Source organism: Vidua macroura, chromosome 21 (genome assembly GCF_024509145.1).
Source record: "Vidua macroura isolate BioBank_ID:100142 chromosome 21, ASM2450914v1, whole genome shotgun sequence".
NCBI classification, from domain to species: domain Eukaryota; kingdom Metazoa; phylum Chordata; class Aves; order Passeriformes; family Viduidae; genus Vidua; species Vidua macroura.
In genome coordinates, this window is record NC_071591.1 from 6,991,624 (window position 1) to 7,135,802 (window position 144,179).

The 144,179-nt window shown below is 46.1% G+C and overlaps 1 protein-coding gene across 1 annotated transcript; it reads left to right on the forward strand.

Annotated features, from left to right (window-relative positions):
- Positions 1-17,133: 17,133 nt before the first annotated feature.
- BRINP1 (BMP/retinoic acid inducible neural specific 1) lies at positions 17,134-106,227 on the forward strand. Its single transcript, XM_053996709.1, has 8 exons — positions 17,134-17,505; positions 45,952-46,219; positions 79,497-79,687; positions 84,998-85,167; positions 86,424-86,529; positions 93,169-93,405; positions 98,919-99,141; positions 104,482-106,227. The coding sequence occupies exons 2-8, from the start codon at positions 46,002-46,004 to the stop codon at positions 105,620-105,622; spliced, it is 2,286 nt and encodes a 761-aa protein (XP_053852684.1). The 5' UTR covers positions 17,134-17,505; positions 45,952-46,001; the 3' UTR covers positions 105,623-106,227.
- The last annotated feature ends 37,952 nt before the right edge of the window (positions 106,228-144,179 follow it).

Here is a 144,179-nt window from a genome sequence, read left to right on the forward strand (position 1 = left end):
AATTCCAGCAGTTTACAACTCCCAGGGAGAGAATGTGCTGTGCTAATCTCCCCCAGTTTCTCGCTGTTAAAATAAATTCTTCCCATGTTAGTAAGACTCCCCCGAGGCCTCAGCAGAACAGGTGCTCACTTGACCCAAGTGTCACCTGCACCTCATATATCACATCAGCCCCAGGGGGGGAAAATGCAGCCAAGGCTCGCTCCCCACAGCCGCCCAGGGGAGGTCTGGCTCAGCACAACCACAGATGGAGCCCTGGGTGTGTGCTGGGAGCTGCAGGGAACGTTCCTCTCCCAAGAGATGGGATTTGCTCATTGTGCCACTTGGCCAGCCTGTGTGCTGCCTGCCTCCAGTGATGGATGGCTCCTGGGGACACTCCAAGGGATTGCACAGGGCTCCTGGTTGTCCAGTGTGATGTTTGAGGTGAGGCATCCATGCCAAATGTGGCTGTGCACTGATTTTTGGAGAGGACCTCTGGATTCTTATGGCATTAGGCTGCATAAGTACTGCTGCTGGTCTTGGCCATGGAGATGAGCGGCTTCCTCTGGCTTTGGTGAATCAGTGTGTTCTTGTGCAGCTCTCTCAGAAGTGGAAGGAAGTCAAGAACGCTTCTATCCCTAGAAATGTCCAAGGCCAGGTTGGATGGGGCTTGGTGTCACCTGGGATAGTGGAAGGTGTTCGTGCCCATGGCAGGGGTGGAATGAGATGAGCTTTCAGGTCCCTTCCAACCCAAACCATTCTGTGATTTTAGGTTTGAAAAATTTTCTCCAGGGAGTGCGTTCCTTCCTGCAAAAACTCCCTCTGTCTTGTCCCACAGGAGCCACAAGGTGTAAAAGTAGTCTGAACGATGGTGCATCTGGGGAAAAACAACTCAGTGGGGGAAAGCCAGGCCCGAGATGTGATTCTGGAGGTGTGAGGGGGAATACTACGATGAAAACTATGGGGAACATCCTCTGTCCATGTGGCCCTGGCTGCCCACTGGTTACTGGAGCTGGGTTTAAAGAAAAGTAAATCCTTCCACAGAAGTTCTTGGGGACAGAGATGCCATAAAAAGAAACTAGGGGAGGTTGCCTCAGTATTAATCTACAGGGGAGGGTAGAAGTGAGAGATGTAATTTCACAGAATAATGAGGTTGGAAGAGACCTCTAAGATCACCAAGTCCAACCCATGCCCCAACACCTCAACTAGACTGTAGTACCAAGTGCCATGTCCAGTCTTTTTTTAAACACACCCAGAGATGGTGATTCCACCACCTCCGTGGGAAGACAATTCCAGTACTTTATTATTCTTCTGGTGAAAATTTTTTTCCTAATATCCGACCTGTACCTTCCCTGACGTAGCTTGAGGCTGTGTCCTGTTGTTCTGTCAGTGCTGCCCGGTGGAAGAGACCGACCCCACCTGTCTGCACCTCCCTTCAGGGAGCTGTGGAGAGTAATGGGGTCACCCCTGAGCCTCCCCTTCTCCAGGCTGAACAACCCCAGCTCTTTCAAGTGTTCCTCACGGGGCTTGTGTTCCCAGCCCCTCACCAGCCCTGTAGCCTCCTCTGGATGTGCTCAAGCATCTGAACATCCTTTATCTGAAGAGACCCACACTGCATCATCGCTACAGTTTTCCCAAAGTCGCCCAGCCAGGTTATGCAATGATGACTGAAAACTTCGTTGACATTCCAAGCTTGCTCACTACGACCCAAACTCCAGGAGCACATGTACTTAGGCTCTCATTTTTGTCAATACCTAATTATGTGTGCTAATTATTTGGCAGGTTATTAATTATTTTGCTAATTATTTAGACTCTGCATGCGACTGGTCACTCCAAATGATGTACAACATGGGTTGATTTCACACTTCATGCCGTGTTTATCCCAAAGTCAAAAAGGTTTTTATTTTTATTCGTGATCAGAGACACAATTCTGGAACACTTGTTCAACACAAGGATCCTGGGAACTTCAGCTGGAATTTCTAAGGAGCCAGCTCTCATTGTGTTCCTTTCCAGGCTGTGTAAGGCTGAATGGTCCTGTTTTGCTGAATGTAATGTTGCATGAAAACTTGCTTTTACTTTTTATGAGCCCCTAATTGCAAGTGTTTGTGAGCCATCCTCTAACATGGAAACAGGTTCTACAGGACCTTATGGTCTAAGTGACCAATTCTGCCTGGTATTGATCAGCTTGTGAGCATTCCTGAGCATCTGTTAGGATGGGAGTCTGGATTGCCATACTGATGGATTTGCACTGCAAAGATGCTTCAGAAAATTAAAATCTATTCATGGAATACTCTGGCAGCAGCAAAAAGAGTTTATATATGGCTTATAAATTCTTCACCAAGCTCTGAGAATAACTGAGTGCTTGCAGGAAAAAGGATTGGGGATGCTCACATAGGAGCATGAGTGAAGAGGAATCGCTGCATTTATTTGGGATGAAATGGTGAACATAAGAAGCAGATAAGAAATACACAGGTGCTTTCAAAAGGCTTCAGGATGGTTTTTCTGAGTGGCTGTTGGCAATTTACTTCTCTACCTCACACCCCGTGTCTTGGCTGATGTGGATACTCAATTCAAGGATGGATGTCCAGTGGGATAGGTGGGGAAAAGAGAAGAACAGAAAAGGGAAGTAGCTTTGTATCTACACCATATGATAGTGCACACTGAGGCACTGGAGAAGGGAGGACAGCCAGCTCCAGAGCATGGGTTGAAAAGTTATGGAAAAGTGATTTTTCATGATTCGTATTTCACTCCCATTACTAAGGCACAGGAAAAACATCCTCCTCTGTTGCAGAGCTAAAAATCTGTGTGTGTGTTTTGTTTTTTTCCTTGGAGCAGCCTTGCAAAGTTTTCCTGAGGGCCACCTGTCAGGCAAAGCCTCCTCTCTGCAGCCACTGGAGGCAGGCTCAGTATTGATGCTATTTATTTCTCCCATTGCCGTAACCAATTAAACAAAAGCTTACTGAGTCCATAAAGAGCAACAGCCTGGGGAGAACAGGAGGGAGAGGCATTCCAAACAGGCATTTTATCTCTGACACACACTCCTGGGCAAGGGATTGAAGGTCAGTGCATACACATCATCCTGGGCTGATTGTGGTGCTGACAGCCACTCACTTGGTTTTATGAAATTATCAATTGATCTGTGATTGCAGAATCTAATCAAGGCTTGGAAAATATGGGCGGGTGGAGGAGCCAGTTGGGCTGGATTGTTCTCCTGCCTCTGCTTCTGTGGGAGGGGCTCTCCAGGAACCCTGGGACAGGGGTTATTGCACAGCCTTTGCTATCAGCTGCCTTGTTTGCAGGTCACCCTTGTGGTGGTTTCTGTTTGCCCACTCGCTACTGAAATTACATGAAGTTGTGACCATATTCATGTGATGAAGACACTCACTGGGGTTTGGCTCTGGCTGAAAGGGTTGCACACCACAAAAGAAGTGTCTGGCAACATTTTGAAGTAATTAAAGATCACTGGATATTGGTAATTCCTATACCCAAGAAAACAGAGTTTGCTGGAGCCTGACAGAGGAGTCAGAGAGGAGGATGGAATGTCAGCAATGGAAAGTCTAAGAATTTGTTTTACTTGAAAAAGGATGAAAAGTGCAAGGTTTATCACAAGTCATCCTTACAAAATATGGAAAGAAGGATTTCATCAGTGATGTGCACTGATAAAATTTTAAGTGAGTTATTATAAATCTGATAATATCAATTGCTTTCAGAAAAAGACCCATATCCAGGTGCCATATTATAATTTGGATCGTTCATCTTCCAGCTACCTACTTTAGAAATCAAGTTTTCATGGCAGAAGAAAAAATAGAAAATGTCTTTTGTGACCATTCCAAAGGATCAGAAAACAGAAGTCAAAATATCCTTTTCTAAGTTAATTTTGTATTTTACACAAAATACCTTGCACAGAATCTAGAGAGAAAAAGCTGCAATTTTTTTAGTGCTTTAACTTAGCAGAACTGAGCAACATGTGTGATATAAATTAATGGATTTTTTTTCCTGGAGCTTTCCCTTCTCAAGGCTGGACAGACCTGCTCTATCACCATCCTCCTTTTAGCAGGATATAGTATTTTCTAGTTATCCATACTATTTTCTAATCTAAATGCACAGAATTTTCCTTTTGCCTCCTTTTCTCTACCACTGAAAGTGCAGCAGTCAGAAGTTGGGATCAGCATTGACCAACTATTAATTAAAAGAATAATGGCAAAGATGTTATTTCTACACATTCCTGCATGCCTCAGCCCTCCAAACCTGAGGAGCTTGACAGGACCCAGTACTCCAGGTGGGGAGATATTGATATTTTTTCCTGCTCTGAATAACCTTCAGAAGGCAGAAAGAATATCTATTAAAGCCTTAGGAGCACTCTCCATGTTTATGTAGCAACCAGAGGAATTACTCCAGTGAAACATCAGGAAAAAAACTTACCATTAACTGCAATAGAAGGGAAATTCAGAATTCTTGCAAAGCTCAGGGCTCTGTTGTACCAGGAGATGTTCAGACACAAAAGTTAAGTCATATTTGGTTTGAAGAACTTCATGTCTGAAAGGCAAGAAGAGCTTTTGAAATCTAGAATGTCCTAAAATGAAGAGTCTGTTCTTACAAGTAACAAAGTAATAATAATGACTGAAGAGTACAGTCAATAACAAAGGAATTTGGAGCAGTGGAGTGTGCGGTGCTCTCTCTTTGCTAAATAAGACATAGATTTTTTTTTTCTGCTGGTGTAAGGAGCTATGAACGGACTATTTCTTTCTCTCTCTCTTTTTTCTTTTCCCCTCCAAATGAAGGAAGCAAGGAAACAGCTATATTGTTTAAATCCCACCTCTTCATTTCCAGGAGCATGGATCTAGCCGGAAGGCAGCAGAGAGATGGGAGAGGTTATCCCTGATCGAGTTGAGGTGGCTCCAGCAAGCACATGTATTTCCTTTCCATGCACCTTTTAAAATGCTTTACTGTTTAATAAAACAAAGTCAAACTGCAAGGGAACAAAATGATTTTCATAAACATTGCTGTGGGCACAGGGGCCCTTTGGATAATAGAACTTTTATCTCTGTTTTTGAATCTTCAGGCTGCCCTAAATGCACACAATAACAGTAAGTCATTCCCAACATGCACATTCTCCCACAATTACTGTATTAAACAACTGTGTTAAACAGGTGGGGAGGGAAGGTATATCTCCTTTTATTATCCCTGCACAGAGAAGCTGCCTGGGAGGAGCTGGCCTTGCTGTCAGGGATGGAGAAGGTCTGAGCCTGTGGAGGTCAGCTCGGACACTCATCATTTACACTTGAAGGCACTGTGCTGTGCTCACATAAAACTGCAGGTGCAGGGATGGGAATAAATGGGGATTTTTGGGAAGCTATGGTGGGGGGAAAGGGCTTTTTATTTTAAGGGTAGAGAATTATACTGGCTGGAAGAAAAACTGGGGAGTCCTGGGGATGAGGTTTCACTCTCACTTAGAAAGGCTAAAAGAAATCCTCCATCAGCAGTCTCTGCACAACCTGTACTGCTTATAACTAAGGTCAGGCTTTGGCTAAAGCTGAAATGGCTTTTTATCATCCCAGCTGAGTCACAGAACTGGAGAGCACTGTGTGAGCTGGTGAGGATAGGGTGGGACAATTGTCCTCAGAGCCTCTCCTTGTCCTGGCTCAAGTTCCTTCTCTAAGAGGTCGTGCGCAGGGAAGGGGCTGTGGCTGTAGAGATGGATGTGCTCCAGGGGTAAAACATGGACATTCCTTGATGCCAGCCCCTGCTGGGGGTGTGTGGAGAGGGCTGGGACAGAATCACACTGCAGTGCCACTCCCTGCAGCAAAGAGCCCACAGGGACCCAAACTGGAGTCCCAGCCTCTGATCTCCTGCATATCTCAAGGGGCCAGACTGAAAGTTTCTTTGTCTTTGTTTTCAGTGTAAGTAGAATCCTGTGATTGAGAAGTGCTATGGAAACAAAAGCCTTTTCCATGTAAAGTTTGGGGTCAAAATATTGATTTTTAAAAAATAAAATTCCATTTTACATCCATGGAGTATACATCCATCTCTGTCCTGTAGAGATGAGCCTCTGGGTTTAGAAATCCTGGTGAGAAGGAACATCACATGCTGGAAATATTTCCTGCCACATTGAGAGCTCTTTAGTAAAACATTGGTAGAAAATAATTTTTAATTCTTCCTTTTCCCTTACAATGTAAAACTTTTGCTAGCACACCCTCAAAAAAAAAAAAAAAACAAAAAAAACAAAACAAAACAAAACAAAAAAAACCAAACAAAAAAACCCCAACAACAACAAAACAAAAAACGACTGGCAGAGCTGAGGTGAAGCAAATTGAACAAGCAGTTATCTCCAGGGCCTCTTCCAGACTCCCTTTATACAGAAAGCCATGATCGTTAATTCTTCACTTATTTCTGGTGATATGAAGTCAGGGTACTAAGGACTGAAAGCTTCCATTAGAAGAAGGTTGATCCAAGGGTTAGGAAACAGGGGTGATATTTTGAAAGCAACAGTTAAATTTGCTGTATGGACACATCTTTTCTATGTTACTTTACAGATAAGTGCCCTCAGTCTGTCAGGTTCTCATCTATAAAAATGATAAGAATATTTCCACCTTATCCTAAATGTGTTAGGAAGTAAATCTAGAAGATTGAGGCTTTCTGTCTGTGTGAGCACATATATCTACCTGCAGTTCCTCCTCCCTTTCCACAGAGACATGACTTCATTCTTGCAGCAGATTCCCTGATTGCAAGAGACAAAAGTGTTGGCTTTTCCCCGAGCCTCCTTTTTAATTTGCTGTGCAAAATAACGTTCTAAAGATGACACAAAATTCTGCCACCAGACATCAAGTTCATGGTGCTCTCTCTGGCTGAGGCACTGCCTGGGTGAATCTGACTGTGAATAAGATAAAAAGAGGAGTTTGTCTGTCCACGTGGTCTGGATTGAGTGGTGCACAGTGTAACAATGTGGGTCGCACATCCTTTGACTGTATTTATTAATTGTGGTTATATATAACAGTATAGTATAATATAATAATATATATATAGTATTATATATATATATATTCATATATTAGTATATTATAGTATAATATAGTAGTATAATATAATAATATATAGTATATATAATAATATATATATTACATAATTTGCATAAATTTTAGCATTATCTGTGTACTATTAACTATCAGTTATGATTATTATTTGAATCTGAAGAACAATAATATATTTTGGCCTAAACAAAGGTGCTTTCTTCTTTTATTCTAGAGCAAGCTGGTATTTATTTCTGCGTGGAGAACACAAAGCCTGAGATTGCAGTACTGGGCAGGGAAAGCTAAACTCTATTCCAGTGATCTGTGGGGCAACTCTGATTAATGCTCTGACAGGTTTTGCTTGAGTTTCCCTACCTGCTGAAGTAATTCAGATACAATGTCTCATAAGAGTGCACCTGAATTTATGTTTAATTGCCTCCAGAACAGAGGTGTTTGGAGGTGCACAAAGAAAACTGTGCACCTCTGCACATTCTGAGAGCCTGGAAGAAGCTGTAATAGGATACTTTGCCCAGTCAGAGGATTTGAAACCATCTCACCTTCAGCATCAGGGTCAGAACAACCCCATGTCCTACATGGTGCCCTTGGGAACACCTCACCCTGTCACCCAAGGGACCCTCAGGGTGCTGTGGAGATATCAGCAGGCTCGGACCATGCTTGGAGTTATCTTTTGCACAATTTACCCCTTATCATTTTGGTGGTGAATGCACCAATCAGGAGTTCTGTCTGTGATTAAAAACCCCACTTGAAATCAATGGGAGTCTTCCTGTGAGCAGAATTTGAGTGCAGGAGTTTGTGAGATGGCTTGGGCCTCTCCGGATGAAAGGCACAGCTCTGCAGTGCAATTCAAAAAAAGTTCATTCTTCCACACATTCCTATTTACAGGAATATACGTGCCTCCACCTACTTCAGCACATTGAAAGGAATCTGCTGCAAGAATAAAGCTTATCAAAGCCTAAGCACATCACAATCAGCCTTCTGTGTAGATGCAAAACCTTACTGAGCAGCAGCAACACGAATTAAACCCAACAGAGGAAGACAGAGACTCATTAAAAGGACTTATAACAAATCAGTTATCAGACATTTAAACTTGTTAGAATAAACCTGTTAAAGAAATCCTCAGCAAAGCTAATTAGGTCGGTGTTGCAGTGGCACAATGGCTCCCTTCTTCCACAGAAGACTTAATGGCAGCATAAGCCTGTTAAAGGCATACACTAAATATACAATAAGCCAGCTATTTATAGGATACCTCAGTCAGTTCATCCTCTAAACCTGACCTACCTACAAATTGCCCCTGGTGAGAGAGCTCTCCTGGGCTCCAAATGCCTATTGAAAACCCAGGACCATGTGCCTTGTTGTTTGTGAAAGAGACATCCATGGATGCGCCCCTTTTCCCAAAAAAAAGGGGACTGGTGATGGCTGTGGAAGAGTGACATGATTGAGGGGCTTTTGTTTTCCTTTCTGTCTCTGTTGTACTCAAGGCACAGATTAACCAACAGAACCTATTCTCAGAGCTTTAATGACAATATTGATCGAGTATTGGTGAAGCAGTAAGGAAAGAAAGAGAATAAAAATAATTACTTTGCCCCTATAGAGTGTTTTTTGTCAACATGTGTAGAGATGGATGATTTGGAGATTAAAGACATTTAACCTAGGTCTGGAAGTGGGTTTTTTTCCAAGTTCTGCCTCTGGTTTTGTGTAAAACAGGTTCTTTCTACATCCTTCTCATGAGCAACAGGGTCAGTGCTGCTTCCTTTTGACATCACCTGCTGCCATACTGAGGTTTGTGAGGCAAACCTTAGAACTTCCCTCAGGATGACCTGCAGAGCCCAAAGAGGCTTTGGTAGAGGGCATTAGAATTCCCATGGTGGTTTAGTCCTGCTGGTGTGGATGACTGCAAACCATGGTGCTCTCAGTTGTAACATTGCCCAGAAATACCTCAATATATGGCTGCATTCATACCTTTATGTTGTGTAGGCAAAAAAAAAAAAAAAAAAGGGTGGGCAACTGCAGTTAGCTCAGCCTGGCTTCCAGGTGGAAGTTACACAAACACAAATAATCCTGACAAGAGTATTAGATCTGTAATTTATCTCTTGTATTACACAGATGCAAGGAGAAGTGAGGAGGAGTAACGTGATTCCCTTGAGAATATGTGTCTATCAGCAGCAGCAGCGCTAAAAATAGATCCCAGGTGTCCGAGTTGGTCCTGAACATCTTATACAATAGATCACTCCCTCCGGAGGTGAGCTGGGTGATTTTCCTCAGGAAATGTTGGAAGAGTTAAATGCTGGCTGGGAGGGAGGGAATTGGTCTACAACAAACAGGGAAAGAAATGTTTATTCCTGGAGAAGGTGTCACAAGCATAAGAAGAGCTTGAAAACAAGAATTGAGTATGACAAAAAGAAACACTTGACAGCCACAGCCCTTTCAGCTGCCTGGAGTGTCTGTGTGCAGAATTCATTGCTGGCAGAGACTGAGCTCAGGGTATGAATCTACTGGGACACTGGGGATGACAATGCTCTTGAGGGGACATCTGGGCTGGTTCAGAGCTGCCACTGGCAAATGGATACCCAGAGGGGAAAACAGAGGGAATAGGAACTTCTAGGATTCCCCAGACTTGAATTTCTGCCTAATGTTTAACCCACAGAGAATGAAGTGATTGGTATGGAAATCTGAAACCTGCTGGTACCAGGGCATGCCTGGGCAGCGGGAAGTGAAGAAGGATTGAGGCAAAGTCCCTTGTTAGGAATATCCCCATTTCCATGGAAAGGCAGCAGCTGAGTTCAGGACTGCTCAGGGAGAGGTGAGCACACACAGAGTATGTAGCAGTCTTTGCTTTGGGAAGCATCCAAATAAAATAAACAAACTGGAGTTTTTATACTTGCTCTTTAACACGCTGCTTGGGAAACAGTGCCATAAAAGCTGCATCTAAACAGCTGTGTTTCACACAAAGATCGTGGTCCTAGACACCTGGATAGGGTACACACACCACGGCTCCTTCTTGGTTTACCTGACCATGTTTCTGTAAATAGATTCCTGAATATTTTGATTTGTCCTTTCCTGCTCTGGCCACTAACCAGAATAGCCCGAGGGGCTGCATTTATGCAGAGTTTTTTGTGAAGCACTTTCAACATAGTTCCTGAAAATCGATGGCATCACTTTGTCTTAACCAGATAAAAAGTCCCTGTTGTAGGTGAGAAATAATATTGCTCAAGGCATGTGGTTACTGTGAGGTAACAACAGCTCCACTTCTCAGGGTGCTGGAATGCACCAGCCATCAACCTGGTGACTCACTGCACACCTGAGGCAAAATGCACTTATCTCAGAGTAGCAGCATGCTCTAAGACATGGCATTCCTCACTGATTCAGATTTTCTCCTAAATAAATAACAAATAATACCCAGTGGTGGGAAAAAAAAAAAAAAAACTTTTTATTCCACCCTCTATGTTCAATACTTGCCAGGTATATTGGTCCAAAGATAATGGTGATGGTCCATTCTGACCTGGACTTGTGTTGTTGAAAAAAGTGCATTTAGGTTGCATGAATCTGTTGGAACATGCTCGACTCCCTGTCCTGGAGGTTTGGACCTTAGGCTCCAGAAAACAGAATTTCCCTGCTGTGTTGTGTGGCAGAGAGCCAGGTGACTTGGCTGTTATTCATAATCCAGGGAGAAAAAGACAAAGCCACCCTTTCCAGAGGCTGAAAACGGCCCAGAGAGTTACAATGGATCAGATCAATTGAACAGTCACGCAGTGGGATGTGTGTTTGTGGCAAGACTTGGATTTCTGCTGGGGTGGTACCATTATTCCGTGCTCACATCTAGTGTAGGGCCTCCCCTGCTGGATGGGGAAATCAAGAACAGAAGCACTGAGCCTCTCACTCTCATCAGAATTAGCTCGGACTCTGGATGACAGTGGCTCTTCTGCACCTCTTTTAATTAAGCCAAACCCTCTTTTTCTCACGCCTGCTTCATAATAACCATGTCTCTTGCTTTGCCATCTCCTTAGCAGTGAATTTTATGGGGGCTCTGTGAGACATGAAACAGTTACAAGAACACAGATATGTTGGAGTGAGGAATAGAAAAAAAATCCATTGAAGATTCTAGTCCCTGCATTTGACTGCACATGGGTTTCATCTGCCAACTTGTTTTATTTTTTTTTTTTTTTTTTTTTTTTTTGAGTGGTCTGAAGTGCTGAGTGATTGCAGATAGAGGCAGAGTGAGGCTTGAAGCCTTCCTGCAGCTCATGATGGGCTGGGAGTTACAAGTAGTTCCCTTTTGAAAGTCCTAGTCCAAGTTCAGAAGGAAACTAAACTGCAGGTGATGAATACTGATGACTTGTGCTTGGTCCCACACAATAGCAACAATAGTGAATATGAAAGACTGCTAATAAAGAATATGGATTTGTGCCTAAATGGGAAAATCAGCAGATATAAGCTCTAAAGGAAAGTATTCAAATCCTCTGGCTTCATCCTTCTAAAATTTAGGAATTCATCTAAGCACTGATTTGGTTCCCTTTAGAGTCAACACAGAGAGACAATTTCAGAAGGAAATCCAAGCCATGTCAAAGACACTGTCAAAGATAACAGGAAGATTACACCTGTAGAGTTAAAAATATCACTTTCTGTTAACTGCAGAGAATGTTTAGATGAATACCTGAGACCAAATGTCTGGCCTGTTATAATTCCCCACGAATCCAATAGATCAAATCATTAATTTGTATCATCTAGTCTTGACCAGGGACTGTCATATCAATGACAGTAGAGAAACAGTCTTTGGAGCTGGGAAACAACCAATTCCCACTGCTCCTTCTGCCCACTATATTTTCCTAGATTTGACTTCAGAGTGGTCACTGCTTTATTTTAAACTTCAATGGAAGACAAATCACTATTACTTCTTTCTCACAAGATGTCTGCTAAGGAGCAGAGAAGCAGGAAAAAAAAAAAAAAGCCAATTAGAAAGTTGGATCTCAGGAAATTGAAAATCCAATTCTGCAACCCCAGAAGGTCATGGTGCTCAGAACAAGTGTCTTGAAAGGTGGGTGCCCAGGACAGCTGGAGTTCAATTCTGAAGTTATGGCATTTCTGCCTTCATTAGTTTGAACTTGGAAAGGGATTTATCTAAATGGATACATTTGGGACATATTAATTTAGGAACAATGCAAAGATGGGGAAGCACCTATTTGGAAAGATGAGTGAGTTCAGAATTTTTAAGGTATCTAAGAATTGCACTGAGAATGATTATTCAGTTTAATGCAGGGGAACTAGAAACTCCTATTAGAAAAACAAACAAACAAACAAAACAAAAACAAAAACAAAAACAAAAAAAAAAAACCAAAAAACCCCAACCCAAACATTTCCCAACTGCTTCTTCCCACTCTGTTGAGACCTGCCTGCATTTTGTCTTGGCCAGGGATTTCAGCATTTCCCCAGCCACTGCAGAAGATTCAACTTAAACCTTTAAATCTGCATTTGGGGGTGATGGAAACAGGCTCTGCATGCTCCTTGCCTCCTGGCCTGACCCTTGAGCCCATTCACAGCCTTCTTGCTGCCATCCATTAGAGCAGCCTGGCAGAGCCCTTTGTGTCACCCACCCTGTTTGGGGAACACTGGGACACTCCTCCAGGTGCTCAGGGGTACCAGCAGCAGATGGATCTGGTTGGGGAACAGGATATCTCTGCAGCCAGCACAAAGAACAGTCTGAGTAAGATCACTGCTTGCTGTGATATTGTTTGCAGAGGAAAAAGAGGAAATATATTTCACAAGAGACTGGGAGAGCACCAGAATATCAATACAATGCTCACAAAGCAAGTTTAATCCATTTTTAGCCTGTAATAAACAATGAAGTCTGCGAAACCTTGACAAGAATACATTGTGCATCCTCAAGGAGGACAACACAACAGGATATGTGGGAAAGAAAAGTTTGCCTGTAGCATGAGAAGAACACAGAGTGGAGTCTGAATATCTTCACCAGCTCATGGGACTCTGGAGTGAGCTTTGCTGTAGAATCACAAACAGAGATGAAGAATTCACTGTGTGCAGCTGGCACATACAGCTCCTTTTGCAAGAGATAATAATGGCACTTTGTGCTGGCCTGTTTGGGGTAGAGTGAAATTCCCCTATAGCAGCTCATAGGATCGTGTTGTAGGTCTGTGACCAAAACATTTGTTGTTAACACGCTTGTGATTTCGATAATGAACATCTTGTTCAGCAACAAAAAGGGGGAAAAGAGGATTTTAGTTAGATTAGTCATCTTTTGTTTGAGATCCAGCTGGGTTATTGGTCTACCTGTGGGACATGGTGAGTGGTTGTCTTTGTCTCAATTTTTTTGTTTTCTTTTAGTAATCTTCTACTGCTTCAATTTTGAATTTTTTTTCTCTTGATCACCAAGTTTTCTTGCTTTTATTTGCCCTTTCCTCTTCCCCCAGGCCCCTGGAATATGGGCTGGAGGGCAGTGAGGGGATGACTGTGCTGTGTTGCTGTGTTGAGCTGAACACTGGGGTTAACCCACACCCACAGCACACCTAGAACACACTGAGGAAACCTCTTTGTCCATCACTGTGGCAGCTGTTAAGTGATCAGCATGGACATTTCTCTGCTTTCTAGGTCTTTCAGTTCCGTGTGATTTCTTCCTAAACTTCTAATAAAGAGTCTGAATTACTGTTTCCCCATCCTCATCACTACCACAATTTTTTGCTTGCCCATTGCATGCAAATTGGAGACTCTCTCTTTTCACCCTATGTGTTGTGAATTTCTGTTCTTCTTCTGATAGACTGGTTTCTATTTTCATCGTGGGAACAATCTTATAGCTTGAAGAACTCCAAACATTGCTTTTAAGATACCTGTGGAAAGAAGGGTGAAAAAAAGTGAGGATTGGATGTGCTAAAATTGTTAAAAGCTCCAAAAAAAGAGAAAAAAAAAAATCCTTACTGGAAGAAGAAATAGAAATCCTTGTTCAATGGAGCTTTGCTGATTTGGGGTGAAGATCGAGGCTTTGTTCATTGTAGGGAGAAGGTGAGTTGAAATACTCAAGACTAAAAAGAAGAGACCACTGAAAAGAGAAAGCTACTGAAGTGAAATAATTTTGTTTTTAAAAATGGCATCCAGAAACCTTATCTTTGACACATAAGAACAGACACATAGCCAAATATGCTGTAACCTGCTTAGGTTTCCAAAGCAGCAAATTAAACCAGTGGACTATGCAGTGAGTGTCCATTCAGATGAGCAAAGCTCATTGAACACAACAATACTGTAAGAGAACATGTTGAATACTCAATGCACCAAATAATCCGCTTTCGATACAGAGACAGTCAGCTTTGGAAACGAGGCAGCAGAGGTGTATGTGCTACTGGAGGGGGGAGACAGGGAAAACACTCTGGACAGGAAAAGCATCAGCAAAACTACTCTTTTTACATTGTTTTATCTTTTCCTCTACTTATATGTTTATTATATTGATGGAAAATCTTATTTCCAGGCAGGACATCTGCCCCAGGAGCTGGTTGACTTGGACTTTCTGGATGGAAGTGTTACTTCTTAGAGAGCTTTTATCACAGAATTACAGAATCATGGAGTACCCTGAGTTGGAAGGGACCCACCAGGATCATCCAGTGCAGCTCCTGGCCCTGCACAGACACCCCAACAATCCCACCCTGTCGTTCTGAGCGTTGTCCAAGCTGTCCTTCAGCTCTGGCAGCCTTGGGGCTGTGCCCATTCCCTGGGGAGCCTGGGCAGTGCCAGCACCCTCTGGGACAAGAACCTTTCCCTGATCTCCAGCCTGACCTGCCCTGACACAGCTGCAGCCCTTGGGTGATGAAATGTTCCCTAGGTCCGTGAGACCTTTGGGTGCCTGAGGAGTATCATCTCACTTGTTTTCTTTCTCTGCCTCTTCACAGGAATATGAAATACCATTCTGGGTGGGGCCAAATCCTGCTAGACCAAACCACAGAAGCGTTCTCAGGCGTAGTGAGGAAAGACACCCAGAACTGTTGCATTGGTTGAGTTGGCAAATCCCACTGCAGGTTCATGGAGCCTTTGCTTTAATTTCAAACAGCCTCATGTATGACACAAGGGCTCCCCTTCTACTTCTGGTAAATGCCAAGAACATCAATGAAAAGCACACTGATGATAACCCCAAGTGCCATTTATTTGTTTAAACAATGGCTTTGACCTTGTTTATATGTTCTGTGTAAGACCCAGTTCCTGAATTTTCCCTGCTGTGGAGTTTCCTCTGTGGCCTTGCATCTGTGAGAATCATTTCAGTCTTTTATTTGAGCCAGTGTGACAGAATCCAAGGCGGCTCACTAGGAAGTGTGCTTTGTGGCTGAACAGTTCCTTGGAAAAAGGCACAACTCGGGAGATTTGGGTACCCTGTCATTGACATAAGCTGAGCTTCAGCCCTGTCAGAGCAGCTTGGGGTTTAACGAAGCAGCTTCTAATTCTGCTTAGGAAAGATTTGCTGAAGATTTAGCTTAAGACAATGTTCTGTAGCCACAGGGGATGGGTGAGAGAAGGACAGAGTGTCCTTGCAGGCCAGAGAAGGGCTTGTCCTTGCAGGAAGGAGGGCATCTCCCATTGCCCTCCTTGCCCCACACACCCTGCAAGAGGTGGGTGTTTTTTTCCCTCTGTCAGCATTGCCCAGCCCAGCCCAGCCCTGCCACTGCCCAGGAGTAGCGTCTGGAAACCCAGGGGTCCCTGTCTGGGAGCCTCACATCACAGCGTTGTTCAGCTCTGCCCCTACACTGGGCTGCCTTTGCTGCTCTGCTGAGGTTTATCTGGCTGGGTCATGCCCTTGAATCAGCCCCATCTCCATTCCTCATCCCAAGCCTTCCCCCAGCCCAGTGCTGGGACTTTCACCTGGGGGGCACCGCCGGGCCGGGAGCGCAGCCGGCTGCCTGCAGAGTTAGTTCGGCTCAGTTCTGCTCACCTCAGCTCAGCCTGGTTCAGCTCAGCTCATCCCGGTTCAGCTCGGCCCGGCCCAGCTCGGCCCGGCTCAGCTCATGCCGGTTCAGCTGGGCCCGGTTCAGCTCGGCCCGGCTCAGCTCACCCCAGCTCGGCCCGGCTCAGCTCATCCCGGCTCAGCTCACCCCAGCTCAGCTCGGCCCGGCTCAGCTCGGCCCGGCTCAGCTCATCCCGGCTCAGCTCGGCCCGGCTCAGCTCATCCCGGCTCAGCTCGGCCCGGCTCAGCTCGGCCCGGCTCAGCTCACCCCAGCTCAGCTCACCCCAGCTCAGCTCATCCCGGCTCAGCTCGGCCCGGCCCAGCTCGGCCCGGCTCAGCTCATGCCGGTTCAGCTGGGCCCGGTTCAGCTCGGCCCGGCTCAGCTCATCCCGGCTCAGCTCACCCCAGCTCAGCTCGGCCCGGCTCAGCTCGGCCCGGCTCAGCTCACCCCAGCTCGGCCCGGCTCAGCTCGGCCCGGCTCAGCTCACCCCAGCTCGGCCCGGCTCAGCTCGGCCCGGCTCAGCTCACCCCAGCTCGGCCCGGCTCAGCTCGGCCCGGCTCAGCTCACCCCAGCTCGGCCCGGCTCAGCTCGGCCCGGCCCGGCTCCGCTCTCCCGGCGCGGCCGGCGCTGTCCGCGGTGCTGAACCGCGCCCGCCCGGCGGGGACGGGAGCGGCTCGGCCCCGGCCCGGCTCCCCAAGGAGAGCTGGGATCAGGCCGGGAGCATCCTGCTCTCCCATCAGATCCCGGCTCGGCCGAGCCAGCCGGGCGCTGTCCGCGTCCAGAAGGAGAAAATTGAAGGCGTGGGGGTAGGAAAAAAAAAAAAAAAAAAAAAATTAAATAGATGGGGTCTTCCTGGAATGGCAACCGGCCCCGCTGCAGCCTCCTCCGCAGAACACCCCGGATCCCCTCCTCGGCAGACAAGTTTCGACCCCTCCCGCAGCCCCATCCCGCGGCCCTTCCCGGTCTCACCCTCCCTTCTCACGGCCCAGGCTCCGTCTGCCCGGAGCTTAAGTCCCTCCTTTTTGCCCCCGGCCCCTCCCCTTCTCTAATTATGTACAAAACACTTAGAATAAAATGGCCAAGCTGGGGCTCCGCCTTGCTTTCCTCTTCCCCATTCATCCTCTCTAGCCCGCTCCAAGCCCCTCCCCCGGTGGCAAGCCCAGCCTCTCGCTTCCCTCCTGGAGCTCTTTTCATTTTTATTTCTAACCCCCTCTCCATTCTCCCTGCTGCCTCTGCTCTTTCCCCCGATGGCTACGAACTGAGCAGCAGAAGAGAGGGGGGGCACAGGAAGGGGGAAAAAAAAAAGCAAGAAAAAGGAAAAGGAAGAAGGGGAGAAGCGGAATTTTTTTTTTCCTTGCCTCTGCCCTTAATGCCCGCGATCTGGATCAAGGAAGGGGATTTTCTGTCTGAGCATGAAAAGGACTGCTAGAGCCCCAGGATTTTCACGCCTGCAGTATCAGCCCCGCACCCAGTATGCGAGCTGGACAGAGAAGCTCTCCCACAAGTTCCTACCGAGCCGAATAAAACCCACGGGCGAGCCGATCTCCGCCACAGCGGCACATTAGCATCAGGTAAGGCGAGCGCTGCGCTGCGGCTGCGGCGCTGCCCCTGCCCGGGGCCGGCTCCCCCGTCCTGCCGCGCGTTGTGTAACGCGCCCGCGGCCCCTCCGCCCCCCCTGCCCGCACCCCCGCCCTGGGCAGCGCCGCCTGACGAGGGGGGATGGATGGCCAAGTCCCGCAGCTCCCTTAGCCGTTCTGCGTGCGTGGTGCTGAGCGAGGGGCCGAGATTCGCGCACTGGGAAGGCTGGGAGCGCTGCTTTTTACTGGGGCAGCCCCCCCGGAGGATGCTCGGCAATCGGGGCTCAGCCCCGGCTCGGCTGGGCTGGCGGCCAGGCGGGGTGGCGCTGGGGGTGGGAGGCAGCCAGGATCCATCTGTATTCCGGAGTATCGATACATCCCGGAGCAGGGGGGGACCGTCCCCAAGGAGATGGTGTCATCTCCACTTAATCCGCTGCTCCGCTTTCGCGAGTGACAAGCAAATCGCGGAGGAAAAGGAAAGTCTGTCGCTTCGAATCCCACATTGGGCTGATTGCCTCTACTTCCAGCGGGGATGGGAGACAGCGGCAGAGCCGGGGGAGGGTAGGGATGGCGGGGAGCTGCACCCCACGGTGCTGGAGATGGGTTTTCCCCACGTTCATTTCCCCGTTCAGTGCTGCTTGCGAGGCTGGTGTGGAGCATAACTTTGCCTTTTTGCAGTCCTTGTGGAATGGCGGGACGGAGGGCATCTCCACGCCATTGCATCATCCCCGGGGTCCAGCACAGGCTGGGTCTAAAGCCCCAGAGACCACCGGGAGAAGGAGGGGGGTTATAGGTGTGTGTGTTTTGGCTTTGGAGAGTTCCCCCGTGCTGGTACCTGAGAGTGGGGAAGGGGAGGAGGTGTCACTTCTCGGATGCAGTCTCCTCTTCATGGAGGGAACCCAGCAGCAGATGAAATACTGGCAGAATTGGTGTTTGAATTTAGCCCTGTGATTGACATCTGCACTAGGCAGGACGGAAGGGTCCTTCATGCTTTACTCTGGCTGCTCATCTGGCTGCATAATAATAATGTGTTCATGGCAGTAAATCTGCTTTCCCAGGAGTTGTAGAGAAGTATTTGGGAGACAGTGAGAGGAGGAGGGAGCGAGTAAAGAGGAAATGTAGCTTTGGTGTAAGGAACATGAAAGGCTTTTGAAAAAAAATTCCTTATAAAGGAAAAATATCGATCTGCTCTGCTTGTGAGTAGCAGACAGACAGTCCTGGACTCTCTCCCTCCCACACACCCCAGACAAGCCACCGCGGTCTCCCTGGAGCATGTACACGCCAAGCACACCCAGCACATGCTGTGGAGCTCACAGCCCACCCCAGGCTCAGACACAGCACCCCGGGCTCGCTCTGCCGTGGGGGCAAACCCCTCTCCAAGCTCTGCGGCCCCGCAGCTCCCGCACGCTCAGCCACACAGGTGGGATCCACACACACTGAACGGGCAGAAATAGCTGCATTGATATTCTTATTATGTAAATCAAACCTTCAGAAGTTCACATGAGCACACACATGCTGTCTTCTTTGCAGGGCTCGCAGTAGGTGGTTTGTTCCTCCAGTGTAGCTTTCTCTCTTGTAGTTGGCTCCAAGCATTGATTTGGGGTTTGTCTGACTCCAAAGCCCTTTGCAACTCAGCAGAAAACCCTCTACATTTGGTGTGTCTACACTTGTTTTATGGCTCTTTGCAGATTCCCAGGACTCGGGAATGATTTCACTCCTGGAAAGGCAGATGAGCAGCAGACAGGGAAGCAGGGAAATGGCTGGGGGAGCGGTGGCATTTCCATACTCATCATGCCTTCTCTGATCAAGAGCTGGAGTCTGGGAGTATGGGAAGAGCTCTGCTGGAGTTACATCACTTTTAAATGTGTGTGAGTGTGTGTGAGCAGAACCACACACACATCTATGGCTAAAACACACAATGCAAGGCTGCACTTCAGTCTTACCCCGGTTCAGAGAAAAACCCTCCCATCCTCAGGGGGCAGATACTCCCTTTGCAAGCCCCTTTGATCAGAAATGACAGAGTGGGCACAGGGGAGATGATGTCACTGGTGTTAGAGGCGCTTAACATCCCCCTCTGACCTTCCTCCTCTTCCCCTCTTTCCATAGGGCCTAGCGAGGAGACAGGCCTCCAAGAGCAGGAATACAATAAGGCTGAACTAAAGTCTCTGTTAAAACTTTGGAGAGGAGGAACATATGGTGGATTGGCTTGTTTTAGGTAAAATGTGTCCCAAAAGAAATGGCACGGGATTTGTCTCTGTTCCCTCCTAACCACCACTGTTTACTACACTGGAAGTATGTGTAAGGCGGATGCTAAACACTACGTGGGAATGGGTCTGCCAGCAGACAATAGTCATTGTTGTCTGTGTGACAGAAATAGTTCAAAGCCAAATCCTCCCGTCTTTGTGCAGGCAGGAGCCCCAACACCTTCTCCAGGTGCATTGCTCAGGAGAGCATGGCAGGAGCTGACTCCAGAGCCAGGGATCCTCACCCAGCTCCCAGGAATGGATGTGGATTTCTAGACTTTACCCAGGACTTGGTATTTACAGCTGATGCAGAGATGTTGAGAAAGCAGGAAAAAATTGATCGGGGGCAGGGAGAGGGGGTGGAAAAAAATCACTGAAGAACATAAATGAGGGTGAAGAACCCCCGAGCACTGTGAGACACGGTGTTCAGAGGCGGAAAATCAGGGAGGGACCCCCCAAAAAAGGGAACACACCCTGCTCAGCCCCGCTTAGCCCCGCACAGCCCAGCTCAGCCCCACACAGCCCCGCTAGCCTGGCTTAACACCGTTCAGCCCCGCTAGCCCCGCTAGCCCAGCTCAGCCCAGCTCAGCCCCATTCAGCCTAGATCAGCCCCGTTCAGCCCGGCTTAGCCAAGCTCAGCCCGGCTCAGCCAAACTCAGCCCCGTTCAGCCCCACGCAGCCCAGCTCAGCCCCGTCCAGCCCAGCTCATCCCCGCTCAGCCCAGCTCAGCCCTGCGCAGCCCTGCGCAGCCCAGCTCAGCCCCGTCCAGCCCAGCTCAGCCCCGTCCAGCCCAGCTCAGCCCCGTTCAGCCCTGCTCAGCCCAGCTCAGCCCAGCTCAGTCCCGTTCAGCCCCGCTCAGCCCTGCTCAGCCCCGCTCAGCCCAGCTCAGTCCTGTTTAACGCCGTTCAGCCCAACTCAGCCCAGCTCAGCCCCGCTCATCCCCGCTCAGCGCAGCTTATCCCCGCTCAGCCCAGCTCAGCCCCGTTCAGTCCGGCTCAGCCCCGTTCAGCCCGGCTGAGCCCGGCTGCGCCAGAGCGGCGGGCGGTGTCGCCGGGCCCCAGGAGGGGGCGCTGTGGCTCCACGCAGCGCCGGGCGCGGAGCCGCGCGGAGCGGAGTGGGGCTCGCCCGCACCCCTGCCCGCATCACAGCCCTGCCCGCATCACAGCCCTGCCCGCATCACAGCCCTGCCCGCACCCCTGCCCGCATCACAGCCCTGCCCGCATCACAGCCCTGCCCGCATCACAGCCCTGCCCGCACCCCTGCCCGCATCACAGCCCTGCCCGCATCACAGCCCTGCCCGCACCCCTGCCCGCATCACAGCCCTGCCCGCATCACAGCCCTGCCCGCACCCCTGCCCGCATCACAGCCCTGCCCGCATCACAGCCCTGCCCGCACCCCTGCCCGCACCCCTGCCCGCATCACACCCCTGCCCGCATCACAGCCCTGCCCGCATCACAGCCCTGCCCGCATCACAGCCCTGCCCGCACCCCTGCCCGCATCACAGCCCTGCCCGCATCATAGCCCTGCCTGCACCCCTGCCCGCATCATCAGCCCTGCCCGCATTCCCCGGCAGCCTCCCCTGCCTGCACCATCAGCCCTCAACCCTGCCCGCACCCCTGCCTCCATTCCCCGGTAGTATCCCCTGCGCGCACCCCTGTCCGAATCCCTGTCCACACCCCTGCCCGCATTCCCCGGCATACAGTCATCCTCGTCCGCATCTCTGCCCGCATCCCTGCCCGCATCCCTGCCCGCATCCCTGCCCGCATCCCTTCCCGCATCCCTGCCCTCATCCCTGCCCGCATCCCTGCCCGCTTCCCCCGCCCCTCTCCCCAGCCACGGATAAGGCGGAGGGGCCGGGGGTGGGCGCTCGGTGCCGGCGGAGCTCTGCTCCTGGAGCCCCGGTGCGGCCGGACGGGTGCGGGCCGCGTCCTTCTGCTACGGAGCCGCGGGGCGAGCAGAGCCTGCGGGGAGCCGGCCCGGTGCGAGCAGGGATCGTTCACCCGGTGATGAAATGCAGCTACTTCTGGGACAGAGCCCAGCAGCTTTTCCGTGCCAGCAAATACTACAGGGGAAGTGAAAAATCACTTCATGCATTGGAAGTGCAGAGATGAACTTAGTGAGGCAGAATATAAATTACCCAGAGCGAGGAAGCTTGTGCCCAGTTGTTTGATTTACACCATCCTGCTTGCAAAAGTATCATGAGATTTTTAACAACTGTAAGGACCTTGGCCCATTTCCTTCTAGGCCACACAGAGCAGCTTTTCAGAAAGGGAGAATACACACACACACACACAAACACACACACACGCAAACACACACACACACACAGATCTGGCCTCTAAACAGATCCATGGACGGGGGACTGGTCCTGCTGTTCTCCCTCTCCCCTGGAAGATGGCTGCCAGAGCAGGATGCTGAGTTAGGGAATGGTGCTGAGCTGAATCAGGGCAAAATATCTTCTCCTGGCAATGTGTGTACTCCAGAGTGCTCTTGGATGCCAGGGAAGGTTTTCCCCTGCTTGCTGTGCCTCTGCATGGCCACATCCAGCTGATGTGCTGGGCCTGGAGCACGTCTGGCCAGGGCTGCAGTGGGCTTCTGGCTGCAGATGGTGTGGAAAAGGGAAATGCTATCAAGGAGAGAGACCTGGGGAAGCAAACTGGATATATCTAGCAGGTACTTTTGTCTGGAGAGAGGATGGGCAGAGATGGACCAGACAAATGAGGTGACATTCCCAGGGTTTGGAGTAGGCACAGGACAGCTGTTGCTGGCTTGATGAGCTAAGCTATGCTGTACCAGGGAAGGAAAAGTCCTGACTAGTGGGAGGGAGAAATGGGAGAAAGAGCAGAAATTGGAGGAGCAGCTGATTTATGGTGAGCCGAAGGCTATTGAAGGACTTAAGTTTATTTCAGGAATGCTGGATCACATCCCAAGTGGAGGTGGCATAAACTGGGTATATGAACATGTCATTCTGGAAAGAAAACAAGAGTCAGGCCCAGGATTCCCCTGAGCCTGGGCTGGGGAATTTAACACAACATTTACAGCCCCCTGCTTGGGGAGTTGTTTTCCTGCAGCCTTGAGGCAGGACCTGCAAGCAGCTTCACAGGAGAAAGATGCTTATTTGTTTTTGCTATTTGTTCTTCTGAAGTCATGTGTTCTACATCCATTTTATTGTTACCTGCACGGTGCAGCTGGCAGAGCTCAGCTCTGCACAGAGCTGCTGCTGTGTCCGCTGCAGGGCTGGCTGAGTGGGACCCACGGTGGCACCCGTGGTGGTGGCATGTTTCTGGGTGTTGACATAGCATTCCCCACTGCTTGAACTCTCACGCATGTGATTCCTGGCTCCTGTTCCAGAAAAACAACCAGCTGCACTGCTGATGGATCACCTCTTGCAGTGGCAATAGGAATAACAGTAAGTCATAGAGGAGTGAATAATCTAGAGAGGGTCACCTGCAGAGGAGGATGGAGTGAATTGCCTTTGCCAGGCACATGCTGTTGTTCACTGATGGAAGTGCTGGGCAGAGGTAGAAACTGACGTGCCAGAAGCACCAACAGAGCTCTGCAGCCCTAGAACAATTCTCTGTGTGTGTGTTAGCAGTGGGCACTATTTGGTGGAGTATTTCCATCACAGAGACATCCTCCCTCCCAGAGAGTCATGAATTACAGCAAAGTCGGCTCACAGCTGACACACCAAGCTTGCAAACCAAGCTATGAGAGATTCTCACACATAAGAGAAGCTCCAGAAAACCAACAAAACCCCAACAATTTGCTCCAGGACTTTTGGTTGGATATCAAAAGAGAATGTAGGAGTAGAGGGAGCTCTCACTCCCCTCTGTTCTCCTTACTCCCAATTTCCAGTAGAGTAGCTCTGGATCCTGTAGTCTTCTCATGCCTTGGACCTGTCTCATTGCTATCCTGATAGGAAGTATGTCCTTTACCCTGGTATTTAGAGAAGATACATCCTGAAGCCTTACAACAGGTCTTCTTACAGCCTGGACTTTAATATCTTTGCATACTACAGCTGGAATATGTTGTACAGCAAGTTCCTGTGAAAAGCTCGCAGCCTCTTGCTGTAAATCACTGCAGCCTGTCGAAGCCAGGGCCGTTAACTGGCTCTGTGGTGAGTGAGGATCTCTTTCTTAGGCTTTGATTTAGGGTGTGATTTAGAACCTGTCCTGTGCTCTGGACTCCACTGTGTCCATCATGGTTTTGGATGCACTTTTGGCCAGAAGTCCTGAGTCGGCACAACCGATCCCATTTAGCCATTTCTTTACCCTGCCCTAGCTGTGTGTGTGGCTGCCAGATACATTGCTAACACTGGAGACCTCTGTGGTAATTTATCTTGCAGCTGTAGATACTGACTTGCTAAGCAGGGTGGAAGACAGGGAGGGTGAGCTTTGAAACCATCACCTCATGCAGGCAGCACATTCCAGGTGAGGCTGCGGGACCAGAAAAATAAATAAAAGGAATTTGTGGAAAATTACAAAGCAGCTCAAACTAACCAGGGAAGAATGAAGAGAAATGAGCTGTGACCCCAGGGAGGTGGCTGGAGATTCAGAGCAGGCAGGAGGACCAGGATGAGCAGGTGTGAATCCTTAGCTGGACTTCTGGGATCAGTGGAACGGACACCAGCAAGGCAGGACGCGGGTGCTGCAGCAGCCGGGCTGCTCTTGGCGCGTGGCTGCTCTTCAGGCAGGTACAGATGGTGAGCGGGTAAGCAGAGCCCTCAGACATATGCTGGGGTACATATGTGGCTCTGGGTCCCTCCTGGCTCAGACCACCTTCCTGCCTGGAACAGGAATGTTATTCCAGCCATTTCCCACACTGCTCTGTGCTGAGCGAGGTTTGCAGTCAAAATCAAAGGCGTGTTTTGAGGGAGCAGCGAGAGCTCAGGAGGTACAAGCTGAGATTGAAGAATGCCTAAGAAATACTGAGAAAGTCAAAGGGAAGAACTAACAAAGCGCAGTGTTTGTGCTAAAATTGTGAACAGAGAGAAGAAAGCAGCAACAAGGATCCCTATAACATAGCCTTAAGACGAGCAGCTATTTCTAGAATTGCTTATTGTCGTGTTGTCCAAATTTGGAGTTGCTTCTGCAAAACTACTCCAGGCTTTGCTGTTTTATGCTGGAGAATGCTGATAATGTGTTTATCTGCCATTTCCAGTCTCCTAAAAGAGAATTGTAAAGTATTTGAAAATGATGGACCATGTTTTAGGCCAGTGAATAGATAAATCTGGTCAACCAGGGAAAAGAGACCAATTAGGATTTTTCCTCAGTATTTACCTAAAGTAATCAAAGAGCAGAAATTTGAGTTTATAAATATTTAGATAAAACTCTTTTTGTGCATTTAGAGATACATGTGCATCAATCCTTTTATTTGCTTCTTGTGGGGAAGAGCTAAGGTGAAAAGACTGATTGGAGCTGGAAGTGTTGCTCAGGGAATTTGTTGGAGGATGAGAGATGAAGGAGGGATCTGTTTTGCTGATGAAGCTGGATTGGGCCTTGTTAAGACTGGAAAAAACTGAGAAGTGCTCTAAGCACAACAGTAGGACACTAAAGGGATCAGAAAGACATGGATGAGTGCTGTCACTCCTGGGATAACCTTTCACCTGTGTGAGGATGTGCAAAGTCAGTGGTTGTCTGAGGACTCTCATCTGCAGTGCCAGACAGAATATCCTGTGTGTGACTATTTCTTTATTGATTCCTTTCATGCTTTGTGTTTTCATAACATTCTGCAGTAATGGAGCAAGTCACGAGTCATCTATGGAAGTATTTTTTGGGGGGATGGTTTAGATCTAGTACCACATAATTTCCTTGGGTGTCACCCAGCTTTCTATGGGAAAGAGAAGGGGTGAATAACCATATCTCAATTTTCCCCCCTCTTTGTGACTGGATAGATGTCAAAATCACTCCTCTTGTCTCAAAGGCCCTGCTGCTGCAGATGTGTCACTGAGTGCTCAGATATTGCTCAAAGTTTATCAAACACAGACTTTTTTTCACACCTGGGCTCAATTGTCACTGAACGAGAGGAATCAGAACCACAAAGAGCCCGATCCTGCAAAGGAATCACACAGACAATTTTTTAATTACAGCCCCATGGACATAATGAAACTGATTTCCGAGACCAAAGCCTAAGCAACAGCAAATCCATACACATGCCAAGTGCAGAGTGAATCATGTTTATGGTTCATCAGTGTGCAGCTTCTTTGTTCCAAAATGCTGGTCAGGAAGGCAGAAGAAATATTCCCTGGGATATTATAAAGACTAACATATCATCAGAGGGAGAATCAATGGAGATTGATGGCAAATTAGATGGACACTTGAGACATTAAAAGGAAGGATGGAAAATAGAAGTGATATTATAATTGAACCATATTAATACATTTTAAATTGCTTTACAAATATTAACAAGTTAAATAAGGGAAGCCTGGAAATTATAGTTCATCTAGTCTGGGAAAGCTGGGAGTGAGGAGGGACATTCGGGTTCCAGTACAAAGGTATATGAAGGTTAAAATGAAAAGCGATCAGAAGTATTTTAACACTTTGATGACAGAAGAACAAGGGGATACATCAAAATTAAAGGGCACAACTTTTAAAGCAAATTAAAAGGAAATAGTCCTTTCTTCAGTGTATAGTGAAGGCACACAATTCCCTGCTGCAGGATGTCGCTGAGATGAAAGTCCGGATGGATTTGAAGGCTACATAACTTTGTAGCAATTAATAGCATTTGCAGCCCTGCAATCTGGGACAATGGTAATCAGGTCTCAGGCTTCAAAGGAAAGGATGACCATCTTCTGGGGTCAGGAAGGACATTTTCTCTCTGCATAAAAAGAGCATAATATGGTTGGCCAGGTAATGTGACTGCCTATGGTCGATCCCGCTGGAAGCTAAGTCAGCAAGAGATTAGCAAATTGCTTCTGTGGGTGCTGGATTAAGGTATTATAAAAAGGTTTTCATCAATGCCAGACAGAATATCAATCCAGCAATCTCTTCTTCTGTGTCAACTCCCACAAAAGTAATTTCAGTGATTAGAATAGATATTGAAGTGGGACATGAAACGGGTGGTTACAGGCAGCAGCAGTGACCCTGAGCTGCACAGCTCAGTTTCCTCTATCAGGATGGCACAAAGCTGGGATGAGCCTGGAGTCTCCCAGCACCAGGTTCTGTAGGGATACAAGGTCCCTGTGCCCAACAGCCTGCTGCCTGGACAGAGGAGGAGGAAAAGAAACAGGGAATGCTGTCACCTCTGCTCAGTACCCGAGGAAATGCAGCACAAGGCTTGGAGAACAATTCAAATCCTGTCAGTAGAAGCATTTCAGTTTGCAATTTTGCTTTGACAGATTTTGAAAGTAGTTGGTGACAAAAGGTAGGAGAACATTATAGAAAACAGGACCTTAACTACTGCCATGGGATATGGGGAACACTTGGAAAATCAGCCTCCAAGGTGTTTGTAAGATGTCACCTTAAAAAATCTGCCCAAGCTGATGCAGGGAGGCTGTGACAGAGAATTGGGTGCATGAAATCCTGAGACTTAACCAAAGCAGCTTGGTAGGAGTGACAGGGTGGACAGAGATCAGCTATGGAGCCATGTCCCCTCCCCATATTTTCCCCACAGTCCCATCCTCCTGAGGGTCCCAGGGTGACTCCCCCTGTCTGCCTTGTGTTGGGCAAAGTCCTGCCCAGTCATCAGCGTGCTGCTGGGAGGGAGGAGGAATGTGCCTGTCTCCATACCTTTCCTCTCCTGTCAGCCATTCTGTTCCTGTTGCTGAAGACAGAGGTTGGGTGAAGAGAAACAAGGCTGTTGAGCACAGACAGGGAAGTTCAGCTTCAGCAGGTGACACTTGCTGAGGGCCGCTTCTGCACTGGCCATGAGCATCTCTGTTCACCCAGAGATGCTCTGCCATGGTCAGGTAATAAAGCAGTGCTCCCTTCATCTGTGAGGAAAACACATCAATAGATGGGATAAAGTTCTGACAGGTGTGTGACTGGGAGGAGGGAGCGGGGAGCTGGCTGCTGGGAACACAGAGTTCGCTGGTGGGGCAGGTGTGAATGCTCAGACAAATTGCCACATCGGGAGGAACGATTCCTTTGTTTCTTGGATGGTAAAAAAGAGAGAGAGATGTGAGTGGCAGGTGCAAATCTGCTGGTGAGGTGTTGTGGAGGTGTGATGATTACTGTGCTCATGGCCTGGGCTGGGAGGGAATGGATGAGGGAGGTTTTGTTCCACAAAATTCACCAGAAAGATGCATGCAAAAAAAAAAAAAAAAAGTTATAAGGTAGGACTGCAATTTACCTGCATTATTGGAAGATTGATTTCTGATGAAACGAGCAGAGAAAGGAGGGGAATAAAATTTTATGGATAGCAAGAATAGGGATCAGAGGTCTAAAATGGCAGCTGTTAGTACTCTTGAGGGATTGGTTCAAATGAGACTGCAGAAACCAGTGCAAGCTTCTGATTCCCACCCATCTGCATTTAGGAAAGAGAGGGAGACCAGCAGGCTGCCCTCAGTGCAATTCTGCTGGATTTCCCCAGAGAATCAGAATTGTCCCTGCATTTCAAGTACCTGAAAGCCTTAAAACACTGACAAGGCTGAAAGGTGAGGCGAGGGTCAAAAGCGAGAACGGCTGGCAGGAATAAGTAGATTGCAGTCTGGGCTGGATAATTCAGGGATCTGTAATAAAAGTGCCCAGTGACAGATAGTGAATAAAAGACTACAGGTATATTATGGTTTACGGAGCACAGGACAGATGTGTCTCTAAGGAGGATGAGATAAGGAGAGGAAGGCAGCAGGGGCTGCTTTGGGATGTAGCAGCACAGTGTGAATAAAGCAGCGCTGTAGCGAGGTAGTTCAATCATGGTGCTGTCACTGACATGTTATATATGACCTTGGGCAGGTCACTTAGGCCGGGAGCTTTGCAGAAGAGCTTTTTAAATGCATGTGCTTCCATGCACAGGAGCTGACTCCCTTCAGGGCTGCAGCTCTGAGCCTCCAGCTCGTACAGCGGATGGGAACTACCCAGGGAACTTGGATCCAAGTTTGGCATGAGGGAAAATCCAGACTTTTTAAAGAATTCAGTAACCTCTGTCCTCAGGAAATATAATCCCCCAAAGACTGGTAGTCAGCTATGCTGACTCTTTACATTTCCAGTGCTGGGCAAAAGCAGTGCTTGTTTGCCTCTCTCTCCCCTTCACTCCAGTAAAATGGCTGCTTCTTCAGAAATCTGGCCTGAATTAATCTCTCTCCTCATTGCCTGAGATCACTGGCAGAGCTGGCTTTTTACTGGAATAGATAAGAGAAGAACATGCTAACTGTATCTGTTTGCCTCCCTTGCACACAGAAATGAGTATTTTACATGCACAAACCATAAAATGAAGTTTGCAATTTCACACACACAGACACAGAGATGTGTGCATTGTGCTTTAAGAATGCTGAATCAAGGCTGCTCTTTCATATTAATCTTTTTACGAACTTCAGCATTTGCAGTAAATAGCAATTAATGATAAAGCTGCCTGCATTAAATAGAAGAGCAAAAGAGGCTGCTAAGTCCTTCCTACCAGTGGATCCTCCTGCAGGGCTTCTCATTACTTTGTTAAGTTTGAAGACAGAAATTTTGTCCGTGGCTGCACTTTTTTTTTCTCACTGCTGCTCCTCTGAGGCAGCTCTTCTGTAAAGCCTTGACACCAGTGAAGTGCAGTCCCCAAACCCTCGTGTGTCACATCACAGGGACACGCCTTTGGTGCTGGGGCACGACCCTCCCTCGGGTGCTGTGGCAGTGGTGGATGGAAGGGCTGGGGACAAACACACTCTGCTGCCTTTGCACAGCGTTGCTCTGGTCTCCAAACCTCCATCAGTAATGTTGGGACTTGGGAAAATGAAATAAACACTCTGGATTTTATTTTTAGGTGTAAGTTTAAAATAACAGGCACTCGAAGGGATATGAGGACTGATTCCCAGCTCAATAATGCAGAATTTTGTGTTCAGACACTCAGGATGCATTTCCATGCCCCACGTGCAGAGTGTTCAAGCATGCAGCATGTGCTGGGACAGTGCTGCAAGGCCGTGGAAGATGAAAATAAACCACTGGAGGATTTGTGCTTGCTCATATTGCCCAAAACTGATGTTAATAAATCAAAATATACCCAGAACTGGGTTACTTCTGAGGGAAGCTTGTTTCCTTCTCCTGGAGAAACTCCAAATACAGGGAGCTGAGATCTTTGGCAATGTGGAAACATCCTGAGATATTTAGATGCTCAGTTCCTACACACATAGCTAATTTTCTATAATCCTCTGCATGCAGGGAGCAGAGCAGGTGCTGCTTCCCTAAATACCTCCAGGGCCAAGACTGCTGTGAGCAGGGTCCTGTGCTGGAGAAACCAGGCACAGAAATGGGTGCAGACACTGCGTGAGGAGCAGGATCCCTGGAACAGGCTGTGCCCATCCTGCGTGCCTGTGCCTCATTCCGAGTGTTCTTCAGGGGTTTGAGTCAGGGATGGCTGATGGAGGGAGCTCTGCTGGTTTGGGTTTTTTTGTTTTTTTTTTTTTTTTTTTTGGCTTAATGTCACAGGCACTTGGACATCACATGTTCCAGTTTTCTGTAGGGACTTTGTGCCTCTTTGGTTCTGTGGTGAGTAAAAAAAAAAAAAAAAAGAAAGCCAGGAGAAGTGAAAAGAAAGAATTCAGATAAATAGAGGGTGAAAAGGGATGGTGTCACTTTCTTAAAATAAACCAGCAGCATATGGCAATTTCTAATGGAAAAAGTAAATTCACTCTCAGATTATTTCCTGGGAACTTTTCACTCATTTTTGATACAGGGCTTTGCTCATCTATTTTGCTGTAAATCTAATTATTTCATTTTAAGTTCTCTGTTGAATGCAGGTTTAGACTAGAAGACAGCAAAGATCTGAAAGTCGTCAGCTTAAGGAACTCAGAGAAACTCAGCCTTGCTGAGATCCCTCATGTTGTTATGAAGATCTGACAGTTATTGGAATTCCTAGTAGGAATAGGTGAATAATGATTTCTCTCTCTTTTTTTTTTTTTTCATCAGTTTAGTTCTGGAAGAAAAAATGAAGGGAAAAAAATTACTTTTAGGTATTTAAATATAATTAGAGTGGCAGGGGAAGAATGAAAAGGTTTTATATTTGAGACTAAAAGGAAAAGAGAGTAGAAAATAATTTCAAAACTTGAATTTTGTATAAATTAATAACTTTTTTTTTTTTTTTTTTTTTCATAACTGTATTCTTTCACTTTTGGTCGGTTTTGGTTTTTAAACATTTCCTTCTAGATCCACTTTATAGACACCTCATCATGAAGCATTTACATTAAGAAATAATGCAGTCATGTACTTTGATTATTTTAATTTTTTCCCATCCCACTTTTTGACAGTAACTATCTAATGAATTCAATCTGAATTAATAAACATTGGCAGACAATCCCCAAGCACTTTTCTGAGCCTAATTTTAGGATGTGTTAAAAACAATGTCTCGCATCCTTTGGTGCCTATGATTGCAGTTTCCTTTTTGCTGCACACAGTTAAAGACAATTCCTACCTCAAATAACAGATACTCAAAGGGTCCAGAGTGATGGGAGATAAAAGGAGAAAATAAAAAGATCTGTCTGAAATCAAAGTAAATCAGGAGCAGAGCCATATAGAGAAGAGTGTGGTCTTGACTTCATTCCCTGCTTTCTCACCAGCCTGGGGATTAATTATAAATCTCTTTCTCACCCATTAGATTTGCCTCATACTCCTTCTACTCCTGCACTTTCTCATTCACACCTTCAAGTCTTTGCTACTCTTCCTTTAATCCAACTTTCCTGACTCTCCAATTTTTGCACGCTTTCCTCTTTTCTCCTCTGCTCCTCCTGGAGAAGATTGCTAACGAAGTGGCAAGTGTTAATAACATGTCTTGGCTGTGCCTGCTGTGATGGAGAAAGGAGGAGCAAGGTGGGTGAAGGAAAGCTGCAAAGAAGGAGGAACAGGATGATCTGAACAGATTTCAGACCCTGGACAAAGGTGCAGGAAGGCAGATGAAGCCCCTGCATGCTCAGAAACCTCATTGCAATGGGGACAGAGCCTGAACTGAATGTCTCAGGAGGAGAACATCAACCTATCTGCAAGGTGGGACTTGTCTCCTCAGGGATACAGGGGCCAAAGCAAAGATTCCAGGACTGGGAGATGTGTAAGGGGAACCAGCAGACCCCTGCCCTGTGCTGTGACAGGAGCTCAGACCAGGGCATCCTGCACTTGATTTGTGTGGCTGGGTCTGGGCACAGGGACGTGGGGCACCGGAGGAACATCAGCTGTGGATGTGCACATCCAGTGAGACAGGGGTGATGGTGCTGCCTGTGCTGGCAGGGGTCCCACAGCCATCTGCTCTGGGCCACAGAGCCCCACGTGAGCCCGGGGTGTCACCACACCCCTGCCAGCTTCCTGCAGGATCCCCTGTTTGTCACTGCAGCCTCTGCTGCGTGGTCCCTGGGAACATCTGGGCAGAGCCTGTGGCTTTAGGGGACTGAAGTGTTTAAGGGGGAGAGCCCCTGTTTTGGGCTGGCAGCTGCAGCTCCCTCAGGAGCACAGGCTAAGCCCACAACAGCTGGTGGGGACAAACTGTGCTGCTCCTATGGGAACAAAGATGCTGTCTAGTCTGCAGAAGGAGGGACAAAACAAAGGTGTAAATTAGAGGGAAGCTTCCTTGAGCTGCTCTGGTCTGAGAATATTATACCAGGAATAAAATGTCCAAGAATAGCTGTCTGTCATTGTAAACAGTCACATAAGCCATGATAGATAACTTCAGGCTATGTCTTCATGAGCACAGCAGACTCTAAATACTTTTCTTTCTTTGGAAACTCCTTCCCAACACCTTTGATTTCACAGGGATAAGCCAGCTGTATTCCTATTCTGCATTTAATTTAACACTCATACAAAAATATGTATCTAGCCAGCTATTTATTATCTAATTTGATGTCTGCAGTTGAGGAAAGACTATTTATCCTTTCCCACAGCAGTGTCTCTTTCTCTGGCAACTCTGACTAGCTGCTAGGTGCCCTGGGGAATGTCAAGGCAGAATTAATTAATCATGACCAGCCATGGAGGTGTTTTTCAGATTTGGATTTGGCCAGCTGATTGCACAGGATCTTTCTGGGAGTCAGGCTGTTGAAGACACAAATGTGACACTTGCTCTGGATTGCTTTCAAAGTCACTTTGGGAAGCTGCAGAGGCGTGCAGGATTCATCCAGGGTGAGGAGTTCTAGCAGGAGGATGTGTGCAGGCTGGTGGAGGGGACTACTCACTCCTTTTGGCAGGACACCATGCCGAGGAAACTTTAAAGTACCACTCAGCATGTTCTGTCCTTCCCCCAGCCCACAAAGGTGTGAATCTCTCAGAATTCCCGTGGAAGCCTTGTAGGCATTCATTCTGAATGTCTCCCTTGGAGCAGCAGGAGCTGTGATGGCACCTGGCACTTGCCAAACTGGAAGTCACCCCTCGGCCTGCCCACGAGTGATGGCAACGCCGGCCAACTGCACAGGCTGAGCTGAAACTGCAGTGTTTGTTTTACAAATAGCTCTCAATTCTTCCAGACCTTCTTGCCTCCCTTTGTAGAGCCTGGTTGAGCATGTGCTGTTCTTCCTGGTCAGTGATCTCCTCCTGGCACTGAGGAAAGGTCAAGTGTCCGTGCCAATTCTTTTGGCTCTGTCAGCAGCCCTCAGACCCTCTGGCGATGAAGGGCTCTCTGTGATTTGCAGTGTCTGGCACGGATGGGCGTTATCTCCCTGCAGGAGCATTCCTCCTTTCCAAAGACACTCCACAGTGTAACTTGGAGTAATGAAGCATTTCCCTCAAGGACTCTTCCAGGGGGTAACTCCATGCTCAGTTGTACTGTTGCTGTCAGAGGGATGGGGCTCCAATGCTACAGATGTGCTGGTGACAAGGGGTAAAGTCAACTTTCAAGAAAATTATCCACAGTTTTCAAAATTGATCATCCTCAAACCTCCTTTCCTGCCTTTGACTTGTTCCATTGTTGCCTAACACAGAGACAAATTGTGGCACTTTGCTCCTTCCCCACCCCAGAGATGAGGCCACAAACACAGAAACGTCGGCTGGGATGGGATGGAGCCATTTGTGGGGCGGGGAGGTGGAAACATCGGCTTTTAATGGAAGTCTCAGACTCCAGCAGTGCTCACTATTAGCCAAGAGCTGTAATCCATAGTGACAGGCCAGCTGGAGCACAAGGACTCTTCCAGGCAGATCTGCATTTAGAGGTGCACTCCTGGCAGCTGTGTGGAGGAATTCAGATTTCCAGGCATGTCCTGCTCAGAGGAAAAGCAGACAGAAAAGCCCCTCTTCCACTATAAGTAAATCTCCAAAAGTTGGGGATGCCGCTTTTTATTCCCACTGCACAAACACAGCTCTCCCAGGGAGAGGTGGTGAGGACTGATCCCTCTCTCCCAGGGTGCTGAGCCTTCCTTCAGAAGGAGCAGCCCCTAGAGTGTATTTATCCCTGCTGAAAGGGAGGAGAGGGAAGGAGAAAGGTCATGCATGGCCATGTTCTGCTCTCTCTCCATCCCCATCCCACACAGGAGTTTATTTAATAGAAAAGTATTTTAAGACAAAGTTATTTACTAACACTATATCCTATAAAATAAACAAATTAAATTCCAATTCATTTCCCTATTGAAAATTGTGGTGACAAGCAAATCCATTAATAAGCTATCATTGTTTATCTTTAACTCCCTAAAGTCTCTCAGGCCAATTCTGGGAAAACTTATCTGGTGTTCTCACTCTCTGACCAGGCTGTCACATCCACATGTGACAAACATTTTTTGAGTGATTATTTCTCTGTTGAGTTATCTTTTAACCCTTTTGGATGAAGTGCACCCAGAAGGTGGGGTCCTGCCTTTCTCCACGTTCAAAATGGGCTCTGTGTCCTCCTCTGTCTCTTACCCAGCCTGTGGCTGCTCAGGGGACCTTGGGGACAATTTCCTCCCTGCAATGAGGAATGGATGGAGTTGCCTTGTTGCAGGCTCAGCTCCTCGCCCTCCCTTTTGCCTCTTGCTTTGTCCTTCTTTTCAACCCACTTTTCCCACCGCCTGCACAGACGCAGCGGCAGAAATTCACAGACAGTGATTCCCCTCTGTGACGTGCAGGGGAGCAGAAATGTGGTTTCAAACAAGCAAAAAAAAAAAAAAAAATCAGGTAGGCTTCCAAGAAGGAGGTGGAATACATCTTTTAAAAGTGTGTAAGTGGTTTGGAAGACAGAGGTCCCAGGAGGTCAATGGCATTCAGACTTTTAAATCCCTGATGCTCATGAAAACATTGCATACAAATTCCACTCTGGGAAAATCTGCATTTTCTTCTTCTTCTTCTTTTTTTTTTTTTTCTTTCCTTTAACAAGTAGAGGAATTGGTTTTCTGGTGTGCAGAAGGGAGAGGAGCTGTACTTTGCTGTCATTGAGCTGACAGAGCTGCTTGGAAAATGGACAATTTCCTTGGGAAATTCTTGCCTTTTGATATGTGGTGTTTTTTATAAACTTCAGTGTGAAGGAGAACCATGATCCCACAAGGCTCTTATGACCTAAAAATTTAAAAGCAATAATAATTTGAGATCATTGATATCTTCTGTTCCTTAGTGCTGAAGCACTAAGATGCTGTGGGAAATATTTAGCATTGTGTGATAACACATAAAATAAACAGCTTTATGCAATGTATAATACATTCTAAACATATATCAATACAATACACAATAGGCAAAAATGTCAAAACAAATTAATTGAAACAACACAAAAATAATGTGTTTATTTCCTCAGAATTAAACATTTCAATATGACTGAAATGAAGAGAGAAAGTCAAACTGATTTGTTTTGACACTTTAAACATGAAAAAAGTTTGTCAAAATTGACGTTCCCATGCAACGTTTCGATTCTGAGGGAACCGCGTTTTCCTGCGAAAAACTGTTCTGTCAAAATTTTTTGACCAGCTCTACTTACAGTCTATCTAAACAGACAAGCATCATAGCCAAGACTCTCAAACGCTCCAGGTGGTCAGGAGATGGATTAAGCACAGAGCAGAACAGTCTCAGGGAAGGAAATAAATAAAGCTCACAGCTCGTGGTGGGCTCGAATGTGGCTAACGAAGGGCTGCAATGCTTGAGATGCTCAGACCTGAATGGTGTTGAACTTTAATCCCAGAAAGCACTGAATTCCTCCAGTTTTTAATTTTTTTAGCATATCTCCGTTCCTGAACTGGTGCACTGATGGGAGAGGGTGTTTGTGATGCCAGTGCAGATCCTCAAGATCCTCTGAGATTTTCTAGTTCTTGGCTTTGGTTGGAGTCAGGCTGGTACCAGCCTTCTGTGCTTGACAGATTAATACTGGTAAGGATGAGATGGCTTTATTTTCCACACATCCTTCTGTCCCAGTGGAAATCCCAGGCTTAGGGCTTGGGGACTAGGTGGAAATGCAGTGCTGCAGGTAGATTGGCTCTGGGATTCAGGGCTGCTGAGAACAGCTTTGGGTAGGAGTTCTCCCACCTTCATGATACACAGATTTTAAATCTTCTCATTATATAAATGCAGTTCCAGGTTAATGTGAGTTTCTAATTTAATACGCTGTTCCAAATTAAGAGTTAATATGGTATTTGATTATCTTTTTGCAATGAGATCCAACCCAAGGCTCATTGACTTCAATAGACTTTGCAGGAGGACCTGCAATGGCAGAGCCTGAGCTCCAGATTTCTGACTTCTGCTGCAGAAGCTGCCCATGAAATGCTGTTATTTGGGGGAAATACTCGTTCTAGCTCACATTTCTAGCCTGAATTGAAGTGCAGTGCATCTAACTTCTCTATGGGGTGGCTGGGCTGCAGAAGGGGCTGACCCTGGGTGTTTCCAGCCTCAGAGCAGTGCCCTGCATACCTAGACCAGTGATTTGTGTCACTCACCTCTAAGTCATCCCACAGGGAGCTGCAGGGATATGGAGCCCACATCAGGGACCAGCTGTGCTCACCCTGGCCCTACCTGCAGCTCTGTTCCCCCACAGAAGCCTGAGCCATGCCATCCTTGGGAGGTCTCACCCTGCTTCCAGAGTGCCCTGGCAGGGGTCTGAGACAGTGGCAGGAACCAGGGGGACTAAATGCACAGAAAGTTTTATGGCCACTGCAAATTCCTCATCCACTCAGTGGGATAAGGAAGGTGGAGCTCCCCAAGGCTGGAATTTGCAAGCGACAGCTCAGAGTCCCTTTTCTCTCCCCTCTTCAGCTGCCCCTGCTCCTCTTGGCTCCATCCAGCTGAGTGGTGGCGAAATGTGGTGCCCAGAGGAAGCTCCAGTGGTGCCTTTCATCCTGGCAGGCAGGCTGGCATTATCCAAGCAGCAGGAGAAGGAATGGCCTGTGGATTTTAACCCCTTCTGCTCCTCCACTCTTAGAACACAATAACCCAGCCAAAGGCTAAGCTCCTTTTAGAGAGACAAGACAAAGGGGAAGATAAACCATTTGCAAGGATTAGGTAACCTCAGCTTCTTTTGCTGAAAGAAGCAGTGGTAGTTTGCATTTCCCAAGCCCTGTGGAGCGGGATCACTCCATGTGGAGCTTAGGTGACAAAGTCTCTTCCCAGGAATGAACTTTGGGGCAGAAATATTGCACAGACTGTCAGGTGTGGGATATGAGTTGACTTTCTTGGCTTGAATGTTACATTATCGCTCTCCAGAGGAGTTTTGGCATCACTTTTTTTTTCCTTCAGCCTCTCAGCTTACAGGTCCCAGTTGTTGCAATGGAATATGTTAGAAAGGCAAGACTGGCACCAGGATGGAGCAGTTGTGAAAGCAAAAACCAGAATTTCTGGACTCTGGCACAGGTTTCATTAAACTGAGCATTCAGATTACTCTTTCCTGAATTTCCCGTAAAAGATTGAAGGGAATAGTATGATTTTTATGATTTTTATACACTTTATTGTGTCTGGTCTGCAGGTGTTTCTTTTTACAAATTGCAAGAAAAGTATTAAATGAATTTGGATATTTCCTCTTGTGCATAAATTACAAAATCTATTTCAGCTCAGTCAAAACACACAGCTTAAGAAAACACTTGATTTTGATTTTGAATGTATGTTATTCAACATGTAATGAAAAACAAAACACAATCTTGAACCGATCCCTTCCAAACGGAACACTCAACACATTCTGTTCCAAAGAAAAGCTGACTTTACCAAAACGACTTTTTTTTCCCCCTTAAATCAACAAATTTCTACGAAGTGTTTTGCCTCGGATGAATTGGCATTTTCCTGACATGAAATGAGCAATCCAAAATAATTCTAAGCAGCTCTGTGGCAAGTCCCAGCTAATTCTGGAACAGTAGCATGAAGGTGCGTGGGAAGGGTACTGCAAGGAGACCTAGCACTGAGCTGAGACGGAAGAGATTTGGGTTGAATTCCTGAAGCAGTTATAAAATGATCTGGGACAAGCCATTAATCTACCCTGTGTCTCAATTCCCATCCTGCTGAATGGAAAAAAAGCAGCATCTCCCCATCTCCTAAAGTTACTGCAAGGATAAAAATCTATTAACACTTGTAAGATTACTGGACTTTGAGATGAGGTGTATAAATACTGAGCAAGACAGAAGATAGAGCTGCATTTTTGTGTAACTTGGAAAAAAATTATGGGGAAGTGGACTAACTAGGACAATACTTTAATGATAGTAGGAATAATTTCAAGTTCAGGGCAGTGCTTAATAGAAATCACTGCTCAACACCCGCCATATTTTTTTTTTTTTTAATAAGCAGCTCAGAAAAGTGCAATTTATCATTATTATTATTACCATCTATATTCATTCTATCTCTGCCACTTCACAAATGAGAGGAGTTCCTCACAAACATCTCCAAAAGCGAGCTCATTATCCAGTCTCCCTATTTTTAACTCTCATTTGTGACAATAGCTATCAAACTCTTGCCAACAGTTGGGCTGCTGGTGTGCTGACACCGCTGCTCCGCAGCCCGCTGAGCGGGATTAGCTCACTGTTCCCTTGCGTTCCCCCATCTGGCCCCGGCCATCTGCTGTCCTTGCTCTCCTAAATAGATTCTGAGCTTTTTGGGGCATGGACCGCCTTGCTGGTTGCTGTTTGTGCAGCACCCACTGTTCCAGTCTTGCATTCAGCAGGATTGGCTTCAGAGTCTCAGAATTGTGGAATGTCTTGAGTGGGAAGGGACTCCCAAAGACCAAAGTCCAGCCCTTGCCCAGAGCCCCCAACAACCCCACCCTGGGCATCCCTGGCAGCGCTGGCCAAACGCTCCTGGAGCTCTGGCAGCCTCGGGGCCGTGCCCATTCCCTGGGGAGCCTGGGCAGTGCCAGCACCCTCTGGGGGAAGCACCTTTCCTGCTCTCCAGCCTGACCTGCCCTGGCCAACTCCAGCCATTCCCTCCAATCCCTTGACTGGTCACAGAGAGAAGAGATCCGTGCCTCCCCTTCCACCCCCCCTTGTGAGGAACCTGAATGCCACAACTTCTCCTGAGTCCCCTCTTCTCCAGTCTGGAGAAACCTCAGCAGCTCCTCCTATGGCTTCTCCTCTAGACCCTTCACCATCTTCAAAACTCCGTGACACTTCACCACAAACCTGTCCCATGTACGCGTGCGCACGGGCAGAAATTCATTTTAATTATTTTCCCAACCTATGGAGCACTGTGAGAAGGATCTCCTTTCCACACAGAGCCCTGACCCAAGTGCCTGTGGAGCCTGGAATTCAGAGCAGTGACTTTGGCACCTTGGCCAGTAGATTTATGATCAGGACTTTTGGGGTTTGACTCCCTCTGTCCAGCACCACCTGATTTTGTGACTTGGTGGAGTCACCTACTACTCTTGCTTGGTTTGAAGCCGCCTCTTATCCTCCTCAGCATCACACCAGGAATTTATAATTAGCTGAAGTGTGGGACAAACAACCTGAGAGCAGGTACAGAGCTGTTACCATTACAATTCTTGCCTCCTTACAGGCAGGGAGAAATTGGAGTTTTTGCACAAAAACTGCTCCCTTTAGGCTGCTGGTTGGATTGCATTAATAAAAGGGGGTTTGTGGGATGGTTTTGGTTTGTGGAATATTCTGAGTAGTTGTAAGCAAAGTTTTGATAAACTGTAAAGAAGAAAAAAAATCTTTTCTCCTACTAGTCGTTTCGGGTCAAAAGTGATATTTTTATCACTCTTCCATCTTTAGGGGGTGGAAAGACAAATCAAAAGGAGAAAAAGCTCCAGTAGTTTCAAACAGAGACTTGGAAACCCCTTGGAGCTCTCACAACCCAAACATTGACATCTCCCAATCATTATTTTTTTCAGCATGAGCAATTTGGCAAAAGTGAAGTGAATTTGTGGACTCTGTTGATATTTTTGGATAGGTATTTCTCATCCTCTCTCCTTGCCTTTCCTCACCCAAAATATTTCAGCTGATGAATATCCCACAGGTCTAACCACTCATGCATATTTAAAACTGGAGTGGTTAAAGAATAATGCAAATTTAGACAGTGATCAGAGCAGAATTACTGAGATTTGGGGATGGATTAGCCAATCACTCCCTGAAACAGTGAAATCCCACTTCCCTAAAAAACCAGGTTTACAACCATTTGGGATTTTATGGTGTTGTATGCCACAGTTACCCAGAGAGTCAGAGCCACTGCTGAGTTGCAGCTCCAGCCCTGACTCAGTCAGATATCAGTGTCTGCAGTCTAAGCTATAAAGACATCTAGGTCAGAAGTGCCCAAATTCTGTTTTCCCAGAGCTCAGGTTTATCCACAGCAGTTCATATGACTTAAACCCTGACAGATTGGCTTCCCTTTCCATCTACATTGCCTGAATTCCTCTGGCCCTGACAGAGGAAAGGTGTCCCCAGCTTGCTTGGGTTGCTGGGCAGGGTTTCCAAAGGACAAGCAAGGCTGCTCCTGGCTGTTGTCTTTCCAATATTTTCATGGGCCATCTCTCAGTTAGGGGCAGGACAGAAATGTTACTGCTCCACAAGTTAAATCCTAAAGGTGTGGGGCAGCAATTAGCTGTCCAGGAATCTGAGTGCACAAACTCAAAGCAGGCACAGCTGAATAAAAGGTAGAGTAGCAGCACATCCTGTACTTAAAATTAAGGGTACACTTAATCTGTTCTCTGAAATGAGGTCAGACATTTGTCACTTTCCAGGGTTGAGCTCTAAACTAACATAAGCTGTTTCATCTCTCCCCTGACACTTCAGTCTCTTACTAATTTATCAGCATCCTAAAGCCATGTGTGAAGTTGCTGAAGAGCAGAACTGTTTCAGATACAAATAGCAATTGTTAGCCTCTTCCCTCTGGTAAATGGCAGCAGGCAGAAACCTCTCTCAACCTGCCAAGAACCAAATGTGGGACACATGGAAGAATTATTGGTGCATGAAGCTTAAAGAGATAGGGGACTTATTCCTGTACTGCAAATAATGTGTTCAGTAGTTTCTCTTTCCTGAGTCTGCATTTCTGATGGAAATAGTTCACAACAACGAGCATGGGAAAACAGAAGGGATGTGTGTGAGATCAGTTTGGATCTAATAGAAGAGATAAATGAAAGGTACAGGGGTTAGGGGAAAGGTAGAAAATCCCAGGAGGCAGAGGAGTGTTCACAGCAAGCGCTGGAGAGTCAGAGCACCTGCATCCTGTCTGCCTGTTTATAGCAGGGATCTGGGGCTGCACAGCCTCCCTTGGATGAAACAGACCTTGCAGTATAATTTTGTGCAAAATCTATCACTCTGAGCTCTCCCACTGTATAAAAATTACCTTTTAAGTGGCTAAGTAGACATCCAGCTCTATTCTTTTCTTCTTATTTCAAGAAACAATGGGAGTAACAGCACTTGCCTGCCTTACTAGAGTGCTGAGAGCTTTAATTAATGTCTCTAATTCAATTTGAACTCCTTGGATAAAAGGCACTGCCTTGTGACAGCGAAGGTATTGCTGAAAATAGAATATAATTAACACATAGATATCAATCACAAAGAAATTAAGTGTACATTCAAATACAACTTGCACTTTACAGAAAATACTTGCCTATTTTTCCTCCAAGAATCCTGAAGACTCATAAGATAAGGAACATTTAATGTTCCAGGCTGAATTGGTATTAGAAAAAGGGCATCTTAAGCCATCTAACAAACTCCAAGGGGCTTTAAGAGGGATCTCCATGTGCACTGGGGGATGTGCTTCCATGCTGGATGGTGCTGGAAAATGACTGTACCATGACTCAGAGTCAGCAACATCCAACATTTTCTTCTCCCACTGCTTGTTTGCTGTGAACTGGAGCCATGTCCTGGCTCACCCACGGATCATGTTTATTAACAGGTGTGATGATTGTGTGATCGTGTTTGTTGACATGAGCCAGAAGGACCCAGCTCACCCACTGCTCTGCTGTGCTTCTCTGCCTTGTGGAAATGGGCTTTGGAGCTGGGTTTTGTTAACTGCAAAGCTGCCTGGAATGGTTGTCATTCCCAGCGGGACAGAAGCACCTTGGGAGCCACATGGGCAGCAGGTTTGAGTTTCAGGAGGTGCTACAGCCCAATTCTGGCCTCTCCAACAAATTCATGGTCTAAATGGTCACACAAATCCCATTGTGACTCCATGCTGATAATTGGAAAGTGAGGCCAAGATCCCACATGTAAGGGCACTGCCCAAGGTCATAGGGGGAGTTTTGGGGCAGAGTTGAGCAAAACACTGGATTCTTGGATCAAAACCCAGTGTCTGGCTCCCCCAAGCCTACACTTTAGTCCACAGATTGCTTCTGTACCAGATTTAGCTGTTAGCTAGCCTTGGCTCTCCCACCCAAGGGCTCTAGACTTGGAGGCATCCCCTTCCCTGCCTCTTCCCTGGTTCCTTTTACCAAATCCACAGGACATATTTCACATCAGTGGAGCCCCATAAAGATACCTGAAAAATTAATTTCTGATTCAAGCTTGTTAGGAGGTAGATTGAATGCACCTCATAATGTTGTCTTAGACACAAGATAGTCCCACTTTAGCAGGCTTTATAGCTTCCATGGGGACCAGCCCTGTGGAGTGGATTAATCTTTAATGTGAAACAACATCTCTACAGCAGCTACAGGGGGGAAAAAGATACTACTAAAAAATTAAAGTTGATGGTGTGATAGTAGTCTGGACCCAGTTGTGCTCCACCATCCTCCATTGCCTGGGGCACCATTCCCTGCTCTCAGAACTGATCCAGGCAGCTTCCAGGCTGGAGATGTGATCATTTCTTCAGTGGTCCTGAGGCATCTTCTACCCATATCTTACCTCCTGGATAAGAACATCACAGCCCCAATCATCCTGACTCCAACTGTGCCCCAAAGGAGAGGAAGGGAGGATGAAGAGCTGTGTGTGGGGAATTAGGGACTATCTCCTCTCTTTCACAAGCTGATGTTTCCCCAGTGTATGATATTCACATGTAGGAAGGACACACTGGGATTTCTCTGAGGCCCATTTTGTTTGGCTCTTCTCATGTTTCAGTTATCACTTGCACTGTGCTGGAAACTGGAGGGGGGCTGTCCCCCACTTGGGTACACAAGAGCTCCCTTCCTCTCTCTGCAATAGAAATCCAATAGACAGTGAAATATTTAAGGGAAAACTGATCCAGGCTGGCAGATGAGGGGAATAGCTATGGGTGAGTTTAATGAACAGACAGCCAAGGAAGCTGGGACAACATGTACAGAGCAGCTGATTGTTGTCTGCACACCCAGCTCATGGCAAATACGCTGAGTTTGCAGCTGATGGGACCAGAGCAACCAGGCAGTGAAGGAGCCTGGGTGGAGAAGCAGTAGAAATGCACTTCTGAACTGGAATTTGGAGGTGCTGAGGGTGGGATGTAGCTGGGAGCATTCCCCAGAAATCACCTTGGGCTCATGAGTGAGTGGAAGCTGGGATGTTCTGTGGCCCACTTGGAATGTGTTCTGTTGTCCTCTGTGTGGGGCTAGAAACTCCCAAATTCTACTTTACCTTACAAAACTGTTTTGTAAGGTAAAGTAGAACCATTCTGTGTGTGATGTGAGGGACTAAGCACTGAGAACTGCCCTGTTTAGGGGTGAAATAAGAGTCAGTGGTGAAGGCTGATGTTAAAAACATGCCTCCAGAGAAGGAACAACCTTCTCAGTCGAGAGCTGCAGGTGCCACCGGATTTAATAACAGTAATATTCCATCTGCAATTAGAAAGAAGTTTATATGGGACCAACAGAAAAATCAAATATTGGCTGACTTTTCCATACTTGATTTTTTTTTCCCCCATTTCTTCCTGTAATGCAACAGCTGAGTGTCATCTTTATGACTTACTCAGCTCGGGTCTGTGGAGTGCTGCTGAGCTTTCTGCAGCTCCTCGAGCACATGCTGTGCCCACGTGTAGGCTCCCACTCTCTGGCACACACAGAGGGCTCCTGAGCTGCCCAGCACATCCAGGGCTCCAACTCACCTGCACAGCAGCTCACACACTCATTGCCATGGGATGCAGCTCTGCCATGCTCCAGGGAAAGCTCCTGGAGCAGAGGGATGGCCATGCTGACCACCAACACCTCTGCTCTGTGCTCTGCTGCTCACACCAGCCCAGGCTCACACACAGTGCTGTGAGTGCAGGCACCTCTAGCACACCTCTCCTGCACTCTTAGCAAAATCTGTTCTTTCTGGGAGTTACAAACTTTTAGAGTGCTTGTAGAGGACTCAGGATCAAAACCAGAAAGTTTTCTGGAGATGTACAAAGAAGCCTGACATGAAATCTCACTGTGGCAAAGCCCTGAGTTGCCTCATTTCTCCTGCTTTAAAAAGTATCTGCAGTCTCTGTGCCCTGTGTTTTGCAGAAACAGGTGGGTATCACCTGTCCTGAGCACAGCTTGTGCTCCCAGAGTCAGGGAGCAGCCTCAAGATCCCTGCCAGCCCACAGTGTTGGCACACCCTCCACAAAACCCAGAAGGCAGGAGCCAGTTGTGAGCATGGAGATGACTTTTTCCAAGCAGCTCCCAGGGACGAGGAGCACGACCCAACAGGCTGAGCTGCTGCAGCAGCCACGTTGTGCTGTGGAAGCAGGAGGGGACCATCCTGGGTGCGGGGTGACAGCTAAGCAGGCTCCTCACCTGTCACCTGGGGCACGGTGCCAGCAGTGCCACGGTGCCAGCAGTGCCACGGTGCCAGCAGCCTGGCTGGGAGGCGGATGAGCTAAGGGCTGAGACGCTGGGAATGGGAGTCAGGAGAGCAGGGCTCTCTTCCAGCTGTACCCATGGCTTGCTGTGTAACCTTTGGCAGGGCACCTTACCCCCTGATTGCCTTCCCACTCATCATATGTCTTGTCACATGCCTGGGAGAGGAGCTGCCTTGGCACAGGGCTGTCCCCAGCCTTGCTTTGCTGCTCTCCCACCATGGCAGGGAGTGTGCCCTGCTGCAGGTGCTGGGATGGATCTCCCTGGCTGAATGTGCATGTTCAGCCTGTCACCCTGCAGAGCCTTGACCTTGGGAAGAGCCTCGAGGTCCCTCCATAACTGAGAGAGCAACAGACCCCATCCCCTGCCCCACACAGACCTCCCCAGCACCCCAGCAGGAAAGCAGGGTGAGGACATTTTTATCTGTCAGAGTTTGGCAGGATTTCATAGTTGTGTGTGTGTGTGTGTGTGTGTGTGTGTGTGTCTGCGTGTCCGTGTGTGCTCGTCGCCAAACCTGGGTAATTATTTTGTTTTATTTCTTTTTTTGGCAGCACTTGAAAGTAAGAGCTGGGTCTTTATAGATTGCTCAGGTTGCACAGAGTATGGATTACAGATCATCAGAGAGACATGAAAGCAGAAGACACGTTTCTCTGGCACAGCATTAAAGGGACAATAAAGGGGTAATTGTAGCCTAGGGTGCAGCCACCTCCTGTGCCTGGCCTTCACTCGCCTTTGCAGCACTGTGGAGAACTTCACGAGGGAAATGATGGACAAGCTGGGGTGAGGATGTCTCAGGTCAGGACCTGGTTATTTCAAAGGTGGTATATGCTCAGGAGGTTAAAGGCACCACTTAAATACATGAATAAAACACTGCCAAATACTCTAAGGTGTAACACAGGCAAACTGAAGTCTTTTAAAGCTTGCTTTTCCACATCTGTTTTAATCCTGAGAGAAGGTTGTCAAAGGATCAGAGCATTTTTAATCTCTCTCTTTCTCTCCCTCCTCCCTCTCCTCCCCTCCATTTCTCTTTCTCTCTTTCCTTCCTCCTATCCCCTCTCTCTTCCAACAGGACTCCACAGAATGGAGCAAGAATGAGAGGAAAAAGGCAGACAGAAAAGCATGAACTGGAGGCTTGTTGAGTTCCTCTACCTCCTGTTTATATGGGACCATATACTCATACAGCCCTCCCACCAGGACCCAGCTGCTACCAACCAACATGTCTCCAAGGAGTTTGATTGGCTTATTTCAGACAGGGGGCCTTTCCACCACTCACGGAGCTACTTATCCTTTGTGGAAAGACATCGTCAAGGATTTACAACCAGATATAAAATATACAGGTATGTCGGCTTCCTGCGGCTGGGATGAGTGTTTGGGTGCTGGGAGCTCTGCCAGCTCCCCTGGGCTGCAGCCTGGGAGTCAATGGAGATGCACCACTGTCCCTGTTCCACCTGGGAATGCTGCTTTGGTTCCCCCTGGCCCCCAGCTGGCAATGCAAATTGCTTCAAAGGCCGGGTGGAGTGCTCTGATAGTGAGATGAAGGCACTGCAGTGTTGTGGCAATGTGCACAGCACAGAGTGAGATGAAAAGGAGCTGAGGGGGTGGGTGTTCTTCATTCGTGGTGACAGACAGTTCACAGGCAGGTTCCCAAGCAGCTTTTTCAAATCAATGGAGCTCTGGACAGCCCAAGCCTCTGTACCAAACTCGTACATGTGAACTGCCAGTAGCTGCAGGTTCACATAAAGATGTCACCACACACGTCAGTGTGACAGTTCTCACACTGCTGTGTAGGAGCCTTGGCTGTGTGCTGCCTACCACAGATCTTTGAGGATTTATCTCCATGTATAAGTTGGACTTGGCCCAAGAACTGTGATCTTGATTTTAAAAACTGCAGAGAGTTAAAAAAACCTACAGAGGATAGGCAGAATTTGGATTTTATTTTGCCTTCTAGGTTTTTAAGCCTTAGCTGTTGCTTGTCTCAAACTCTTCTTGCCAGCTGTGCTATCTAGAACCACACTTCTTCCTCCTCATTTTAATCTGAAAAGCTGGGGTGCTCACATGAACATCCTATTGAAGCAGCAAGCACTTTGGAGTGAAGGGGAATAAGCCAGCAAGTGTCAGGAGATTTGTGCTGAAGCCCAAAGAGACTGAAAAACTCTCCCAGCCACGTGTGCATTTACATAATTATATGGTCCTGTTGTGCTTCAGAAAGACACTTGCAAACACAGCCATGCAAAGTGGTGGGCAGGGAAGTGCTGGTGAGCAGCCCGTGGCACTGTGCACATGGAGCCATGGCCATGGGGGAGCAGGGAATCACAGGGAATCACCTGTGTGCAGGGAGTGTTGTCCCATGGGCACGGAGCCAGAGCCAGAGTAACAGAGATGTGTGAGGCATCAGCTCTGTGTGGGGAAGAAAAATTATTTGTTCTTGTCCTGTGGCCTGCAGAGAGTGCAGAACCTCCTCTCCTTGCAGCAGCAAGGGCAGGTTAAAAATATTGTCCTGGCTTGTCCTCTTCAAAATACCTCAGGGGGAAGACAGCCCCAAAACCTGAAAGCTGTGCTGCCTTGCCTGGTGAGGTCTCAGTGTCTGTGCACAGAGCAGCAGAGAAAGTGCCTTTTCCCAAAAGCCTTTTTCCCTGGCTGTGCTCTGCCCTGCTCCCCTCCTGCCCTGCCTGCCACCACACACAGTGACCCAGCCTGCAGATCCCTGCCCTGCTCCTCGCCTCTGGCACTGGCTCTGCCCTTTGCTAAAGAGCTGTGCAGCCTGGGATGCCACCACGGAGTCTGCAGGGCTGGGGGCAGAGAGCCACACGATGGATGTGTTCAGACATAGCTACGAACTGTCACTGTGGGTCAGGCCACAGATCCATCAAGCCTGGGATCCTGTCTCTAAGCATCACAGAGAAATGGGTCTGGAAGGACGTTGAGAGGTCATTTAATCCATGCCTTTTCCCCAAGGCAGACTCAGACATACCTGTGTCACATCTGACAGAGGTTTGTGGGGAACCTGGAAGGTCTCCCGTGATGGAGGATTCACACCCTGAGCAGGCAGCCTGTGCCATGCCTGTGCCTCCTCCACTTTTATAAAGGAGCCAAAATCTTGTTTGCATGTGAAGCCTGTGATTTTTTGTTTTATCTGTCAGGGGGTAAGGAACAAATTCCCTTCTGGTTTGTAGGAAACTAATACGAATTTGAAGTCTTACCTCAGTTCAGGATGAACTTTATGTATGGGAAGTGGAAAGGGATCTGTGTTCTCTGTTTCTGCTGAGTGTTGTTAAACCATTTATGGAAGACACGTGGAGCAGGTGGAGAACACAGCACCCTCCTCCCAGCATGGGAGAAAACAGGCATCAGCATTCTGTGTGCATGGGAGGTGTCTGAGAGGGGTCTTGCAGATAATGACCATGCTGGAGAAGTCACCATTCCCATAAGAAACTGGAAATAAGACAAAATCCAGTGGAAGTAGTTAGGGAGAGAGTTTAGAGAGGACTGCAAGAGTACCCAGGGCATCTCATGGCCAAGCACCATGCATTGAGCTGAAGGAGGGAGCTGAGTGCTTGGGGAATGCCACTCGTGTGTGTGGTGCTTGGAGCTGCTGGGAGCTGAGCACTTTGCAAATACAAGTCTGGGACAGACCTGCTCCCACCGTGGTCAGCTGAGGGAGAGGGGAAAGCCTCACGTGCTCCAGCAGAGCAGATGGAATGTGCTTCAGCAGAGCAGGTGGGAGTCTGGCTGGATGCTGGAGGGCTGTTTGTTTTTAATATCTGGCCCTGTTGGCAGAACTGGTCACTTAAAAACTGAGCCCATGCATTTTTAAAGGGATATCAGACTCGGTCTGGCTATGGAGAATTAGTGGAGCCACAGCCAATTCTCACAGTTAAGAGCTAGACTGTGCACACACTCTCCCAGAACATTCTGTTTTACTGAAACCCACAGGGGTAAAATCTCATTTTGTGGGCTCCTTAAATTGACTCCGAGAATCTCTAAAGCTGTTGGGATTTTGTCAACTCTTTAATTCCAGCATAGAAGCCTCTTTCCTACCAAAAGATGTCTCTCAATTGCTCTTTGCACTAGACTAGCCCAAGGGAGGCACATATCCTGCATTAAGGATATCAATCCTTTCCTTAGAAAAGCAGCTGATATGGAGCATGGGAATTTTCTGTGCAATCTTCTCCTTCAATGCCCCTTTCCTCCCATACTTTTTTAGGTTGGCTGGTTTTTAGTTTGTTGCTCTGTCAGGCAGTTCCTTGGGGCACTTGTGATTTTGCTGAGTGAGGTTTGACCCCTGCTCTTCTCCCAAGGCTGATGGCAGCAGATCTCAAACCAACCATAGTGACCAAGGGTTTGGAGGGGATGTGAAATCAGTCCAGAGGACTTCACCCACCCCTAATTGAAACACTGTTGGCTGTTTAGTGCTGATTTCCCTGGTGTCCTGCAGTGTGGGAACATACACACATCACATTAGGGCCGTGTCATTTACACTGGAAAACCACTAAGGCAAAGCCACTGGTGGTGCTAAGGGCAGCATAAGGCAAAATGCAGAGTTTTCTCCTTTTTGCAGGTGATGCTAAAAAGGAAGGAACATAAAATCACAGAGGAGTCTTCCTTCTACCACTACTGAAGTCCAGAGCTTGTCAGCAGCAAGCCCAGAGCCTGTTGCAGTGAGCAGGGCTATTTTATATTCTGCATAAGCAGAATTGCTGTAGAACCTCAGAGCTGATGATATCTTTCATAGGAAGCCTGGATCCAGGTCTAGCACCCTGGCATGGACAGACAGTTCACTGTTACAACCCCCAAAGTCTTGTTACCTCCTTCCATGCATTTCATTTCAGTGGATTTTAGGTCTCTTTCTTGTAAAACCTGGACCACTGATTTTCCTGGCACCCTCAGTCAAGGCTTACACCTTGCATGTGGCATTAGGAGGACGGCAAGCAAAGGGGGAGATGTTTTATATTAAATCATGAACAGTAGGAGTGGATACAATTGCATTAGGGAAGCACATTAGTCAGCATTGATTCATACTAATAAGGGTGGTTTAGGGGGGCCTCTGGCAGGAAAATGCTGCTTTGATCATTATCTGTGCACACTGGTGCTAATGCAGAGAGGATGGCAGATGCTGAGAGTGGTTTGTGGGATGTCTGAATATTCATTATCACCGTCCTTGTTGATATTCCTAGTCATGAGAGCCTGGGGTACGAGGTACTGCAGGAAGGCTGGAGAACAGATGAAGCTCAGCTTGGCTTTGGGACTGGGGTCCTGCTCAGACCAGAAAACATCCCTGTTACCACTGAACAGTTAACAGCTTCAGCCCACTGCTTTGAAGTATGTTGTCATGTTGTCCTTTTTTTTTTTTTTCCCTTCTCTCAGAAATTATTTAGCTATAAGGCAAAGCAAAAAGTGGGCTGAGCACTGGAATACTCCATGCAAATTGCCAGGCAGAGGCATTGACAGGAATTTCCCTGATGATGCTGCTCAGTTGAAGCAAGTTCAACTAAAAAACAAAAAAACAAAACAAAAACAAAAACAAAAAAAACCCCAAAACAAAACAACAACAAAAAAAACCCCAACAACAAAAACCCCCAACAAAATAAAAACCCAAACAACAACAACAACAACAATCTTTCCTTAAAAGAAAAATAAAAGGCTTTGTTGTTCAGTGTCAGAGGTGGGAGGCAAAGAGGGACAAGGTGAGATGGGCTCATCCAGCTGTGCAGAGGCTGCCACTGCCAGTTCTATGGAAAACAGGGACAGGACACAGAGCCTTGGGAAGAGGAGCCCACAGGTAGAGTGGCAGAGGGGTGACACAGGCAGGACCTGGATTTTTGCCCCAGGCTCGTGGTGTGGCTGTGGGTGAGCTCATTCCTGCGTGCCCTGATTCCCTCCCCACCCCCTGAGAGAGTGAGATGAGGAGATGACAGCACTTGCCTGCTCTGCATTGCTGGGCAGACTTAATTAAAAGCTGCAAGATGTTTGGACATAAGGGACAGCAGCAATATAAAATGGATGATCACACGGGGCTGCAAGTGGAATGTGCATGTGCAAGAAGAAATGCGTATTTTCCATGCGTGGGAGTTTAATTCCATTTTCTGAAGTGACAGTGGGGACGGGGAAGTCTGGCTCTCTGTGTAAGAGAGCAGGGAAACCCTGGGGTATAAAAAGGAGATCTGTTCACCTTGTAACTTCTCCTGCAGTGGGACCAGTTAGAGGCTGCCTAATTTCATGAAACCTGCAAATAGAGAATCCTTCTGAGACCTCTGTCAGGTCTGCTTAAAATACACCAGCAGCTTCAAAACTTAGTGGGGGAGGTGACACCAAAGCAGCTGCTCCTGCCCATCCCTCCCTCTGTAGAGTGACAGGACAGAGCCAATTGCTCACATACACTTGGTACAGCAAGTTCCCAGATAGTTAAAAAGGAAAAGGAGCTTCTGAGACAAGAAAGGTTGGGAGTAACTGGCTGCACAAGCTGGACAGAAATTGGTTGGGGTGCTGCCTGGGGAAAAAAGCTGATTTTTTTTTTTCTCCCAAAATGTTGTTTCCTCAGGAGAACAGTGCAGATCTAGGGCAGGTCAGTGGAGAGGTGAGAGGTGTCTCCGTCCTTGGTGGTTTTCAAGGCTTGGCTGGACAAAGCCTCAGCTGATGTGTTCAAGAGCTGGTCCTGCTTCAAGTGGGAGGCTGGATTAGGGACCCCTATGGTCCCATCTAACCAACATTTGTGTTATTTCCCTCTTTCTCCAATTCAGAGTGGACACTAAACTGTGTGCTCATAAAGGGATTTGCACTGGTGAATGCATTCAGCCACACTAGAAATTTTTATTTAGTCCTAGAAAACCCACAAATCTGAGCAGCTACGTGCTCCCTGAATGTGTCACTCCCTTGGTGAAGAGGAAGAGAAGGATCCTGGAGCCAGCATCTTTGCTGTGTACATAGCACGGGCTACAACAGACTTAGAAATGCATATGCTGTTCTGCTGCTTGAATTTTCCCTTAGAGGAAAAAAAAAAAAAAAGGAAGGAGGAAAAAAGATTGGTCTCACAAAACTGTCTCACAAAACTTTCAAAGTTTTATGGCGCCACAAATTAAAAACAATGAGCCAGATTCTCTGTGACATAAATACGTGAAACTGTTGACTTCAAGGTAAATTCACCAATTTATTGGCTGGAGAATGTGTTCCAGCACACCCAGCACTGCCCAGTGCACGCACAGCCCCAGGGTTTGTATGACTGCCTGCCCTGGCTGGGAGGACAAGGAGCTTTTATAATTTCTGAGCAAAAGCAAAATGTGGCTTTTACACCAGGCACTGGGCTTGGCCAAGCTGGTCAGTGATTGTGAGGGTCTTATGGCTGGTTTTGTATCAGAATCACAGATCACAGAATTGTTTAGTCTTCCAAGATCAAGTCCCAGCTGTGCCTGAAGCCCACCTTGTCCCCAGCCCAGAGCACTGGGCACCTCCAGGGATGGGCACTCCAAACCTCCCTGGGCAGCCCCTGCCAATGCCTGACCACCCTTTCCATTAAAAAATTCTTCCTGATGTCCTGCCTTGGCACAGCTTGGGGTAATTTCTCTTGTCACTTGTTACTTGTCACTTGTCACTCCTGTCAGGAAGTTGTAGAGAGCAAAGAAGGTCCCCAGGCTAAAGTTGACTCCAACCTACAGAAGTTTGGCCTTTCTTAACTGGAACTTCCAGGCAGATTTCATGCAAAATTGTGATTTCCAGAGCTGAGGAACTCACCTGGCAGAAAAACAGTCTGACAGATGATAAAGAAAAGAAAAAAAGTAAATTTTTAACTAGATGACTTTCTGGTCTCATTCATTCTGTGGCCAGGGGACAGCAAAGGGACAGGATTGTGCAGATGGAGGCAGGAGGGTGACAAAGGGGGACAGGTGAGGCTGCTCTTTCCAGCAGCAATGTGCATTAAAGTTCTTTTAAAGTGGTTGTGAAGTTGTTTTGGTTGTGCTAAGTTCTGGCACAGAAAAAATCTTTTAGAGCTGCTTCCATCATCTTTTCTGGCCGCTCTTCTCTCCATTCCTCATTGGCTGTTTTTGCTGTCTCTTTATTGCATTGAATTTAATCTACTGGTCACTAGAGCAGTACAAAGAATTGATTTTGTGGTTCACTGGTTGTACAGAACAAAAATAATATTAAAAATGGGTTGATATGAAATGGATGTTTGTTCAACTTTTCAGTAAAATGAAAAAAATCGAAACATTTCATTTCAGGCTCAGTGAAAATTTTAAGTCTTGCCCTTTATTTTCACTTTATTAATCCAGTGATTTTTTTTTCCCCGCAATTTTTAAGGCACTAAAGTTCATCTCAAGACATGAAGTCAAGTAGTGCCACTTCAAAAATGTCAGAAGAGGAACATTTTGATTTTGAGTGTATTGTGTTTAGCTGTTTGTTCTTCAGTTTGAATTTCCAAGGAGTTTTTATAACCTTGAGTTAGGGAAAGACTGAAAAAAAAAAATAAAGACTGACTGTCGTGTTCACTCTGTGACTTTGAAATCTTGAAATTCCCTAGGGTCCAGCTTTGATTTTCCCTGGGTTCAGCATCTTAGGATAAAGAAAAAAAAACAATAATAATTTCCCCAGGATGGCTGGGCAAAGGAGTGAGAGCCAGGATGAGCAGCAGGAATGCAGCTGTGCCTGGGAAGGCTCGTGGTGCTTCCCAAACCCAGGCTGGGTGCAGGGACCCGGGTGCTGTGACAGTGACAAACTGCACGGCACAGCTGCGCTCACAGATCCTCTCTCACACACCCTGGCAGGTTTTCAGTCCTGTTCCACTTGACTGGATGTCTGAAGCATCCAAGAAAGCACTGTGAACGTTCTTCTCAAACAGCATTAAGGTGATGCTTAGCTCAGGTATGAATTGATGGGCACTGTTAGGCCTTTTAATCTTTGCTTAGGGTTTTTTAGTTGTGCTGAAGTTCTGCTGACAAGGTTTTCTTATTAGGGTTTTATGCTATGTGTTTAAAGGGGACATCAAATTTTTTGTTTTCCAGTCACAGGCAAGGCTTTTTTAGGAGAGACAGCACGGCAATTGAAGGACAGAGGGAGCTGAGATGAAAGGAGGTTCTTTTCTCCGTGTGGGATGAGCAACGGAAATCCATACAGGCAAAAATACAGAATCTCCCTAGTTTATACAATGCCTGTAAACGAGTGATGTACATTGGTTTGTAATCAGTACATGCCGTGTAAATAAATGTGTGCAAACCAAAACCTGAAATCCATTTCCACAGTGCATGTAAACAGTGAAGCCTCCTAGTGTTGTCTTCGATGTAAACGCTCATCTAAAAATGACATTACTACACGTTTATGCAACTTTACGAAAGCCACAATTTAAATTCCTGTCTCAGCAGCTCTAAAAGCAGTTGGCAAACAGGAACCATTCAGTGATGGGCATGAACCAGACAATTCCATCACGCAGCATCTCCTTCAGCCCCAGCCTTCATTCTTCATGCAGTGCAGGGACTGCTGTTGTTACATCCCCTGCATAATGCAGCTCCCTGCACATGTGCAGCTTTCCACGGATTTGCATGAGCAGAATAAAGGCAGGAGCAGGGGCTGGCAGGGAATGGCTGGGGCTGAGCTGTGCAGGGCTGTGTCCTGGGGTGTCTGAGCAGGCACAGAGCTTGGCCCTGGTCAGGCTGGAGGAGCAGCTGCTCTGGCTGCCTTTGGATTCGGATGGCGACGGCTTGGGAACATCCCTGGCAGCTGCAAGGCTTGACAGAAGGACATATCTCTCCTTCTCTTTGATATTGTTGAGAACAGAGGGTAAGAGGAAGGAGAGGTGGCACCAGCCTTTGATATGCCAGGAGCTGCTGAAATGTGGGAGCAGGAAATCTGTCCAGGCTCGGGAAGGGCAGCCCTGCATCGAAGGCGGCAGCGCACGCCCGGCCACAGGGACGGCGTGGAGGCAGAGCAGTTGATAAGTTCACATTCTGAGGAGGCTCCTGTGGTTAGGACACGCCAGTTCCTCTGGAGAAAAGCACTCCTGTGAACTGTGTGCCTGGAAAGGCAGATCAGTGCCTGCCTGCCCTGCCTGCTGATCCAGGGAAGCTCTTAGCTGGGCTGGCCGAGTGCTAGCACAGATCTCCAGAGTTGCAGCTTCCAGCAGGAAAATTCCCAGTCTCCATCCATAACAAAATATTTTGATCCTCCTCCCAGTGAATCCCAGAAGCAGCACAGAAATATTTTATTCACTGAACCTTTCCAAAGAAATCTGCATCCTGCTGGGCTTGGACAAGGATGTCCACAGCCTGTCCCATCGGAGACCTCCTGCAGGGTGGGGGGGTGTTCCCCTCCGCATGTCAAGTGGAGGCTGTGCCCAGCAGGGCTGCTCCCAGCATGCTGTGACAGCAATGACTCTGCACATTCATCTCAGATTCCTCCAGAGCAGCAGACTATGGTCCAGTGGCTTGGGAACATATTTTAAAAGCTAACAAGGCAAAGAGAAGCCTTCCTTTCACTCTCGTTCTTAAGAAAAATATTTTTAGCTGTTTTTTAAAATTATTTTTAATAATCTTATTAATTCTGTTTTCAAACCAGGCAGATGCTTATTTCAGCAGAGAAGCTGTTACATTAAAATAAAAAAGTCATCCTGTTAGATAGAATAATTTTGTTCAGGCACAAGTAGCATTGGTAGAAGATATTATAGGGTTTTTTCTTTTTTATTTCTGGATCCCTCCAATGTTTCCCTTGGGTTACAGAAAGGATATTTTTTTTCCCCTTTCTTTTTTGCTGATTGCTACCCACCAGGCTCTGTAAATGGAACAAGAAGTGTCCACCAGGACAGCTGCAGCCATCCAGGCAACTTTTCTGGGCTAAGCTGCTAAAAGCAGGTACAGAACCCAAGGACACAAAGAAAGCCTGGAATCAGCTTTGCCTGCAGCAGGGTTTGGGTCAGCCCTTTGTGGCAGGATCTGCTCTGCAGGCAGTGTGATATCAAATATTCCTGTGCAGAGCCAGCACTTCCTTTGTGCCGCTGCCCACGTGTGCCCGGGAAGGAGCTGACACAGCACCCAGGTGTCCTGGCACAGCCCAGCTTCCCTCAGGAGAGCTCTGGGCAGGTGAGACCTGCTCTGCTCCAAGGCACGGGGCTGATGGAGGCAGCATTTGGCTGCCAGGAGTGTGCACCAGGGCTCTGTTAGCTGGTGGCCAAGCCTGGGAGCTCTTGTGACCAAACCCCTCTCACACCTGCAGCTCTTCACCCTTCCAGCACTGGCATGGTGACCACAAAGTCCTTACAGGAAGCTGCTGTGAGGTTTCCTTCACTGTGGAATTATTTTCTTCCTGGTCAAATTCATCCCATCAAGTGAAAACCATGGAGAGAGGGAGGAGAGGAGATGAGTAGGGATTGTGTTTACATCCACCCAGCTCTCTGGGATGATGCACTGCAGTGCAGGCTGTTGGCGGCCGCTGCCTCCCCCTCCTCCTCCTCCTCCTCCTCCTTCTTCTCTCTCCCTGCCAGACTTCTCGCAGCTGCCTGGCTCTGGAACCACTATTCCAAGAAGACAGAGATGCTCCCCATCCCCACGCTCTGTGGCATGGGAAAGCCTCTGACCTGCTCCAGCACCTGCCTGAGAGGGAGCCTTGAGGTCTGGCAGTGGCAGCTGCCAGCAGGGCCAGGCTGGGGCTTCCAGAGGGGTGGGATCCTCTAAAGGATCTGTGATGCTTCTAAATCAAAGTCCTGCTGACAACACAGAGCACTAAATGCCTGCCTGGGGATCTGCTCCTACAGTCATGTGACGACATCAGAATTTAAGCTTTAATTAAGAAATGAGTGCAGGCAGGGAGGGAAGAGTCTCTAGTCCTTATGGCTACAAAAGAAAGCTTGGAAACATGACCTGAGTGCAACCAACATCTGCTTTAATGTGCAGATGGCTCCCAGCAGAGGGGTGAGCAGCCGGGAGAGGAAGCCATTCCATCAAACCCTCAATCAGGTCAAGCCAGCTTGTGCTTCTGCTTGCAATGAAAGAGCTTTTTTTGGAGAGAGAGTCCAGAAAAACTGTGCTGCAACAGAATTAAATAGAACTGTGGAAGGCTAGAGAGGCTTGGGTTGGAAGGGACCTTAAAGATCATCTAGTCCAGACACGCTGACATGGGCAGGAATGCCAACCATGAGATCAAGTTGCTCAGGCTGTCCTGCAGCTTTTCTGGGCCAGGTTTCACAGGAAAAATGTCTGGTGGTGTGAGAGCTGCCTAACTGAACCTGCCAATGGTGCACAGCACTTTTTAGGCAGCAGCATGGAAATTCTCTGCTCTGGGATTGGGGCAGGAGGTGTTTTGCCTCCTGGAGTTCCTTAGCCCAGACTGAAGGGACACCTTTAATGCCCCTTGTATCCACACCTGCTGGCCCCAACCCCCATGGTGTGCTTTCTCCTGCCATCAAGTTTCAGCAAGGGTAGGGAACAACCAGGAATTCTAGAGGCCAGTTAAGGAAAAGCCTCTGGATACTCTCCATCTCCCAGGGATACACAAGGCTTGTTGAAGGAGAACCCCATTTGATGGCTGTGCTCTCTCCAGGGTCAGGAGACTCCAAAATGCTGATATTGCAACAGGCTCTCATTCCCCTGAGTGAGTGTCATGGAAAAGCCCCTGGAAGAGTTCCCCTGTTGCTTACAGCTGCGACCAGTTCTGGACTCTGACTCAGTGAAGCGTCCTGACATTGGAGCTTGTCATTCCTGCAATAAAAGTGTCTCTTGGCAAGCTGCAAACACAGGTTTCATGGGCTGGTAGTGACTGGCAGCTCTGCTGCAGCGTGGGCTGGGTTTGAGTGCTGATTTGAGATCTGAACATCACAGAGCACTCGGGGCATTCAGGTTGGATGAGGATGCACTGACCAGTGAGGGACACTTCCACCCCACGGCAGCCTGCAGGTGGGAGAAGCTGTGTTCTCTCAGGAAGGCAAAGGTGTTTTATTGCTTGTGCATCCCTGTAAAATTGTTTTCATTTTCCGTGCATCCCTGAAAGGTGTTTTCATTGTCCATGCACCCCTGAAAGGTGTTTTCCTAGCCCATGCACCCCCAACTCACTTTGCTTTCCCTCCCCTTTCTCTCATACTGGTTATTTCCTTTCCAGCAAAGGCAAACATGCCCAACGAGTATTCAGCATTAGGAATGTCAGTGTTACCTTCCAGCTCTTGAGTAAAAACCCCAGAAAGAACATTACTTTTAACTTCCCTCAAATGTGTGGGGCTGTCCCTGGGGAGTGCAGGTGCACAGCCAGGGTTAGGCTAATCAGAGAGCTTGGTACACAGGGAAAAGCGTGTGTTGCATGGTTAGGAGCAAGCGGGAAATACAGGAATAAGACAAGGAGTTTTTTAGCTTCATCTGTGATTAAACCAAAATGAATAGTCCCACACTCCTTGTTCTCCTTGTTTTCCTTCCCCTGTGTTCCTCCCCTTCTCCCCCATTCATGTGCAGACTGTGAAAGGTTCAGATTCCCCCCTCCCACCCATAAAAGACTCCTCTCTGTTCCCTGGGAGTATTTGATATTTGGAGTCTGTGCTGTACTGTTCAGCAGTGAGTGTTGCCAAGTCACATGATGAACTGTATCTCAAGACTATTTAATGTCTCTTCAAAGCCCACACTTTCAGAGTCCTGTGATTATGTAAATGTCTCAACTCAATTTTTAAAGTAAGTTTACGGCCCTCATAATTGCAGAGGAAAACTTGATAATACGACTCCTACATACTCAGAAAGCAGAAGGCAAAAAAAAAAAAAAAAAAAAAAAAGAAAAAACCCCTGAAGTTTATCAGATTTTAAAAGTCTCATGAATTTTAAAACCAATCTCTTAATTCTTTTTTTGAGCTTGACTCATGATTTTCAAACTGTCACCAGTGTGGCTGTAGGGATTGTAAGGCTGGTTTGTTATCTTATTAGGTAACTTACATAAAATATCCGAGCCCATGGAGACTCAGAGATGGAGTATTGCATTTCAGTGCTCATCTGGAGACAACGGTGTCTTTTCTCCTGTGGAGTTGCTGAGGATCTCCTCTTAATCCATGTCTCCAGTCGCTACTGCAGCATAAATATTTCCCCAAATTATATTAATGTTAATCATATGAATGAGAATAGCCATAATATTGATCTTCATAATACTTAGGTTATTAAATTTGAGTTTGAAGGTAGTTTTGTGGTGCAATTCATAATAGCAAATCTCCTCAGCATGCATAAGCAGGGAGAGCAGGCCACAGAGCAATAGCACTGCAAACCCAGAGAGAAATATATTCCAGAATCTTCCATCCTACCACAGCATTGCACAGGGAACAGGAACTTGTGGCTAAGTTAGCAATGCCACAGCTGAAGTTCTGCTAATTGTTTGATGACCTCAGATAAACCAAATTGAACTGAAAGGAGGAAAAAACCTTTGAATGTTGAAAGGAATTGTGCCATTATTTCTATGGGTGTATGCACCACTCATGGGCTCTTTATTCATCACAGAATCACTGAATGCTTTGGGTTGGAAGAGATCTTAAAAAAAAAACCAATTCCAACCCCTGCCATGGGCAGGGACACCTTCCACCAGACCAGGCTGCTCCAGGCTCTCATCCAGCCTGGCCTTGGGCATTTCCAGGCGTGTGGCACCCACAGCCATACTCCTGGAATGTTTGCAGACACAGGAGCAGGGGTGGGTGCTGGTGTGATGAGATGAAGAGGGATCTCCACTGTTACTTGCCTTCCCCACACAGGTTTACTCAGGCTGTGTCATTGTGTTTAGGAGCCACACACACGGAAGGGTGGGGAGGTGACAGAGCCAGCAGGACACTCAGAAATGACTCTGTGCCCACAGAACCACTGATGCTCGAGGTGCACGCAGCTGTTGAGGTGTCTGCAGCATCTTGCACAGCCTACAGAGGATTAAATGAAATCTGAGAATGCTTCCCTGTGAAATGACTCCGTAATAAGGGACAGAAATTACCAGCTCTTGCAGCACGTAAAAAAAGAGGAGCCAAGAGTGTGCAAGAGGCTGAATGCTACTATATAATAAGCTTACAGGATAATTGCCAACTGTACTTGGACTTAATTTTCTCCTGCAGAAGAGTCATAAAAATAAGTTTATTGTTTTCACTCCAGGGAACTGAGATATTTGGATCAGGTCTTTAAAAAGACAGTTTTTATCTCCCTCTTGAACGTATCAGTTCTGTTGGTGACCATCTCCTGCACAATTGTGAGTTAGCATCCAAAGGAAAAGATTTTCTATGCACAGTGGCAGTCTGTGAGCTGGCACAGAAGTATTTCAGCTCCCTGTCAAGGTCTCACAAGTGTTTGTAACACTGAAGTAGGATTTTCACTCATACTGGTAGGGATTGTGCACTGAAAGAGGAGCAGAACTGATGAAATTCTACGAGGGTAGAGGGAAACAAATAACAGAATGGAAAAGTCTTTGTATTTTAGGTGCAATAACATTGTCTCGATGAGGTGGAAAAACATTTTCTCCACAGTAAGGTTTTGTCAAGATGCTTTATTTTGTTAGCAGTAGAGTGTTTCAGGCTGATGAATTGGGTTCAACATATTTTTGATATCCTAGCCTCTCTGGTCACCAGCGACTATGGTGAGAACAAGAGATCTAAGGAACGAGCTATTTTGACAAAATTTTGTCTAGTGAAAACATTACAAGCTGTTCCAGATTCTTCCAGCATGGAACAAAGCCAGATTCTGCAGGCCTGAAAGCAGCTACCGAAAGGAATCCTCTCCTGGGCAGCTCCAGCCACAGCTGAAGCTGGAGCTCTCCCAAACGTGAGCGATTTAAGCTTTGTCTGGAGACACAGAACTGCAGCCCTTACCAATTACAGATGAGTTATCCTCAGGTGCCACGGGGAGAGTGCACAGGGACTGAGGAGTAAAGGATTAGCCAGCGCACACAGAAATATTGAGCAACTCACTACTACCTCCTATTGTGCTCGTGCCAGTGGAAATCCTTCTCAGAACGGCATATTTTATTCAATTTTTAAGAGCTCTCAATTTTTCATTTAGGAAGGGAAGCTGGAGCAGCCTCTGATCCGTAATCAATCAGCCCACCCTCACAGGAAAGCTCCGAGGAAGAGCTCTTGCTCTTTGGTCCTTTATCTTCTCTGAGAACTCACAGAAATTGTTATTTCTGAATGGGATTGAGAGTGAGGGAGAGGGAAAAGCACAGCCAGGGCAATGCTCAACTAAATCTCACAGACCTCCGTCCTGCAGTAAATATCCTGTAGTAACTAACCCTAGGGACAATATAAGGACAATATCCCAAACAACATTTCTCCATTTCAGATATGCTTGGCCCAGACTTAAAAAAGGTATTTAAGCACATTGTGTGGGTAAATAACTGCCTAAGTACCAAATTCTTGTAGATTTTAGGGGGCATTAGAAAATCAGGAATTTTTAAACAGGATCTGCTGCAATCTGAAATGAGGCCATCCATAACATAAGCCATGAATTTATTCTCCCTGGTAATAAATCACTAGAAATACACAGTGATAAAAGGAGGAATAACAGACATGGCTCATCCAGGGATCTCAAAGCTCTTTGCAGCCATTAGAGTTTTTTAGGATAGTGGAGGAAAAGGCTGGGCTTTGTTTGTTTGTTTGGAATGAATAAATTAATCATTAGTAAAATATTATGCAGTTCATCAGATATATTATTCACTAGCTATTTGTCAAAATAACAGCTCAGTCATATATCATCAGAACGAAACATTTTTAATGTGTGTATATATAGTCCTGAGATGATTTATTCAGGCTTTTGGTGTTTTAGTTATTGACCAGTTAAAGCTCCATTCCCTTGGGAGGCAGAGATGTGGGAAGTTGGGAGCTCTTGGTGACCTTGGACCATCTCTTTTTGCTGTGGTTTTGTTCAGGACCTGAAAAAAAAGCAGAATGTTGCAGCATCTGGGTTTCCCTTTGGCACTGCCTCAATAGATCAGCCTTAATTCTGATTATCTCTAGCCAATGCTAGTCTACCTCAGGTTGGAAAATCCACCCACTTAATTCAAAATCAAACTGTAATCTGACTTCTCTGCATTCTTGCAGGACCAGTGTCTGACCCCAACACCAAGGTCCTCATCCCTTCTGAGTTATGTCAACTGTTTAGTGTCTCCCCACCTCACAGCTGCTGCACAAGAGGGTTTAGGGCTCCCAGCTCACTGCTCCATGTGATAAATCACACAATTTCAGAAATACTGGGGGAGAACAGAGCAGTCTTTTACCAGGTCCCTCCCAGCTCCCTCTCCTGTGCCAGCGAGCTGGACTCCTTCCAGAAGTGCCTCAGCAGAGTGAAGCTGCGTGACTGACACTCCCCAACTCCCCTTGTCATTCGTGACCGGCATCCCAGAAGGTTGCAGCTCCTTCCAGGCCTTTATTGGAGTCAAACATTGCAGCCTCTCCCCTGGGTTTTATTAGGGAAGCTGGTGCCAAATCACCCAGCTCCCTCCTACTCGATAAAAAATGTTTATAACCCAGTAAATTCTAACATATCAGCAGCTTGTTATGGAGGGAAAAGGTCACTGGGAGAGAAAGGGGAAAAAAAAAGTTACCCTTCCATTGGAAATGCTGGTTGGGTACAGACGAAGGAGTCAGCGCCAGGAAAATATCTTTTGATATGATAAAGTCTCATAATAGAAAATGTTGCTGCAATACAGGCCTCATTTCTACAGATAAATATTTAATATAGATCACTAAAGATTAATCGAGTACAGAAAAGTGTCTCTCCTATGGTTGGTGTAAAGAAAACATCTTCTCGTTAATTTATTATGGAGCCTGAAATGAGAAAAATCCTATGGAGAGAAATGCAGGGTACGGTTTCCATAGAGAAGCAGAGCACCACACCAGAATTTATTTAGTGTGTGGGAAGAAGACTTCCCAGAGCCAGCTGCAGCGTGGCGTTCGCGTGATAAAAGATCCCAGTGTAGGAAGAAGCCTCGCAGAGACACTCGTCGTGTCTTGCTGCCCTGAACCCTGCACATCCCAGGGGTTCCTGAGACCTGAGGAGCTGTGGGCATTCAGAGCCTGCACGAAGACTGTGCCATGGCAGGTGTAACATCCCAGCTGCTCGCTCAGCAAAGGGCATTCAGTCCCTTTGGAGTGAGGGGTGCCCCCAGCTCACCCTGGAGGCTCCTTGCTTCAGCCAGGATTCCTCACAGCCACGTCCCTCGATGGCTCCAAGGCACTGTGGCATTTCACAGTGCTGGGCAGTAAGGAATTCAGGTGCTGCTGATGATTCCCATCTCCCACAATGCTGGGACGTGTTCAGTCTCTGTGATGGGTAAAGGACAGGATCCCTCTGCTTTCTTCCACCGTCCACAGAAACCATCATCCCAACCATTTTGCAGCATTAAAAAGGACAGAGACAGAGAATAAATCATAAATAGCAGCAGATACAGTATGAGGGGGAAAAAAAGAGGCAAGGGAGGAGAGATAAAAGATCCAATTTCAGCTGAGACTGAAATGGAACAAAGAGTCAATGAGATAGAGAGATACACGAGGGCTGTTCCAGATGGCCAATTCCACTGATGTGGAGCCCCTGGCACCACCAGCATCTTGTGATGAGCTTAGGGGGTACCTCTTGTTTTTAGCTGAAGTGGGCAGGAAAATCCAGCAGACCTGTCTGTGCTCAGGAAAGAGAGGAGCTCCCTCCTGAAATGTGTATTCTAGAGAGCAGAAACTGCTCTGGAGAGAAGGAGGCTGGAACATTTTTCCACTTTGAAGCCAATTGCACCATGTGTAGTTGTTTTTCCAGAGGTAAAACTTTCTTTTTCTCCTTGATCTTTCTCTGTGGGCACCTCCCCTGTTTAGGGAATGTTTTTGCCAAGCAGTTGGCAAAATGTGAGTCTGCATGTTCAGCTCTCCCCAGGAGACAGGCCAAGGGGAGGAAGGTTGAATGCCACCAGTCAGGCCCTCTGTGCACGGCTGGGAGGTGAGCAGGGGATGGAGCTGGGAGGAACATGGCAAAACCATGGCTAGAAGGGATGGTTACCTCCATTTCTGTGCCATATGCAGCTCCAAGGGTGTCTTCTGGCTGAACTTGCAGGACACCATGAAATCCTAAACCTCGGGGACACTGGGGATGCTCTCATTGCACTTTGCATGTCTCAAGTCTTGACTGCTCCCAGAACCCAAGGAACAACCAAAATCCTAAATAATAATTTTTTTCTGGTTCTATCACAGGCTGTTGGACTCTATACAGGTGCAAATGAACAGCAGCTCTAACCTGGGACTATCTAGAAGAAAGACCAACAGATTTTTAATAGCAGTGGGGACTGTTGCAGTCATTTAAAATGAAACTATTCTGTGTTTAGAACATTTATTTGTGGCATATGGCATGGATCTGGCCAGGAGAATTGCAACAGCTAATTATTAACAATTATCCCACCCATCCCACCCCCAGGATAACCCAAGGCTGACCAAGGGGCTCTTGTTTTGTCCCCTGCAAGCACCACGCCTGCACTGCAGCTCAGTCCCTGTCACCTTGGTCTCTGACTCTGCCTGTCATGCTCAGCACTCCCGCCGCAGTGAGCCACAGATATAATCTATGGAACACAAATATGATTTTATAATAAGTTTTCTATGCAGCCAGGATAAAATGCCAAACAGAATCTGAAAACAATCAGTCAGTGAGACTCGGCCCGGTGATGAGTGCGCCGCTGGGCACGGTCCAGTGCCCAGGAAGATTGAGGCTTTAAATACAGGCACCACCCGCCCTTCCAGAGACAGGGATAAGTGGGGCAAGGAGGTGGGAATGCCCAGAGTGTCTCCTGTTGGGGAGAAGTGAAACCAGGAACAGCGTCAGAGCTGCACTAAGACACTTTGGTGTCTCCCTGTACATGGAGATGGGATTGGGCAGCAGCTGGGCTGTGGCAGTGGCAGTGGAAGGAGCAGGGACAGGCAGGGCTGGTGCAGGGACAGATCTTGGTGAGATAAACGTGCACTTGTTGTGGAGGCCTCTGGGTGCTGCTCTTGCACAGAGCCGGATAATTCATTCTTCCCACAGTTTTAGGAGCCTCCCTGCCCTCCATTAGGTTTCCAGGTTGGGAGAAGTTTTATCAGGTTCTATGTCCTGCCAAAGAATATGGTACGTAGGACCCTATGTCTGTCCTGCTCTTCACACTGCAGGAGCTGGGGGACAGAAAAATGGAAAGGAAGGAAGGTTGGGAGTTATGAGGAGGGAAAGAACTCCACCAAAAAGCAGGAGAAAGGAGAAAGCTGGACACCTCAGTGTGGAGAGAAGTGCTGAAATGCATCCCACTGGCTGGAGCATCACTCAGCTACTCTGGGGATTTATCCTAGTCCAGGGAGGGCAGAGCTGCATGCCAAGGATAATGACCTAGCCCAGGGCAAGGAAGCATCCGTTCTCCTGTCCCCCTTCCTCCTAGCACTTGCTCAGGCACTGGGGATTGTGAGGTTTCCAGTCAGTAGGAGAAAAGATCAGGACCCGCTCTCTACCAGGCTGCAAAGATATTGCTTTTTATTTTCTGTTCCTCTGGTATTTGTAAGAGTTGCAGGATTCACATTTGCTTTTTTTCCTGTCTTCTTTAAGCACTCCACGCTTGAGTCATATAATTGTATAACTCACAACTTCCATTTAAAAAATAAGAATAGGCTGTCTTTTAGGATTGCAGAGGAAAGCCAGAAAATACAAGTCTTTAAATCTCAAAACACAGAAGGCAAATAAAAAGCATTGCAGATATTGTTGTTTTGCTCAGTAGATAAATATATACATATGCATGTGCTTCTAAATTCTGGGGTTCAGTTCATTTTTTGGGAGCAGAGGCTCAGATGTGCAATAGCACATAATCCCTAACTCAAGTGTGTGTGTACCTTGAATTAGAATAGGAACTGATAATTTAACTTTACCCAATCCTCCCCTCCTGAAATAGCCATGAGGGGAGGTTTTTCATGGAATGCCACAATGGTTTGGGTTGGAAGAGGCCTTAAAGGTCACCCAGTTCCAATCCTCTGCCACAGGCAGGGACACCTTGGGATCACTCCTCAGCTTTTCTAGAGCATCTGATGCCCTCAGACTGAATTTTCATCCTCAGAAGGATCCTGTATTTTAACTCCACACAAACTACAAAGTCTGCCATGAGAGAGGGCAGCACAGGAGAGAGAGGAAGAGTTCCCACCCAGACTCAGAAAAAGATTCCCACACCACTGCGTGGGAGATGACAAGTGCCAGGGGTGTGCATCTGATCCCTCTCACTTTTGGACAGGTCCAACACCCTCCCTGTGGAATGACTCCAGCTCACTCCACTGCTTGCACATGGGTTTTGTGTGGGATTTGGGAATCTGTGCAGTGGGGATTTTTAGTAGGCGTGTTTCTGACAGGACGTGAGGAAACGGCCTCAAGTTGCACGCGGGGATGTTTTAGGTATTAGGAACTGTGGAACAGCAGGCATTGGAGGGGCTGCTCAGGGAAGTGGTGGAGTTACTGTCCCTGGGAGTGTTCAAGAACTGTGTGGATTTGGCACTTAAGGACATGGTTAATGGTGAATGTGGTACCACCACACTGCTGGTCGATTGTTGGACTGGATGGTCTTGGAGATCTTCACCAAATTTAATGATTTAGTGGTTCTGGCCCTGTTTCTGTTCTCTGTGGCTGGTGTGGGGTTGTGTTTGCACATCATCAGCACCCTGAGTAAGGTGAGGAGGCAGAGATGAACTGAGTCCTGGGCAGGTAAACAAGGGCAGCAACTTCAGCCATGACCCCACCATCTACTTTAGCCCTGCCTGAAACACTTTTTAGCCCTGGTGAAACACAGCCCTGTCTCTACATCTGTGGATTTTCTTCTTGGTTGTGCTATATTCTGGATCTCTTCCTTGGAAAAGTTGTTCATCTTCTGCTGCTTTAGCTTCTCCATCTACAGTGACACATTTGTTTAAAGGTGCTTTGAGATCCACATATCAAAGTCACAAATAACAGCTAAAGAAAACATGACTCATGATGGGGAAATTGCCAAGCATGTGCCTGAATAACCAAGTGCCTCAGTGCTTCACAAACAGATCCCAGGAAACAAAAGCATTTGCATTCACAAGTCCCTGTTCACTAGCTAGGACAGGACAAAAATAAAGCTTTTTCTTTATGAAGTGTTGCATAAAAAGCATGGTTATCTTTTCATTGCAGGCCACTTTGCAGCATGTAAAGAGATTGCCTTTCTTCATGAGTTTGTGAATTTTTAGTTTATTGCAGTCTTTTTATTTCCTCCATCAAAACATGCCTGAGTTTGAAATGGCATGACTAGGAATGAAAATTAAATACATCAAAACTGATTTTTGTAGAAATGAGATTTTGGAGCAACCAGGGAATATTCAAGGCTTTCTCACAGCTTGTGTTCAGTTTTTTTGCTAAAGAGGGATGTAGTCTGAGGAAATGGGTCACCTTTTTCCTAGAGAAAATTTCTTCAGTTTTACTGTAATTCTGAAATGTCATAGGCTTTTGGGGACTTTTTTTTTTCTTTTTTAATCTTGAGCAAAGCACAAATGTCTCTCATTATGTATGACTTGAATTTTGCTGCAGCTATACTCTGCAGCCTAATTTTTTTAGCCCTTAACCTCTTATCTTATGCTATTTGCTAGTAATTTCAGACCCAGTCACCATCTGAATCCTACACTGAGAGGGGACATCCTCTGCACACAGCCACTGTGGATATTCCTGCTTGAATATTGAAAAGCAGCCCTTGGCCAGTGGCCTGAGTGGAACAGCACAGCTTGGAAACCAAAGGGATGTGGAAGCCCAGCTCTGAGGGTGAAGGCACAGAACTGAGTGTCCTGAGGGACCATGAGGAGGAACCACTGTTTTCTCCTAAACCAACTCAGAGGAAATAATGTCCCAACACTATGGAAACTGAGTCACAAGGATCAAAGCGGGAGGGAAGTGTGGCTTTGTTTTACTATTTTAACACAGTTTTTGTTCACTTGCTCTCTCCTGTCACACTACAACACAAAATAACTCACACACAGATGCTAGATGTAAAAGAGGGAGGAAAATAACTAAAAGAGAGAACTTTATTTTCTGACTCTACAATATATAGCAACCTAAAAGTGACAATGGATTGGAGGGTGAAATTGCCACCTCTCCAACCACACTGGTCAAACCAACAGTCCATCAATTCTCTTTACTTACAAAGAAGAATGTAAAACAATCATTATTTATGTGAACATTGTGAGAAAATTCAGTGGAAATATGTAAACATCAGAAGGCACAGAAAACTTTTAAAAGAACTTTAAAACTCTCAAAAGAACAGGGCGACACTCTCCTACCACTGCCATGTACTCCTAGAAGCTTCCTGCAATGGCTGAGATGATGGAGGATATGAGGAAATGAGGAAATGAGGAAATGAGGAAATGAGGATATGAGGATATGAGGGTATGAGGATATGAGGGTATGGGATAATCCCATCCCCTGTGCCATTCTGAGCCTGGTAGCTGTCTCTTGGATCTGGGTGTGCCTTTGTGAGCAGGCAGTGCTTAGTCTGCCTGTCCTGTTGTACCCCTGCAAGTTGTCTTCCCTGCAGATGCTCTTTGTGCAGCCTGGAGCACACCCTTATGTCGCTCTGATTTTTTAAGATTTTCTAAAACCTTCTGAGTTTACATTCTTGTAGCAAACTTTCTTGCACACTTTCTGTAAATAACTTATTGTTTTTACATTCCTTGATAGAGGCAGAGAAATTTGATGGACTAGTAGTTTGTCCAGTGTCATTGGAGAGGTGGCACTTTCACCCTCCAATCCACTGTCATCTTTGGAAAACTATAAATGCTAGAGTCAGAAAAATAAACTTACCTTTTTACCTTAACAATAGCAGCAGCTCGCGTCGTGCTTTCTCATGTCCTATAGTGACACCCTTAAACCTGAAGGATGGCAGGGCAGGGTCTGGACCCTGCTCACTGCACTTTATCTGGACAAAACCTGCCTCAGCTGCCCTGCAGTGAAGGATCCCTGGTGGGAGCAGGTGACTTTAGGCATCCCAGCCACCCACAGCTCCTGCCTGGAGTGCTCAGTGGTGTCTCCATCAGCTGAGGATGACTCAGGGCCCAGGGGTGGGCGACAGGAGACACTTCCCCATCACTGCCTGCTCTGCCCACAAGCCTGGCAGCTGTGCCCAGGTGGCTCTGCCAGGAGTGCCTGGAGGGCTCAGCTGGGTAGAGGAGGCGGGAGCAGCTTTGTATTTAAACATCATCTTCTGTTCTTTTTTTCTCCTCTCTTAAATTAGTGAATTTGAACCTTTGCCAAGTGAGCAGAACAACTGACCGGAGGAGGGGTGATAGCTCCATTTTCTAACAACAGCTCGAGTTTTGAAACATAGTTGCATGCTGTGCTGGAGAAAATTTGGTGCTTTTTCTTGAGAAAAAGGGCAATGAAAGCTGAATTTCTGCTATTACTTTCCCAGTATTGACAAACGCTGTGCTTAAGCTGCCGGCGGTGCAGCAGCCAGGTACCCTTACCTGTAACCTGAGGAATTGAGGTTCAAGGTGACATTTCTCAGTTTTTTCATCTGAACAAACTGTGAATTGTGATAAGTACAGAGCAAAGTTTGAGGCTGTGGTGTCACAGGCTGAGGTTATCAGCTTGCTACAGCTAAAATTAGGAAAAAAGCCTGTGGTCCACACACACACACCTCTATCTTCAGGAAATGAATCAAGTGCAATTTAATGAAATGATTTGTTCCAAACTGTGTTCTTGTTACAGCCTTTGATTGGTGCTGTTGTGCTCCTTGTAACACTGGCAGGCTCTGAGTCCACAAGGTGAATTTTGGGGCAGGGTAGGCACCGCTTGCTGACAGGGTCCATGGGGCCACAGGGGCTCACCAGGACTTAACATGTGCCAGTCGCCCCTGAGTGATTTGTTATCTGCTCTATAAATTAAACTCTCCCTGCCTGTCTTCCATTGCAAACTTGGTTACAAAAGATTTAAATATTTGCATTCACCACTTAACCACAAGAGGAGGGATTTCATCAAAGGTGTAATCCTCTAATCTACTAGAGTCCCAATAAACACATCAATGTGAAAAGGTCTAGTTTGTCAGGTGTTTTTTTGTGGATTTATTGTTTGTTTTGGGGATTTGGTTTTTTTTTTTTTTGTTGGGTTATTTTTGTGTGTTGTGTTAGTTTTGTTTGGATTTTTCTTTGTTTTGTTGGCGTTATTCATAGTTATTTCTTGTTTCCCCCTCTTGCCCCCCAAACCAATTGCTACAGCACAAGACTGCACGGTTTGGGGCACTTTTTTCTGTCTATGCCACATGTTCCTATACAGCCTTATTTGTCTCAGCATCCTGTGTCTTGGCTTCCCTTCCAGCCTGTTGTTGGCTGATCTCTGCCCTCATCCCCCTGGATCAGGATTGTGTGCAAAGGAGTGTTCAAGAAGGGAATTAAAAGAAGTGTGGAGAAGAGAACCTACAATCATGCCAGCTATCTCACCTTTCCTCAATAATACCTCAAATTCCTTAAATTACTCAGATGTTTGCTTCAAATTGCTGTTCTTTGAAACCTTGTTCTTGACAGCTCCTTGACATTCCAGGATCAGCTTGATTGTGAATTCTGGGTCAAACTTCTAGAGACAGAAATCCAGGAGATCCTGCTATGAAAAATAATATTTGTGTCATTGTATTGGTAACCAGAGAACTCAAAATGCCTGATTCACAGATGAGTTTCTCTAGGCTATGTCAGGTATTGTAGTGGGAGAACCATTCCTGCTGCCTGTCCTGTGATTTTTATCCTAATCCAGGTGAAGGACTGGGTGTCTCTGTGCTGTCCATCCCAGTGCTTGGAGCACAACACCCTGCAGCTTGTTGGAACAGCTTCCCCAGCAGCTTAATAGACCATGTCTGGTCTGGGCGAGCTTTCAGGGAGCAAACAGCTCCGGAGCAGAATGTTTGCTATTATTAATAGCGTTTGTTAAGCTGCAGTGGCGCGAACAACGCTGGGAGCTCTTGGAGAGATGTCACTCCTGCTTCCAACAGCTCCCATCAACCTCATGGAAATTGCAGTGGCTCAGAAGTGCTGTCAGCTCAGCGTGGAACAGCTGAGATGGTGTCAGCACTCATGGGAACCCTCACCAGCACGTCTGCAGGGTGGCCAAGGCTGATGGAGGCTGGCGTTGGGAAGGGTGTCTGCAGTGCTCGAGGTGTGGGGTTTTTGCAAGGAAATCTGCACAAATAACCTTAACAGGGAGAGCTGGGGGAATGAATATCCATGAGGTGTTTGCACTGGAACTGGTGGGTGAGATGGAAGGGCATTGCAGCAGCTGGTCTGGTGGGATTTGGGAACAGATCCACTATTGCTGGCTGGGGGACTGTGTACAAATCCTGGGAAGGGACTGAAGGGACTGCTGAGGAACGCGTCTCCAGCTGTTCATTTTCCAGCATCACTCTCTTTACATGGCTGTGACAATGGGCAGATGCCAGCAGCTCACATCCCAGGCAGCAGACAAAGAACTCAATGTTACAACTCACTTTAAAAGCTTTTTGCCCATTCACACAAAGCAAAAGCATACTGACAGTAGTTCTGTCCAACCACTATAAGCACACGTTCCTTTGGTTAAAACAATGCTCGCTTATTTCCAATACAATACCTGCTTGGGAGCCTTAAAACACAATGCACTCCATTATTAAGCTTAGAACTTCCTAATATCTCACTAGATACACTTTTCTGTAGCCACAGGCAGCTGTGTTGAAGAAGTTCAGAAGTTACTGTGTGTTATTGAGGATGCAGAAATCCATGACCTGGAGATGATCCCAAGATGCTGAAAGGGCAGAAACCTACTCTGCCATGTTTTCTTGTGTTTGGATTTGAAGTCAGGGTTAAGAATTACAGCCACATCCTGGTCATGATCACATTTAATAATAAATAAATTTAATAATGAACAAATTTAATGACCTATCTTTTAACTTGTTCTTACCTATGCTGAATCACTCTGCTTTGAGTCTCTAATAATTAATTTATTTCAGTTTTTTTTTTTAACAAATCGATCTTTTGGGCACCCAACAATTCCATGTTGCTTCCTAAAAGACCCAAATGCAGTCGTATCTTAAGAGCAAGCACAATATTTGGAATCATGTTTGTCTGGCTGGATTTTAATTCAGTGCTGGCACAACCTGTTTACCAAGGGGCTTTCAAGGTCACATGAAATTCCTCTAACTTTGAAGTAATTTTATTTCATTTTGATTCTTGCAACTGCCATGTTCTTCTGGACCTCTTTTTTACCTCCCACACCCCCTCTCTCCAAAAAAACCCTCAGAGATTGAAAGCTCCATAACAATTTAATATCTTTAAGAAAATGATTAGAGAGATGAAAACAAAACTCTGGAGCAGGCTGAACTGCTTGCCCAAAAAAGGGGGAGTGTTTGAGGTTTCAGACCCCTCAGCCAACACCAAGGACCTGACCAAGGGGAAAAGCAACAGGAGGTTCTTCCTTTGTCCTTTGGAGCCAGGTGGAGGAGGAAGTAGTCCCACAGCATTGCTTAATTTCTGCCATAGGACTGTGCTGAATGATTCAAACTCTGATTGTCCTCCCCTTGCTTCAGTCCTACCCAGGTAAATGCCCTTATAGCCATAAAGCTGCTGCAGACAGCACAGCATTTATCAATAGATCAATAGTCAATTTATTTATCTCATTCACCTGCCAGCTGTCATAAGTGAGCCTGTCTACTTGCCTGGTTGTTATGCAAAATGCTGTTAGACTTTCAACTTAAGTGATTTCTTTTTCATACTTCTCTGGAATTAAATTTTTAGAGTTTTTTGTTGTTGCTTTTTTTTTTTTTTTTCCCTCTCTTTCATGGCAGAGTTTCAGCCTCTGTCTAATTTGGAACTAGTTTAAATCTACAGACTGGAGGTTTTTTAAATAGATTAGGGGGGATGAGTGCCAAACCCTCACAGGAAACTAATTCTTGCAGGTCCTTTGAAAAGCTCAGCTTTGAAGAGTGACTTCTTCATGCTGGCCTAGATAGGGAAGAGGCCAAGCTGCAGAGGAAAGTGCTAAAGAAATATTGCACTGCTCAGCCTGGGGCTGTCTGGCATTTTGAGGGCACAGGCTAGAAATGAAATATCACTGACCCCACCATAGTCACGGATACCCCGCACAGGCTCGTATAAAGCCTGATCTGGCAGAACAAGATAAGCATTACAGTGCTGTTGTCATGCTCAGCCCTGTCCCTTGGCATTGTTTGCAGGATCCAGGGCTCACAGGAACCTGGAAGAGCCATCATCCTGAGGACTGCAGATAATCAGGACTCTGTGCAGCCAGTGGCTGGGACAATGGGGCTGGAAAAAGGAAAGGCAAAGCAAAACAAACCCCCCAAACCAACAGCTCTGTTGTAGGAGTATCTGGAAGGGTTCTGGAAGATTTAGGGCTAACACAGAACATGTTTCTTACCCAGACAAGGCTTAAAATCTGTCTGGTTTGGTTCACACTCATTCTGACAGCTATTAATATTTGTCTGCAGCACACACAGACACGTCCAAAAATATCTCTCTTAACGATGGTGAAGTGCTTGAAGGAAAACAGGGGCAGAGACACCAAAGTCCCAGGGAACATCTCTCTGACATCAGGGAGTCCTGATGACATCACAGTCAAATATGTGGGCAATATGCCGAGGAGAGGGCATGAAATATTGCTTGTGTCCTGCTGCTACTGAAGAGCATGCTGCCTTCAGGAAGGCCCATCACCTTTGGGAGCAGCTGGTGACTTTCAAGATAAATTTTATTTAAAAAGTAAAGAGCCATGGAGCAGAAAAGAGCCGGTGCCTTGTCCTTGCCCAGTTCCCAGGGAGGGGTGGGGCTGCTCCTGTTTGAGTGTGCACTTGCTGGGATGCTCTGAAGGATGTACATCCAGCCAGGAGGGGCTGGCCTGTTCTGCTTAGTCTTTGTTCACTGCCTTCCTCCTCTGCTATTTTTTTTTTCCCTTTTTAAAACTGTGTCTGTCCTGATCATTATTTAATGCATTTAATTTCTTTTCTTGTTTCAAGCACCAGCCCCCAAGGTCTGTGCTGAACTTGTTTCCTCACTTATATGCTTTGGTTGCCTTGGCCATGTGGAGATGGGGAATTTAATTTGCTCTGATGGTCCCCCTCCCTCAGACTTCCCTTCCTGGGTAGAGATGCTCCCGCCCTTGGATCCTGCTGTCCTTTCTGATGGTGCAGACTGGGGTCTGCATGATGTAACTACTCCAGCCTCTTCACTTTTCCTCCCTCTTCTGTAGTTTTCCCCCTGTTTTTCTGTTTCCCTAGAGGGTCATAGTGCTAATGAGCACTGAGACATTCCTAGTGGCTCCTCCTGGCCCTGACACGCTGGCCTTGATGGAAGCTCATTAATGCAGGCTTGAAGGGGCAGTATTTTCTCATCCTCAGCCGTATTCAAATAAAGTGTGTCCCCTTGCTGTTACAGGGAGGAAAGCCCTCAATCTCTGCATGTGCCTCCCTGAGGCAGTACTTCACCCCTCATCCCCCTTCGCTCTCACCTCCCTTCCCCCTGCAGCACCTCCTACTCCTTTCAGCCCTTAAAGAAGCTCCTCTGTATTTTCTCTAGAGGGCAGCTGCCCTGTGCTGGCCTGGAAGGTATTTCCTGGCACAAACTGGGGCTCTCAGCCCTGTTGAGACAGAGCCCCAACAAGTGCCTCTCCCCACTACTCAGACTTTGGGTCAGAGTTTCTCCTTATCCCATCCCTGCCTCAGGGATACCGACCCTTCCTCCTCCTTGCTAACAGGTTTCTCCTCTTTCCAAAGCCATTCAAAGCTCCTCTGCTGGCAGAAGTTCAGGTCCTTGCTTGGGACTTCCCCTGAGGGTCAGAAGACTCTGTACCAATCCCAACTGTGCCAATCCTAGCTGTATCACCCCTGGTACAGCTAGGATTGTCCCCTAATCCTGGACAAGTCTTTGCAACTTCTTCACCTGGAAAACAAGCGATGCACAGGGCAATATTTCTCTTTTTAAAATGCCTCAGTAGCTGTAGAGGCCTCAGCTCTGTGTCCCAGGTGGTGGCACAAAGAGGTAAAGAGTGAAAGGCAGCCCAGGATGGTTTTGTGAGGAAAGGTTCCAGTACCCTTTGCACCCATTATCCACGAATCCAAGGCCTTGGTAAATCCTCCCAAGATTCACAGGTGGAAGGATTCAGTGGTGACAAACAGACAAGAGTATCGTTTACCTAACCCAGCACTCTGAATTCATTTTGGCTGATTTTCTGCTTCTGCAGAAAATGCAATTAAATCTAGTGTTGAAAGCTAATAGAAAACCTGTTCTTGGAGGTGTTTCTTCAGAGACTTCAGGAGTTGCAGGCTGGAACTTTCCCTAAGGCCAGATCTATGCTGTTCTCTGCAAATACAATTTTTTTTTTATGACCTCAATAATTCTAAATTATTTCAGTAGCCATATCTATTAATGTTAAGTCTATTTTCCAAAACTGAACCATAATCTTGGCCTCAGGTGCATCTTGCAGCAGAGGGTTCTGTAGGTTGCATGGAAGACTTCTGAAATTAAGGTTTGCTTTCCATGTAAAATATTAGAATTCAGAGAGCCACGTTTAAAATGCATTTTTTGAACATTAAAAAGGAAGCTTAACAAAGCCATATCATTTGCTTGACTATTGAGGTTGGAGCAGATGACCCCACTGGTGTTCCCTTCCTTTGATTCCAATCCCAATGAATCAACAGCACACAAAGAAATAAAACAGCCAAATGCTATGTAAAACCTATAAAAAAGCTTGGAAAATGTCACTAAGTAAATTCAAATAATGCATAACTTAGAGGGAATTGCAACTGGTTCATGGATATTCTATGAGCAGAAGATAAACATCTAAGTTAGTTGCATAAATTATTCATCATAACATATTTGCTCAGCTTTTCTTGTCAGCTGGGAAAGCCACACATCCAAGCATAGGGAGAGAAGAGCAGAACTGGGCTTTCACCTCCTGATGCACCCTGGGAGCAGGAATCCCTGGGGAGGGATGGCATCGATAACAGCTGGGTGGAAAAGTCTCCTTTGCTGTCGTGCTTTAGAGGTGGATTCTGCTCAGGGCTCATCTACTGCATGAATGGGGACTGGGATTGTCCCTTGGCAGCAGGAAAGGCTGAAGATATGACAGTGATTTCATTTAAACTCCTGCTTTTGCCTCCTGCCAGTGGTGTCAAAGGGTGATGTTGGACCTGATGTGGAAAATGAACCCGCTTTCTCTTTGGACACATTGTTTATCAAAATGTCATTCTCCTTCCCTGCCTTCTCCTGCCTTCACTGCCCATCGATTCCCAGTTTGCCCTGCCCATCTCCCCACCCTGAATGGAGACACTCCCAGGCTCTGGGTGCTGATACATCCTGGAATCCTGGAGTGCTTTGAGTCAGAAGAGACCTTAAAGCTCATCTTGTCCCACCCCCTGCCATGGCAGGGACACCTTCCACTGTCCCAGGCTGCTCCCAGCCCTGTCCAGCCTGGCCTCGGGCACTTCCAGGGATCCAGGGGCAGCCACGGCTTCCCTGAAGGAGAATGGGGATCAATACCTGACCAGCTACACATAAATTACCTATTGCAAAGCAGCAAAACCAAACCCTCTGTACTTTATTGGGAACATGAAACATTCCCTCAGCCCTTTCACAAAACATGCTGGCTCGGGAGTGCTCGGGTCCCTCCTGACTTTATGGATACTGCAGGGAGCAGGAATCTGAATGTGTGCTTGAGTTTTACAGGAAGAAATAATCCTCTCTTTGGAGAGGAAGCACAGATGGCATTCTTCCTATGCTTGCTAGTTATGATCTTTCTGATGGAACATGGGTGTGTCTATTTATTATAGAACCTTGCCTGTCTTTGAGCATCCAGCTCTGCCTCTTCCCATGCAGGACAACTGCTGAAGGGGCCATTCCTCCTCAAAGGGGATTCCCTTGTGGAGCAAGGTCTGGGATTGAAACTCCAGTCTGGGATGATTAGAGAAACCTCTCTGTAGTGTCAGACAGAAACTATTTCTCTTTAGTTTTAAAGTTTTGTCTATCATTAAAATCAACTTTTACACAATTCTGGGACAGCAGAGAACATCCTCTGCTCCATAAAGGGAATACACTGGTGATGTATTTGTTATCTGCAGACAACTAGGGAGCAAATGATCTGTTTCAATCACTCCTGGTGTTAAGAACCCATTGTATTAGGGGAGGGTTTTGCCTTTTGACTGAGGTTTTTCTAGGAAGGATGGATGTTTCTTCAGATTGCAAGGTTTGACACTAATGACTCTTGTAATGTAGTAGGAGGTGTGTTTTGTTTTGGCATTTTCACTTGGCTTGTGAAAGCAAGGAACTACAGAGGGGGCATTAGCTCAGGTGTAAGGAAATATTTTGAAGTAAATAGCTGGCACTTTGCTATTTTGATGAATGTAACTGCTGTCAGGCAGTGTGGAGTGTTGTGAAGGGGCACAATCAAAATAAATACCTGCATAGTTACATTAAGTCAAATATCCTAACACACACAGAGTGGACTGAGTATAGAATCAACCTGGGCAGAAAAAATCTGTTTTGTGATCCTGGCTTTGCAACGGAGTCTCCTGAATCTGCCTGTGTGTCAGGGTCTCTGCCAGCCAGGTGGAATTGTTGTGCTGGGAGGACACTCCCTGATGGGAAGTGCTGCCTCAGGGCCAGGGGTTGTCATTCCTGGTTTGGACTGGGTGTTATGGATTATTCACACCAGCCACAGTGACAGATTTGACCCCAGGATGCTGCTGGGAATGCCAAGTGTGCCTGAAGGTTTCCAGTTAGTCTTTGCTGGGTTACAGTGTGAGCTGGGTGCCTGCAGAGAGGACCCCTGTCCCAGTTCATGCCTCAAATCCAACCCCAATCCTCAAATCCAACCCCAAATCCTTAATTCTGATCAGCGGTCCCTAAACTTCTTATTTTTTATACTGGGGCTGGCCTTCTTCTGAAGTTACTTCATTCTCTTGGAAGAGTCTCCTTGGTCCTTATCTTCATTCCGCTTGTTTCTGCTGAATTCAGCTTGTTCCTTGCTAGCAGCACTAATTCTCTCAAAGAATTTTACTCTTGGTCAGCTCTTGCACGTGAGGGCTTCCTCTGCTCTAGCTGCTACTGCTGGGCCACACTAATGCTAAACAAGATTATTCCCAGAGAACACTGTTATTAAATTTCTTCTATAACACTGGGATAAAGTTAATTTTTTTTCCATAGAAGCTGGTGTGGGGCTGTGTTTTGGATTTTGCTGGAAACAGTGCTGATGGCACAGGTGTGCTGCTGAGCAGAGTTTGCACAGGTCAGGGCTCTTCTGTCTCACCCCGACCCACCAGTGCTGAGGTTGGGATGCACAAGGAGCTGTGGGGAGACAAAGCCTGGACAGCTGAGCCCAACTGACCCCAGGGATATCCCACACCACGGGACATCATGCTCAGCTTGTAGGGCTGAGGAAGGAGGGGGAAAGGGGGATGTGCAGTGTGAGGAAGTCTGTCTTCCCCAGTCACTCTGATGGAGCCCTGGAGATGGCTGAACTCCACACTGTGATGGGAAGTGGGGAATTAACTCCTTGTTTTATCTGCTAAACTGTTTATCTCACCTCATGAGTTCTCTCACTTCCACCCTGCTGACTCTCCTCCTCTCTAGGAGGAGTGAGTGGCTGTGTGGGGCTGAGCTGCCAGCTGGGATTAAACCACAGCACCTATAATCTAAATAAAAATTTTGTCTTAAACCCAAGTTACAGGAATAGGTGGATGAAAAGTGACAGAGAAGCCTGTGAGCTGATGGTTTGGGAGATAACTTAAGATAGAGCAGGTGCATTGTAGGAGAATGGGTATAAATAACATCCTCTCCTTTAAGGAAGGCTTTGCTCAATATTTTTTGAAAGACAATAATAGGTTTCTCATTTTTCAGGTGCTCAGCTGGTGATGGTTCAGAGGCCTGATTTTTAGATTGCAGGTGTGCAAGCTTTTCTCTAGGCATTTCCCTCTGTGTCATTTCAAAATGGATACCTGCAAAAAAGAACTGCTTTTGCAAACATTATTTTTTCCCAGTTGCTCTCAGTTTAAAAGCATGGATTTGAGAATCATTTTGGATTTTTTTTTTCTAAAACATGAACAAAACCTCCAGTTTCATCCTGGACTCTGCTTATACCTGAATCCATCCTTTTACATGGTTTATCTCAAAAATTGTTTTCCAAAATGCTGTCTTGCCATACTCATGCTGCTGAAAGATGAAGATGTTTGGAGAAAATGTATTTTCTTCAGCTTTGCTTTGCAAAAGTGTGCTAGGAAGGCTTGTGGGCATGAGAGATATAGCAATGATCAGTTTGGGTTAGATGTGTGGTCTAGACCATTTCCTGACAGAGACCAGAATTTGCTGCTTTATGGAGAAATGAAAGACCCCAAAGTGTGGGAGGGTGAAAGGACCAGCCTGCTTTTGTTTTAGGGAAGTCCAACTCTCTGACAGACACCTCTGATGACTCCAAGGGCACCTCCTCACCAGCCTGACCCTTGTAGTGTATGGTTATTGTGCAGTAATGCCTCGCTTTTCCTCTTCTCCTCCCCTTCCCCTCTGTCCAGCCTTGTGGCCTCATGTGTGTATCCACGTGGGGGTGTCCAACAGGATTGACCCCTTCTCCATCCTCCTTTCCTACCCCTGGTGACTCTCCCTGCCCTTCCAGACTGGGAGCCTCACCCCTGTTGTGTTCCTGTGTTGTGGCACAGGGAGTTTGCCCGTTGGAAGGTGAGGAACACAGCCATCGAGAGGAGGGACCTGCTCCACAACCCACTGCCCCTGATGCCTGAGTTCCAGAGGAGCATCCGCCTGCTGGGCAGGAGACCCACCACGCAGCAGTTCATTGACACCATCATCAAAAAGTACGGCACCCACCTCCTCATCTCTGCCACCCTGGGAGGTAGGTGGCACCTGGGCTGGTGCAGGGCAGGGGGGCTCTGGGGGGTGGTGAAGGCGCTGGGCAGTGCTGGAAATGTGTCCAGTTTGGCATGGAGCTCCTGGAGAGAGCCCAGCAGGGGCTGTGGCAGTCATGAGGGGAGCAGGGATCTGTCGTGAGGGAAAGATGAGCAAGCTGGGGCTGTTCAGTCTCCAGAAGAGATGACTGAGAGGAGATCTCATTAATGAGTATAATTATCTAAAGGGGGCATGGATCAGTCTCGTCTTGGTGGTGCCAGCCACAAGGACAAGAGGAACAGGCAGCAACTGATACCCTGGAAGTTCCAGCTGAACGTGAGGAAGAATTTCTTGGGAGCATTGGAACAGATTGCCCAGAGAGGGTGTGGAGTCTCCCTCACAGATGTTCCAGAACCAGCTGGATGCAGTCCTGTGCCATGTGCTCTGGGATGACCCCGCAGAGCAGGGAGGCTGCACCAAATACCCCTCTGTGGTCCTTTCCAGTCACCCTGTGACTCTGAAAGCAGTGGGGGCACAGGCCAGGCTGCAGCTCCCCCTCCCAAAGCCCATCTGTGTCCCCAAAGAGCCTTTGCAAATGAATTCAGAGTGTGAGGTGGGAGTTGTGCCCCTGTGCTGCTCTGACCACCGTGTGTGTCAGGAGAAACACGTCCCTCAGCTGGGGGACTGTCCTGCCAGCCCTGCACCACTGCCCTCAGCTTCACAACAGAACGTGTTCATCCCTCTTTTTCACAGGATGAAAACAAATGCAGGGGGAAAAACATCCTTTCTTGCTGGAACTGGAGGAATTTTAAAGAGCTCCAGGAAAAGGGAGTTCAAGGAGTTGGGCAGGGAGCGTGAACAGAGGGGAAGAGATGGCCAGAAGGCTGAATGCATTAACATGGAGCAGACTTCTGGAAAAACAGCAGTTCAGTAAAATTCAAAATGTGTATGCAAGGGCTGCAGAGAGGTCTGTGTGTGCACAGAATGTGTCAGGGATGACATCAGAGAGAGCCCTGTAGGGCCATGAACTCCTGAGCAGGCGCTGCTGGTGGTGCTGCAGGAACATTTTGAGTAGCTACTGTTGAGCACTGGAGGGGTGCAAATCAGCAGCTCCTATTGATGTTTACTCCTGGTTATTTTTTCCACTCTGTATTATTTTCATGGCTCTTTTCCCCCTTTGGGGTGTGCCTTTATTTCATTTAGATGCTTTTCTTCCAAGAACAACTATCTGTGAGACAGATTCTGGAGTGCTAAAGGTTCAATTTTACTTCAAAATTTGTTGTTGTTGCTTCTTCTAACGTACCTCACCTCCAGCCTTGCCACATTGCCATGTTTGTAGTGAACTTTGAGGAATTTCTGGCCATCTGTCTGTTCCCAGAGCATTCTGCAGACACTGGGATGAGATTAGATGTGTGCATATGATTCATGCACAGATTAGGTGGTAGGTAAATTGGCACAGTTCCCCTGAAGTCAAATGGCCTCTGGTGTGGTGATGTCCTTCAAAGAGCCTTGGGCTGCTCTTCCAGTCCAGGCACCCAAACAAGTCTATTCCATCAGCAAGAAATGTGAGAGAAAGGAGGCTTCCAAGCATTGAAGAGCACAAGTGACTGCTTTCTTCGGGCCTTAATGAAGTCTGGGTAAAGATAAACTGCTTTTTATTGAGGAATTCACTTTTCAGGACCGTGTTTTACAGAGCCCAAGACAGCCAAGCAGAGATTTTTTTTTTTTTTTTGCAGGTTTACTTTTTTTCCCATTGACATTCCTCTTTTTCTTGCCACTCACATCCATGGAAATTCAAAATAAGAACGACCTTTGATGGTAAAATATATTTTTAATTTTGCCTGGCTGAGGTTGTAAATTATTCACAGGGGCTTGTTTCTTCTCCTGATTTTACAACACAACAACTTTAAATATGCAGAGACTTGTAATGAGAACTGGTGTTGGAGGGGAGCAGTAAACGCCCCACCAGCCCCGAGCATGGTGAGCAATGGTGGGGAGAAAAAGAGGATTTATCTTGGCAATGGCAGTCCCAGGGAAAATGCAGATGGAGCTGGGCATGCATTATGCACGGAGGACACGCTCTAATCGCAGTCTGTGGGCTAAACAAGAGCTCTGGGACATAAAAGCAGACATGTCCTGGCACACTGGCTCTCCCAGGACCTGGTGTCTCCCCAGCAGAGCTACAAGCAGCTCTGCCCTGGGTTTGTAGCTCAGCCTGGTGTCTGAGCAGGTGGCAGGGAGTGACAAGCACGCAGGAAATTCTCTGGCTTTGAAACGCCAGCTGCTGCACGGCCCCCAGGAGGGTGGGACATGGAGCAGCACCTGAACGCAGCAATTTTCACACCTGGCCACAGGAGGAACAGCTCTGGTGCCTTTCAAGCTACAGAGCAGCCAGGCCCCCCGAGAGCCCAGTAAAACCCAGCTCTGCTCCAGTCTGGTTCTGACAAAGGCACTGGTGACAGCTCACTTTGAGGGCATCCATGCTCTGGGATGGAGCACACAGAGCTGAGAGCCAATTTTCAGGAAAATCCCTCAAGGAAAAACAACTTTGAACATATCATTCACTTAATTAAAGGAGAAATTAAGACTTAATAATGCAGGAAAATTCTGTTAACCCCTCTTGATCCAAGAGTTGCTTTCCCATGTGAGCCCTCCATGGGGATGCTGTGCTTTTCCAGGTCTGCACAGAGCTACACAAAACAGGTTTCCAGCAGCACTGTCCCTGCTCAGCACCCCTCAATCCCAGGGACAGCACTGCTCCTTCAGGAAAAAGCATCATCGCTCATGGATTTCTCTGTTTTCTTCCTTTGGAGGAAAAAATGACAACTTTTGTGGGGAAATCACTGATCCCCACTGCCCCAGAGCACAGGTTTCTGTTCTCTGCTGTGTTTCTTTGTGCCTGGTTGCTGTTGTGCAGGGACCAAATCCAAGAGGAGATCTGCTGGTGATGTGACACCAGTGCTGCTGCCTGATGTGATTCCACCCAGGCTTCCTGCCTGCCCTCTGGGCAAGGATTCCAGCCTCAGCATTCCTCTAGTGAAAATGAACCAGGCTGCAATGAAAAAAGTCCTGATTTTTATGCCTTGGCTGTTAATATGAGACATGATTTTTTTTCCAGGAAAGGTTGTTTTTTTCCCCAGTTATTGGTGCAATTGATGAAGGGTTGATGGCTGTGAATCACAGCTAAGGGGAGAATTATCCCAGATCTTCCTTCTCCTGCCACAGCCTCACAAAATGGTGGTGAAACACCCTTTCTCATTTCTCTCTGCTGCATCTTCTTGCAGTTAAATGCTTCTGTTACATGAGAGATCCAGAACTTCTGGCTCAAAATACACTTTCCCACTGATCCAGCCTCTTCAGTGGCAAATGAGTTAACTCATAAAAACTGACAAAGTTCCTTCAAATCTCCCTGAAAACCACAAAGAGATGAAACTTGAAAATGCATTGAGAGTGGTCAGTGCAGTGACCACCGTTCCTCACACCAGTCACAGACATTTTATTACCTGTGCCTTGCTGGCTGTTTGCTGTATTCACCTGTTGTGTCTCATCAGATATACAGGGGGTTAAATCCTCTGGAAGATGGATTGACTTTGTTTGTGTGGACAGAACCTTGATCCCCGCCAAGGTCTCCTCACAAGCTCAACACATAAAAATGGTAATGGTGATAAAGGAAATCAAAGCTGGTCATTTTCCAGGGGAAGTGTTTTTGTGAGAGGCAACAATGATGACATTGTTACTACCACAGCTTTGATCGTGGTGGAAGGCTAGTCTGTTATTTTTAACAAAATATTAAAGACAAAGTTTTACATGCCTAACTTCTCCACTGAGGTCCCGCAAAACCTAATTAAAAGATTTCAACTGGTCAATTCTTTTGATGAAAAGTACCTTCTTTCCACAAAAAAAAAAGAGCCCATTTTTCATCTCAAAGCCAAAGGCTGAATACTCAACACAACTATTGCTTGAAAAACTGAAATCTAATAAAAATATTTTGATTTTCAGCCAGAATATTTTTGGTTCATTTTCAGGCATTTGGCTTTCAGATAAAAGCTGGAAAATGTCCAGGGAAAGTGAGGGGGAGGGCTTACTGGGATTTTGGGGTATTTTTTTTTATATATGCAATAAAAGAAATAATTTGGATGAATCAAATTGTTTTAGCTAATAAGAATTTTAAAGAAAAGTAAGTCCTTGTTCTCTTAAAAAAATTATGCAAAGATGATGAAGAGCAAAATATTTTTTGGCCTTGAAAGCAGTGGCACATATTTTTTGGACCATGCTATCACTGCCAGAGGCAATGTATTCTTCAGTGGTTCATCTATCAAATCAGAACAAGCACCATTCTTCTCATTAAGAGAGTTATGTAGGAATGGCACATTCCTCCTCCAGTTGTGTCTTCTCTTCATTTATTAAAACCCAAGTTTCACATGTTAAGGATGCAGGATGGCATTCCACCTTTTAAGACCTCTCACAATGCCAGCCTAATGTTAAGAATCACCTGGATTTTAATGTGCCTCACCCAGCACAAATTGATTTGTTAGGTAAAAAGTCCTTCTTAGCTGCACATCCTTTTCAGACATGTTTTGTTACATTCAGGTCTCTGCTGATGTTTATCAGTTCTTAACTGCTTCTCTCCCAGATTCTCTGTGCTTAGCATTTCAAAATCACCTGCTTTTGTCCATTATCTTGTATGGTATTTTCACTCTTATATCCCCTGAATGAGACTCTGGGAGAGGAAAGAAGGCAGCAAGGGCGGTTAGTTCAGATTAACTTTCTTATTTGCTCTTTCCTCTGATTAATTCTCTTTACTCACCCCCTTTCCCCTCCCCTTTAACAAGGCCACTGGAGGCTGAAGAGGTCCAAGAAACATTTGTTTGTCCACTGTACCTACCCACACACTGTGTTCTACTTGCAGTCATCATCCATTCCTTCTAGAAGTCAGGTCAGACAGAGACTTGCACAAAGTGAGAACTTCTCCTGTCAGGTGTGCATCATTCTAGAGGCACTGCCTACAGAGGGAACGTGCCTCGGGTGGGACAGATGGGCTGAATCCTCTCCAGCAGTAGTAGCAAAGCTCTGCTGGCTAAAAAAGGTCTAAAATGTTGTCTACTCCATTCAGTGGAGCTGCTTTACTTGTCTGGTGGACTTGGCCTTGTTGTCTGAATAGAGGAGGAGGCTTCTGTATGTCCCCCTGGGGTCCTGGTGCTGGTGAGGAAGGGTGGTGTCGGACTTCTCTTTCTTTAGGCGCAGCAGATGACACCATTTGCTCCTGTTAAGGTGGCCCTGCCTGGCAGCCTGAAATCTCCTTTTCTCTCTGCTGCAGGAGAGGAGGCCTTGACCATGTACATGGACAAAAGCCGCCTCGACAGAAAGTCAGGAAACGCCACCCAGAGCGTTGAAGCTTTGCACCAGCTCGCGTCCTCCTACTTTGTAGATCGTGATGGCACCATGAGGAGACTCCATGAGATCCAGATCTCTACCGGAGCAATCAAGGTACCACATACTGCCTCAGGAGGAGGAAAAAGATTGTCTGCCTTATATGGATTCTCTAGGGATTTGGGGCAGGACTTTGCCAGTCTGATGTCCTCGTTGATCACAAATTGTTTTGTTCCCAGGGTTAGGTTTTCTCTTATTCAATTGAAAAAGTGATTTCCCCAGGACCACTAATGTCTGGAAAGAAGTGGGCATTCAGTGTGGTGGTTGTGTAGGACAGAAGACTTTCACTAAGTGTGACAATGACTTCTGGAAGGGAGAGAGGGAGCAGAGGACCCAGATTAGTGATGGAGGTTGGAAGGGAAAGGCAGGTCTATGAAATGAACAACGCTGTGCCACCTAGGAGTGTTTGTCTCCTGGGGGTGTAGGCTGCAAAACATCTCTCAGCTGAATTTGCTACAAAAAATGGTGAAAAAGCCAGTGTGGCATTACTGAGGCATCTGGGATGAAACGAACTTAGAGACAGCTTGGGGGCTGCAGCAGGAAGGAAGGGAAGCTGCTCAGAGAATACAAAATAGGGAAAATGGCTCTGCAAAGGCTGCCTTCTCTGAAAGCAATCATCCTACACTGGGCAGGGATTTTATTGTTGCCGAGTTCACTCCAGGGAAGGTGATGTGGATGGAGTCATCATTGTTAGCCATTTCTGAAAGGTTTCAGCTCTTGTTATTGTTCTGTGCTGTCTCATGGCTGAGGCTGTTCCCTTCTGGATGGGAAATTGTATTGAGATATTGAAACAGTGACAGCAGATAATCACCCATGGTGAATTCCGGAAGGGCAGGAAACCAACAGCAGCAGCACTGCAGGTCATCTGTGCCTCCATCCATCCTCAGCACAGGGCTGGTGTTCACATCTGTTGTGGGAGCACCAGGCACCACTGTGGGCTGGCAATCCATCTCTGCTTCTTGCTTTCCAATAAGAGAAGCCAGGGAATAATTCCTCTACAGGCTTCTGATGTTCTCCAATGAAGATCCTCTGTGAGAAACATCAATCTGCAGGAGCCCATTGCCAAGCCCAGAATAACCTGGGGTACCCTAAAGAAAGCAGCCACAATTCATTCTGATTTTTCAGCTTGCGACTGCACCAAACATTAGCAGTGTCTGTTCAGTGTGGGGCATTTCTTCCCAACTAGGGAAGACGTGTTTTGGGCTATATCAGCTGGTGACAAGGAGTCCTTGAATTAAAAGATTTTAAAAGCCTGGGGAATGTGTGGTGCTGCAGTCAAAGGGAACATTCTCTCTTCTCTACATCCTCTGTAGGTAACAGAAACTCGGACCGGCCCCCTGGGCTGTAACAGCTACGACAATCTGGACTCTGTGAGTTCTGTCCTTCTGCAAAGCACTGAGAGCAAACTCCACCTGCAAGGTAGGAACCAGGGAGGGGGGTGGAAATGGGAGAGGAGTGCCCTTTTTCTGAGCCTTTCCCCCTCTTCTCTTTGCTGTGATTCTGCTGTGTCTGGAAGTTCCCTGCAGCTTCTGGTGGCTTCACATGAGGCTCAGCTGAGCAGAGCTAGGGCTGACCCCAATGAAGTGTCTGTCTCTGCCACTGAATTTTGATGGACTTCTGTGTATGATACACAGACCAACATAAAAAAAAAAGTGACCTCTCCCATCAGTATTGAAGGAGAATTCTGCCCATGTCTCTCCATCCCTCCCAAACTGCTGATTTGTGTATGAGGTTTGCAGATCAGCTTTCGGGACTCTCTAATGACCATAATCTTCGGGAAAAGTCACAGAGGTTTATTTGGATGCTAGAAGCCATGGCTTCAGTCCCAGATGGGAAGCTAGTCCAAAAGTCAACAGATAGAGGTCATGGCTGAATTAATAAATAAATACATGCTGGTTAGCAAGAAGTCAACTTCAGTAGAAGGAGGAAATTCACTGGGCATGTAATTCATGAAGGTTATTCCCAAGTTTTTGACAAAATAAGGAAATGTGGGATTTAATTGCTCATTTGCCCAGATGGTTTTATTTCTCAAATCCTTGTACTTGCACAAATTTTAATTTTTCAGATGAATGGGCTACATTACATCTTCTGCTTTGAGTATAATTTGGCAAGTGCTGTTTTAATCTTTGGTTTCACAGAAACTGGGTTTCATTTACCAAGTAATGTTGTGGATATAATATTATTGTTGTTATTATTTGCCTTTAAAAATAATAGGCAGGTTGTTTTCACTATGGCAGTGATTATCCAAATCACTGAGTTCTAGTTCTTACCTAATTAACAATAAGCAGTTTGAGAGGGTTTTACACTGTGATGATAGCTGCTGGTAATGAAAACCCAAGGATGACACATGAGATAAGTGGGGAAGCAGCTAAATCAGTAGGCAGCTCGGGTTATAGGCAGACAAGTGGGTAAATCAATAGATCTCTATTGGTTATCTGATCCTACAAGAGAGGAGATAAACCAAGGGAGGGGGAAGGAGGTGGAGGAAGAAGGAAAAATTAGGAGAGAGGGGATGAGGCTGTGATCTCTGATGGGAGCAGACAGAGGACCTTGGGGGTCAACCACACATGGGTTTCATGGAGCTCCATGGCTGCACCCAGAGCAGGGAGAGGCGGGAGCCAAGCCAAAGGAGACAGCGAGGGAAGGGAGGAAGGCAGGAGCTCTTCCTAATAGAACAAAGTGACCTTTAAAGCTCCACCTGAGTCTTCCACCTAATCTGGACTGTGGTTCTTGGGATAATTACCCAGGATCCTTCCTCTGCTCTGAGAGGCCTCATTACGAATTAGTCACAGGGCTGCAGCAGGTAATGGATCGTGACCAAGTCTCCTCTGATCTGATTAGCAGCCGAGCAGGAGCTGCTGACAGAAATCCATGTTCCTGCCTTTGTGTCACTCCAGCTCTGAGCCTGGCTCAATAAAAGAGCAGTTTCTCCGTGACAGGGAGGATTTCTCTGTCTGAACTTGCTGCTGCCCAGCCCTGGGACTTGGGGTTTCAAAGCTGTGCCTTTCAGGAGAGACAATGGGTGGAATGTGGCACTGATTGCCCTGCTCTGGTTGGCAAGGTGGTGATCAGCCAAAGGCTGGGCTCAGTGATCTTGGTGGTCTTTTCCAACCTAAATGATTCCATGAACCCGTGCAGGGTTTGGGCGGGTTGATTTTGGGGGAGGATGGTGCAGGGTGTCTGGTGCTGCACTTGTGGTTACTGGGACAGAAAAGAATCACTAATTTATAAACCAGTATCCTTGTGGGCCCAGCATGCATGACATGCTCTGGGGTATATATATATACCTATATATACACAATATTTATCACAGAAGTCTCCCTTCTTCCCAGCACTCCCTGAAGCAGGATCCCTGTGGTGATGCAGGGCAAAGGGAAAGGGGGATTTGTGTTCCCTGGAGAAATGTCCTGGGCAGAAATTGGAAAATCTGACATAAAAAAAAGCAACACTTGGAAGAATTTCAGGAACTCCAAATTTCAGAGGCATGCCCTGTTGTATCAATACTGTTATTGACAGTATATGTCAATATTGGAGCATAACATTATTTCAGTGAGGTATAATTCTTCTGTGCTGTTCTAAACTGTGCAACAATAAACAGGAAATGTTGCATATCAGGTTGTTTGCTACATCAAATATAGTCATATTATAATAATATACATAATGCATGTTGTATACAATACTTATATAATATTAAATATATTTCAATATTTAATATTATATTGTTATATATGTGTAAATACCCGTATATATTATACATCTACAACTACATAGAGAGATGTATTATATACCTACATAGCATATATGATAGTATAACATTAAAATTTACATTACAATTACTACTAAAGCTTTTTCCAAGATGGAAAGAATAGTAATGGCAACACAAAACATTTCAGCTTTTCACTGCAGTGAAATGAGGGAGTATGAAAAAATACATTTAGAAAGTCAAAAGTGCTTTTGGAGTCAACATGCTCTTGCAAAATGCTTCAATGGAACTGCATTTTCAACAGAGAACTCTTCTGTGGAAAATGTTTCAAATAGCTCTAATTTAGAGCTGGGGAAATTTGCCTCTTTTAATGCAGGAAGCCTTTTATATACAGTCTAAAGCCAAACATCTATCTCTAATAGTTTTTCTAGGTGAATTAAGGACATGTTCCCTTGTCAGATACTTCATATTCTGCCTGTAGTTATCTACGATAAACCTATACCATATCTGTGCTGCTTTTCATTTTTAAAGAGGAACTTCATGCTTTACAAAGTGGCAGAATTCCTCCTCTGATCAATAAATTACCTTCAAAACTAAGATATTTGAGTCAGCAGCAAACTTACCTTGTGCATCTGTTATCAGCTCCTGAGGCTGCTGTTGAGGATGAGCCCATTCCTTGTGCCCCCTTCTTGGATTGGGGGATTCTCCCCATGGAAACAGTCCAATATCCCAGTTTTTCAGACCAGCTTGCCCCTCTTCTTGGCTGCTGACATGAGGTTGTTTCATCAGTAGACAACAGTGAAAGATTGAAAATACATACATTATATATATATGTATATATATATATGTGTGTGTGTGTGTGTGTGGTTTTGAATGTTTGCAATATCCAAAGAAATTTCTTAGAGAACAACAGAGCATTTGGGATATTTTATTAGGGTTGTGGCTGGCAGCAGGGCTTTCCCAGCTAGCACAAGCTGCTCAGTAGGGCTGTTATACTCCTTGGGATTACAGCTTTCCTGCTTTACAGGTAGCAACAGAAGCACCCAGAACAGTGTTCTCAAAAGATTGATGCCACCTGTGCTTTACTGGCAACCATAACACACTGAATTTCAGCAATATTTAGTCCCTGGGCATGGGATAGAACCACACATGAACGAGAGGATGCCAGGACTGGGTGAGGTGGTGCTGCTGGCACAGAGCTTGTAAAATCTCTTGCTGATATCCAATCACAGAGACGCTCAAAACTAAAGCAAAAAAAAATTGATATGAATCTGCCCTTGTCTGGGGATGATGAGGAATCTGTGAATATTTACGTGTGTATATATGAAAGTGCTTCTGTGGAAATAGGCACAGCTGTATTTCAGTGACACTGATTGCTTCCACAAGGAAATTCCTGGCTGGAAGATGTGAGTCACATGCAATCCCAGCAGCCTGTCTAAAGCCAGGGGGTTGTGTTTGGAGTGTGCACACTGCTCCAGTGAGTGGCTGGATTTGGGCGTCACTTGTGCAAGCACAGCTCTGACTGTGGGCTTCTCTTCAAATGCTTCAGGCAGCTTCTAGCAAAACTGCTTTCCTGATGAAGTTAAGTAGTTATAAAAGTGTTCTGTTGAGTTGGTGCTAAGTGTACAGAGGTCTGATTAGTTATTTCTTACAAGATGATGTTTTCCTGGATTTTTTTTTTTTTCAGAAACCATGAGTTTTATGGGCAAAAAAGTATCCTTGTGAAGCACTGCAGTGTTAAAACATGCTGTGTTTTGGAGATTACAGGGTATTCATGTTTCTGCATCTGCTGGAATGCACAGTGGATGTCCCTTGCAATGGGAGTTGCTTTCCCTGAAACTTCAGTTGCTTTTTTCACTCCTATTCCCTCCACAGAAAAAAAAGAAAATTAAAATCTCCAAAGCCAGGATCATTTGTAGCTGGGACCAAACAGCTTGTTGTGCTTTATCCAAGTTAGAATTCAAAGAGAAACTATGGAAAACTTAAGAGCCTGAGGTAATTTGATCATATTCAAAGAGCCAGAGCAGGTTGCTCCTCCATGAAGCAGAGTGGAAAATGTATTAATGGGACTTGGACCATGAATGAAGAGTCAGTGCACATCAACAAGTCCAGCTCTGCTCTCACATGAGCTTGAAAGCTCAGTGAGTACAGCTGCCTTCAGGCTTTCTGGTCCCCTTTGTGGATCAGTTCTCCAACAGCACTGCACTTTCATCCCATCCTAAAGGAAAGTTTGGGATCCTGGCAGGTGGGGCCATCACTAATATCAGTGTGAGGATTTGACAGGGGACCATCCCTCTGTAGTGGTTGTTCCAGATAAATCATAGAATTCTAGAATGGGATTGGAAGGGACCTTAAAGCTCATCCCATTCTACTCTCTGCCATGGCAGGGACACCTCCCACTGTCCCAGGCTGCTCCAAGCCCTGTCCAGCCTGGCCTTGGACACTTGCAGGGATCCAGGGGCAGCCACAGCTGCTCTGGGCACCCTGTGCCAGGGCCTGCCCACCATCATGGGGAAGAATTTCTTCCTAATGTCAAATCTTAATCCACTCTCTTTCAGTTTGAAATCACTCCCCCTTGTCCTATCACCACAATCCCTGGAAAAGGCTGAGCTTCAGGACTTCCTGAAGAAGCAGGAAGAAATCTGAGCTTCTTGTTGAGACACATCTCAGAAAAGACCAAAGGGACTTCAAAATAATGATCTCTGCAGGCTAGTTTTGAGGCGTTTGCAGGGATGCTGTACTGGTCAGCTCTTTGTGTGCTCCTTCCAGTCCCCAGCAGCAATGCAGAAAAGGCAGCAGGATCTATGCAGAAACAGTGTCTCTGGACTGGAAGTCCTTCCCTGTGCAAGTGTCACATTCCCAGCTGGAGGGTGCTCCAAGCTCATCCAGCCTGGAGGCAGCCAATGGGGTCAGGCAGAGGGGAAACTTGCTGCCACCAGGCACGGTGCTCACCCAGAGCAGGGGGAGAGGAAACAGTGCTCCCTGTGCCTTCCACAGCCTCCTGAGCCCCCAAACCTGCTCTTCCAGAGGGACCTCATTAAGGCTGAGGTGCTTCTCTGGATCCAAAAGCAAAAGGGTAATGGGGGTGCCAGGGTCACCACCTGCTGTTTTTCTCTTGTCTGAGGTGAACACAACCCATCAGAGATGGGCCTGGACTCCTGAAAGGGGTCACAACCCTTTTTGCCATTCCTGCACACTCTCATCCTCTGAATTATTGTCTGATTTTCATTCCACCCCAGTGAGCTGTCAGGCATGGATCTGGTCAGGCAGCGCAGCAGGAACACAAACAGATGGGTAATTGACCCGCGTGCCTTCATTACACCGCAGGTCAGCGCTGCCATCAACTCCCCTCACTGCCCTCCAGTCCCTGGCCTTTTCCAAGTGGGGTCCCCTGAAAGGCTCGGAGTTATTGTCCCCTGCCTCGTGCACCACAGACACTGACAGGGGCTGACAGGCAGGACTGGCCAGGTAGAAGCAAACAGCTGCGAATCCTCGGGGAGATCCGCAGGGAGTCTGGAGGAGGACGGGATGGAAACCACGTACACCGTGCACAGGGCAAACACTGAAACTGTTATTGCATCCTCTGGTACCTGAGCAAGGGTGCACTTACACTGATCCTGCACAGATGGATGGATACACAAACACTTGCCGTGGAGAAAGGGACAAGGGGCTAGATCTCCCTGCTAATGTAAATCTGCCAAGCAGCACTGAAATCATCGGCACTAAATCCATTTGCACTTGTATAGGATTTGGCAAGTAGCCTTCCTAGCAGGGAGCAAGCTGCGAAGGCTCAGGAACCCAGCTCCTGTATTTATGCTGTGGGAGCTGGGCACTTAACTCTGCAAGGGACCTTTATAAATCCCCTCTCATGTTATTTTCCTTTCTTCTGTTTTGTGTTCCTTCTTATTTTCCCTTTCAGTGTGTATTTCTTTTTTTTCTGTGGAACCAAACCCATTTAGTATCTCTCAAAATGGGTCAGAGCAACATAATGCTCATTGCTTCTGAACCAGCACTTGGTTTCAGGAGACAACACCACACCTGGGAGTTAGGGAGGCTTTGCTTTCAGGGCCTTGTACTATGCTGGGATCTGGGAATGGGATGAAAGGGTGCTGGGGAAGGGGGAGTTTCTTGTCACCCTTCTCCTGCATAGGAGATAGTCTCCGTTCTCAGCTAAATCACTACTTGCTCTGGAGGGATGCAATTTGTACCTTTTTTATTCACAACAGTTTTTAACTCTTCACATAACTTTCCCAAACTGTTAATGAAGTGGGTTTTGAAAAGAGGAACAAATACTTGAAATTACTTTTTTATTCACTTTTTTTTTTCCTCCCATAACCCTGTTGCTCTCTCTCCAGGTCTCCAGATCATCTTCCCTCAGTATTTACAAGAGAAGTTTGTCCAGTCTGCCTTGAGTTACATCATGTGCAATGGGGAGGGCGAGTACATCTGCAGGGACAGCCAGTGCGGCTGCCAGTGCTCCGAGGAGTTCCCGCAGTGCAACTGCCCCATCACTGACATCCAGATCATGGAGTACACCCTGGCAAACATGGCCAAGACCTGGACAGAAGCCTATAAAGATCTGGAGAATTCAGGTAACTGAGTAAAACTTGCTTTTTCAATTCGTGGCAGGTTGTATCAGGTAAACATCTTTTATTCCCTCAGTATAATGCTCTAGTTTGGCTAAAAGAGGATATTGAACCCAAACCCAGGATCTTAGTCTTGAGGGAATACTCTTTTTTTCTCTATTAAACACACAGGCAGGAACACACACCACACATGGAATTATGTGTACAGGGATATTTTCCATGGAAGTATATGTTTGGTTAGAAATCTGATTTTTCATACCAAACCATCTCCAAATCTCTCTTTTAATAGTTCTACAGAGAAACTTCCACAATGTGAATGATGCAGAAATTGCTTTTCAGATTTGCACGAATGCTTTATTTCGCTTTGGTAGAAGCAATTCAGAAGAACACACAGGCCAGATGAGACCTCCTTTGAGGCAGGGAGAAGGAGGGAAAATGACTCTTCTGTCCTGCAGGGCAATGTCTGCTGCTGGGAACATTTCCCTTTCCCACCTTCTCCCCAGGTGAGGCTGGGGGTGTCATCAGGATTTGTTCTGTTTTGAGGCTGGTAGTGGGAGTACTTTACCCATAGTAGGTGTGTTGTACTCACAGGATACACATTCCTGAGGGCTTGAGGTAGGAAAGAGCAACACTTTCAGTGAATTCTCTCTTTTAGCAAGTGGCCTGCCTGCCCTGAAACCACACAGGCACCAAGCAGAACTTCTTCAGGGAACTTGTCCTTGTGCTGACTCTCATCTTTCAGTCTTAACCAGCTACTTTCCAAGACATTTTCTTCAATGATTTTTGTCACAACTGCCCAGATCTCCATCTCAGAAAGGAAAACTCTGAGAAAAGGACCATCTAGCTCAATTCAAGACAAATCCTTCATAAGTTTTCTTTCTTTCTTCATGTTAAAAGTCACCTTAATCCCTTTAAAAGTTGAAATGCAGTAGCCTGTGATCTTTCCTCAAAGGGTTGTTGAGGATTTGCTTCATACTTCAACATGTGGCCCGTGCTGGTGTTTGTGCTGCTGCACACATCCTTATGTCCCACTCATGCTGTCACCATGGTGCTCAAGCAGCCAGAGCAGCCAGGGTGGGAGTTAATGGCCCGAGGCTCATGACCACCTTGACCAGATCCCCCCAGGCACCCTGGGGAGCCACAGGGCTGGGCACTTCCAGGAGCAGGTCACCAGCTAGCGAGGTCAGATGTTTCCTGTGAGTTTCTATGGGTTCACAGATGGGCTGGGTAACACCAGGGCAAACCAGAAATGTGGATTTCAGGAGCTTTGGCCAGCTCAGTACTACACAAGTTGCAAGGATTACTGGCAGTGTCTGCCAGCACAGCTCTGTCACTGGTTATGAGTTAGCAGTTGTTAGTTCTTGCACAGCATCTTCACACAAGGTGCTCAAGAGCCACAGGTTGGTCTCATCAAGCCCCTTCCCTTCCCAGGGGATCTAACCCAGCTCTGAGAAGGTGGGAGCCCTGTGGAGAGGGGTGCTCCAGTCCCACATGCTGTCCTTGCTGCACTCAATCCAAGCACAGGCTGGGGTAGATAATTATATTCAGGCTCCCTCCCCTTGAGATTTGAATGGGGGAAAGTGTTTTTCATTTGCCACGTTAAAGTGACATATTGCAACGCAATTTCTGCCATATTCCACCCAGGGCTGGAGGCTTTTCAGGGCTAGATGGAGTGATTATCTTTATGTCTAAAGCTGCTGCATCTGATTCATCACTTTGATGCATCATGCGTGAACTGATCCTTTGAGATGGAAGTTGCTATCACAAAAGACTGCAATATTAGTGTTTTGCTTCTTTGTTTTAATAAATATTCCCAATAACTAGAGGATTTTCTTCATTATGAGCAGCAGAGGAGAAATCTCTGATGACATCTGAAGGCTTTTCCAATAAAGTGGACTGAAAGGCACAGGAGTGCTCTGAAAGCAAATACCATTTTGCACAGGAAGCCACTGAAAGCCCAAAACATTTGTATTCTGCTTCTGGTCTGTGTTGGATCCTCTGTTAATTTGAAAAAATCGTGCAGGGCAAATCAAGAGTTGCTGAGATTTGGAATAGTATCTTCAAAGTCAAGGAGGCTGCAGTGAACTGAAGCTGCTTTGAATCAGCTCAGGAGATTTTTTAGCCCTGTGCTTCATTGCTTGTGGGTAAATTGAGAAAAATAATGCTGCCTTATTCTTGGCATTTTCGAATGGCTGGTCAAAAAATTCAGTGATTGTAGATTAAAGAAATTGCCAACTATTAATTAAGTCATTTGGTGGAGTTAATTTGTTTGTTTATCAAGACTATTGCTTTCTGATGTAAATGGGACTTTTTTATTTTTTTTAACACTGGCAAAAGGAAAATTTCATCTGTGAAAGAGATGTCTGACCTGTCAATTCCCTATGGTACCACTTGTGATGCTGAGTCACTGCCATGGGACTGCCTTAGGGATGGGTGACTCAGCAGACAGAGGGGCCAAGCTGCATCACGGGAGGTGTAGCTCCAGCCATCAGCAAGGTTTGCTGTGCAGAGGAATAAAATAACAACAAATGCAAACAGACTTGTTCATTAATTGGAAATTCTCAGGGTTAAGTATGAACTATTCCCAGAAACAGGGAATATCCCCATCCATACTATTGGTTTCCAGGGAGAGTTATAAATAAATATAAATAATGAAGAAACTATGTTGGTTTTAAAGTACTTTTCTTTTTCTTCATCACCCTAATTTTAAACAACCCCATCCAGCTTTTATTTTGCCAGATTTGCTGCTCATTTGTTTTTCCCCCAGCGTTGCACTGCGGTAGCAAAATGTGCACACTGCACCGAAATTCCTGCCTCGCCCGTCTCGATGAAAAATGTACCACATTCATCATCAGAGGGAAAAGAGCCTGGGCTCCTGCACAAAAAGGCTTTTGAGGAAATTGATTTATAAGGGGTGGGAAGCAAATGCAAGGCTTTTACTGCTGAAAGGTACCCGGAGTAATCAGCATGGTCAACAGAAGCATTTATACCTGATGGTGGTTTCAGAGGCCCACAGAAAAGCACACAGTCAGGTTTGGGGAGGAGAAGGGCACAGGCAGCTTCATTAAAAACAGAGTGAAAACCTGAGAGCTGACGTACAAAAAAAATCTCTTGGTTATCTTTGGGGGAGAAAGGAGACAAGCAGATGTCCCACGGATGTTGGTAGTGCAGTGGTGATGATTATTTTTATGAGGAGCTCGGTTACACCGTGTGATGAGTAGGATGTGAACATCCATTTACCATCCATGTCAGGATGGGACTGACTAATGTACAGATATCCTTTGTTAGGCAGTTAAGCATGAACTGCAAGTTGATGAATAATAGGAAATCTGTTATGCAAATATCTTTAACTTTGTACTATAGGATTTAAATTATCTGATTTTTTCCCACTAATTCTATGGATTATTTCTTTTTTATTTGAAAAGATGTCAGCCTTTACAAGCCCTCCTTTTCCTTCTAAAAATAGGATGAAGGAATTAAAAGAAAAAGATTGGGAAAGGATCAGAAATAATGTAGAAAATGTAGAGGAAAAGATGGCTATACTTCTTGTTGGCTTGTTTGGGAAGTTTATGGCAGGGTCCTAGTCCAGCCTCTCTCTAGAAGCAGGACCACAGCCAGCAGTAGGTCAGGTCAGCCTTGGTTTTGTCTAGCAGAGTCTAAAATGAGAGACTTTTATACATCTCTGATCATGTTCCAGCACTGCATTACCTCCAAGAGATGGAGTTTTTCAGTAAATCATTTTAATTTCTCAAGCTGCAAACTGTGTTTTGCTCCTTGTTATAGCAACTGTCTCTCAAAAGAGGAGTTTTGTTCATATCTGGGAGCACCTTTTGCTGTAATTAAATATCCCTTGGCCTCCTCTTTACCAAATGAGGCCAGTGCAGCTCCCCGCACCTGACTTTGCAGAAGTTGTGCTCAGAGCACCTTGGTGTCCCTCAGCTCTGCCCTCCCAGTGTCTGTTCATCCCTTTTTGGTGAGTGCCCCAGGTGTAGCAGTGCCAAGAAAAGGTGAATATCCACTTCCCCCACCAGGATTCAGCCCAGTATGTTTTTTTCCAGTGAGAACAGGATGTTGACCCACCTCAGCCCCCAGGGCCTTCCTCAGCTGATTGTGCCCAAGGCTGTGCTGACACATGGGTTTTTCTCTCCTGGTACAAAACATTGTTCTTGTCGTTATTGCATTTTATGAAGTTCTTATTGTCCCACTCATTGCATTTCTCAAGGTCTCACTGTGTCAAATATGGTTTTCTAGCATCAAAAATTGAGTTATTTTCCCCTGAGAAAGTTGGAACCATCTGGTTTTTCCTCATCTGAGGATGTCCCAGCCTGGTAATCAGAGTCTGAGCAAACCACCCTTCTCAGGTAGGAAGGAGGGGCTGATCATGAACAGAAACAGTACCAGAATTTCTGATTGTGATGAAAAAAAACCTCAAAGAAACCCTGCATAATGGTGGGGTTTTTTCATTATCAAACAAAATAAAATGGAAATGAAGTGATCAAAAAACAACAAACACATCGAACAGCAACACTGAAAAATATATTTTTCGATCAATTGGATTTGTTCTCTTTGGTTAAAATTGATACCTTTTGTTCTCACCCAAGCCCTGCAAACTATTTTATTTTACTTTCCTCATTACAAAATGCAACTCATTTAACTTCAAATGGAGTTAAATGAGAGGTAAGAATCAGAATGCTCTTTTTAAAAAATGCAAAAGCAGGACATTTTAACAGCATCCAAACCTTTCCTCTGGAGAATTTTTAAAGCTTTGTTTTTCCCCCCTTTTTTTTTTAATTACACAGCAAAATGCTTTGCCTTCAACAACAAACAGCATTTCAGGACCAGCTGAAAAACAATTTAAATGAGAGCTTTTTAAGTGAAAATGATTACAACTCCCAGCTTTTTGTTTATAACCCTTAGACTATAACCTCATGTTCCAGGGAATTTCTGGTTTGGTTTTTTTTCCCCCACTGTGTACATTTTAACTGGGTTGTTTCACCTTGATATTCACTATAGGGTTTTTTTTCCTATATGGGAGCAGCAACAGCCATGGAATGAGTGGCTTCCTGGGACAGAGGGACAGAGCAGTGAGTTAATGGACATCACCTTCCCCTGGCAGAGCTGATGGCCTCGTCATCACTGCTCTTTCTCCACCCTGCTAATAAAAAGCTTTGTTACAGCTTGGAAACCTCCGTATTTCTCCCCATTTTGTTGCCCTGTTCTTTTAAATGTTTTCTATGCCTTCTGATGTTTACATATTTCTACTGCAATTTCTCACACATGTTCATGTAAATAACGATTGTTTTGCATTCTTCTTTGTGGGAGGAGAGAATTGATGGACTGTTGGTTTGACCAGCGTGGTTGGAGAGGTGGCAATTTCACCCTCCAATCCACTGCCACTTTTGGCATTCTATATTGTGAGGTCAGAAATAAAACTTCCTCTTTTCCTTCTTTTGCATCTTGAGTGAATGCGTGAGGTATTTCGTGCCGTAGTGCGACACCATTTCTTGTGTGTGTTCCAGATGAGTTTAAATCCTTCATGAAAAGGCTACCTAGCAACCACTTCCTGACCATTGGGAGCATCCACCAGCACTGGGGGAACGACTGGGACCTGCAGAACCGCTACAAGCTGCTGCAGAGCTCTCTGGAAGCCCAGCGCCAGAAGATCCAGCGCACTGCCCGCAAACTCTTTGGCCTCAGTGTCCGGTGTCGGCACAATCCTAACCACCAGCTGCCTAGGGAAAGGTACCTCCACCCTTCCTCGGGCATGGGGCAGCTGGGCTGAGGGGCTGGTGGAGCTGAGCTTGGGTTTGAGTCTAATCCCAGCAGGCTGTGTTCGGACATAGGGGGTGTTGGCATGGGTGTTTGGGGGAAACGGTAAAATCTGGGAGTGGGTTGAAATTCCTGGAGGTGTAGGGAACTTTTGTCACATTCCTATCCCTTCTGTGTGGTTTTACCTACCCAAGGGAAGGGCATCACCTATTCTTTAAGTTCTGCAAGAATATGTTTAGTCTGTTCTGCAGACTAAGCTGCTTTTTTGTGGTTTTCCCTCAAGATCGACAGCTGAGCTTTCAGCCTCCACTTGATGTTAAAAGAGACATGTGGAGCACAAGGTGCTGCAGCCCATTTTTGGATTGTGCTCCTCAATATCTCCAGAGTGAAAGGAGAAGCTTTAGTTTCACTTGGAATACATCACATTTTTGCTGTGAGATGCAGTGTGAACCTGTAAAACCTCACTGAGCAGAAGCCTTGCAAGGTTATTACAGGTGGAGAGAGCAAATTTTCCATTACTGCTACAGCAATTATTGATATCTAATAATCCCCTCCTGCTGGCTCCTTTCAGCCCTAACCTGTAGCTGAGCTTGCTTAAAGTAATTTTTGGAGACTTGCATTTCTGAATTCTCATAAACATCTCTTGCTGTGTCTTTCTACATTGTCTGGACTGAAGCAATACGGAAAATCTTGGGGAAAAAAAAATTAGTCTGAGTGCCTTTTCTTCCATGCTTCTCTTGCAAGGGTCAGGCCAAGTTATTATTTGAAGAGAAACTGTTTGTCCACTTCCTTCATTGCCTAAATATTCTGTTTCAAGACAAAATTGACAGATACACTGCTGTCTACTGCTCTCATCCATCTCCCTGGCTGCTGAACACGCTGACTTCATTTCATCACTGTGCAGCTCAGAAAAGTCTTCCAGGGCTTAACACCTCTTTAATTACAAAGAAATCTCATGTTTCTAGACAAAAAAATGATGGACTTACTAGGGATGAGGAGAAATATCTATTAAATGTAAGAGATTATGAAATAAAGTCTTTGGAGAGCTTCCTAAACCTGGCCCATCCCTGCCAAGTGGCTGAGCTGTTCTGACCAGGCTGAGTGCTGGACGAGCCACAGGCATGTCCAAGGTGGATTTTTTAGTTGTTTTTGAATTTTTAACAACAACAACAGCAACAACAACAAACTGAAGCAGCAGCGAGGAAATCTCCATCCAACTGTGTTACTCCAAAAGATTCAGACAAATATGTCTTCAGCATTTATCATCTATTTTAAAAATCCAGCCAAGCAGAAAGGGAGCCTCCAACTACTACAATGAAATCTGGGGGAAGGAGGGTGGAATGGATGATGGCAGATGGGTTTTTAACTGACTGATGTGCTTGATTTGTTTAAGTCAACATCAGCAGGCATATTATAATTTCTTTTCTTGTTTGTCATTCTGCATCTGCAGCTAGGCAGGGGAGCAGTGTGGTAGGAGCTCAGTAGTGGAAGAGGTGCAACCCATCTTTTTCCTCACAGAGCTGGGAAATACTCTCATTTTCTAATTGTTGCTGTACAGAATGACAGAGGCTTATCAAGGATGCCAGTGGCTTTGAAAGGATGCCATGGTTCTATTAAGAGCAAGCCTCTCTCTCTTTAATACACATAATTGTAAGCCTGCATTATACATTCAAAGGCAATGCAAAAAAAAAGAAATCAGATTGCTGTTGATTGTGCTCAGGGAAAGGAAGAGGTGGTGTTTCCAAAAGGAAGATAAGAAAGGAAGAGTAGGGATTCTGGTAATTAGGCTGATTCTCCATGACCCTTTGCAATGGCTAAGGAGACAGAAATATCTATATATCTATATATTTATATATCTATTTCTCTATAGATCTATATTTTATCTATAGAAATATAGATAAATATATAGATACATCAGTATATAAATATATAGGTATAGACATATAGACATATATATAGACATATAGATACCAATATATTTAGTCTGTACTTCTTTTGTCAAAACCCAGGAAAGTTTACAGGTTTAAAACAGAGGCAAGTCTGTTGGTTTAAAAAGGAGACCACTCCTCAGTTAATAAAACTTTGATGTCAAATGATCACCTGTAGTTTTATTTTAAAGCACTGGATGTAAAATAGAAATAACATCCAATGGAGTGAGGGGTTATACATGTTCTGGCCTGCAGCCAAAATACATCTCACAGCTGCTGAGAAAAAAATTGCATTTTTTACTCCACTGTTCCATACAGAAAACCAAAAGTACCCTCAGAACAGCTAGCACTGGTTGGAAAGTGAAAGGTGAGTTTACAAAGGAAATTATTTAAGTCCATGCCTTTTTTCCTGCAAATAAAAACCAAAAAATTGTCTGGCTCCCTGTTCCCAGCATTGCCAGGGAGCCACATGTCCAGTGAGCAACAGTCAGAAAATACTGCAAAGTAATTCTCACTCAGAGCTTGGCCTGCAGGTCGTATTTATTTTCACTTTAGAATCATGGGATCATTGAGGTTGGAAAAGACCTCCAAGATCAGTGAGTCCAACCTGTGCTTGATCCCCATCTTGTCACCCCGACCAGAGCAGTGAGTGCCACATCCAGGAGTTCCTTGGACATCTCCAGGGCTGGGGATTCCCACCACCTCCCTGGGAATATTTTAAATGAAGATCAGTGGCTACTCTGGTACTGGTTTCCAGCTGTTCAACAGTGGATCTTTCCAGCATCCTCCTGTTCTGACACCTCTTAGGTACAATGCCATGAGCCTGAGCCATCAGAGGGGTGTGTTTTGAAATGTTGCCTCCTGTCAGCTGAAGGACTTTGGCTGGTCCTGTGTATATTCTTAACCTGTCCCAGTTGCAAGAAAAAATGGGGTGATTTATACCACTTGACTTCTCTCTCACTCTCTCACACTTCCCTTTGTCGTGTTTGTAGCTGATGCCCAGCTCTGCCCTGGATTCTGCATTTTTATTTAATTGCATCCTTTACTGCTGCCATCAGCAGATGGTGGGTAGTCTCCTGTTTCATTTTCTTCTTGTTTTTTTTTAGTCCTACTTGTGTCTTTGCTGAAAGCTAAGACACACACACACACACACATCAACAACAAACAACCTCCCATCCATCCTCCACAAAGTCTGTCTGGGGAACAGGAAATTTACTGGTGTCCATTGCAAGACAACAGCTGAGGTTTCTTTCCCAATTTGTTCTGCTTGCTGTTAGCATAAAGAAGGACAGAACTATTCAGTGATTTTTTTCCTAAGACAGACCACACCCAAAATGGACAGAATGTGGTCACCTGACTCTAATTTATACTGTGTCCCCTGCTATGGCCTGGCAGTCCTTGGCCCAGCAGCTCAGGGGCATTATCAACACCTAAAACCTGTGTAAAACATCAGTCCAGCACTGCACAAATCCAGGTGCATTTGACTGGCTTTCCCAACAGGAAACACAAAGCTTCAGATGGGTGAAAATATATTTGTATTGCTGAGAAGTGAGCAAAAATTCACCTGTGAGCAGAAGGCAGCCTCAGTCCCTGGGATGGTTTGGAAATGCTTGTTGCTGTCAGTTTGTGGCTGTGTTTCACAGCCACACTGTGCAGTGCTGTCCCCTCGCCTCCGAGGCAGAGCTGTCCCAGGAATTAAGAGGAGCCCTGTGCACATTTTTGAGGGACCAGGGCTGTCACTGTCTCCCTCTACAGCAGATATTTATGAAGGTCACTGCCTTGCTCCCAAGCTCCCCAGCCAACCTTGTCCTTCCCACCAGCAGAAGAGCTCCTCTTGGCTGGGAATAGGGGAAGGAGACCCTGGCAGCCCTGTACCACATGAAGAATGGGAAAATTGTCTGTTCCCACATCCAACACTTCAGAATTTTTCTTCTAATGCCCTCCCTTTTTTCCTCACCCTGTTTTTACCTTCTTTTTACTCCTTTTCTCCCTGCTTTTCATTCCTGCCTGTTCTCTTTCAGTTGTTGCTGTTGCAGTTTTTCCCTTTCTCCACCCTTTACTCCTGCCCATTTTGTTTCTCTCTTATTTTTCCTTTTACCTGCACATTTTCCTCTCTTTCTTTCCCAACCTTTCTGCTTCTGCTCCTTGATTATTTCTTTCCTTCCAGTGCTTTCCTCTGTTTTACACTCTCATCCCTCCACTCGCTCCCTCCCCCTAATCATCTTGCTGTTCTTTGCTGCTGTATCATTTAATGCCTTCTTTGATACAGCCTACAGCTTAATGATTATTCGGAGGTCAGGCGATGCAGGTGCCATGAATTTCACTAATCCAGCTCTGAGAGCCTCTGTCCATAATCACTCCTCCTGTTCTACAGGGGCTGAATCCTAATTTGTCGTTAGCCAGTCCTCTCACTGCAGCACTACCAAGAACTTTTTGCCCGGAGGAGACAATGAAGTATTCATTAGCCAGGGGGGAGGTGGAGGGGAGGGAGCAGCGGCTGCACAGAGGGTTCTGCTGAGGGCTGCTGAGAAAGGAGTCGCTGTACCCAGCTTTCCTGGGGCAGTGGGAAGGGGGAAAAGGGGGAAACAAGGCAACATGGCAAGTGGGCTGTGCAAAAAGTGAACGTGGGTTGCGGTGTCATTTTCTAGGAGTTGTTCCAGGGCTGCAGGATGTGGAGTTGAAAGTGCTGATCCAGCAGCTGTGAGAGTGGTGGGGCTCAGGGGTGGGTGAGTGGGGCTGATTTTAAGGGAGAGACTCCAAGAGGTAGTTAATTAGCAGAGGTCTTTTGGGGTTTTTTTAAGGAGGAATAGTTTTAACAGCTTTGTCTCTGTGCATCCTGGGTTCCACCCTCTTTTCTACTGTTCAGAGCTCTGCACCATAAGCAGAGGTTGCTGCTTGCTTTACCTTGTCCTGTTATGGGTCTGTTTTTTAGAGGGTGGGGCCAATTGCCAATGACCTGAAGAGCAGTTTTCACCTGCTAGCCTGGGAGTTCTGCTGCCCTTGTGGTGTCTGATAGCCCCACAGCCTCTGGCATGGCTTTATCAGCTCCATTCCCATGTCACTGTGGCCCTGCTGGCATCCTTGGCAGCACACAGTGCCTGTCTCAGCTCCTAGTGCAGAGTGAAGAGAGAGAGCTCAGGTGAGCACTCCTGACTGGTAGCAATTTCTTAGAAGGCTTTTGCTCATCACCAAAGGAGTAAACAGCAGATGAAAGATTCAGTCTAGAAATAGACTGGAATAGCTCCCAGATGCCACGGCAGGGCATCGATGTTCCAAGAGCTCTGCCTCAGATATAGCCCTGAAAACACTGTGGCTCCAGCAAGATGCCAACACTGAGTCCCTGTGAGGCCTTACAGTGCTAATTCTTCCTTCTCCTCACCTGCAGGACGATACAGGAATGGCTTACCCGAGTCCAGTCCCTGCTGTACTGCAACGAGAACGGGTTCTGGGGGACGTTTCTGGAAAGCCAACGGAGCTGCGTTTGCCACGGTGGCACCAGTCTGTGCCAGCGCCCCATCCCCTGCATCATTGGGGGCAACAACAGCTGTGCCATGTGCAGCCTCGCCAACATCTCCCTCTGCGGCTCCTGCAACAAGGGCTATAAGCTTTACCGAGGCCGCTGCGAGCCCCAGAACGTGGACTCGGAGCGGAGCGAGCAGTTCATCAGCTTTGAGACGGACTTGGACTTCCAGGACCTGGAGCTGAAGTACCTGCTGCAGAAGATGGACTCCCGCCTGTACGTGCACACCACTTTCATCAGCAACGAGATCCGCCTGGACACCTTCTTCGACCCGCGGTGGCGCAAGCGCATGTCCCTCACCTTGAAGAGCAACAAGAACCGGATGGACTTCATCCACATGGTGATCGGGATCTCCATGCGCATCTGCCAGATGCGCAACAGCAGCCTAGACCCCATGTTCTTTGTCTACGTCAACCCGTTCAGCGGGAGCCACTCGGAGGGCTGGAACATGCCTTTTGGGGAGTACGGCTACCCGCGCTGGGAGAAAATCCGCCTCCAAAACAGCCAGTGCTACAACTGGACCCTGCTGCTGGGCAACCGGTGGAAAACCTTTTTTGAGACCGTCCACATCTACCTACGCAGCCGGACTCGGCTGCCCTCCCTCCTGCGCAACGAGACTGGCCAAGGGCCCGTGGACCTGTCCGACCCCACCAAGCGCCAGTTCTACATCAAGATCTCAGACGTGCAGGTCTACGGCTACAGCCTGCGCTTCAACGCGGACCTCCTGCGCAGCGCGGTGCAGCAGGTCAACCAGTCCTACACGCAGGGCGGGCAGTTCTACTCCTCCTCCTCCGTCATGCTCTTGCTGCTGGATATTCGGGACCGAATCAACCGCCTGGCGCCTCCGGTGGCCCCGGGGAAGCCCCAGCTGGATCTGTTCTCTTGTATGCTCAAGCACCGCCTGAAGCTCACCAACAGCGAGATCATCCGAGTGAACCACGCCCTGGACCTGTACAACACCGAGATCCTCAAACAGTCCGACCAGATGACAGCCAAACTCTGCTAACCCTGGACTTAGCAATGGACACTTTGGTGATTGATCCTTTTGCTGTATAAAAAAAAAAAAATAAATAAAACAAACAAACAAACAAAAAAACCCAAAAAAAAGAAAAAATAGAAAGAGAAAAAAAAAGTAAAAAGGAAGAAGTAAAAGTGGGGGGAAAGGAAAGAAAAAAGAAAAGGGGAAAAATAAGATTTGTAAAATGTAATTAATATACAAAAGAGGAAAACAAAAAGAGGAAATTCTTCATTTGTTGAAAACTAAACCCGTTCTAGCAGCTGTATAAGACTGTCAGGCATGTTTGTTATTTCTATAATCCGTCATAAAGGGTAACACCGTACTCTCTCTTGACCTTGGGGGTGTTGCTTGCAAGTCCTTAGGGGCAGCAGAGGAAATAAAGGGAGGAGCAGAGAGAGGGGCAAACTTCTGTACTGAACTGTCGAGTTTTCTGCTATGCAGGTGCCAAGACAAAGAGACATACAAAAAAAAAAAAAAATCAAAGAAAACAAACAAACAAACAAGAGTTATATGTAAATGTAAAAGAGCTACCATTATTCCTATAGTGGGAGTAAATGGTTAAAGATAAAAGATATTTCTTCTGTTGAGATTTATGCCAGCTTTATGTTGAGTTATTCCTGCAGCCTGTGCTGAGCTTTGTGGAGGACAGGAGAGGATGGCAGCCCTTGGGGAGTAAAACTGACGCCTCCTTGGCGAGACCACACAGAAAAGGTGGAGGGTGGTGCAGGGCTCAGGTGTCCTCGCTTTGGGATTTCCATCTTGGAAGATGTTTCACCAGAGGCAGATGCTCAGCAGATGCTGGAAAATGGGATGTGTTGGGTTGTTTAGCTTGACCTGCAGTTTGTGCCCTGCCCTGGGCTGGTGCTGCCTTCAGTGGTGCCCGAGGATCAGCACCTGTAAATCTTCACTCACTCATCTTTCAGGCCTTTCTAGATAGTCCCTAAAGCAGAGAAAGCCAGAATCATAAAGGCAAAGCTGAGTTTGTCCTTCTGCCTCAGGTGCTGGGCTTTCCAGTAGCACTGGGTAACCCTCATCACCACAAAAAGCACAATGCAAGGGAATACATTTCCAAGGAAGCCTGGAGACATTGAAGGGTACATAGGTCATTTCTGTTCACTGGGAAAGGAAAAAATCCTTTTTACTTTCTTATGTTTCTGTGGCTGTGAATAATATCCTTGTCTCACTTACACTTTGTCCACAAAAAAAAAAAAAAAAAAATACAGCAAATATATGGGAACATTTTATTAAAATATATGCAAAATTAGTAAAAGGGAGGGGTGGGAGGGAAGAGCACAACAACCAAACCTATCCTGAGTTTGCAAGGATAAAGCCAAATTAAAAAGAATTGAGTTATCAAAAACATACTAAAATAACCAAAAGGTGGGTAAATTTTTTTTGAATGTGTGGGGACATGTGTTTGTATTTAAACAAAAAGTAGGATGTTGAATGGAGTGTGTGAATGAAGGATCATCTGGGCTGGGTGATGAAGTCTGAACATTGTGGGAGGTGAGTAGTGAGGTGTTTCTCTTAATTTCACTGTTTTTTTTTTTAGTTGAAGTTGATTGAGAAGTGCTAGTGAGAGACTGGAATTCCTGCCCTCCAGAAAGGGAGAAATAAACCTCTGATCCCGATAGCTTCCAGAGGTGGAGGAGCACCCTGGGGAAAACAGGTCTGAGCAAGGGGCACAGTCCTGATCCAAAGACCAAGATTCAGGTCTGGCTCAAGATTTAACATGTTGATTCAACTGAGTTCAAAACAGTCTTGTAGGAATTTTGACTTTATTTGAAGACTTTGGCTGAGATTCTGAGAGTAACATCAGTTCATGCATTGTGATGTTGGTCATGTGACACCAGGGGCTTGGGCAATTCAGGCTGTTTTCAGGTTTAATTTGTGTGATTTAGGTTGTTCTCATCCAATTTTCCTGAGAAGGAACTGGATACCTTAAGGAAAATACACATTCACTGAACTCTCCTGCTGAGCTACCAATGGAGGGCATAAGAAAATCAATTTGGGTAATCAGTAAAACCCCAAAAAGGGGCATTAGTCACCAAACTCTGTCTGTCCAAGAATGGGTATCAGAAGAAGAGCTGGGTGAATTGAACAGCAAGGATGTTTTTAGGGACATTTCCTTTAGTAGTAGCTTTTTTTGCCCTACCTTGTATCAAGATCTCTCTCTCACCTGGTCAGTCCACACAAGAGGCCTTGGGCTGCCCATTTTTCCCAGTGTTTGTTTTTCATTTGCTTGGTCTTTGCTTTGTGTAGCAGAAAATCATATTAGAACGCACCATTCCAAGAGTGTTCTTTATAGATGTGACATTTCTGCCTCAGCTTTCTGATAAGAGAACATTTGGCAGCAATCGTATGCATGGAGGTGAGTTTTAAGCAAATAGTAGAGAATATTCATGGGAAATGAATGTCAAATTTGTAATTATCAGTAGAAATAATGTTCCTGACAGTTACATCCATCTAAGCAGGGAATAGAAATGTACTGTTTAAATTACATGTATGACCCAAAGAGCTGACACTTGGAAGAACTATGGTTATAGCTCTAAAAATACTGACTGCTGCCTGAGCTGCAGCCTGCGTGCAGTGATGGGATTTGCTCATGGCTGGGAATAGTGACCGTGCCAACACGGAGTGAAATTAATTCGATAAATTCTTTCCTTTGAGATAAGAATCCAGGTCTAGTGAGTAGAAGCCAAAGAAGCTGCAATTAAATCTCAGATCTCATGGGTAACTACAGCACATTACCTAAATCTTGCCTGGTATTTGTGGCACTGGTAGGGATCAAATCAATTGCCCTCATGTATCTTTAATGATGCCTTGGGATGAGCAGCCCCCAGCATTTACTGCCTTCAGCAATGGGGGCAACTCCATAAACCTTAAGCAAGGCTTTGGGTGCCAGCACAACATTAAATCCTGGCTGGATTTAAAACCAAGTGGACGGCGTGGAGCTGAGAGAGGCACATGAGGTAACATTCCCATCGTGGCTGGGAAAGGGGAAGCAGTGCAGGGAGAGGGAAGGGGTTTTGGCACAGACATGCTGTCAGCATATGGAACTCACCTTGGGAGTACCTGATGGTGCACCTGGAAATGGTGGCACATCAACACCACAGAGTGGAGCCACATTCCAACATGGCTGCATAAAATCTTGTGGAAGAACGCAGCAAAAATGTCAAGAAAAAACTCCCATGTCCTTCAAGGTAGGGAAGATGAAGCTATTTGGCAGCTCAACCACCATTTTGGGCTCACTGGGAAAGTGGAAAAAAACCCAAACAAGCCAATCAAATGTGGATGATTGCTTTTGGTGCTAGGAGATAAATTAAACAGGGCACATGCTCTGCTTCCACTGCTCAGTCCCAAAAGCCCTTCCCCAGGCAAGGGGCAGTCTGTGACAGCCAGATCCAGAAACATCCCCCAGGTTTGGTTTAGGGAATTTGTTCTGCAGGCAGTAGGAGATGTGGAGGCATCTGATGTGTCTCAGGAAGAGAAAGCAGTTCAGACCCCCAGAGAGGCCACACCAGTGCTCCAGAGGGGTTAATGGGCTCCTGAGGAAATGATGGTCATAAAAATGTGTTTGACAAGAGAGTGACTGGAATGGAGGGTAATTAACAGAGCAGAATTAGGTAGGACCCAGAGAACCCCTTCACCATAAAGCTCATCCACTAACCTGCATGATCAGTGGGCATTGCTGTAGAGTTTAATGACAAAAGGGATGTTCATACTCTCAAGTCAGAGTAACCATTCTCTGACTGCATGAGAACAAAAGCCAGCTTCCTTCCTTGGCACGAGAAGGAGTTAGGGAGCAATCCATCAGATTGTCCAGCTCAGATAATAGAGAGATGCTCCTACCAATTCAGGACAGACACTTGTCCCTTGCTGTCATTAAATTAGGTACTACATGAAAGCTGGAGCTTCCAAATAACCCAGATCAAAAAAAGAAAAGCCAATTTCAAGTGTCCCAAAGCCAAAGCAAGGAAAAAGCAGCAGGTAAGGCAGAATTCTGCTTCCCTTCAGATGCAGAAGACTTCTGGGACAATTTTCCTCTAGTCATGTGGCAGAAATTCATTGGGAGCTTCCTAAGAAATCTGCTCTTTTTAAATTATTCAAATTTAGACTCACCAGCCGGTGTGGCAGAAAGCAAAAGACGTCAGCAAGTCTTATTAACATGCTGATGCTATGGCTTCAGGAGTGTGCAGAATGTCCATTTGGATCAGGGCTAAGAGCACAGCATGAAGTTGCCATGGAAACGTGGGGAGGCCATTAATTAGCTATCACATGGAATCATCAGGAAGAATCTGGACCTCAGCAGCTTTGGCCTCCTCAGAGGCAAAGGGCACAGCCCCAGAGACCCCCCCAGTCAGGCCCCTGCACAGCTCCAAGAACAACCACATTCTGGAGCAGAAGTGTCCTCTTGAAGGGATGAGAAGTAGGTGGACAAGGAAAAGGAGGGTGCAACAAGCAGAGAAATAGATAAAGGATGGAGATAATTCCCCTTTTTCTTGCCCCTTCCCTTCCCAGGAAGCCTGGCTGCTCTTGCATAGAAGAACACAAGAGATCTGCTGCTTTTTGAGCTGACAAGGCTTATGCCAGTGACCTTGAAGACGTCAAGAGCAGCCCCAAGGCCTTGGCAAATTCAATTAATGGAGTTTGCATCTTCTTGGGTGGGCTGCACATGGGCTGAGGGAACTCCAATGCTCCCTAAAGCCATCCTGCTCCCTAAAGCCATCTCAGGCCATGCTAAACCAGGAGTCCCTTTTCCCCAGAGAGAAAGATGGGCAAGTAACAGAGGCTTCTTGGCCACTTGCCCAGCCTCCCTTCAGAGCCAGAATCCTGTAAGCAAGCTGTGATGGACTTCAGCTGCCATGGATGGGATGTTCTTTTCAGCTCTTTAGCCCACTTGCTAAAACATGGCTCAGGAGGACATTTGGCAGATGGTGCCTCCTGCACAGGGGTGTAGCAAGATCCCCAGCCTGGCTGCTCAGTCCCAGTGCTGCAGGAGACACGCTGGGTGCCAGCTCTGTGCTCTGTCTCCTGAAGCACTTCCCTTGAGGAATTCACCCTCATTGAAAGGAGGAGATGGCACAAGGAGGAGGTGCTGCAAGTCTGAGAGCAGAGACACAGGAGGATGGTCTGTGGTGTGTGCTTAGGGGAGAGGCTGAAGGGAGACACAGCAGACAAGGCATAAGGAGGTCATAGAGGAGGCATTTCCATGCTCTTTCTACCTTGGAAAATTTGAAATCATAGATTAACCCTGTTGGAGCCAGTCAGATTGTCCAAGAATGCACATATCAATCATCTCACCCCCACGATTTCTTTGCCTTAATCTAAAACTTCTAATGTCACCAGAATTATTATTAATCTGTGAATTAAATAAATATGGAAATCAGTGAGGACTAAAATACTATATGAAAGCTTTATTGGACACTTCAGTCCTTCCTCCTGAATTTTTAACTGGAACAAGATGGGTGCTTTGTACAAATGCATTGCTCAACCAAACCTTCCTTCAGCGTAACAAGAAAAAAAGGCAAATTATCCAAGTCTCTGCCCCTTGGATATTACAGACATCTCCAGGAACAGCCCCAGGTGCTGTTACCCATCTTTGTGTCCCCATCCTGAGTGTTTATCTGTAGAGCAGTGCAATCTTCAGGTGGCTCCAGCACTTGCTTGTAAGCCAGGAAGGAAATTTGACCTTGTGTAGAGACCTTAAAAAAACAGGTCAGGGGCTCTTCCCCAGGAGAACTACAAAAGGTATAGCTGGAAAAAAAATCACCACGGCAGCAGAATCTGTGGAGGGGCAAGATCTGGTGAGGTGACCCTGAAGAGATACAGGCAGGCATAAAAGAAATTGGAATACTGACCTCACTCCCCCAGCCCATTTTGTCTCTCATCACCTCCTCATTTCAGTTTTGGCTCAGTGATAACAAAGCCAGCCCATTAGATATTTTTATATATATAACACACATCATGCAAGCAGAGCTTAAAATAATATTTTAATGCTGAAAAAGTCAAATAAATCAAACTGAACAAAAGAAAGCAAAATGAGATGGGAAAAGCACAACAGCTCATTTTGTTTATTAGGCATGCTTTTGCCAGTGATAAATCTCTGTGAGATACCTTAACTTTTAACTACACAAGGGCTTCCAGTAGAAAATGTCCAACTGAATCATTTTGGCTGAAATTTTAGGTAAAGATTTCTTGACTGACAAACGTGGGAGGGGTATTACTTTTTGAGAATCTGAGTTAGCCCTGTGTTTTAATACTGTCAATCATGTTGTCTAGAACATAGATTTGAACAGGAAAGAGAAGCTCAGCTGGGCTGATTTTCCAAGATGCTCACACATCTCCTCAAACAGGGTGTGCCAAGGGCAGCTGAAGGTCAGGAGTTCTCAAAGCTGCTGCCAGGAACAGAGGAAAGAATGCCTGGATTTTGGTGCTGCTGAATTCAAGTGAGGGAGCCAAGAGACTGACTATGACATCAGAAACACAATTGCACCTTCTGTGTTTCTAGATGCAGGTTTTTGTTAAGTTTTGATATGTGTATATTACTGATCTTTTAACTTATTAGCAGACATCTATTAATTTATCCATTAATCTACATTTTGAGGGCTCCGTGACAATCCAAGTCTCATTGTGCTTATTCCTGGGCATACACTGAATTAATACAAGGTTGCCACTTACACAGACATGGTCAGTTTAGGACTGCTCTGACTTCAGAGGTGTGAAAAAGAAGCCCAAAAAGGACAGAGAGTGACTGGCTATGGCAAAGCCTGCCCAGAATTGTGAGCAGAGTCTCTGTGGAGTCTCAGGCCTAAGCCTGACCTTTGTATGGGGAAGAATGTCAGGGTGGGAATGGTTATCCAGGTGTGCTTTAGTTCCATAGCCAGTTCCTGGTGTCTGACTGCCCCACTCACACAGGCAGGGACTGACCTTGAGAAGGATGTGCAGTGATGTGCTGCCACAATGTGGTTTTTGTTTCAGACCTCTGACATCCCAAATGCTCGGGTCCAGCCTGAAGGACAGTTGTCACCTGATTTTGGGGTAAAGTGACCCCCATGACAGAAATTTCCTGGACATGAAGCAATCTTTATTTCAGACTGTTTTCTGGAGCAGGCTCCTTGACTTCATTCAGCATCTCCCTCTTTGTGGGGTTGTGCCATAGTTTAGGACTGAATCTCATTCTGCCATGTGGTGACAGGATCCTATTCTACAAATGTCAGGCATCTAAGGGCTGAGATCTGGCTTTCAAACTTCCCTAAGACATTTAGACTCAGGGTTCTGTTAAGATTCATTCCAGGGTGAGAAAGAAAAACCTGGATATTGCCTGAGTTGGATTTAGACACTAATTCTGACCTTTTGTGTTTTTACAAGCTACTCAATTAAGGTAGATCACTCCTGCCTCACTCCAGGATACTTGTGAACTATATCCAGACTTTCATTCCCTCTTGATATGAAAATCTAATCATGTTCATTGCTCAAAATCAACTCTGGTTGAAGACTAATGCAAAAAGGCTCAGCTTAAGCAAGCAGCTTGTTCAGGAAATGTAGATAAGAAACCCTGGCGGGTTGCTTTGAAAGTCAATAGACCTGGATTTAGGAGGATTAGTGAAGGGCTCAGTCCTGCAAGGTGCTGAGCACGATGAGTTGCACCACTGAGGGTCTGAACGTGTGTGGCAGATACATGAAAGTCAAAGGGACTGTTCAAACCCCTCAGAGTTAAGATAATGCCCATACATTATTTTGGCTGGAATTCAGAGTTCTCAATAACTGGTATTGTGCAGGGAGAATCCCAGCTCTCAGGGCTGAAAAGGCCCAGGAGTCCCAAGATCAAAAACCCAACTTGCCAGCCTGAATTAGTTTGCTCATCTGAGCAGCTGGTGGGGTGAGGTGAGCCTGGGCAGCTGTGATGGAAGGTGCACAGAGCCTTCCAGCCCCAGCTGAGCCATCACCGTGCACCCAGCAGCCAGCGAGGGGCACAGCACGTGTCCAAATGAGCACTGATTGCATCATTTCTTAATGAGAATTAATATCTCTGATGTAGCACTGAGGGACCTCAGTCACACACCAAGACCCCAGAGGAGCTGGCATTTTACTGAGACGGAAGAAAAAGGAGATCTGGTGTCACAAAGTCTCTCAGAAGAGCACTAATTAAGAGGAAAATGCATGTGGCACCATCTGAAGTTCCCAGTGGGTTTTCAGGGGTCAGTCCCATAAAGGTGGACCAGTCCTTCATCTGTTTTTTAGAGTGTTTTTTTTGCTGCCCCTGGAAATGTTGGACAGGAGCCATTGCTTTTACCATTTCAGTATAATTCCATTCAGAAAGTGTTTTTATACTTCTCTGATATCTTTATAGAGTGAGCAGCATTTCCTTCAGGTCAGCATTACTTGTGCATTTATTACAGGATCCAGTTAATAAAAATAAAGGCCAACAAATCCAGAACAAGAAATAACCTAAAAGCCAACCAGATGACACAGACAGGACCAACTAAAGCTCTAAAAATATTTGTTTAAAACGAGAAAGAGGACAGAAGTAGATATTGAAAGAGCTGCCCATGGTCGCAGAGTTAGGCAGTGACAGAGGGAAAGGAAGGAAAATCTAAAAATGGATCTCTTGCAGACAGCTGTGGTTGTACCCATCCCATGTCTGTGGTTTTCAAAGTCTGCACCTAAAGGAGCAGCAGTTAACTGGGAAATGTAGGCTTTGTTGCCAGGGTGAAGGGAGCTAAGGAACCAAAACCACATCTACTGTGTGACTAGCTGTGGAATAGCTCACCAGTTGTGAGCTCCAATTTATTTGAAATATCAGGCATTGGCCAGAGGCAAGGCATTTCAGACCAGGGTACCCAGCTGTTCTAATGGCCCTGGCATATTCTAACTTTCTGTGCTCTCCTGTAAAACAATAATGCCATTTCTGCCATCGTTATGCATCACAAATCAATCTGGCTGCTCATGAACAGCTCTGACCTGAATCTGTCACATTACAGCAACCTCCTGTAGGATTCCAGGTTTACAGCCATATAAGTGCTTTATTAGACATGGAAGGCTGTAATAAGCTGATTAAGAAACCTTTCTTTCCCTTTTTTTTTTTTCTTTAAAATACTTAACATACACTTCTCTGTCATCAGATCAGTACAAAATAAACCTGAAACTTCACCCAAAATACATTATGCAAAGAAATCTGTCACTATAAAAAGCCTGAACCACGCAGGACTCCCTGTACCAGCTCCTCTCTGCACCGCCTTGGCTGCATAAGAGGGAGTCCTGTTGTGGCAACTGTTAATTCTTTAAAAGCCTTGAGTCAAACCATCCTTTCTGTGATTCAGCTACTGCAAGACACATTTTCTCCCTAGAAATGCAGCTTTCTGGAGCAATAGTTTCATTCCAAGACAGGAAGTTCTAAAGTTAACTGGAAAGCAGCGTTCTCAAAGTTTTGGGTAAAAGGCAACCTTCCATCTTATTTCGTCTCAGGAATCTCAGGACAGGCTTCTTGAAGGGAAACTTTGGTGAATGATTTAGGAGGCAAGGGCTTCTCTGCTGGGTTTTGATTACTTCACGCCAGATGAGAGAGAACCAGCCAAATGCTAAACTGGAAATGAAGTGTTTCAATAATTTCCCATTACAAATGTCAACAAAAATGGTATTTTGCTGAATTTGCATTTCTGCAAGAGAAAACTGTTCAGCTGGGGAAAAATGAATTGGTCAGCTCTGTCAGCAGAGAGTGAGTTGAGAAGTGAAGTTCATCCCATCTGGGCTAATGGGGTGTGAAAACTTGGCCTTGCTGAGTACATGTAGACCTTTCTTAGTGCTCCTGAGAGGCCTGGGGGAAGGAGTGATCCTTGATTGCTCTGCCTCCTGTCCACACAGCTGGAATGTGCTGCTGCAGATGGGCACAGGGGGTGAAAACCCCGTGGGGTTGCTTTCTGTATTTCCAACTTGATTATCAGGCAGTCTGCAAAAGCTGCCCTCCACCACACATTTCCATGGCTAATGCTCCTGGGAGGGAATTAGCCATGAGGGCAACACGTCACACCTCACCCAAACTGCTCTAGAAAATGATTGTGTGTGTGTATTTGTTCACCTGAGTGGACGTAGCAGGGTTGTGTCCCAGCCCTGCTGGCACAGCCCAGAGGACACACCTCGGGGATGGCTGGGTGTGGTGGGAAGGAAGGAGCACAGTCTGTTCTGGTAGTGGGGAAGAACTGTCCTGGATAGAGAGAACCAAGCCTGGCAGACATATGGGTATCCAAAATAGACCTAGCAGCAAAATTTCCTGCAAACTACAGCAGTGTGCAACTGGGAGGGAGCAAGGTGGCTGCTCCAAAAGGAGCTGGCTACTGTGTGGGATGTGATGGCTCTGGATACAGGACCTGGGAGCAGGATGGTGGCACATACGGCCAAGCAGAACAGTGTTTTTGCAAAACAGAAGACAGCATTGTGAGGATCATCTGCAATATTTTAAAGCACGACTCGATGAGTTGGAGCCCAACTTGAAAGGTAGAGCAGGTATTTTGAGTGTCACATTAGAGCCATTGATGGTGGCAGGGTTTTGCAGTGTGTGCTCTGCAATCAGGGGACAAAAGCCCCAGATATTTCTGGTAATCAAAGCCCATCTTTTAAATCAGTTATTGAGTTTTTCCTCTTGTCGCAATCACTGCCCAGCACAAGCTGAATTACAGTGTTCTTTATTAACCAGCACTGCTTGCTTCACCTTAATTAGTGCAGACCACTGGAGTTAAGGTGAATGAGGTGAACATTAGATGCAATTTTATCATTGATGTTGAAAAGACAACCAAACCTCAACTCCTCTCTCTGTGAGTACCTGCCTTGCCTTTGTGAGATGATCAATAGCCCTTCCACTGGAGGGGGTGGGCAAAGCACCTTTCAGAACTGATAATTGTGCAGGATCCAAGTGTTTTCTAATAAAATCTTTCAAAACCTTCACAAAATTCTGACTGAAAGCCAGATTTCCTGGGACACCTATAATTATTCAGAGCATAAGAGAGAAGAGATGAGAGTTATCGGCTTGTTTCACCTATAGAGGCCCAATTCAAACAAGGGAACAGAAAGACCAGGACATGGATAATCAAAGGAGAGTGAAAGAAAAGAAATGATAATAATAAATAATAATAAAAGAACAAGGATCAATATCTTGAAGGGGAAAAAAAAGCATTTAATTTTACACAAACCATAAAGTGTACACACATTCTGTGATTTCCCAGAGGTCTCCTGACTGATTCTATTTTCTTGTAAAACCCACATCTTTACACACCACATCCCCAGCTCCTGTCTTTGCAATACAAATGTACATCCAGACTGCAGGACACCCCGAGAGATTTATTCCCATGATGCTGCTCTTCCTCTTCTCTTTTTTTCTCATGTTCCAAAGTCAAGTATTTATCTTTTGGCATTTTCTGTGCTTTACTTTGATCCCTGAAAGAAAGAAAATTCCTTTTCCTTGCCCTCACTCTGGAAAACCATGAGGACAGAGGCACTGTGGCTCTCAGTGAAGTGGCCAGCAGGACACAGGAAGACAATCAAATTCACACAGCAGATGGGAAGATGACTCCAAAATGATTGTTTTCCCCAAACTATGGCAACATGTCAACGTATTGACACATTCAAAAGCTTGGCATCCTGGCAGGAAAAATGCTAATTCAGGTTGAGGAAGGCACTGGGACATCTTCCCTTACCTTTGAAATTATCTGTTTCAAATTCACGGCTTATGTGTTATGGTATAGCGTTGTTTCTGCTGAATTATTTTGAAGATCTGGTCCTTTCTAGAAGAGAAGAGAGCCCCAAAAAAGTGTTTTATACACAGTAAAGTTAGGGCATCCCAGGCTTTTGTCTGCAGCTTTAGAGATGAATGTCTGTGTGAGGCCTGTCCTAAGTTTACCCTGATCCAAAGCTATTTTCCTACACCTAAATTTGCCTGGACTGTTGTCCAGACTGTGAAAATGATGGTATTGATCCCATCTCCTTGCTGACAAGGTGGATAGTTGGTGAAGCAGTAGGGCAGAGTGTGCAAAAAGAAAATTAAAAATCCAGCGATGTCCCCCTCTCCCACCACTGGCAAACACACCCAGGCCCCTCAGGCAGCTCTGCCTGGGTCTTCTGCCTCTGATGGAGCCACTGCTCCTGCCCCACATGTGACACCCCTGTCTGTGATGTTCCAGCCAAAGCTGTGTCCTCCTGGCCCCTCTGTTTTTTTTTTAAACTTGCTGGCCTGGGTAAACTCAGCTTATCGTCCTTTCACCTCCTATGAAGGGGAGAGGAGACCAAAAAAAAGAAAAGAAAAGAAAAGAAAAAGATTAAAAACCAATCAAAGAGGAGGGAAAATACCCACTTAGCAATGACTGGAGATCTCCTCAAATGTCCAGACAAGCACCAGACTTTCAGAGGTGCCTCAGTGAGAGCAGGAAGGACTGGAGGTGGGAGAGAAAGGGAAAGAAAAAAGTCCTTACACTGAAAACTCACTTGAAAGAAGCCAGGGAAGGTGGGTCTGAACCAGGCTGCAGCCACCAGTTTGAGCTGTGCTTATCACTCTGTATAGTTCAGGGAGCTTTCAGGTGATTGCTCTAAAAATACCTTATCTGCAAAGATTAAAAATAATTTCCTCCTTTCTATTTATTGACCTCCCTCTTTACTTTTATGACCTCCCACTCCCAAACATCTTCCAAGGATTTAAAAATAACAATCTGTCTTTCTTCCTCCCCACCTAATTTGATTAATGTACACAGCTCTGTTTAATTGGGTATGTGTGGAAAGTGAAGACCTGAAAGAGGAGCATTGCATCACTGGTCTGACCTCCCAGAGGAGTGAACAACACTCCCTGCACACTGTCCCTGGGTAAGTCAGTGAATTCAGTCAGTTTTGGGTGACTCAAATATGACCTGCTGTCCTCTGAGCTGCTGCTTTGCTGGTCTGAGGAAGAGGGTGCTAAGGGAAAGGGAGGCACTCCAGATGGAGGGCAGAGCAGAGAGAGCAGCCAACCACAATCAGGTGCTTTGTACATGGATTAATGGCTGTACTGCATCCCAGGTGCAGCTTTTCCTGGCTGTGCCTCCTGCTGTGTGCATGGCCCAATGTCTTCACAGAATGGGTCAGGCTGGAAGGGATCACAGCAGAGTCACCTGGCCCAACCTCCCTGCTCAAGCAGGGTCGTCCTAGAGGTCTTCTCAGACCTTGTTTAATTGTTGTCTCTCACACTGTGAAGTGTGTGAGACAACACACACTTTTACATTTACTTCATGTTGATCTTCTGGCAGCAACAGGAAGAAATCTTCAGCTCCTCAGAGAGGATGAATTCCACAGCGCTGCCACTTCAGACTGAATTGTTTCTTTACAACACCAGAGAGTTTCTTCAGACATGGAGTTACATAAGGGAGAAGGCTGTGCCTGTGGGAGCCCTGAGGTGCAGGTGTGGAAGGAAGGGCGGTGCAGGGTGTCTGTCCTGGCTGGATTTGGAAGGACAATTCAGAGTTACACTCTTCAGCCTTTGCTTGAGACAGGGTATTATTTAGCAAGAAATAGCATCAAACACTGGGGGAAAAGAGTCCAGCACAATGGATACAGATGCACTTCATTTAATTTAGTATTTTCCTGCTCCTCACTCCGTGATTGGGGACACAGAGAACAGCAGCCACTTCGTGCTGCAAGCACAGCTTTTTATAAGGACTTTGCAGTACCTTCTGCCCTATTAACACTTGCTGTATTCTACTCCCAGGCTTAATTATTCATCTTATACCCAAAAGTGCAGCAATGATTAAACTGAAGAGCAGTTAGGCATTTTCAAATTGAAGTAATGCTGCAGTGGTGGAGAGACGCGTGTTTCAAGGGTATGAGTTTGTCCCTCTCTCCGTGCCCAGATCTCCTCTCCACTGAGCTCTGCCTCTGTGCTCCTCCTCTGCTCAGCCTTTAAAGCACCTCTCTTTGTTCCCCTTTCTCCCCTCATCTCACAATTACATCTTTTAGCTCTCTCATGCCATTACCTTTCCCCTCTGTTGATTTGCCTCTGCAGCTGAATTTCCTCTATTGCTCTCTCTGCAGGCTTGGATCAAAGCCCATTGAAAACAACTGAAATTTTCTTACTTACTGTAGGGAGGTATTGTTGAAGGAAGGAAACATTAAGAATAACAAAATTGAACTGCAGTTTTCTGTCTGTGGATTAGGGATGGGTCAAGTGACTTTCTGTTTCCAACAGCCTTTAATTCCTCTGACTCCATGAAACTTGAGTAAATCATTGCAGCCCCATTTTTGAAGGGCAAAGATGTGCAGATTCCAGGAGAAAGCACAAAACAGTCCTTTGAAATGCCATTAACTGAGAAGGAAGTCTTCTCACCTTGCTCTAATTGTGGAAATAACTTGAGACAAATGCTGGTGACACTGAAGATGGCTAACTTCTGCCACCACGAAGTCAGGCTTTCAGTTTAACTAGTCATTTAAGACAGAAAGAGACTGTTACCTTTGGAGAATGACTCATCCCACCCACTTCAGACACTGTACATTAGAAGAGGTGACTCATGCTCTGGAGATTCCTCCCGTTCTCCTCACAGCCTGTACAAGAGGGCTGCATCACTTGCTTAGACATTTAAACTTTTACAGGACTAAAACTGGGTAAAATTAATCCTCCCCTAGCTGAAGACACCCAGCTGTTTCTGTGCTTCACAGATGGACACCAGAGCAGTGCTGCTCTGTGAGGATGCTCTGCAGGATGGACCTAACCAGTCTTGTCCTAACCAGGTCTGAAGGAATTGATGCCCAACAGGCAGTCAGCCCAGGTACAAGCTAAATCCTCCAGGGAGACAGCAGGAATTCCTTCTGTGCTTCCTCCTACAAAGCAGTAGGTGGACACTCAGTGTCCAGCTTCATTTCAAAACCTCTTCCTTCTCTTTTGCTGCCCCACTTGGACATTGCACCCCGTGGTGCCTTCATTTCATTGAGCTTCTCATCCTTTGTCACCTCATTCTATGTTGATGGTTCTAACAGGTTTGGCTTAATGTCCCTGACTTAACTAGGACATCCCAAGATCCTGGGCAGGTGGGAACAGGGTGTAAAACCTGGTTTTGTTTTCCAAATGTCCCTCCAGCTGGGCTGTGGTCACACTCTGTGTCTCTGAGTGGAAGGATCCAGTCTAGAACTTCACACAAATATTGTAGCACAGCCAGTCCTCTGGTAATAGAGCATAAGAGCAGTGCCCAGACTTTTCATTTCCAGAAAATCACATGATGGGAACAAAGTTAGGACTTGCTCCTGCTCTCTCTTGCTCATAGCTTCTCCCATGCATTTTTGTTGAGGGCTGCATCAGAATATTCCTTTATAGAACTGACCTGAAGACAAATGCACACAAGCTTTTCTTGCCTTCCCACTGCTATCTTGGAGGCAAGGCTCCAGTTTTAACCGTATGACACAGCAAGATAAGCCTTATAATAAAAAGCAAACAATGCAAGGCCAGCCCTGGGCGTCCGAGCCGCGATCTCTGTTTGTTCAGCGTTTTCCCAGGAGGTTGTGGGAGATACCTGTGAGTGAGGCTGAATGCAGAGAGTCAACTTTGCTGCAGCAAAGAGCACAGCATTCTGGGTTATTAAACCATTTGTCTTCCAGCCCTGGGGAGAAAGAGTTTGCCACAGGAAGTCACAAGTGGGCTGAGTTTGTGTATCCCAAGCCTGTTTCTCCCCATTCTGCTGCATCCCCCAGCGTGGCTCCGTTGTGGCACGAGCACCAACTCTGGTGAGAAGGGAGCAGGGACTGAGAAAGGCAAAAGAAGGATGTGCCTGACAGTTTTTGAAACTGTGACTGGCTTTTGTCTGTCTCATCTCCAGATCTCCCCACAACAGCGTTTTTTGATAAGTTGAGGGTTTTTCTTTTTTTTCAACACAGACTTAGAAAGAAGAGTTAATACTGTCAAAAATTTCACTTTTGGAGTAAACTATATTCTCCATGGTGTGATAATACAATATGCTGTTAAATTCTTTTACTCAAGAGGGAATAAAGGATATTTGAGCATAAATGCATTATCCACAATCCACAATAGCACAGCCTATACCCCTGTGGATAATGCTATTAGTGCTACATTTCAAATTAAAAAGCATATGCTCTTCTTTCAAAAACAAGGGAGTGCTGCCCACTGCCTTCACTAGACTAAGAACAAAAGCTTTTAAAGTGATAAAACAGCATTCATTTGATAAAAACAACCATCTGTATCTGATTTAGATAAGTGTTCATATTTAAAGACAAATTGCTGTTTTGGGAAAATGAAATACAAGTGGGAAGGTTGACTTGATCTGACCACAAATTGGTGTCTGCTGTCCCCAGCAGCCCTAATCCAAATCCTGACAATAAACCCTGACCTTGAACAGCAAGTCTTGTGCAAGGGCTCTTTAAATCATTTTCTTAAAACCCTTCAAATAAACATGTTCCCAAACTCACCCTCTGCCTTCCCAACTTATTAGTCTGTATTAGTTAAAGTGGGATGCTTATTAAGGGTTTTTTTATATCTTCAGAATAATTTGGAAAGACACCAAGCTCTTAATGTACCAGATTCTCATAATGCAATGTGATATTAACAAACATCAAACTCCATCAATGATCTGTGCAGCAGGCACCCTTAAAGCATGTAATTAAGATAACAGGAGATAACATCAGCCACGGAAAAAAAGAGAGCGGAGGAGGGAACACAAATGGAGTTTTTCTGAGGAGGCTGCATTGAGCCCAACCTTTTGAGGTCAGGACATAGCAGCAACATGGGAACACTGCAAATGGTGTGGTGATGGAGCACCAAGCTGAGATGGGCACTGTGCTCATCCTCAGAACCACAGCAAGAAGCCCAGCCAGGGTAGAAAATGAATATTCACATACACACGTGTCCTCTTGGAAATGGTTGTGCAGGCTCTTGAGGAAAAGACCTCAAGTGTTATAACCTTTCCTTGATTTTTAAATTGGTGATGGATATAACAAAGACAACAGGAGCCACCTGTTAGTGCTTTTATCAGCAGGCCTTACAGGCTGTGCAGAGAGGGCCACTATTAAGAATTCCACACAAGTTATCTCCACTGCTCTATTTCCTCTGCCACTCTGCTGGGCAGTCCCAAAGGTGGATGTGCCCATGGAAGGGGCTGAGCTGCAGGGCAGGGCAGAGCTGGCAAAACACAGTGAAACCAAATTCAATCCTATTATCACTTTGTGCTGCCAAGAATCACCCAGAATCCCCCATCTGCTGGGCTATTTCTGCTCGCTCTCCAAGGAGAGAAGTGGGAACAGTACTTTCTTTCCAAAATGTTCCCATAGGTTTGGAGAAATGTTTGTGGCTGTGCACACCTCCTAATCTCTTTTCTCTGGTAAATGGCTGGATATTTTTGTGCTGGAAAGTGTGGATGTATGTGCTGTTCCTTTCCCTAACATAACATCCATACACAACTGAACATTTATATTTAGCTGTTAAATTAAAAAAAAAAATAAAATCCCAGCATATCATGATAACAAGTTTATTTCCAACCAGAAGCTTTCATGCATTTGGGCAAAACTCACTGCATGTCAAGGCTGTAAGAGACAAGGCCAAATACATATTTTAAATAACATCAGAGAAGAGAGTTTACACAGAATATTTCAGATGCATAAGTCCAGGCTAATAAACCCCCTTTCCCTACACAGAACCCCCAGTGTCAGGCAGAAAAGTAAACCAATTTGTCACTGCTGCTGCCTGGTGCCAGGATAAAAGTGTGTGCTATTCCCACCCCTTTGCCAGAGGTCACGGGATGAGTGCCTTGAAGCCTGTCTGACGGAAAACAAATGAGTTAAAACGTTCTAAATGGAACAGAAGGAGCTCTGTCGTGACTGGGGGAAAGGCAGGGGGATGATATCTTTGGGGGGAGCGGGAGGAAAAGAGCTGTGCATGGTTCATGTGGCACAGGAGTGCTGTAATCACTGCGCAGGGGGACGGCTGCTTCCAAGGACAAATGGATAATACGTGTTCAGCTGGGGCGATGGTGAGACAGTGAGGAGCTCTGAATGCACTGATACAGCAATTAAATGAACTCCTGTCCTTGGGCAGCTGCTGAGGTTCCTTAGAAGTGCAGTTTTAGACAGCACTTCAAGTCTTTCCTCTGCAGCAGTGGGGATGCACAGAAAATGTGCTCCTGTGTGTGCTGGCAGGAGCAGGACATCTGTCTGGGGACACCATTCCCTCCTCCAGGGATATAGTCAGGGACCACAGAGCCCTGACCTGACATGTTCCCTATTCTAACCTGCCCCTTCAGAGGGTTAGATTGGATAATAGGAAGAGATTCTCCCCTGTGAGGGTGGGCAGGCCCTGGCACAGGGTGCCCACAGAAGCTGTGGCTGCCCCTGGATCCCTGGAAGTGTCCAAGGCCAGGTTGGACAGGGCTTGGAGCAGCCTGGGCTGCACTCCCAGCCCATGGCAGGGGCTGGGAATGAGATGATCTCCGAGGTTTCTTCCAACCCAAAACATTATGTGATTCTGGGATTCACAGGGGAAGACAGAGGGACACCTCGATGCTGATGCCATGTCAAATACAGAGGTGCTTTCCAGTAGCAAGAAAAACCAGGAATGTTTGTACCTTGGAGCTGTTGCCTGTAGGATAAATTAATCCACAAAAATGGTGCAACTGGGCTTGTTTTCCTGTGCAGCTTGGACAAATTCGTTTTATGGCCTTACTGAACCAGATCCTTCTTTTCATATCCCGAAATGCACAGGGATGAGTCCAGCACTGCCTGTTTCAACCAGCAGTGCATGCACAGCAGATCTCTGACAGTCTGCAGAGGAGCAACAGCACAACAGATGCCATTTTGGCTGACCACAGAAATGGGAAAAGAGCCCTGCAAAGCTGGAAGTCTTACAAAGCTTAACAGCAGGTTCTACAAAGCCATTGTTCTCTGACCAGAAACGGGTGGGTACACACGGACACAGCTGTGGTCTGGTGAGCTGGGGGAGCTTTTTTGCCCAGACTGATGCATCCCCACTGAGTCACTGTCCGTGCTCAGCATCGCCCCGAGGGAGGTGACACTGGACCTGGGCACTGCACTGATCGACTTTTAGCCACAGGTTTACCAGGCTAATTTTGCTTTGTAAATTCTTTCTAATTTACTCGACTCATTCTGCCTTTCTGTGAATTATCCTCCTACAAGGGAATAATTATTTGTGTTTATTTTTTTGTGGAATTATTTTTTTCTCTGCCATAACTTGGTTGAATTGTAAGGTTCTGTGGTTGCCTTTTTTGTTCTGTTTGTAGTCCATCCAGCACTTTGACTGGGGGCACACTCTCCCTCTGTGAGATATATCTATATATATAGATACAGATACATAAAATAAGCATTACATTGTCAGTACTCTGCATCCCGTGTTCGTGTTGTGCTGGCTGGTTCTGACACAACCCCGAGTTCCCACGCTGAGTATCAGCCACCTGATTTCATACACATTTCTCCATCAAAGCAGGTTGTTAGGGCTAAAGCTGAGAAACAAAGTCAAGTTCCTTCTAATTCCCCAGCAGTCATTTCCAAGCACAGGAAAAGGAGGTTCAGCCACTGAGCAAACAATAGCTGTATTAATTAGGCTGCTATATCTGGAAAGTATTTTGAGGTATTTTCTCATTGTTGTTTTGTTCCCTTTTGTGGAATGCCTGTGCCTTGTGACCCCACCTGACACTCTCACCACCATCCTTGCTCTTTCAAGGTATCTTTTATTGCCAGACAAAGGGAAAAATATCTATTTGAATGTGGCACCAGATAGGCCATTGCTAACATCTCTACAACAGAAAAAGGCCCTGCAGAATAAAGCCATCCTTGGTATTATCAGGAAGCCAGGTGAGGGCTGAGAGGACTGAGGTGTTGTCACACGTGTCAAGGATTAAAGGTTGCCAGCCTCGGCTTTGGCCGCACTAGGGCAATTCTCAGCTGGTGTAAACTAAAGTACCTTCCATGGAACAGAAAAATATTGAACTGTGTCTGTTATACTCCATTATTTCATTGGAATTTCAGGGAACGTGTGATGGAAAGAGCCCTCAAAGGTCATAGCATCCAGTCCCTGCTATTGTGGGCAACTGTTCCATGCAAGCCCACTCGAAAGCTGATCAAGCTTCATCATAAAACCCATCAGGCTGCTGCCTGCCACCCACTCCTCTTGCTGAAGGCCATCCTAGAGCTTCCCTCCTCTGCTAGCTGCAAACCTTCCAGCTTTCAAACAGAATTTATTACATGGAATCCATCCCAGCTCGCTTTCTGAATACACAATTTTAATCCAGCTGGGGGAGGAAGCAGAGGATGGTGGGGCTTCTTTGCATTCCTTTTGTTGCACAAATCTAGGAGAACATACCCCTGGTGTGGGGAGCCCACTGCATGGATGAAAGGTGGGGCTCAGCTTTCAGTTCCTGCATTTCCTCCTCTATCTGCAGGTAACTCACTGCACTATTGAGCTCTCTGCTGTTTCATTGCAGCCTTTCCTTCACAAATCACTTGTTTCTTTTGTAGGCAGAGCTATTTCCTCATAGCAAGATTTATCTCAGGACAATTAGCTGGAAAAGGAGACATTATCTGTACCAGTTTGTCCAAAATCTCAGATTCACCACAGGCAGTTCACTCACCAGGGGGGCACAGGATCACCAGGCCAAACTAGAACATGGTTAAATGCTGTGAGCTCCAATGTGAGGAGAAAGGTGGGTTCCTTCCATGCCCCCTGAGTGTGTTATGACCCTTTAACATGGAGAATAAATCACACTTTATTCACTCAGATTAATTTAACTATGATATTTCATAGTGGGTGCACCATCATTTTGACAGCTGGGAGCATGGGACAACTTTAACACCATCAGGAGCATAAATGTCCTCTCAGTCTTAGCAGGCTAAAGCCTGATCCACCAGGACAACCTGAGCTCAGCTCCTTCTGAGAACACTGTGGTTATGTTTAGTCAAGAAGACTTCAAAGCTTGGATGCACATTGCTTTTCTCTCTGCATAGAAATAAGCCATATTTGACCAGCATTTTCACCTTGCTGAGTGTTGAAAATATCAAAGAAAATGTGCTTTATAGATGTAAAAAAATCAGCTCATCAAGAAAGATTTCTCCAGGGGGATGTGATCAGAAAGGGAAATTCACTGCTGGACTTCCATTTGTCTGCAGAAATTATACCTTTGTTTTTGCTAGGTTTTTTAGGACTAAAATGACAGTGATTAAGAGATTCATTTAGTAAGCTTATGCTTCTGCCTTTCAGGCACACTCTCCCTGGAGGAGTTAAATTGGAAATCCAAAAAGGCTTCTGAGGGTGGGGAGCTCAGAGGAGGTGTGGAAAACATATTTCAGCAGTTCCTGAGGTGGCAGGTAGTGGTTTCAAGTGAGGAAGCAGGAGAAGGTTGGAGTCTCTGATCAACCCTGGCTGGCTTCCAGCTCTCGGGGCCCAGGAGTGGATGTAACCACGGGCCCAACTCTGCTAAAAGAAGAAATTCTTCCCTGTGAGGGTGGGGAGGCCCTGGCACAGGTTGCCCAGAGAAGCTGCAGCTGCCCCATCCCTGGAAGTGTCCAAGGCCAAGCTGGACAGAGCTTGGAGCAACCTGGGATACTGGGAAGTGAAAAAGAAAAATCTCTAAATCACAGCCCTAGAATGTTAAGTCACCAACTGGACTCAGCAGCTGCAGGAGGAAGAAGTACAAACTCTTTTTGCTATACTTTTTCTCGTTTCTTTGTCTTCCTCAGACTAATTCTTCATTTATTTTCTTCTTTTTGCCTTCTCTCTTTTCTCCTTCCCATAAACATTTCTTCTTCCAGCTCTATCTCCCGCAGCACAATTTTATATTAACACCATCTTATCCTCCTATTCTGCTGTCTCACCTTTTTCTGTCCTGATCTGACATGGCAAATCCCATTCTCCAGCTGTACTCTTACTTTCACTCTTTATTCTTAAGCCAGTTCCAGTCCTTACTCCTGCTGCTTACCTGTCACAGCTTTTCTCTGCCTGGCTTCAAGGCTGTCCCACTCCTGGGCTCCAGGGACAGGGAGCAGCTGACACTGGAGTTTGAGCCTGGACTCAGGTGATGCTGCCTGGTTGGGCTCTTTGGGAGCCCTGCAAAGTGAGGCCACTTAACCAGGACAGAAGAGCACACCTGCCCCTAACAGGCTTTGAAAATTGACTGCAGATGCATGAAATGGGTCAATAAAAACAAGAAATGAAACTGATATCAGAGGTTGTCTTTATTTGACAGTAAATTGCTTCCTGTGCTTGAATTTCTCTCTCAGCTGGGAGGCCCATGGCTCTTGGCCAAGGAAATGGGCCCTGCAGCAGAGAGAAATGAGTAGACAGAACAGGGGACAAGAGCCAACAGGGCCACCAGCTGCCTCTACCTTGCAGGTGACCCTGCCCAAGGTACCCATCATTAAGCCAGTCTAAGATGTTATAATATATTTGTATTTAATTATTTCATTACTGCATGGTGGTATTTCAGATTATAAAATAATATCAGAGCAGGGGTTGTACATAATAACTCTCAACAAAAAGCAACACTGCTGGAAGATTTCCCCTCTATAGGTTTGTTTTGTCAAGTATTGTTCCACATTTACATTTTCCCCTCTCAAACTAAGAAATAGATCCTCCCTCTGCATTGTGAGCAGCACCTTTTGAAGACAAGAAAGAAAGAGAGGGAATAAAATAACAAAACATAAAATAAACCCTGGAGCCCATGCCTCTGCTGCTGTGTAGGAGGAGGTTTCAAAGGGAAGCATTTGTGATTTGGAAGTCTGGGCAGCAATGAAGAGCAGCCCCACCACTGACTCCTTCCTGCTGGAGATGCTGAGGCCATGCTCCTGATGTGGTGGTGACAAGATCTGGGAATCAGCCCGAGAACAGCAACCCAAACCCTTCAGCCACTGAGTGACAGGAATTCTGCAAGTCACTCCATGACTCAGATCAGGGCTGTCTCAGCCTGGCTCCCCTCCACATCCCTCCACATCCCCTGGAGATGCCAAATCCTGCTCCGCTGAGGAAACTGCCTCAAGCTGCCACTGTCACCCACCAAAAAGGACCTGTTGCTGTGGCAGACAGCTGGTTGTTGTTAATGCTTTTCCTACAGCACACTGCAGAGGGGCATAGCAGGGCCTGGGGGGATGCCTGGAGCAGACCCAGAGCCCCCAGGATGGGTTTTGCCAGGAGAAAAGGGATGTGACCAACATCTCAGGGCCCAGCCTGGCTGCAGCACCTGGGCAGCTGCACCCATGGCAGGTGACATGGCACTGGGATTTTGTTCTGCTGCAGCCTTCTAGAGCTGCAGATGGCACTTGCTGTGTCACTGCCCCTCTAGGCTGTGGTCTGATGGCATTTCTGTTGCTTCCAAGCTTGATTATGGACTTCAGTGGGGCAATTAGGGCAAGCTTTAATTTTGCCATAGCTCAGTGATCCTTTATCCTCTCAGACAGTGACCCAGTGAATTTCCACCTCCCAGCTTTGTCAGTGCCAAGGACCACTGGCCTTACTCTGCTCCATGAAAAGCACTCTGTCAGCACAGCAAGGTGAACCCAACTCTCTGGTTTGAATTTGGATGAGAAATTAATTGCAATAAGATCCCTATCATCACAAGCAACCCCCTACAGCTCAGAGATATTTGAGTGAGAGAGGTACTGAACAAGGGGAAAATATAATAACAAGGGCCTGGCTGGATGTTCTCCACCCGCTCGCCCCACAAGTGTTTATTAAAGGTGAATCCCTGAGGGTGTTTGGAATCTACCTCTGACTCCTAGAGAAAATAACATTGAAAGCTTTGATGACAGTGGCCTGAGCTTCCAAATTTCTGAATCTATATGAATTTTTGAACTCCTGAGGAGTTAACATATCCAGGTGAGAGAAGGGACAACTAACTTATGGACATCAACCACCCACACCACTACAGCTGGAGCTTCAGGAGATGATGTGGATCACAGGGCACCCCTTTCACAGTCCTTGGGCTCCTTCAAGCCCTTCTGCAGCTCCACTTCCAGGGTGGAAATAGCAGCAGCAGATGTGGCTGTGCCCTGGGATGGATGTGCCCTCCACCATCTCCTCCTGCTTTGGGGGAGCAGGGCTGCTGCCTCTCACCCTGTCCTTGTGCATGCAGCACAGTGCCCAGCACTCAGTATTTGGAAAACAGTTGATTTCTGCAATACCAGGACAGGGGTTTGGCCAACACCATCAGTGCCAAGATTAAGGACACCTCATTTGAAACTGGGGACCATTGAAAGTGGCTTTGTCTCACAAAAGGACCCTCCTGTGGCTGCCTCCTTCTCAGTCAGTGAATCAACCTAATCCAAGTCTCTTCTTAATGCAGGATATCACCATATCCATTTTTCCTGGACTTTTGCAGCCCTATTTCTGCTCCCTTTGCTTGAACTCCTGGTTGGCAGGACCTCTCCTAACTCGTGAAGGTGTATGCTGTCACATGGTTTGTCACTTTTCCTTGTGTACCTTTGCTCTTATACAACAAGATCCTGGCTGTATTTGAAGTCTTCACCAAACTTTATATAAATATCAAAAAACCCAGGGAGTTATATCTGAAATAATCTGTGTAAACATCTTCTGAAAGTGTGCTCTCCAGTCACAAATATACCATAGCCTAACAAATATGATCTCCCTTGGGTTTGAGGGAGTGACAAAAGTTCTGTGTCTTAAATTTCAGAAGCTTTTTCCATTCTGACTCAAGTAATTTCAAAAGTGTAAAGGGTAAAAATCTTCACCTCTGGACAATGTGGAGGATGAAGGTTTGGAGCAGAGGGATCAGAAATTAACAGGCTGAAGAACACAAGGGTCCCGAAAACATCCAAGCTGAAGAGAGGTTTTCCCTCTCTCCATTATTTTGTCATCCTTTGTGGTCTGAGATGAAAAGAAATTGCAAAATTGTTCCATAGTTTAATTTAAAATTGGGAAGTTACATAACTAGAGCCATAATGAGAACTGTGCCTGGACACACAAGGACAAGAAACCTCCTGGCTCTGACATGCTGAGAGCACAAGCAGGCCAGCTCATGCAGAAGCAGGACAGAGGGAGGGACCTCGCCAGCTGTTCTCCACACAGACCTTGTGCAGTTAACAGGTGCTGTAAATGAAGCAAAGCCAACATGACAGTCACAGCTGCATTGGCTTCCTTGCTGAGCAGTCTCCTGACCAAGTGCAGACATCAGCATCCCTCCCCTTTCTGGGGCATCTCTGAAAGCCCCTCAGCAGCCCAGCTCAAGCCTTTAGTTTCCAGCCTCTTGCAAAACTCACAGCTCTGCCCATTTGGGGTGACCTCTGCTGAGCCACACTGGCAGTAGCAGCCAACAGCTTCTGCTGATCCTGGGAAATGGATTCTCCTTTCCAATCCTGTTTTTGTTCTCTGCTGCTGCACAGCTCCCTTAATGTCAAGCAGGAAAAAATGGATCAGGTGGAATGCGGGGAAATGAACTCACAGGTTATTGTGATGGAAATAGTTTAATTTCATTCAACTTTATCATTAAGCCCCTTTCAGAATCAGTGGTGTCTCAGGCTCCTCCTCGCAGAGAGCTGGTAACTCTGCACACTTTCTGTTCCTAGGGACAACTTCCAAGTTCACTAGGTGAAAAGCAGGGGGATGGGAAAGTGTACTAGTTTGGAAGCAAACCAGTGGGAGATCCCAAGTCAGAACTACAATTTAATAGGAAAATTGAGATAAAGGCAATAATAAAGAAGCACTGGCTTAAACTGACAGAGTCAGAATACAACCTGCCACCCTGTGGGTCAGGGAGGTGGCAGCAGTCCCATTAAATGGCGGCTGCAGCCCTCCTGCAGTGACAGGTGTGGCTCTGTTGAAGCAGTGATCCTGTAGAAGGGTCTGGTCTTCCTCTGAAGGTCCAGGGGTGGCTATGGAGCTCTTCTCCTCTGGGAATTCAGTAGAAAAGGCTGCTGGGGTGTTCCAAGCCACAGATTATATCCAGGTAGGAATGCTTGGCTCCTCCCGCTGTGCGGAGCATCTCCCAGTGGGATAATGGAATTTTATCAGTCATGCAGTGACACTCAATGGCCCATGAACAGAAGAGATCCCCCAGAGTGTCGCTGTTGAGGCAGGATGGGAGTAATGAAGACTTTAAGTGAGAAGGTGAGAAGAGAACTGATTCATTTAGAATACACTGCTCTTTTTATAGGGCAGATTGTGCAGACCAATTTCATTGGTCTTAAAGTAAAAACATTTCACACCATTGGTGTGCTGAGAATGGCGCATGGTGGCAGAACATATCTATAAACAATGTGAACAACAAGAGAGATAGAGAATTGTTTACATTCCTTTTGAACTCTTTCCCAGGCTCAGCCTGGTAGAAATCTTTCTTTTTCTCTCTGACTGAACTGAAAATATCCACACCAGAGTTATCAGGGATATGTCATGGAAGAGATAAAGAGCACTGCCCCACCTGCTTCAACAGCTTATGAAGATGGTGATAGAATACATACTTTTGGTTACATCTTACACCGTAACCTAAGACAGAAAGCCAAGCTTTGCCTGCTGAGTTCTCCTCCCTGGATGTACACAGAACATTAACAACCCTTCCGGTGGCAAGATGTATTTCCCCATTCTTCCTGCCCCTTCTCCAAACCCCTTCCATTGTCTCCTCCACACAGCTTTCTGTTCCATGACAAAATTCTTCTTGTACAGGAGCTTCAAATGCTTTCCTGCAGGATATCACTTCTTTGAGGGGGACTCCTTGCTCCCAGCTGCTGACATGCTGGTCAGGCTATCAGTGGCCTAATTAAATAGATTTATTCCTTCATGCTCTCCTGCTGCAGTGGGGAGGTTCTCTGTACTCCTGTGGCTGTCCTTCCCTTTGCTGGAGTTGGTGGAAACTGTTTTGGGGCAGTGAAGGGATGATCCATGTCCCTGAATATGACCCTTAGTGACGCTGAAGCTCCACAGGGACACAGGGGATGCACAGCCTTGGAGAGGGAAACATAAAACCAAAGCGACGAACTGCATTTGGGAGAACCACAGGAATGGCTCAGAGGTGGATAGTGATGGCAATAACTGAAGATTGGGTTCTTCAGTACAGCCCCATCTATGCTGATTACATTTCCATGCTTTCCTGCTTCCCCCTGATCTACCCTACAAAGCCTGCACGCGTCCCCTGAGTTGCCAGCCTGGCAGCCCCTGATGATGGGCTGCTGATCCCACGAACTGCAGAGCTCCTAAGCCCTTTCTCCTCCCTTCCAAACACATCCCTTTGCTCTGGATGATGCAGGGAGCTTCTCACACATCTCTCAGTTGCCTGGTTACCAGGTTAAGGCTGGTGACAAATGCTGGGTGACAGTTTGCTTAACACTGCTTCCTCCATGACCTGGGATCCACCCCTCTTCCTTCCCAGCCTCCTGTGGTGTCAAGTCTTCAGATGCTCTTCTTCACACTCTCTTTTTGCTAACTTAACTCCTGCATCCTCTGTTGAGTCTGGTCTGTCCTGTAATCTCCAATGTCCTGCAACTGAATTATCTCCTCCCAGACCAACATCCCCAGGATCTCTCAAAAAAATTCTGATTTAATGCCTCCATTCTCAAGTGGGCTGTTGCAGGAAAGATCAATATTTTTTTTTATCTTCCTATACTAGAAAGGAGATAAATCCCTATATCATTGATCCATACCTTATAAACCCCCAGCCTTGAGATGTCTATCTTGACACGTTCACTTGTGACCTTATACAATAGGATAAAGTCTCACTGTTGCAACTGTGTGATAAAGGAATAATGTCAATAATAATGCACAGAACCGCCAACATCTCCTTCCACCACGTATCTGCAGATGATGCCCTTTAAATTAAGGCCACCTCTCCTTCCTTGATTTATAGAGTTGGGTACAACGTGGATGCCACATGTTCCTGTAACGCAAATAGGACATGGAGGAGTGACAGGACAAGGAGGGATGGTGTTAAACTGACAGGGACGAGGTTTAGATTCAATATTAGGAAAAAATTCTTCCCAATGAGAGTGGGAAGGCACAGGGTGTCCAGAGCAGCTGTGGCTGCCCCTGGACCCCTGGAAGTGTCCCAGGCCAAGTTGGACAGGACTTGGAGCAAGGATTCTATGAAATAAAAGATATCTTGAAACCCAGATTTCCTTTATCTCTAAAATTTGGAAGGGTTTTGATATTCCTTAAGTTCTTTCTGTGTTTTTGTCTTCTGTAACAGTATTGGAGATGCTGAGTGAATGTGTCTGCTTTTCCAACTTCATAACTCCTTCTCAGAGAAGACAACTCCAACCATTAAATTCTCCCCTCTCCTGGCCCAGTGAGATCCTGCCTCCAACACTTCAGAGCATCTTCTTCCTCTAAAATGGGACATCCATCACCTCAGACCCAAAATCACTCTACAAATGAGTGGGCTGTTGCAGAGAGGTGTCTCAGGCACTGTGAAAGAGGAATTTGTCCAGCTGCAACCAGAGTGACCAAAACACCTTCTATTCTTCCCCTGCTGAAGCCCAGAGCTTTTGGATGAATCTGAGCTTAACTATTTATAATTGACCTTTGCACAAAAGAACATGAAATTTTTATAGCCTAAATCCTCATTTATTAACTTTACTGGAGTGTAAAATATTGCTGTTTGCTATAAATTTGTACCAGGACAAACAATATATATGCTAATTAGTGGCTGTGCAGCCTTTTGGGGGCGTCTGTGCTCACCAGTCCTTTCCACCAGGCAACAGAGAAGAATGGAACAGACAATTGAGAGGTTTGATGCTCTCTGTTCAAACAGTGGAGTCTGAAGAGGTGAATTAATGGTGTTCATTATAATGAGTCCATTTCCTTTTCATTTCCTTTATAAATTAGCCCAGGTGCCACGCTGTGTCCCTGAGAGAGCCCATCAGAGGCAGCCTGCTGAGATGCACCTGCAAACCCATCGCTCTGGAGTTCTTTCATCACTCCTTACTCAGCTTTCCCCTTCCTTTGCCTTCCTTCAGCCCACCCATTCATCTTCTCCCTTCTGTCTCCTCCATCTTCACTTTGCTCTTTTAGACTTTTCCTTATTTTCATTTTTGCATTACTTTATTTTTTTGCCCATTCCTCTTTTCCTATTTTCCCTTTTTTCCCACTTTCCTTTATATGGTCTCCTGCTTGGTTTTCCTTGACAAACATTATCCTACTACTGCTTTGAGGATCTCATTGTTATTTTATAAACTTTGGATCTTCCAAGGGTACATATCCGCAAGGCTCATCAAAACTCAACGTGAAATAGAACCACAGAGGGAGGGAAATAGAGTGAGATGTGTTCAGTTTTCCATGGCTGAAGCAGCTATTTCATGGTTAGTTGGCTCTTGGTGCCAAAAAATAAGGTGGTGCAGATAATAAAAGGAGCCTGTTGGAAACATCTCAGATTTTCCAGGATCTGCAGTTGAATCTGATTTCCTGTTTCTGTGTTTGCCACAGGAATATCAACAAATACAGGCTGGAAAAAGGAGTGGCAACCTGCTCGGAACAAGCATGGATGTTCACAACAGTGGCCCAGGGATGGGGAAATGGGAGACAAAAGCCTTTTTAGGGCTGAGTGGTCACAGGATTCTGACACGGCTCTGAAATGATGCTCCTCAAAATCCATCCTTCCTCTTCTCCTGTCTCCCTGCACCTCTCCAGTTCATTGTTGGCAGGATGCAACAGGACAGCCAAAGGAGGAGCAAAATTGTGAAAAAGCTCAATCATCTGTGGGAACAGCACAAATCAGAGGGGCCGTGACCAAGGAAGATCCGGATGTAATAAACCCAATAAAAATGTGTGCATATTTCCCCTGGAGACAGATTCTGGATGCTGGTTTTCACGGAATTTAGACCGTGCAAGGAATCTAATTGAGTTTATTGAATTGTGGGAAATTGCTAGGGATTTTCCATCAAAATATTTGCAAAGTGGTAGTTGGTTTCTATCAAAATAATAAAAAAAAAATCAGCTAAAAAATACCAGCGTCACAGAAATTGCTTCAACATTTCCTTTGAAGTAGGCAGGTACAAGCCCTACTCTGAAGACCGTGGGAGAGAATAATGTGTCCCAAAATATCATTATCATTAGCCAAAATGACATACCTGGAGGATTTTAACTTAAAATAATTTTTATTTTTCATTTTCAAACTATCCTTTTTTGTGTTTTTTCTTTTTTTTCTTGCAGCAAAATTGCATTTCTGTTCAACTTTTTCTGCTATCAGTCTTATGGATACATTGAAATATCTTAGCCGGGCAAAATTTGGCAAGTGAATCAAGTCTGTGATCTGGTATAAATGTTAAATAAAAGTATTCCCCTAGACCTACAAGCTTTCTGCTTCCTAGAGAGTAATATAAACCCTGCTGCAAAGTTGTCCTTGGGTATTTTTAAAGGTAATTAAATAACAAAATACTTCATTAACAGAAGGTTTGTGTAGAAAAAAAAAATAAAATCAGTTCATCAATCTCTTTGAGTTTATACATATTGAAGTAAAAATCTTCCTGAAATTATTTTTGTTTTCTTATTTTCCCCCATTAATTTTAACAAACTTTAAATGAACACAAGAATGTACCAGAAGCTCCAGGGTTTTTAGTTCTAACAGAAAGGCTGCTGAAACCACAGCTTTTGCTTCCTCCTCATTTAAAGACAGGCTTCCACCTAAAGCAGAAGATTGATTTTAAGGAGAAAATTATTTCAATGAGGAAGATATGGGGTTTAGGGTTGAAATCTTTGTTGTTGTTATTATTGATATTTTTAAATGCAGGTGTCCCCTCCACAGCTCAGTTTACCCATAGAAGAGGGAGGACGTGACACACCTGAAGCAGAGACAAGTTTGGGTGGATTTTCTTTCAGTGGTTTGGGAAGTGTGTGCGGGGTGGTTTGACAAGGAGGAGGAGGGACAATCCAAGCAGCTCACAGGGAGGGAACAGGGGCCAAACACCCACTGCCTTCAGAGATTTTGTTTTAAATTGCTGGTCATGAGAAAAATTATGGGCCAAATTATCTGCTGATGTAGCTCATCTCAACTCCAGCAGAGTTATAGCAGGAGAGATGTCAGCTGTAGCCAGAGTTTGCCCAGCTTTCCGTGTTCAAACAGCGTGAGAATGGCTAAAAAATGCATTAGGTTTTTACAAGTGGGTTTTGAATTCTCATTTATGTGTCTTGCCTATTTTATATCTTTGGGATATGCTGGGATCATGGTGGTGGGGAGTTGTGAGTTTGTTTTTTTTCCCAGGTGCATATATACAGAAAAAAAAAAAAACAACAGTGCATGCTTCTGATCAAAAAGAGAAAAAAAGTGTTGCCTAATATACATGGTTAAGAACAGGGGATTTATCTGAAAAATCAAAGCAAGCTGGGACCATTGGGCAGTGGTATGAAGGAGGAGATGTGTGCAGGGCAGTGGTATGGAAGTACACTCCTGTTAATCTCAGTGTCATGGATACTCTCTCCCGTTTCCTCTCACTGGAAATCTGATTTGCCAAATCAACCTGGAGATCTCTGTGATCACAGAACAGTTTGGGCTTGAAGGGACTTTAAAGATCATCTAATTCCAACCCCCTTGCCATGGATGATCTTATTGGCACTTCTTTTCACAACCTCAGCAGGAGATGAATTGTTAATGACCCAAATTATCACCCTCAAGACTTGCACTGGCCCAAATCACAGATGTGGCCCTGGCAACTTCAGTCCCTTCATTGTGTCATTGACTTGGTGTTAGCTGCTACATTAAATTCATCAATAAAGAATTTAAAAGATCTTCCTTCCATCCTTTTTATTGTCATATAGGAACTGCATTATTCACATGTCTGGACGCTTAAGCATAACCTGAGTTTTATGATCACTTTCATTCAATTTTTTTAAGGCAAACAATATATCAGTGAAGGCATCATCATAAAAATATTGACCCTGTTCATACCTGGCATAAAATGCCATTGATTTCAGTGGAGTTGTGGGGCTTGGCTCACTCTATTATAAACACTTCCCATGAAGGCCTATTCAACAAAGTACCTGCAAACTCTCCTTACTGGTGCCTTACATAAGCATGGTGCAGCAGCAAAGCCACCAGGACATTTTCCTGTGCTGGGGAAGCTGCTGATTCAAACCTTTCCCCAGCTTTATGCAACTCTCCTGCTTCACCTCCTCCTAGGATGACATGCTGGAGCCAGGGGAGATGGGGGTGCAGTAAACACGTGGACTTGGGAAGGCTCCTTCAGCCCAGCTCCCTGCTCCCACACAGCTCTGCCTCACTCACTCCCTACACCCGAGGCAGATAAATGTCTTGCCAAATGCTTTCTCACTTGCTTTCAGCTGCAGAAAGTGGCCTTTAAATGTAGTTTTATCCCCAGTCAAATTAATAGTGGCTAAGATTGGAGCAGCTCAGGCAGCCTCCGAGCTGGACAGCATTTCTGGATCACATTCAGCACCTGACAGGCCTGGCAACAGTGCCCAGCTCTGAGTGCTCTGAGTGAAGGCACTGCTTGCCTTAACTTGTCCCACGCAATGGCTCTGCTGCCACTGCTAATATTTGAACAATGTGTTTGCCAATTACCTTAATAGGAACAAGACCCCTGGAGCCTCAGGAAAAGGCTGAGTGAGCCCAAAGCAAAAGAGATGCTGCAGCTCTGGCTGCTCTGCAGACATTCCTGCTGCAAGGCACTGATAAGGCAGAGTTCTCCATCAGATCCCCATCTCTACGGACAAGAACAGCAGGAATGATGCTCCTCTTTTCAAAGGACATTGTGTTTCCAGCTCCTTTTCCCTTCAGACCAGACCTGGAATTTCCTCTTGTTGCTATTGTATTGAGGATGGCTAAATGAAGCGACACGTAGACTCCAAGGTCTTCAGAAGGCAAATGCAATTTTATTAAAAACCACACACACTTTTTATAGACAGTTACGATACAGGTGGACCTGGCTGGTCCTCAATCAATCACCCTCACACCATTGGCTAATTAGGAACACCACCTTTCTTGTAAACATTTTACGAGAAAACAACACCAGCTGCAAAGATTTGTTTTAATTCCTTCTCTGAACTTTCCCAAAACTTCACAGAGCAATGCCTGGCAAAGCTTATCTGAATTTCTTCTCTGACCAGTTCTCAGCATCCACATCCTCTCCCTGGGAAAGCAGGGAGAGCCTGAGAGCACTGCAGCCCTTCCAGCTTCAGAGCACACACATCCACATCCACATGCACATCCTGACATTGGAAATTGGCACAGACCTTCTCACTGCTGTTCTCATGCCACACAAAATACTGCACAGCTGGTTTCATGGCATTTAAAACTCCCATTTGGCACCATCCAGGAGCTCAGCCTCACCATTCCAGATGTGCTCATAAAGCTGTCAACATTAATTGCCACACGCTGCCACCACAGTGCCCAGGTCACATCACCAGGAAGGGGAAGGCCACTTTCACCTGGGCTCCATCACACACCTGGAGATGTTGTTAACATCCTTTTTAATCCCTGAGCCAGCACTCCTGGCTTCTTCAAAGCAGCAGAAAATCCTCCTGCTATACCAATGTCCATGTTCTCCCTGCCCTTGTTTCAGGTCCAAATGCACATCCATCTCTGGCCATTTCCTAAATTATGCCCAAGCAACTTCCATTTGTTTCCTTCTGAAGCTGCTAAAAAATTGTGGGTTTAAAAGTTCACTCCAACCTGGCCATCATTGGCTTTGCTTCCACTTAGGAGAAACTGTGAGCAACAGGAGCAGAGAGGGGCAAGAGAGAGTCCAGAGAAGGAGCAAACAAATTAAATGCCAGCAGAGCTCTGAAAGGTATTTTCAAGCCCAAATAAAAAGTACATCTTGCTCTTTCAGTTTAGATAAGAAATAGGTGGTTATTGTTTGGGTTTTTTTTTTCCCATTTTTTCCTTTTTTTCCCTTCCCTTTTAATGAGCCATCCTTAAGGAGCTCAGTAAGGTGGTTGTGGAGATGGAGGTGAAACTACAGCAGAGTGACAAACTAAAATGAAGAGAGTACCAAGATCTGGCAGGCTGTCCCTGTCCATGGCATTACTTCTCCCTCAAATGAATTCTTGCATGTGTTTCCCCTTGGCTGTCCTCCAATTGCAGGCACTCCTCTGTCCATAAATCAATCTTGCATCTCTGTGCTTTGGTCCTGCATCCTTTATCCTTCTTCTCTGCCTCAGGCCAGTGCTTCTGGTTTTCACTACTATCTCTGGGCAGATTTTTTTCCTTCAAAATCCTCTGTTCCAGCCCTTCTCTCAGTTCCTGAGATGTCCCACTCCTTCCCTGCCCGATTCATGTTCATCAGCAACATCATGGATTCAGCAGTTTTGCCTTTGCATTAAGGCCTTTCAGAGATTCCCTCTGACTGCTGATTTCATCCCATAATTCTATTTTCTGTCATTTTATCTTTTCTTCTATGTTGTCATCTCACACAGGCTGCCCTTCACCTTCAGCCCACGCTCCTCCCTCCATGAGCAGCCCCTCACAGCTCTTCCCCTTTTAGCCATTCAGACTCAGTCCTTCCTATATTCCAGAGTAACACCGGCTTGCAGACACTCTTCTGCTTCAGGGTCCACTGGTTTTTTTGGTATTACATGCACCATCATGCCATGCTTTTCTCTCTGGAGCTCACTAAAGGCATCTCCTGGGTGACCTCAGGCTCAGCTCTGCTCTCCAGTGCTGTGTTTTGAAATCCCAGCACATACATAAGGGAATTTCTTCCCTCACACGATCTCTCTCCCAGTGGCCAGCTCCTGAAGCGTGAGATTAGGGGAAATGGGAGGTGTAAAACCTCACTTGGAAGGGAGATGTAAACAAACCCCAGCCCCAGGGAGGACATGACTGGAATTCCCTGGTGAGCACTGGACCAGCTGGACAAGGAGGGTGAACATTTCACCACTGCCAAAGGGCAGGAGTCAGCAAGAGTGCAGAGGAGGATTGCAGGGAAACACAGTTGGATATCTGGTCAGGAATATACGAATATACAGCTGTATATTCCAGATATACAGCTGTATTGATAGATACAGAGCTAGAAAAAAATATTTCTAGATTCTCTCCCTTTCTCCCACTGGACTGCACCAATACCAGTTTTAGCTGGGCTCCAAGAACAGCAGCACATCTGCAGCCAGAGCTGAACCAGATCACAGCAGCCCGTGTGACAGTGGGCTTGGGGACTTAAAAGTCAACACATGCCTCAGGAGACCTTGCTTCCAGTTTTATTTATTTAAACCCCTGAGTGCAAAGGGCTGCTGAACAGAGGGTGTTCCTGTAGATCCCACTTTAAATGCCAATAAAAGACCCCTGTGGAAGTCTGCAGTGAGAGCAGTTCAGATCAGTGTCACATTGAGAGCAGCTTGTTTGAGAGCAGGAGAAATGGAAGGACATGAAGCTTTTCTTAAGATTTAATTTGGAAATATTCTGAATAAACCATGATTTATGCTTCTTAATCAGGGCATTTCATCCAGGGGTAAATAATTTGTCACAACTCCCTTACTTTGAGTTTACCCATAGACATTTGCAATCCAGGGAAGGAAAGGTTATATCCCCTCTCCCCGCTTATGAAAGAAATTAAACAATGAAATGAGCTTTGCAGCTGAAGGAAACTTTGCATTCTCTTGCTGCTGGGCAGTGCTATGAATGAGTGGGCTCATCACTGCATCCTTCAGAGCCTTGCAGATATCTGAGAACTTTCTCAAGAGCCCAGTGAAACATTTAAAAGTGAAGCTGCAGCATTTTCTTTGGAGCTGCTGTTCTGCCTGCAGTCACTTGTGGGAGGGAGAAGCCCTCCCTGGCTGTGCTCCCTCAGGCTGGAGTCCTCAGGGAGCCTCCCTAAACACCACCCACAGGACACAGCATTTCAGGAAAGGGGCAGGAGGGTCCTGCACAGCCAGGACACAGCCCAGCCTGTCCTCTGGCAGTGTCCAAGGGATGGTCACTCTACACCTGCCCTGTGGGAGCTCTCTGGACTGGACAGCAGCATTCTCTTCCCACAAACATCCCGTTACTGAGCTGAGCAGAGGCAGTTTGGGGATATTTTTCATTCAAGGAGCAGCTGGAGGAGCTCCCCTGCCCAGTGCTGCTATCTGTTGGATTAAACTCTTTTCTGACCCAGAGATGGGCAACTGAGAGGTGTTTTAAAAACTTTATTCTATTTTCAGTCTTATGTGAAGAGTGAGATAATACAGATGTTATAATTCACGCCATTACAATCAGAAGCCAACTATTTCTTAATTACAATACAGTGTAAGTGTTTCTTGCTCTATCAGCTTTAGAAGATCCATTTCCCACAGCTGTTCAGTTTGGTGCCATCTCAGGAGGCTGTTGCTTCGGCCCCTCAGCTTTTCATTCAGTGCCCACCACAGACCCCTCTGCCCACCTCCTCTCAGCAGTGACTCTGCCAGGTCTCAGTGCCAGCGAGCTCTGAAAAACCAGACTGGGCATCTCACCAGACATTTGAGATGCCTGCCATTAAAAACACCCACTAATTAAATTTCCCTCTGGATTTATTATCTACTACTGCATGACAGGCATTTTCAAGAGCCTCTTCCTGACCTCCTCCCAGCCGCCAAGCAGAACAGATGTCTTCCTTACAGGGACTGGAATCTTGGGTTTCCCTTTGCACAGGGACAGAAGAGGAGAGGGAGGAGGGGGGGAAAAAAAGTTTAAATTAAAAGAAATACAAATCCTGAAGCCTTGCACACCACTAACCATAGCAACAGCATCTCAGCGCTGCAATCTCCATCCTCCCTGTGCTTCTCCCCAGGGAACAGATCCCTCGTTGTGCTGTGTGTCAGCTCAGAGACCATGGATGTGCCTCTTCATTATTGTGGCTGCTCTAACTTTGGAGGGAATTCCATGATATTCCTTGGTTTCTGAAAAATCCCAGCCCTTGGAGTCATGCTACTTTGTATGAATCAAATCCAGGTTTCCCATCCTGTCTTTTAAATACATTAATGTTTTATTGCTTTTAAAGATGATTCTTACCGGCCTGCAATTTTCAAAGATAAGTTAGGCAATTTAAACAGAGACAGAAACCCTCCTTATTTACTCAGCTTTTGCATAAAATATCATCTTCCTCATAATGAACTCTTAATTTTTTGTGAATTTGCCACTGTTTGGGACTGGAAGTGCTACTACCACTAAGTTCAATTTACCACAGTAAATACTAGCTGTAGTAATAAAGATTAATTAGTAAGATGGGATCATAGCCCATAAAATGGGCTCATCCAAGACACCACCCAGAGCTTCTGGATCTCTGGGAATGAACCTGAGGGCCAGGGGAGCCTCAAGAGAAGGAGGGAACCCCCTCAGCAGCCTCATCTGCAGACAGAACAGGTGGGATTGAGGCTGGCAATTTCAGCAGTCCTGGAGAGAGCAGTGGAGATTCCGTAACATCCAGCCACCTTTCACTCTCTGGCAATGATTAATTATCCTCTTAAAAGTAGGTTTCACCTGTTGGCTTTGTGTCCCCAGGAAGCTGCTGTGTGAGCCCTGCTCCTGTGCATGCTGTCCTGCTCTAATCCTAAACAAACCTTCAGGTCAATGATAACATCCATCAAATGACCACACAACGTGAAAATCCATTGCAGGGTGGATATTTTTTTAGCACTGCTATTGAATAAATTAACCAGGTAGCACAGCGGTAACCTTGGGGTAAATTATTAGGTGGTTTTATTTTTTTTTAATTTGGAAAAAAAAAAAAAGATGACACTTTTATCATATTTATAATAAAAGTCATTGACATAATAAAACACTGCCATCACATCAGTATTCATTTCTGCAAATAGAGCTCTGACGTTTTATAATATTAACATGTGCTATAAATGTCACTGATATATTAAGATTTTCAGTCTATCTAACCAAAAATATAGAGAGATGACTGAGGAAGAGATGACTAATTCTAAAAGATTAAAGAGAACATTTTCCCATGCAATTAAATAATCTGCTGGTGATTGTGAGCTGAGGGTAACACACAAAAATCCAATTCTGTGCTTGTAATTTTTACCACCAGCACAGAATGGCCTGGAGCCCCGAGCAAGTGGGATATTGGGAAAACTTGTTAGGAAGGATGTGAGCTGATGAGCAGGGCAGGCTGTGTATGGCATCAGAGGATGGCTACACCTGCCAGCGCAGTTTGGACAGCTCAGGACCCTGAGAAGGGTCTTTGGGCACCTCCTTGAACTGGGATACACTGGAGGAGGGCTGGAGATCTTCCTCCCATCCCCTGGGATGTCACCCAGGGAAAAATCCCTGGGCTTTGTCCTTCACAGGAGCAGCTGCACGGAGGTGAGTCCTGAGTGGCACATTTGCAGTTCCTGGGAATGCCAGGGAATGCCTGGGAATGCCAGCCTGTGGCACGAGCTCCTCTGGCAGTGGGGAGAGTCCAGATGGCCAACAGGAGCACGACTGGAACGTGACAGGGCCAGGACACACCAAAACCCCAGGGATGGGCTGTCAACAGGGCTCTCTCAGGAGCAGGAGCCCTGGGTAGTGACTGAGGGACACCATGGGCAAGAAACAAAGCAGCCCCTTCACACCATGACTGATTTTTCCTAAGAAAATCTTCCTGAAGTTCCTGAGTCCCACCAAGCTTTTGTGGAACTTACAGATTCTCCCAGGCCTTGGGCTTACAAAAAAGCTCTGTGCTAACTAAGTAT

Coding starts and splice junctions, on each gene's coding strand:
- BRINP1 (XM_053996709.1), top strand. CDS start 46,002: ATGAACTGGAGGCTTGTTGAGTTCCTCTACCTCCTGTTTATATGGGAC. Junction 86,530..93,168: donor GAGCAAACTCCACCTGCAAG/GTAGGAACCAGG, acceptor CTCTCTCTCCAG/GTCTCCAGATCATCTTCCCT. Junction 93,406..98,918: donor TAAAGATCTGGAGAATTCAG/GTAACTGAGTAA, acceptor TGTGTGTTCCAG/ATGAGTTTAAATCCTTCATG.